Source organism: Dermacentor albipictus, chromosome 1 (genome assembly GCF_038994185.2).
Source record: "Dermacentor albipictus isolate Rhodes 1998 colony chromosome 1, USDA_Dalb.pri_finalv2, whole genome shotgun sequence".
NCBI classification, from domain to species: Eukaryota; Metazoa; Arthropoda; class Arachnida; order Ixodida; family Ixodidae; genus Dermacentor; species Dermacentor albipictus.
In genome coordinates this window covers 502440623-502562518 of record NC_091821.1, presented here as the reverse complement: position 1 = coordinate 502562518, position 121896 = coordinate 502440623, and the positions used below count along the sequence as shown (strand labels likewise).

Below are 121896 nucleotides of genomic sequence, written 5' to 3'. Positions count from 1 at the left end.
ACTGTGAGAGAGTGATCGTAAAACGGCGTGCGGTTGAAATAACTAAACATTTGTGGGCATTCGTATCGCGATCGCAGCACTTGTTGCACGTGATGGTTGGCCGGCCACGCTGCTGAATTTTCCCGCGCGTTTCTGTCATACCATGCCGTACACGTTTGTTTCTGAGAATAACGAAATTTTGGGCGACATCTTGTGAACTGCTGCTTATTTACACGTTCTCAGGTGCATGTTAGTATGTTGGTGAGGTCAAGCTTACGTCTCAGATGTCTGTAACGACCGAAACGTTTACGCCTATTAGACTATTGCTCCGAATTCGCACGTTGTCGTATTTTTAGTAATGGAGTCCCGGCATAGGCTCCCGCATTTTGACTAGGGCGAAATGCGAAAACACCCGTGTACTTAGATTTGGGTGCACGTTAAGAACCCCCGGTGGTCCAAATTATTCCGGAGTCCCCTACTATGGCGTGCTTCATAATCTGATCGTGGTTTTGGCACGTAAAACACAATAATTTAATTAGTTTTTTAGTAATGGTGAATGCTTCTCTCTTTTGACTGTTAATTAGCCGTCGAGGTAGCTCAGTGGCTACGGTGTTGGGCTGCTGAGCACGAGGTCGTGGGATCGAATCCCGGCCACGGCAGTCGCATTCCGATGGGGGCGAAATGCTAAAACACCCGTGTAGTTAGATTTAGGTGCACGTTAAAGAACCCCAGGTGGTCTAAAATTCTGACGTCCCCCACTACGGCGTGCCTCACAATCAGATCGTGGTTTTGGCACGTAAAAACCCCATAATTTAATTTGACTGGTAATTAAATTTCTGTCGGGTGCGCGTTTTATCGCGTTTTGCTGGACCCAATAAAAGTTTTTTCACTCACTCACTCACTCTGTCAGGTGATTTACCGTCTATCCTAAGTTTCGTCTACCGTTTGAGTTTTCTTTGCATAATCGCGTTTGCAAGACCAATACAATCGCGGAAGTTGCAAATAACATAACTATATTGTAGACATTTGTATTTCAATGGCAGCACCTCGCACACAGGGCGTTTGACCAACCGTGCTGCTTCAGTTTTCTCGCATTTGCTATCATTAGGGCCAGCGTATGTGCTGACATGTGTGCGCGACGCGCTGGACAAGATTACGAGACTATTGCATCCCCATATTGTCATTGTATATTTACTGGAGTTATATAGTCGACAATCGCCTAATTTTGTTCTATTGCGATAGAAACTGTAGGAACACTCCTGTCGAAGTTCCGCTGATGCGAACGTGCGCTGCGGTGGGTTGTGGCTTCGTGGGCGCTGTTCCCGCGCAGCTTGGCGTCGAAGGTCCCGTAAATTTGTCTCTGGAAATGCATTGTGGCTGGAGGCAGCAAGAAGCGATCGCCTGTCGCTGCTGCCCCGCTTCGCGCCAGCGTGTTTACCCTCAGGGAGATGTGTTCATGCTTGGCTTTGCGCTCGACACTGTTCGTTAATTTAAGAAGGAAGCGAAGGTTTACTGTAATTTAAAGTGGCGATAACACGTACAGCTGCTTAATGTTAGCCGTTTGGTAATTCGCTGTCCCAATCGCTGCTTCGCTTTTCGGACGAAAGTATGCTATGCTGACGTAGTGACTAGAATTCCTTTTATTTTTGTACAGAGTTGAAATCATTACTTCTTTTCTGATAATTGTTCGCTCAACGAGTTTGTATTCAGCCACAAAGAAGCAAAGCTGCTGTTAGAACCAGCAGATTGCTGTTAAATGTGCAGGTTGTTAAGATAGCAATTTTCACAAACAGTTCTAACACGTTTTTATTGCATATTTTACATTAATGATGTGTTCCTTCCATCAGCCTGGTGTCACTTTGGGTCGACATCATTCTTTGTTGAGGATCAGCACAGAAACAAGCCCACGGAAATCTGCTTTCTTAGTACCTCTGATCTCAACAGTGTATTTTCGTGTCTGCGACCATTGGAACCGATCCTTCAGGATGACTAGTAAATTGTGTAGCGTACCCGTGATCTCTTCTGTTCTGCATTTGAAACTATGGACGAAAGGCTTCACCCAGCGTGTGGCGGCTTCTTTATGAGCCGATGTGCTTGTGAACTCTGGGTCAATGTTTGTATCTGTGACTGTTCAAGCAAGTCCACGGAAATGCCCCACTAAATTTCTTAGTACACGTGAACTGCAATGTAGTCGTCTTCGACCACTGAGCCAGCCTGCAGATGTTTAGTCGCCAAGATACCTGTGATCTTTTCAGAAGTATTTGTAACTGCTGCCATTAAAGAACAGCCATGCTCTGCCTCTGGTAACTTCCATCGAGGCTGTCTGATACCCGTGAATTTTAGTATGAAATGGTGTTTATGTGTGGCCACTGAAGCAAGCCCACACAAATCCTCTATTAGCTTTTCATATGGGTGAACTCATATAATGCATTTTTCTGTCTATGACTGCTGAAGCGAGCAGGCTGCAATCTTTTAGTTAATTGTGTAGTCGCCAAGGTACCTGTGACGGTTCAGCAATATTTGTCTGTGAACACGGAAAGGTCGCATTCAGATTCTGTTTACTTGCTTAGAGGCCTTCAAGCCTATGAACACATATGGCGAATTTGTGTTTGTGACCACTCAAGTGCAGCAATTGTCTTGTGACTCTAGTACCTGTGAAATCAGTTTGGTATTGTGTTGAAGCAAGTGTCTTGTAACTGCTTTCGTATCTGTGAACTCTCCAGTAATGTTCGCGTTTGCAACTGTTTAAGTGATCCTTTAGTAATTTTTTAATACCCAGTGTGTCTATAAAATATTTAGTATTTTTACTGCGTGCAACCACTCAAGGAGGCCTGCAGAAAGTGAAGTAGCTTCCGTCTTGGCTAAGACACCTCTGAACTTTCCAGCAAATATTGCATTTATGTGCCCGCGACCGTTGAAGTGAGCCAGCCCACAGTAGCCCTCCTACTAACTTCCTTTGTACCCCCCACCCTTGCATAGGGCTTTTAAAGTTCTTTTACTGGCCGAGGCGCATCTGCGAATTAGCTCAACTGAAATGGTCTTGTCACTACACACGAACGTGTCGATGTTTGCTCTAGTGACCTTTGCCAGAACTTGTTATGGATGCACAGCGCATTTGTTCTACACTCCAAGAGTTGCACCCTTTGGGGTGTAAATTTGCCACAGAATAACAATCATCTGTCTTGCTTGCATTTCCTTTCTTAAAATCCCTGCGCTCGTTACTTTCCTGTCGAGAATGCTCTGTCATGCTGATAATGCGCATGCCGTTCGTGACATGGAAGTACTGGGCTTGCAGCGTTAAAGAAAGGAAATGCAGGCAAGTCAGATGACGATTATTGTTCTGTGGAAAATATACACCCCAAAGGGTGCAACTGTTTTTAGAGTGTAAATGGATGATCATACAGCAGCTGTTTGTCTATATATGACCACTGAACTAGCCTCGAGTAATTTTGTTAATTGCCTGATGTAGTTGTGACATCTTAATTTAGCATACCTCGTGTTTGTGTATGTAACTACTGAATATGGCCTAGGGAAAGGCTCTGGCAACTTAAAGTGGCTAACATATCTAAACATTTCAGCAAATTTTTCATTGATGTGCCTGCGACCACGGAAGTGAGCCCACAGCGAGCCTCGTGATATGTTCATCCTGTTCCTGCATTTAGGCCGAATAATCATATTTTCGAAATAAAAATGTATTCATTCATAATTACTACGGCGCAAATAACGAAGACCAAGGGGAGACGCGGAACAACAGGACCTTGCGGTGACTATCAAGCGAAATTTTTTTATTGGAAGCAACCGCTTGATCAAGACGACAAGATTTTTGCAGAGCATGCTCACCATTATTACTGCTCTTGCGCTTGCTGGCCTTCCACAATTAATTTAAAAGTAAAAACAAAAAGAAAAGAATTTAGCAGGGCATTCGTTTAGACTCCGTCAGGAATTTTCGGACAGCGAAGCATGCATACCTGTGGCTGAATCCCAAAGTGGACGCTCCGAACGAAAGAATTGCAGGTTCTGTCAAGTCCAGGCCAATTCTTCGAAAAGGTATTTCCAACCATTTTTGTCTTACCGCAGTAAAGCGGTGACAAGATAGAAGAAAGTGGTGTAACGTCTCTTCCTCATTACAAAAAGAACAGAAGGGGGAGGGAACCAAACCCGACCTGTGTAAACAGAAATTCAGCGAGGGAATGCGGCAGCGTAATTTGGTGAGGCAGACCTCAAGCATCTTTGTGTCACAGGATTCGCTATGCCAGGGAAATGCCAGGTGCTTATACTCTGGAGAAGCAGTCAAATGTGGGTTTGATAAGGCTAATCTTATTGATCGCATCCGAAATCTTGCCACCGTGATCTGTGCTGTCACTGGTAGAATAGGAAGAACAGGGCCGGATAGTGATGCATTTGCAGGTGAATCAACAGTTTCATAAAAAAAAACTTATGGCCAGGCATCCAAATCAAATGAACACCTTGCACATGGGCAGGAACTAGTAGGTGGAAGAGTTTTAGCATGGGTGACTCATTAGTAGCGGTAAGACAAGAGCATACAGAAAGGGAGTCATTCAGAATGGCAGCCGTTGTAATCATTGGGTCTAATTTACGTGAAGCTAGGATTACTGCTAACAACTCGGCCAGAAAAATAGGCACAACATCAGGCAATCTTAAAAGAAAAATACCAGTCGAGTGCAAGACAAAATATTCAAATGCCAGCTTTTTCCTTGCACTGTGAGACATCTGTTGCAATGATAATGTTTGTTTCTAGGGTGCTTAGGTGGTCTTGCAACATGGCGTTTAAGATGCCGTAAGGAGTAGTTTCGCGTGGTTTGGGAAAATGTCATCGAACGTGATCTCTGGGTAATTTGAATGCGTATTGTTATGAAGCACCTCGCGAATTTGCACATTTAGTGGTTCAAGTAATGTTTGCACAAATATAATCTGTGGTCTATGAAACCTGGGCCAATTAATAGGAAAAATATTTCTGGATCAGAGAGGAAAATAATTTGAAGACGGTTTAATGGGGACTCATATAGCCTCAAGAAAGTCTGAATGGTCAGAAGGTGAAATCGGCATAATATGGGTGGGATTCTTGCCTCCAGGTATAATACGGCATTCGAAACGTATTTTGGGAGGCCTAAGCACAGACGTAGCGCCTCTCATTCCTACAAAACTAGCGGCCGAAGCTTGTATGCTGGAACACCCGAGAATAAAACGCATCCAAATTCTAACACCGGACGAACATACATCTTATATACCATCAAGAGGGATTTTCTTCGCATACCTGTTCTTCGATTGCTCAACTTGCGCAAAATGCCCATTGAACGAGCTCCTTTTGTCGTAATATAATCAACATGCGGCCGCCAGTTAAGATTTCCGTTGTAAATAGCTCCAATGTATTTTAGTGACTGTACTTATGGGATATCTTCGACATGATAGTTAAGCGATATGTATACTGGGTCTTTAACGGGAAGAACAACGATAGCACACTTATTAGCATTCAGGTTTAAGTGTAAGCTATCGAGCCAGCCTTCCACTTCCCTTAGATACGACTGCAGTATTTCGTAAAGAGAGTATATGTCGCTAGCCATACCAAAGAAGGCAATGCCATCAGCATAAACGTATGTACTGACACCTGGGTGAACGGGGATTTTGCTCAGTAAAATATTAAATAATACTGGTGAAAGTACCGATCTCTGAGGCACACCTCTTGTTTGCTTATGTTTATTAGAACAATAGCCGCTTCGAAAACAATAGAACTCCCTGTCTTTTGAAAATTCATGCACCCATGCTACAATATTGCTACGGGATAGTATTTCCAATGACGAAGAGCCGAGCAGTAAGAAGACGACGACGACGATTAGAAGCTAGCGCGAGCTCTAGCCTCTTGGCCAAGCGCAGCGTATTTTCTTGTAAATATACATGAACATAGCTTTTCGTCTGCGTCTTCCTACGTAACCTATCTAGTGGAGGTCTACGTTCCCTGTACCTCGTCACGGAGCTTCGCAGTGGACGGTACGCCGAGCCTTCCTTCATGGCTCCCGGTGACGACAACCCGACTCCGCCGGCTCCGACACCTGCTGCCACCTCGACGACCTACATCACTCTCCCCGCTCCCCGTGATCCTGGCGTATTCTCGGGCAAAGATGGGGAAGACGTCGATGACTAGATCAGCCTGTATGAGCACGTCAGCCGCAATAACCGGTGGGACCCTACTATTATGCTCGCCAACGTAGTCTTTTACCTCGGTGGCACACCTAGAGTTTGGTATCGCACGCACGAAGATGAGCTCACCAGTTGGAATTCACTTAAGGCACAGCTTCGAGACTTGTTCGGCAACCCCTACGGTCACCAACTTGCCGCGCAGAAGGCGCTTTCCGGCCGTGTGCAGACGTCGACAGAGCCCTATGTCACGTACATTCAGGACGTCTTGGCTCTGTGCCGCAAAGTTGACACCCACATGACTGAGTCCGACAAGGTTGCCCACATCCTCAAAGGCATTGCCGATGACGCCTTCAATTTGCTCGTTTGCAACAACGTAGCGACGGTGGATGCTGTTATAAAAGAGTGCCGCCGCCTGGAACTCGCTAAAAGCCGACGTATTGACCAGCATTTTGCCCGTCTGCCCAACACCCCAGCGACATCTTCCTGTGCCGACACTCCTCGTCCCAACAACACTGCCGATGTTACCAGGATCGTCGGGCGTGAGATCGAGGCCGCCTATCCGGCTGCCTTCGACTCCAGTCCCACCAGCACATCTGCAGTCACGGTCTCACTGATCCAGGCAGTTGTCCGCCAAGAGTGCGAAAACATGCGTCTTCACACCATCTGCTCGGCCCATCGTCCTGATACCCGCCCGGCTTCTTCGATTCCGCCCCGTCCCGCATCTTCTTACCCACCACGTTCCCGCAACCCATCTGAATGGCGCACTGCTGACGACAAGCCCGTTTGTTTCCACTGCCATCGAATCGGGCACATTTCTCGGCACTGTCGCAGTCGCAGAAGTTCCGTGACCCGGCCTACTTATACTGCCTACTCTCGCCGCCCAGGTGGCCCTTCTCGTCCCTATGCCGCACGCTCCGATAACGCCACCGCTGATTCTCCTGCATCGAACCGCTCCTATTCTCGTTCGTCTTCGCCCCAACAACGACAATCTCGCTCTCCCCAGCCCCGTCGCTCCTATTCGCCGACTCCCTTCGGACGTCTCCCTTATAGCCTGGAAAGTAATGTAACCGGTTCGTTAAAAGTGCATGTTCAATGCAGTCATATGCTTCACATATATCTAAGGTAACTAGAGCCGCGTATTGTTTTTTCTGTCTGGCAATGTTAATGCGACTTTCAAGGTCTACATGCGCGTGCCACATTGAATAGCCAGATCGAAATCCAATTTGACACGGACTCGACAATCGATTGTCGTTAAAGAACTCTATTATATGTGCGAGAAGCACTCTTTCAATAGGTTTCACTATGTTTGATGTCAACGCAATTGGTCTGATGTTGTCGATAGTATACCCTGCCCCTTGTTCTTTAAGTAACGGAATAGCTTTTTTCGATCTTCCATTCTGGTGGAGTCCATGCATTACTAACAGAGTAGTTTAGCAACTTCAGAAGCTCACGTGGAGCTTCTTGAAAGAAAATCTTTAACATTGCATTTCTTATGCCGTCCGGTCCAGGCGCTGTAGTTGGCAGCTGTAACATAACCTTTGCGACTTCCGAATAGGATATCACCTTGTAGCCCGAGAATGCAGGAGAAAAAACAGAAGTTTGAAGGCGCGTTGCGAACCGGCTCTCCAGTCCTTTAGCCAGTAGTTTTAAGGACTCCTGCATTTCCTGTGAGGTATAGACGATTGAGTCTACATTAATGCTCAGTGGGAGTTTGTTTCTAAAACGAAGGTAATTAAATAAAGCACGTTTGTTTTTGGATTTAGATAGATAATCAAAATGGTTTTTATCGTACTAATCTTTTGCATGTTTAATAGTACGTTTGAAGGTTGCCGAAATAAATTGATAATCTTTCCAATTTTGTGGGCTCTGATTATGTAGAATTTTCCAAGCAGCTTTCCTTCTTCTATAAACTCGTGTGCACTCGCTGTTCCACCAGGGACTAGATGAGGAACGCTTAGCTGTCTGAATTACAAATTCAGACTTTTGTCGGGATATCTGTAACGCTGAACAAATAAAATATTCAAGCCAATGTCTTCATCATTACGATTAGTTAGTGACGCAACGGTGGACCGCAAGCAGTCTTTAAGTTTCTTGCAATTCACAAATATTCTGCCTTGTCGTTCAACTGATGTTAAAGGGCATGCAATTTCAAAGTATACCGGGAGATGATCACTCTTTATACAGAAATAAATCGTTGTCCAACATGTCACAGCGACACTTGTGCTAGAAAACGTCAAATCTTACACTGAGCGAGATTGTCCGCGGACAAATGTAGGTCGCCTGATATTAAGGCATGAAGATATTTATCTATGGTCCAGTTCCACAGACGTGTCCCACGTGAATCTGTTTTGTAACCCCATGACACGTGATGCAAGTTGAAGTCACCAGTAAGAATGACTTCATTTTTGCAGCTGGCAAGCGCACTATCCAATTGGTATGTACTGTGCACGCCCGTAGGGAAATAAGCATCAATAATAGAAATGGAACGGTAGCCTGAGATGCTAAGGTGCACTGCCAAAACTTTAAATTCCAGAGACATTAACTTGAAAGCTATTTTCGCCTTATGACAGAATTTAGATAACAACAAAATCATTAAACCACCTCCTAGTGAAATGCGATCTAATCGAAAAGATCGAAAATCTTTAAAATGAAAATTTTTCTCAGGAGTAAGCCATGTTTCTTGTAAGATTATGACGTCAGGATTAAGATGAATTGTTAAGCAATATAAGTCTGTTGAAGCAGAAAACAAGGAACGACAGTTCCACTGTAGCACTTTTAAAGAAGCTATGGTGATGATCTAATTGATATAGTTACTTCAGCGACTACCATCGCAATAGAACTTTCTTGGATGCCAGAATGAGGAATTGGATTACCCTTCTTGTTTTTGGTATATGGACAAGAAGCAGTTACTGGAGACCCAGTTCGCTTTTGCGGCCTAGTTTCGTGACCTGTTTCCATCTCGACCTGCGAGTCTGACTGACGCGAAGAACAAGGATCGAATCCAAGAAATGTCGGGTCCGATGTGGTACTCGGCACTAGGACTGAACTGGCTACCTGCTCTGCAGCACAAGCAATCGATTTGGTGATTGGTGTTGCAGCTGTTTGCAATAGCTGTGTCATCTGCGCAGTAAACACTTGGGAAAGACAATCGGTAACACTTGTGACAATATGTTGCATAGCCTTTGTCAATGCTTTTTCTACGGCCGATTCAATGAGTTTCGACAAGTTGTCTTCCTGTAAAGTAGATTGCCTCGCAGTGACGCCAGCGTATCCAAAGGCTCTTTCCTTGACGACTGCAATAGCTTCTCGCCGCGAACATCGTCGCTTGTCAATTACCTCGAGTACCTGTATTTCGTTAGCTCTAGCCGAGTAGTTTCCATAGTCAGCCTCATGGTTTCCTCCACATAGGCAGCACGTTTCGGCTTCAGCTGTGCACTCATTGGAAGAATGATCACCTCAGGTGCGACAGCGTCCATTTGATTTGCAGCCTCCTGCACTATGGCCAAAACGCCAACAGTTCCGACACTGAAGTGGACGGGAAGCGAGAGGTTCCACTCTAAAAATAACTGGCCACACTTTCAGTTCAGAAGGGCAGGACATGCCAGCAAACGTAGCAATAACTGATTTTGTGGCAACTTTTTCCCCGTTTACCAGTCGGTTACACCGGTATACAGCTATGACGCGAGCATCAGACAGTTTCTCCAGTCTCAGTTGGGCTCAATCGAGAGTCTACGCCCCGGACAATGCCTTTAGTGCATGCTAGATGAGGAGAAATAAACGCACTCGCCGGGACAGATGCGAAAGTCACTTTAGGAGGTCTGCAACACAGGCCGAATCTGATGACCTACAGACTATCCCACCTCTTCCAAATTGCCGGACATCGCTTATCATCTGGAAATGACGCGTCATGGCCTGGAGCTCGGTCTGAACAGCTTGTGGGTTGTTCAGCCGGATGAATCCACCGTTCGAGGGTACCAGCGCGACAGAGATGCTGCTAACACCGCTGTGGAAGAAAGATTGCAAAGGCAAATCATCAGGAGAAAGGGAGGCTGACCAAGGACTGGGCTATTGCCCAGGAGAGTTTTTAGACATCAGCGTCGCTTCAATCGCGGATAAGTCCTACAAAAATAAGTAAGATACCTAGGTCAGATCCACCCAAAACTCAGCCAAACCACCAAGTGAGTTCCAGCTTGGGCACACCGGAACGGAGATCGAACCCTGACAGTCCTTCAACCACCTTCGAGCTTTGTCACCTAGTCGGTGCATGATGATGATGATGATGATGATGTCCTTGATGAGTTTGGCGCTTACCCAATCGCGGGGATTGGCCATGAGTCGGGCAGACTTTGCTTATGTGTTCAAAAAATGGAGGTAAAAATCTATAATTTTGTTACATGAATTTAGGCGAGGAAAAATCGAAGTTGTTCAGTAGACTGCCATGCTATGAAGAGGAAAAAAACAATTATCTATAATATATAAATGAGGCAATAGAGGAGGTATGAAAATAATAATACGGTCATCCATGAAATCGGTTTGATTCAATAATAAATTTTTCTACGGCGAAGCACGCATTCCTGTGTGAGTGCAGGCCTGTGGAGCGCATTCCTGTGGAGTGCATACCTGTGCAGGCCAAGCTGTCGCACTGTAATTTCTAATGTCATTTTCCTCATGGAGGAGAAACGCCGGCATTCCAGTAAGTACTGCTCAATCGTCTCTAATGCATTGCAAAAATTGCACAATGGGCATACTGCCAGACCAGATCGGTGCATGTAATAATTTAGAAATGGGACTCGACAACGTAGTCTCGTTAATGTAACTCCCGTTTGTCTTGTTTTGAAATACTTCCTGCTCCTAGGGAATTGTAAGTGGCGTGGTTCCAAGAATGATTTAGGGTTTGATCGTGATGTTAAAAGGATGTATCTTCTGAACCTGGCGGACGTGATAAAACCCATCGTTGGAAGAAGAAAAAGCACTGGGCCGCTGATAGAAGCCTTGGCCAAGCAGTCTGCCACCTCATTCAAATATATGCCTTTGTGCCCAGGTACCCATATTAATCGTAAACTTCTCAACTGACTTGGAGCCAGTGAGTACAAAGTTTTCAATATGTGCGACTCGCCGGAAGCAGTAAGTGAGGTGCACAGCGACAAAGAATCTGGGATTATTACCGCGGTTGTCCTGGAAGATTGTAGCTTTCGTAAAGCCAGGACAACAGCTAGGAATTCCGCTAGGTATGTTGGAGTGAAATCGGGAAGCCGAATAGAAAAAGACCAGTCCAATGATGATGAAAAAATTCCAACTCCTGCCTTTTCTTCACTCTGCGAAGCATCCGTTGCTCCTAATTACGTTAGTGTGGAGTTGATTCAAGTGATCCTGGAGTAAGCCGTTAAGAGTATGCGAGGGAAGCTGCTTTGCATCATTTGGGTATAGGTCATCATAAGCAATAACTAGTGAATTTGAGATGCTGTTTTTCATGATTATATCATTTATATTTATGTCCACGGATTCAATAACGATTGCGATACAATGACTTGTAGCGTGTGAAACCGCGGCCATCTGACTCCAAAAAATTGGACTCGTTGTTTGATGAAGATGGACTGGGATCTTCTTAGTGGGGATTCATAGAGCCTTGTAAATGTTTGAAGGGTAAGTATTTTAAATATCATTTCAAGGGAAGGTAATCGTGATTCCTTGTGGAGCACAGCGTTGGCTACAAACTTTGGTAGCCGCAGACATAAGCGAAGCGCTTCCCGTTCCAGCAAAACTAGTGGGCGTAGCTTGTAAGCCGCGGCGCCGGAGAATAACACACAGCCGAACTCTAGTATAGGTCGGATGTACATGCGGTAAATCATTATGAGCGTGTCTCTGCGCATGCCCCATCGATAATTGCTTATCCTTCGTAATATCCCCATTGCATGAGAAGCTCTTGAAGTTATATGTTCAATATGCTGACGCCAATCAAAATTTCCATCATACACAATTCCAAGGTACTTGACCTTTTCCACTTGTGGGATAGTGGAATGACGGTATGAAAGGGATATAGTAACTGGGTCTTGTACGGGAAAGACAAGAACGGCACTCTTATTTACATTAAGGGACAAGCGAATACTGTCCAGCCACGCTTCTAGCTCGCATAAGTGTTCCTGTAAACATTCGTACAGTGACTGAATATCACTTGCTGATGCAAAAAACGCTATATCGTCAGCGTAAACGTACGTGCTTGCATTTTGATGATAAGGAATGGAGCTGAGTAGGATGTTAAACAACAGCGGAGACAAAACTGAGCCTTGAGGAACCCCGCGTGTTTGTCTGAATTTTCCCGATGAAATTCCGCTTTGTGTACAGTAAAACTCCCTGCCCTGCAAGAACTCTGTAGTCCATGTCACGAAGTAGTCTGGCAATCCAATATCCTGCATTCTCTTTATTAATAAAGGGTATTCCACACTATCGTATGCTTTAGAAATGTCTAATGTGACTAGGGCAGCATATTATTTTTGGTAACGAGCCAACTGAATTCGGCTTTCTGGGTTGATATGTGCGCACCAAATGGACATCCCTGGTCTAAATCCAATTTGGCAGGGGCTCAATAATTCTCTTGTGGTCAAAAACTTGACCATACGTCCGTTTAATAATCTCGCTATTAATTTTACGAAATTTGATGCTAGAGAAATAGGCCGAATATTGTCTAGGACATACCCTTTGGTTTGGTCTTTCAGCAGAGGAATCACCTTCGCAGTTCTCCACACAGGAAGGAACCATGCATATTGTACTCAGAAATTTACGGTATCTAACAAGCCGTTAGGAGCGACTTCAAAGAGAAGATGGTCCCGTCGTTTCGTGCTTCCCCTTCGTCGTCGTTGTCTGCGCTGTAGGAATTACGAAGAAATACCTTCTAGCCCAATTCACCATTCTCCTGAAGCTTATTTCTTGCTGATGGCGGGGCGCTGCTTGTAAGCTATTAGCGGCGAGAATTAGGAGTGGTGCCCTCTCGCGAGTGACGTCACGGCCAGGACGCCGCTCGCTCCGGCTCGCTCGGCTCCCGCGCGCGCTCGTTCCCTTCGTGTATGCTTCGGGTACGGGTGGCTAGAGCCGTACGTATTGAAGAATACGTCGGCTTCTTTCAGCTGCCATGCCTTAACCACAGTTTCTTCTTCAAAAGCGCGTGAGTCGAGAAACTTTGCGGCTTGGATATCGCAAGCTATGTAACGTTAAAGGGGTCTACTGGTTTTGCAATGCACATATTCACCGTGTCTATCCGTGAATTTTGCGTAAAAAGAATGTCTGCAAATTCAACACGAGAAGTTGTGTGTGATGCCTCGCTAAACATTTAACATTCCCTTAGTATTTAGCTATGAGAGACATTGCATTTTACATGGAAGAAAAATCTTGGAGTGAGCATGTTATCCGATGTTAGAAAGACACTACCCAGCGAAGCTGTCATAATGATTCTTATTACTCTGGTGTGTTGTTATATTCAAATATGGCCATTCATTGATGCTTTAAAAAATAGGCGCGCATTTCTTATGAAAAAGTTTGCTGCTACTTTCATCCTCCTCTGAAACAGGCCTCCAAAAAACGAATTGCTCATGGCTGCTAACACGACGGCACGTCATGTAGAGTATTTACATAGTTAATTCACAAACACCATAGTAGCAATCACCTTAGAGAAAAGTTTCGTTGTTAAGATCGAAAGCCAATCAATTGAAAGTGATGAAATGTTTCATAGTGGCCCTCAGTAGCCTTTATCGACAATACGGCACACCCCTGATCACGTAACGGTAGCAATCGACTGTCGGTATGGCGATGGCACGCTATGCTATGTTCGCGAAACCCATCAGTGCACTACAACTTCGAATTGAAACCATAAAGCATTTTTTTACAGCGCCAACTGGAATGGCTACAGTATTCTCGAGCTACTACAGGGCAGCTTAGATTACCTAGAAAAGGAAAATTCAAGCACCTTCTGTCTCACCATGTCTCGATTCAGCGTTCTTTAATTATACAAACGGATGACTATTCGCTTCGTCGGTACATAAAAGAGAACCTTGCCCAAGTGCAGGCTAAATAAAGTTTGCTCCAATCCAATCGCAAACATTGATAAAGAAAGCACCACAAGCCTTGCATATACTTTCACTTGATTTCTGACCCTCCAGCGGGGAATTTCGATATCTTCAATATGTCCCATACTACTAATGATTGACGCTTCGACTTCTTTCTGGCTGCAGCCATGCGGTCCAACAGGCATACTTCACTAAAACAATTGGGCCGAGCAGCCTGTGCCAGTTCGCCAAACAGATTCGTCATGTATATTCCTCAAGCAACAAGCACCAGTAAATTTCTCAAGTGAGTTGAACATGTATCACGGAAAAGGAAATATATATTGGTACATTCCTATTTGTATTCTGTAAATAGCTGTAAGCCTTCATTAACCTTACTTCAAATTTCCACCGCTTAAAGTAAACACGGGAAGAACCATCTAATGTTGACAAGCAGTTAAAGAAGTAAGTGGTGATTGCAGAATCTAAACTCCAGTATTAGTTAAGTCCCCGTGTTGCTGCCGAGCGTTTCTGTGAAGAAATGCAAAAATTCAATATTATACCATGAACTACTCGTCGTGAGCAAACCTGTTTTAGCGGATTAAAATCAACGTAACTGTTGTAGAAGTCATATATAGCCAGTGTTTGTGACATACGTGTTGCACCGCAGCAGGTATGGTATCGTAACTGGATTCCTGTATGCTATGTTTTGGCGATTGTCCATCCGCGCATGAAAAAATCGCAAAGGGCTGGTCTGCGCTCCTTCGGCTGGCACTGTAGCGTTGGCTTTGAGAGCTGCATTGTTGTCTCAGAGATTATCTCTTTGAATAAATGTTCGCAAAGGAAGACGTCGTAAAATATATATTTGAGACGACCACCATAAGTATACAAGCAGAAAACGAGGGCGAACAAACGAAGACACCGCAGAAAGCGCCCGGACAACGCTCGAACTGTAGCAGACGACAGGCGCGAGTCCTTGCCCTGACGTCACGCGAGTGGCGCTCGCAGCGCCCCTGTAGTTCGTACTCGAGGCTAATATTGCGCGATCCGCAACATATGTTTGCAAACAGTTTATTCACCCTTGTAGTGGTGGCATATATGACAATGGTTATTTATTATGACAGACATTGGGAGGGGAGGGGGGTAACGCAAGACACATTATTGGGCAAATTTGACGCGTAGTGCCACACGAATGGACACTGTTGAAACTCAAAAGCGTCCTATATAGTGTGTGCAGAGCCGGAGTAGCGTCCCCCACTGGCAAAAGTATTCTCCACTCCAAAGCATGCATTGCGACAGAGGTCAAAATATTTCATTAGCACTCTTACTGGAGCTGGGAAACTCTTACAAAATAGTTATGTTAGGTAACTTCTTGTAAAGGCTGTATACATGGCACCTTTCAATGTACTGTTAATGAAAAGTGATCGATCAGAACGATGTCTAGACGAATGCGACGCTAGCATGTACTGGGTATCCGAGAGGCACCTGTGCAGCGAGAAAAAAAAGTGTGATCATAATTGCGACCAACATCACAATTTCACGTGCGATATGATGGCGCAAGACCTGTAGTTCGGTGGGTAACATCCGTGGGGTGCACTCAAAGATCGCGTGTGCGAGAACTATCTTCGCGCACTGCATGAGCTATAGACAGCCATTACTCAGCAAATTGCACAGATAACTCCAGCAGCCCACCACCGAGTGTTTAACAATAGGAGCGTCGCGTGCAGACATGTCTTTGAGCCAGTTGTGGACATTTACAGCACCTCCTGCAATGATCACTGCACTGTCGTAAGCTAAAGCTTCAAAATTTTAAGACCATCGTTGCTACTGGGCAGTTACTTTTCGGGCACCCAGTGGTACCCCGCTTGACGGCAGCATGCGGAAGTCAGAATTCCATAAATTTCGAAAGGAACCCGCGCCGTCCTTCCGGTTCGCTCCACAACAAACGCTGGGTGCAGTACACGCAGAAGCAGACACAGGAGCCTGTGCGTTGCACGGAGAAAAGGTGCGGAGAGGCGCTGTGGGAAGTCGCTGCGGGTATTTCCAGCAACTTGGTCAGCTTTTATACGCTGCCTGCTGTGACACACTGCTATACTACGCTATGCCGCAGCAGCAAAACATTGTGGCTCAACCTATAGAACAGCCCGAGCTCTGTCTGTCTTCTTTATAGTGGGTAGTTGATGCCACTGGTGGGTTAGCGCACAGTATGGACATTAAAATGCTGGCAAAAGCTGCCCGCCGAGCATTTTGTTCAATAGCGATTGCGGGGGCTTGTGGTCAGGGGAGTTGCACAACTGTAGGACAATCAGGCGGTCGACGAGAGTGGCACTTCGGGAAGTGACCGTCAGCCCTTAGTCCACTTCAGCACTGCGCGTTTGACTGGCCAAAGACAACATTAATTATTCCCGCTGGACGGAATCGCATTCTATTTAGCGTTCTTTACATAGTCTCGTTTTATGGCCGATTGATTATTCGCGGGACAATAAACCCGTACCGAGAAATCTGCGCGCGAACATTCCTCACTACAATTACCAATGAATACCTCACGACGCGACGTCTCATTCTTTTTTATTATAATGCGCCAAAACTTGGTGCAATGCATAGTACAGAAGGGCGCAGAGTTTGCCTAGCGTGGCAAAATACCTCGAAACCTGCTGGATGACAGCGCAATATATTTATGAAGGAAGCGTTGGCAGTGTTCTGTGAATGCAAAATCTTAAGTGATAACTACTACCAAGCCAAATAGCCGTGCGTCCACTATTCTTGGTTTTTGATCTAAAACGGCAAAAAAAAAGAACTGTAGCAGTCCGTTTTCTTTCTTGTGCACCACTGCGATGGGTTTCCGTTAGGATCGGTACCTCAGTTGTTTATGCGTGTTTAACATACTGCAGTGAAAAAATGCATGTGAACGTTGCAACGACCCTGATTTTGCACTTACCCGAGAGGCAATAAACCGAATCTGGTGCCAGTATACTATATGTAATCATGCGAAGAAAGAATAAAGAGTCCCTCGGAAATCGGATATTTGCACAATATTCATCCTGTGGGTGTGCACAGGACATCCCAAAAGAGCATTTTTTGTGTGTGTACGACTCTGGGACGTCCGAATATCCGGTCTAACCCGTTAACAACCTAAGCCAACCGAATAACAACCTAAGCCGTTATGCTTTAGGCTTCAGCGAGCGTCTGCAGAACATCAGGTTGGCATGTGTGCATGTGCTATGGACGTCCGAGTGTCCAGTGATCGTTTATGGATGCCCGGTGGACATTCAAGGCCCAATGGGATGTGGTGTGGCCCACGAAAGCCTGAATCGTCCAGCAAGTGGAATCCAGCAAGTCCAGCCTTCTAAGGCGCTGGAAACAGAATGGAAAGCTAGTCCGTCGCGAACAGCAACAGATCCTCGAGACGGCAGATCCATTACAATGTTTAAGGGGATGACGGTGATTGCTCCACGATTACCGAGGTGGGCCGTCGGGCATCGAACTGCGATCAAAGTCCAGTGCCTGATGAAACAAACTGCTTCATAGCTTCTAAGGTATCCCGGCGGACACAAGCTTCACTGTGCGTCTCAGTGCACCCATCAGGAAACCTCTCAGCAGTCTGACCTACGAAATAACTTTGAGTCTGAAGACGTACTGTCGAGGACACATGAGCTGACCATCCATTGCATTCCGATTTTGCGAGAGCGGAAGGTTTAGCTGCCCTACGCCATATTTAGGTCAACGACACTCTTCGGCGGGTAACACGTGACTGGAGTATATATATGTCACCATGCGCACAAGTCGCGCGCTTTGGCCCGTGTCATTTGTTGCATCACGTCTATGCCAGTTCTTAGCAAGCAAGAGTTAAAAACACTGCCGAAATCTATGCGGATAAACGCGATGCTAAGTTTTTGCGTCGACTGACGTTTTTTTATGCGGTCGCTTAGATTACTGTAATTATCTCCTGAGATTTTGGCTAAATAAAATATTTTGGTTACATATTAATTTTAGTTCGAGGCCATCGTGCATATCAGCAAATTCAACTGTTTGCACCCCGTATCCTTTAGTCGCTTTGAACAGATCACGGCAAAGTGAAAATTGCACCGCGGCAGGTAGTATATAGCAGGTAGTAACCTCCTATATGAGACGTGTACTTAACTTTATCGGGCGGCCACATTTCACCGCTGTTAGGGTTGGCGTCTGGCACCACGTGCAGAAAGGAATTTCATCCGACCATCTTCGTCAAAATGAGGTGCGACTTCTGCGATGGTTGGCGTCCCGCACCACGTGCAGAAAGGACTTTCTCTCACGCGATCTTGTTCGTCGAAATGAGGCGTAACTTCTCCTGCGATGGTTGGCGTCCCGCACTATGTGCAGAAATAACTTTTTCTCACCCGAACTTCTTCCACCAGGCCTCGTCGAAATGAAGCGTGACTTCCTAATTGGCCATGACCATTTCGAGTGTCTGCCGGTCTGGCGGATGCCCCGCAGTGTACAGGCCTCTTTTGTCTGTGTGTGTGTGCGAGTTTGAGAGACCCTTTTCTCGAACAAACTTCAGAACTTCCACGAACCCGCAATGCGCAGAAGAGACGGACAGGCGTCTACGATTCCAGGAGGCGGGACGTCTTCTTCTTTCAGCAGGCTCGGTATAACCAGAGAAGGAGGGGCCCTCTTTCTGTGCCGGTCACGTGACGTCGACGGAAGCAAGATCCCTCCCACGATTGTAGAGAGCCTATTTAAGGGGCTCCGAAATGTACTTTTGGTCACTTCATGCTCTTCTCATTTTCTTTCACCAACTTTTGAATAAACCGTGCAAGTTTCGCACTAGAAATCGCCTCGCCCTTGCTTGGTCGCCATGGTCTACCGGATGCCTGCAGCCCGCCGACAACGCCACGCTACCCAACAAGCAACGTCGGTCGAGTTTCGATAGGCACGCGTCGCTACTTCTCGGCAGCAGTACGATACGCTACCCTGGAGTACGCAACACCGCCTAACAAATGTTATCGCACAGCGCAGGACGCGCCTGCATGTATCGGAAGTTTCTGGAATGTTATCGATGGTTCCATCTGATGTCTGTCACCAAACCTTGTGTAATCTGGTTGCATGTATGCGCGACGCGAATAGTGTAGAACTTTGTGGAAGGCACGCGGGTCCCAGTGATTACTCTGGAACATTCGACGACTGATGTATAAAAGCCGACGTTCTGGACCCGCTGATCAGATTTTCGACGATCACCGACTGTGTTCGCCGTTTTCGTTGAGCATTGGGTGCAGCCTGTTTTTTCTGGGCACAGGTTCGCCCAATAAAGTTAGTTTGGCTATTAAAAGTTTTGTTGATGTTTCCTCAGCCGTCACTACCACGTGAAAAATTGGAGGACGCTTAAGCTTCGCCTTCAAGAGTGGAACGCGATAGCGTTCCCGTCGACCCGCCAATGGGTGTAAGACAATGGGCTACAGGGCAGCCATCACTTACGAGGCGCCCCGCATCAGACGCGGTGAGCGTCGAGCCATATGGTCGAGCAACGCGGCGTTCGGCGCAGCAACGAAACGTGCGCCTGAGCAAGCGGAGCGAACCAAAGAACTCGGTATCCCGGAGGGGGAAATGATGCACGCCAGCCAAACGCCGTGATCGGCACGGGCAGAGAGATAGAGAGATAGTGATCTAAAGAAAGGAAGGACGCTTGATTCTACAGAGGGAGCAAGGCGAAGCGTTGTCAGGGGAGAGAGTCCGAGCCGCGACAGCTCCAATGCGCGCGTGGCGCGCCATCTGTCGGGGCAGCGCCGTACATGGAGAGGAGGGGGTCTTCTGTGTTTGCTGCAAGATGGCTCTCCGTGTGCGGAAAGCGCAGAAGAAATGCAGCGAAACGCACTTCGCTACTCGTGTAATTGCGACTTCTGTAAGTTACATGTTCATAGTTACCGATATACACCACAGTATAACTTTCCACGGCTCGTTTCGAAGGCAACACCGCATTCACTAGAGGCGCGTTTGTACCTTTTGGAAGCATCGAAATCGTGGCTGAGTGGTAGCGTCTCCGTCTCACACTCCGGAGACCCTGGTTCGATTCCCACCCAGCCAATCTTGGAAGTTGCTTTTTATTTATGGAGTGCCTGCCGTGATTTATCGCTCACGGTGAACGCCGCAAAACGCCGACACCGACGCCGACACCCGACGCCGACACCGACACCGACGCCGACGACACCGGCTTTTCTGCGACACGAGCTCCTTAACGCTATCGCGTTAAAATATAGCGCCGCGATAGCAGCGCGTGCACTGCAGTAATTAAAGCGGAGGCAATCAGGCTTGCTTCAAAAGGTATGTGCGTACAGTTTTCGAACGTGGAACGACATTTTCGTGCCAACAACTGGCGACCGAATGTGTTCGAGACATATGCAGCGCATGCAGCCTTTGAGCTTCTGTTGTAGATAGTCAAGTTGAAAGAGAAACTTGAGTAATCGTCACCGTAAAGGCATCATTGGTATTATTATCTAATCACGTTCGAAATGTGCGCCGATAAAAAAAATAAGAAAGACGTGAATTCCAACACTATTCACGACGAATAATATTGATTATTGGATAAATTATTTGCCCAAGCCATTATAACAGTCAGCCATTGCTGGAAAACATTAGACACACAAAAAAAAAACATCGAAGAAAGAAGACTTGCGTGCGAATAAAGCTCAAACGGAATTCTCCGCACGGCAACGTCACTCAAAGACGCAAAATGCCTCCTCGTAGTTTGCGGTGCAATCGAAAGCCTCTGCGAACTGCGGCATGTTCGCAGTAGGCAGGAGACAGAGAAGCCTGGACGACAGCGCTTCTTCCGCGGCATCCTCCGGTGCTTCAGGGGCCCCGCACGTCAGAAGGCAGAGGCGCCTGAAGAACGTCCGCTGCGCCGGCTTCCAGTGATGGGCCACGTTCGAGGCTCCTCGAAAGCTCCGTGACGCGAGCCTAAGCGCCTCGAGAGCCGTTGTGGCGGCCATCATCCACAAAACATAGGGCGAAGGCTCCCCGCCCTGCGCGCTTACGTCTCGCACCGCCAGCGACACGTTCAACGTCGAGGCGAGGACCCGGGCGCACTGCTCGAACCTCGCCATCGCTCTGCGTTCTTGGTTGCTCCAGTCGTCGGCGGTGTTATCCAAAACGACCGCACGATGCACTTCCTTGGCCATCAGGACGCCGAGGGTCCCCGCTGTGAACTCGGGCGGAACGTCCTCCGGGTACAGCAGTGGCTCTACGCGGAGCGATGCGGGCACGATCAGGACATTGGCCTCGGCATCGAACTCCGCGCCGTTCGCGAAGAAGTGCAGATCACCGTCGGCCGCGCGTTTCGCGTCACTGTTAGAAAGAAACCCCTGCTGCTGCTCCTTTCGCAAGCGCATGTACATCGCCGGGAACACCGTGGGTGTCATTCCGGCCAGAAGAGTGTCGCCAAGGTCGCTCGTGGTTGCAAACGTAGCATTCGAATCGCTCCAGTCGTGCATGCGCAGTGAGATGGTAGACAGCGTTCGTTCGACGCGGCGTTGCATGGCGTTCCCCATCCAGCGAAAAGATCCACTGGCGGGCGAAATGGCCTCGCGGAGCCGGCCGAAAAGGTCGGCGGTTACCGCGCCGCCGCCATCGGGACCGCCGTAGATGAGGTCGGCGACGACGTCCCTCGTGTACCAGACAGCTTCCGCGCTCGCCTGCAAGCAGGCATGTAGGATGTCCATGCCGCTCTTGTTATGCACAGTGCGCAGGTAGTCGAAGCGGAACCCGTCCAGAAGCACGTTCAGGTACAGGTAGGCCACGCCGTGGTCGGGCAGTTGCTTGCCGAACAGCCGCAAAACATTTCGAACAGAAGCGAAAGCGTCAACTGTGAAGTTAGAGTCGTCGGTTAACTGCTGGCTCTTTGGAAGGTGAGCGTTAAGGGCCGCTAGCCAGTCCTCGGAGCTGAGCGCGTCGTGCAGTGCCGTCAGCATCGCTGCGCCCAGTTGTCGACGCCCGTGTGAGTTGCTTTCGTTGTTCAGGATTCGCTCGACCCCCTTCTCCAGCTTCATCAAGTCGTCCAGGTCGAAAGCCCCGGGAACACTGCCGGTGCTTTCGGCCACGTCTGCAACGAACGTCTTTAGGTACTGATCGAAAGGGGCCAACGACGACGGACGAGCTTTTTGCTGTAACGTCTTCCCAGGAAACACAATCACACAAGGCACAACGCCGGTACGTACCAGCTTCACACCGAACACCGTGTGAATGCCCTGAGCGAGTGACAAGTTGACGAGGTGTAGCAGGACGTCCGAGTAGTGCCGGATTTTGAGCAGATCGCCGTAGAAGCCGGAAAAATGCCGCAGCATTTCGGCGCGCTGAACATCTCGGTCCGGTTCGACCATAAACGACGAGCAGAGCTGGTAGAGTCGGGCCACGAGACGCGTTTCGCGGGGCAGCGTTTGACGCGACGCGATGCTGAGAAGGGCGCGATTGACGCGCTCTGCTGTGCGCTGGACGCTCTCGTCGACGTAGCCGGTGCGGCCTCCGGTCACGGAGTCCCACCGGCGGCACACGTGCGCGTGAAAGTCGTGGCACGGGTCCACCGTGTCGTCCACCAGAGTGCGCAGCGAATTCAGGGCCTCGGTACACGCTGCGCTGGTACAGTACTCGAGCTGGGTGCGCGGGTTGCGGCGCGTCCACAGGATGATCAGCACGGTGAGCAGCGGGACGAAGAGCATGCACGTTCCACAGAGGACGCCGCACATCTGCGGCCGGTTGTAGAACCACGACAGGGTCAGCTGCGTGAACTCGCGCACCGTGGTGGTCCCAACTGCGAGGAGCATCGATAACCATCGCCACTTAGTGACCCTACAACTTGCATTTTGTATGGGCGAGGCCGTCTCCACATTAACTACAACTGACTTGTCCCTGCATTTAGATAAGCTAAAAATACAGCATATTCCAAATGACGAAACACGTTCACTATATTCAAAGTGAGGAGTTTCTTTTGTTACGAACTGCTGAACATTATTCGTCAGTGCTGCCACGGCGAATATCTTTTGTGGAGAGACGGTGGACGGCGTTCGTTCAGCGCTGTCCTGGACCGTTGTGACTCAGTGGCTAAAGTGATTATACAAGCTTACGTGACATGAATATAGCAGAAAATCAGGCAAATTGATAACGATCCATGGCTAACTACAGTACGACGGACACAAAAAGTGGGTGTGTATTGTAAGCAGTCACGAAATATATACCGCTTGTTTCAGCGGACACCAACTCTCAGACTATGCAGGCTTTCTTCAGTGACACACTTTTGGTGCCAGCAGATTGCGAGACTATCGCTGATTATACTTTAATTGAATAATTAATGACAAATTGTAGGGAACAAGTTGCAACACCAGAACTGAACCGAATCATTGCTCATTGTCCAGGAACTTGCGCCATTATCGAGACAGGCATCCGTAATCTTGCGGCAAAGAACACGCAGACTTCTTGAATGCTGACATGTCCGTGCCAGGTGTCTGTGTAGAGGTCTACGAGTCCCATAAGAACCTGAGATCAGAGATCTGGTGAATCCTGACGTGATCCAGCCAATCGTTTTTGTGGCATCGATGATCATGAACTCGCCCGCGAAAAATATTTGGAAAGAGCTTCAGTTATTCGATATCTATATTTTATTTTGTTTTCGCCTGACAGCCTATGTAATACCGTGACAGATTTCAGCATTGGTAAAGTGACAACTATTGTTCATTGCACAGCATGTCCGAATTCCACATCAATTCAATTTCTTATTTTCACTTTCACGTTTGTGCGTTCTAATAGCAATCGTTGTCGGCGTCAGTCGATTTACCGCCAGGAAACTGCTTAATTAGCGCAAACACGCATAAGAAAGAAGAACTGGCTGTGCCGTTGCCCCTGTAAAATATCAATGACAGTCGGAACATCTGCAGATTTTGTTTACGCGGATATTGCACATTTCACTACTACAGGATATGTAATATCAGCGCCTAGTCCAATAAGAGTAATAAATTTTTCTTGAAATGGGCCTCTGTTGAGATGCTGCGTACTGCGCGTAGTGTTTATACGCAAGTTATTATTCGCAGCATTTTAAGAACCAGTGATTGCTTTCTCCAAATTATCAAAGTTATGACGTACAAATGTTGCGGATTCACCTGTTGGTATGGTATCGCGAGGGGCACTGATGTCTCGCGAGAGTGGTGCGAGACACAAGCACCTTCCAGACACTTTCGTATGCCTGCGCACAAAAGTTTCACGTCCCTTACTGCCGACCGACAGCTTGCGACAACAACCCGACGGGACTGTGTGTTCGTTTTGAAAACAATCTACCATTGTCGCCTTTCTAACGTATCACCGAAGTGCTCTACGGAAGGTCGAATGTGCGATTCCATGCCAGCTTTGCTTGATACAGGCTGTTCTGAAACTTACCAAACAGTGAAGTAGCCGTTTCATTCTTGTAACAGTGAAGCATTTGGAACAAAAGGATCCACCGTGAGTCACCCGATTAATTTTCTGCGTACGTCGTGCGCAAATGCAAAAAAAATTAAATTTTGGGGTTTGACGTGCCAAAACCAATTTCTGAGTATGAGGCGCACCGCAGTGGAGGGCTCCGGAAATTTCGACCACCTGGAGTTCTTTAACGTGCACCTAAATCCAAGTACACGGGTGTTTTCGCCCCCGCCGAAATGCGGCCGCCGTGGCCGGGATTCGATCCCGCGACCTCGTGCTCAGCAGCCCAACACCATAGCCACTGAGCAACCACGGCGGGTGTGCGCGAATGCAATATTCAGTCCTTCGGCAGTCGAGCAGGTTCGACGGCACAATGTCATACTTCTGGAGTTATCAGTTTTATTGCGGCAGCAATTATATGGACACTCCAGGCGCATTTTAGCCGTCGGAGTCGCTGTGATTCTCCGTATAAAGTCCAAGCGCCATAACACCATCGCCATCGTATGCTGTATGTGCGAGTGAAAACACGCGAGGGAAGACGACGATCGCGGCTCAAGCTGGCGCGCGCGGAAGGAGGAAAGCAGAGGGCAAATGCGCTGTCTTCCGTCCTGCGAAAGGCCGTGGGGGGATGGGACGGAGGGAGTGGGGCTGGCATTGTGCTGCGGCAGCAAGCAACTGCGTATTTCGCGGACAGGGCGCAAGGGGAATTGACGATCCCGGCTCAATCTCGTGCGCGATCGGGAGGAAAGTGGGAGGGGGGCGGCTTCGACTGCGCCTAGTGCGTACTTTGCATGGCAGCGCGCTGTCGCACGCTCCGTATTTTGCAAGGTATCTGCAGACGGCTCATACCTTTGTGCGCGCTGTGTTCTTCCCGCTCTTGCGTTGAAGCAAGACAGAACGAATCTCGCTCGCTGCTACTGCCGCGCTTGCTCACACCAGCGTTTTGACAGCGGCTGTCCGCGCTCATAGAGCGTGGCGTGTCCATGTTTGCTTGTGCGCGCTGACACCATGCTTGTTAATTCAGTTAGCCAAAGTTTCCAAGTTTACATGGCCGATAAAACTGCCATCCTTATTTCGTATAGCTGTCTACTTATTCGCTATCGCAATCGATGCTTCGCCTGTCGGGCGAAACTCCGACCTTTTTTAATGCCCTAAAACGCCGTTTTCATTTAAAAACACGGCGATTGAAGATACAAGCGCAGCAATGGCGTGTTAACGTTTTGCGGACAGCGCAGACAGGTGAGAGATTCCCGCGTTTTCCAGACGCGCGGAATTGCACTACACGACCGCGGATAAATACTCCGGAATAAGCACTCCCTCCTTTAGTCTTTCGTGGCGTAGCGGTCTCGGCACCGCACTCGTGATCGGGAGTTTCGTAGTTCAGTTGCGTGTTTCAACAGCTTTCTTTGCGATATTACCTATATGGACACTCCAGGCGCATTTCTGCCGTCGCCGTGAGGTTGCGTATGAGTGCAAGCGTGTGCGGGGTAGCCGGCGAACGCGGTTGTGCGCGAGCGAGAAACGCGGCCGGGATGCATGCCCTCTCCTGTGGCGCGCCAGGCAAGGGGGGTCAGGCGAGGGAGGAGGGGCGTTCTTCTCCGGCGGCTGCCAGGGTGTCTCGATGCCTCGTCGCCCGCCGCTCCGTACAGAATGGAGAAAACAGCGGCGTCTACTACGGCGTTGGCCACGCGAATCGTGGACGCCGTAGTAGACGCCTTTGGCGGACGCCATAGGGGCACGTTGCCGGCGCTCGTGTGTCTTGAAAGCACTCTGCGACGTGGCCAAAGTGTGCGCCTGCGCGGGCCTCATCTTCAAAGCGATCTGCGATGTTTGCAGAGTGCGCGTAGTGGCGGTAGCTTCGTATGCGCTGTGTTTTCAACGTTTCATTCGCGTTGAAGCGACAGATTCACGGAGGTCAATTGGCTCGCGGCTGCTGCCGCGATTTCTAATGCCAGCGTTTTCACAGACAGTTTCCACTGTCATCGAGCGAGATGTGTTCGTGTTTACCTGTGCGCGCGTGACACGCGGTGCTGGTTAATTTAGCTGAAACATGTTGACGGGTAGTTGGTTTGAATTCATGATAGAATGGGTAAACGCAATAACTGAACAAAGACGTAGAAAGAAGCAGACAGGCAAAGACAGCGCTGTCTCTGCGTGTCTGTTTCTTTCCACATCCTCGTTGAGTCACGCTTACATATTCTATCATTGTTAATTTAGTTAGTAAGCGAATGTTTACTAGTCTATACGGCCGATAAAACTAACATGCTTGCTTCGTACAGCTGTCTACTAATTTGCTATCGCAATCGGTGCTTCGCCTTTCGGGCGGAACTGCGAAATTTTTTCTCTTGCCCCCTTTTTAGAGCGCACCTCTTCGGCGCCTGTTCCTGCGTTGAGCGTCGGCGTCTCTCGTTCCTTGGCGTAACCGAGCGAACCAGCCCACCGAAGGATGAAAGAGCGAACGCAGAGCGCAAGGGGGAGGTGAAAGACAGCGATGCCGAAGAGAGCGCGAGAAGGAAAAAGAAGGAGGAGGGTATGGCGAAAGCGTGAGAAGAAAAGCGTATTGCCGCGCAAGATGGGCTCCGCGGCGACGACCGCTACGAGATGGCGCCAGAGTAGGGCAGATGGCGCCATCAATAAGGCATGCGGCGAGCGCGTCCACCGATATCATATATGGAAACAACGGGCTGCGTGTGTGGAGGTCTGTCTGCGGTGGCTGCTGTGAATCGCGCCGATGCGTCATCCCCGCGCTGCCTCTCGCGAACTCCCGATTAGTGAGGCATTTTCACCACACATCACTCCGTTTGCAATATGCTGCACGAGAAAAATTGTCCGGACCAGCTACACTACTTACAGCGTTCTCTTCCTAATATGAACCGTGTACCTATATTGTCATATTATCAATTATTGGCACGTGTACTTCTTTCATGTGTAGGGACTGCGCTCAAATTTCGCAGCACAGAGTATCGTCAGTGAATCCTATCGGATTACGGAGCGTCGTCATTGTCGGTGAATTTTTAAATGTGAAGCATTTCCTGGCGAACATTTGCCACTTCGACACCATCCATCCATACATCCATCCATCCGTCCGTCCGTCCGTCCGTCCGTCCAACTTGGTATGTACCAAAATTGGCATAGTATGACAAGAGTGTGTGACGAACATAAGTCATCGGTCATGACATTAGTATCATGACACGGGTGTCATGTAGTTCATGAAACAGCCGCCTACGTCTTGGGGTTCTTGACATAAATGATCGGTCATGGCAAGAATATTTATTTATTTATTTATTTACAGCATACTGCAGACCTTAAATGGGTCCTAGCAGGAGGGTCAAAACAAACAGACAACAACAATAACTACTACAAAAGCACAGAAATTTACATTGCAGTAAAAAGAACATATAAAGAATGATACATAGCAGCAACAGGAAACAATAAATATGCAACTGTCAATAAGCAATTTTGTCAAAGGCATCAATACTGCTTAGTAAATCAGTCGAGAGTAAATTCCATTGAGTTATTGCGCGCGGAAAGAAAAGGTATATTTAAAAACATTAACTCTAGCGTTGTAGGGATTCCGCGTGATGCTTTCTTGTTAGGCGTGTTGGGCTGGACATGATAAATGGATCAGGACTTATGGAGAGTTTGTTATCTTTTATTCAGAAAAGTTAATTCAATATTTGAAATCTTCTTCGTATTTCCAGTGTCTGTATGTTATGCTGCGACACGAGAGTGGTGGGAGAGTCTATATAGAGCGGTATTTGTTAAAGATGAATTATTTCCAACGTCTCAATGTTATGTTTTGTGTACGGGTCCCAGACGGTGCATGCGCACTCGAGTTCAGGTGTGATGACTGCGGTGTAGGTTACGAACCTTGTGCTAGTACACTCTAAGAAAAGTTCACACCCTTTGTAGTGTATATTTGCCACACAACAATAATCGTCATCTGTCTTGCCCGCATTTCCTTTTCTTGAAAACGCTGCGCTCTTTACTTTTCCGTCGAGAATGCTACGTCATGATGATAACGCGCATGCCGTTCGTTACTGGAAAGTACCGGGCTCGCCGCGTTAAAGAAAGGAAATGCGGACAAGACAGATGACGATTATCATTGTGTGGCAAATGTACACCACAAAGGGTGCAACTGTTCTTAGAATGCAGGGGCAGTTTTTAATTTGTGCTGTAGGAGGCAAAGTTTCTAAAAATCTGACGCGCTATATATGTTTATTCCAACTGAGATTATTAGTTACAGTAACACCTACGTAAGTGTTTTCATTAAATTCCTCGAGCTGCTGAGATAGAAGGTTGTATGAAAATGATAGGCTACTCTTTTTATTGGTAACTTTAATGAAGACTGCCTTGTCATTGTTTAGCCTCGTGTCCCTTTGAGTGCACCAGGAATGAATGTTCTGAAGGTTAGAATTAAGAAAGACTTGATCTTCAGAAGATGTAATATCATTAAACAATACACAATCGTCGGCAAAAAGCCTAATCTGCAATGGTTCGCTAATAATATCAACAATGTCATTTATGTATATCAAAAAGAGTAATGGTCCCAGCACGCTTCCCTGCGGCCCGCCAGAAGTGACTAAGAGGTAGCTGGAACAATGAGAATCAATACTGACGAAATGTGCGCGGTTAGAAAGGTAAGCAGACACCGAGTTAATTATGAAAGAAGGAAGCCCAGTAGATTCAAGCTTACATATTAGTTTTGCATGTGGAACAAGGTCAAACGCTTTCGTAACATCTAGAAAAATAACGTCAATCTGCCCGGCCCTGTTTAGTGCTTCAGCAAAGCTATGAACTACAGATGTTAGTTGGGTGACTGTTGAAAGTCCCCTTTAAAATCCGTGTTGAAATGGAAATAAAATGTATGTCATTTAGAAAGATAGTTATATGAGTGGCTGCAATGTGCTCAAAGAATTTACAAGAAGATGTAAGGGATACTAGAGAAAAATTTGTAACAAATGATGCGGTACCTTTCTTAAGTATTGGCACAATCCGCACAAGTCTCCAATCCATAGGAACACTGCTAGTTGATAGGCTTGCACTAAAAATTATGACAAGAAATTTGAATATAATTTCACTATAAGGCTGCAAGAACCTATCTGGAATCCCGTTAGGACCAGGAGACACTTTTGTTTCCAGATTCGACAACATGGATAACACGCCTACAGAAGATACAATGCTTGGTTCGAGAGGACATGATGGATCTGTTTGTTAGTTTGGGTTTGATGGCACAAAGGCAACTAAGGCCATTCTGCGCCAGTCACGAGACAAAATAAAACGGAACGTTAGAGCAGGTAAACCTGCATTACATTACAGTAGATGTAAATAACCAGTTTTCTCTTAAAAGTCGGACAGGTTAGTAAATGGCACTAAGGGGTCATCTGCTAGTAATAGGGCAGGCTGTAATGGAGTGTGCAAATTATGCAGGCTGTCTAAAAACCTTTGTCTTAGCGTGTCGATGTGTGGACATGTTATTAGGATGTGCATGACTGTAAGAGCTTCATTGCATTTTTCACAAGTTGGTGGGTTTTCTTTTCGAAGAAGGAAATTGTGCGTCAGATGTGTGTCCATTTCGAAGTAGACACAAGATCCCCTCGTAGAACCGTTGCTGGTGACTGCATGATTTCCACTCGCCAATTACAGGTTTAATAAGATGTAGGTTGTTGCTTAAACAATTGTCCCAATCGCGGTGCCATTTTGACGTCAAGGCCTTCCGAATCGCATTGACACTGTCTTTATATGGAAGTGCTGTATTTTGAATGTTTTTGTACGCTGCCATTGATGTGCATCTATCCGCTGCTTCGTTACCCATGCAGTATCCCAACATGGCTTGGTACCCAGCAAAACCTAATTGATCTGCCATATTTGTCTTAAGATAATGCGTTCAAAATATCGCCTAACAAGGGTTCACTTTGGGATTTCATGTATAGAGCCTTCAGTACGCTTAATGAATCTGTGTATATGACAGTGTTTTCAAGTATGTCAGCAATGATCTTTTGAACTACCGTCCATATTGCGTACACTTCGGCTGTGTAGACAGAGGCATGCTGAGGTAGTCGAATACTTGTTTCCCAATTTTCTGTTACGGCCCCCACACCCATGTGTTTTTTTCGTTTTAGAGCCATCAGTATAAAATTCCATGTAATTTATATTCTTGTCTTGAAGAGCGCGGGATTCTTGTATAATATGCTCATGTCGTGTGTCTCTTTTCTTTAAATATGTTAGTGTCCAGTCACATAACGGTGTGAAATCACACCACGGGGGCAAACGTTCTGGCTTTCTGGCAACCTGGAGGACTTTCCGAGGGATGTCATAATCCCGACAGTATTCCTCGTATCGCAGGATAAGCGACCTAATCATGTTTGGTTCATTTGTATAATGTAAGCGTGAGCTGCACTGTGTGACGATGTTGTAGCATGTGTTGTGGCGAGGATCGGATTCTGAGCATGTAGGAAAAAGTTAGTAGTGCTCTGCGATGCTGTAAAAGAGGCTCATTACATTCAACATGTAAGCTCTAGATAGGTGATGATCTGTAAGCACCGCACACCAGTTGTAGTCCTAGGTTATGAACTGGATCAAGTCGTCGGACGTAAGATAGACTGGCTGAACCATATGTAATGCTACTGTAGTCTAATATGCTACGCACGAGAGTGCGGTAGATGCGTAGCAGGCATTTACGGTCAGAGCCCCACCGTTTCCGGGAGAGGATTTTTAGAATGTTAAATGCACTGTTCACTTTGATTTTAGTACTATTTATCTGCGTGAGAAAGTTAAACTTCTTATCAAACAGAACACCCAGAAACTTGTGTTCTTGTTTTACCGGTAATGTGGCTTCCTGCATGTAGTTTAAGGATGGAACCTGGTTGTAGGCTTCTTTTTTGTGTAAAGACAACACTAACAGTTTTTTCACGTGAGAAGCGAAAGCCGTTTTCAGATGACCACTGCGTTAGTTTGTTTAATGTAATTTGAATTTGTCGTTCGTAGGTTGCCATGTTCGATGCACGACACGCAATTTGTAGATCATCCACATATAGTGAATACATTACAGGGATTACAGGGGATGGCATTACATTATTGAGCGCGTTCATTTTCACCACAAACAATGTTGTGCTTAATACGCATCCGTGAGGTACACCGTTTTCTTGAATAAATGCGCGGGACAGCACTGTTCCTAAACGCAGTTGGAATGTGCGATCGGACATGGAATCAGCTAGACATTTAAGCATTCTACAGCGGATCCCTGAATCCGCGAAGTCCCTTAAAATACTAAACCTCCATGCTGTGTCGTACGCCTTTTCTAGATCAAAGGAAACTGTGAGACAGTATTGCTTGTGTAGAAAGGCCGCACATATCTCGTGTTCTAGCCGAACTAGATGATCTGTTGTAGAGCAGCTTTTCTTGTACCCACCACACTGATGATTATCGAGCATGTTCTCCGTTTCAAGGACGTATGCCAATCTGATGTTTATAATGGATTCATAGGATTTGGCAAGACAGCTTGTCAGTGCTATAGGTCGGTAGCTGGTAGCTGTTGTAGGATGCTTTCCAGCGTTCAAGAAAGGGATTATAATGGCTTTTTTTCCCACTCATTCCGCATTTTTCCTGTTCCCCAGATTATGTTGGCAAAGCGGAGCAATGTCTTAACTGCTTTTGGAGATAGGTGTGCGAGCACTGCTTAATGTACTCTGTCCGGGCCTGGCGCTGTTTTTTTTTGCCAGTAGTGAGTACTCCGTTGATTTCCAGAAGTGTTAAGGGGGCATTATATGATCTCTTGGGACTTCCTGTTGTCGGAAGCTTTTGTTTTTGTGCTGATAGTTTATATTTTTGGAATTCAGTGGAATAGTTTGTTGAACTTGATATGTTATGGAAATGGTGCCCTAATATGTCTGCTTGTTCTTTTAAATTCGTTTGTGTACCTGGAGGTGAGAGTACGGGGATCGTATAAGGAGCGTACTCGCTTCTAAACTTACGAAGCTGATTCCACAATCTTTTGGGTGTTATTGAGCTATTGATGGAGGATACATACGTTTGCCAAGACTGTCTTTCGGCTTGCCTACGCGTGTACCTGGCTTTCGCCTTTGCTTTTTTTGAAAAACAGGAGGTTATCTTGTGTTGGGTATTGCCGAAAGATATCCCACGCTTTGTTTTGTGCTTTTTTAGTTGGTGTACATTCATTCGTTCACCAGGGTTTTAGTTTTTTCCTTAAGAAGCCGGAGGATTGCGGGATGATCTGTTCTGCTGCAGCAGGTATGGAGGCAATAATCTTTTCATTCATTTCGTCTATCGTTTGATTATCTGATATGTCATCCAGACTGGCCTTCTCGCTGAAGAGAGGCCAGTCTGCTAGATGGAGTTTCCAACGGAGTGATCTTGATGGTTCTGTAGGGAAAGGAGATGTTTCTTTAATAATGCCGGGCGTATGATCACTACCATAAGGATTGTTAATAACACTCCATTTAAAATCGATAAAGAGAGATGGAGTGCACAGCGCCAGATCTAGACAGCTCATAGCTCCTGTGCTTGGGGAACAGTAGGTTGCCGCGACAGTGTTTTAAAGGCATATTTCGTTTGTCAGGATAAAATCTTCAAGTGTTTGTCCCCTGGTGTCAGTTGTTTTACTACTCCATATGTTATGAGCGTTAAAATCACCCGCTATTAAAAAAGGTTTAGGTAGCTGGTTTAAAATTAACTCCAGATCTGTTACAGTAAATTTGAATGTGGTGAAATGTACAGTGAACAAATGGTAATGGCTTTGTGTGCTAAAACCGTGACAGCAGCGGCTTCTAAGTGAGCATTAATGGCAACTTCTCTAGCTGCAGTGCCGCTCTGTGGAAAAATAGCTGCACCACCCGAAAGCCGGTTCGTTTGAGTACGGTCGCGCCGTACAACAGTGAAGCCTTTTAAAACGTTTTTGTGCTTTTCGCCTAAGTTTGTTTCTTGTAAGCACAAGGCCACAGGAGAAAAGTTACTTAACATATATTTGATGTCACCTAGCCAGAAGAATAAGAATGGGTTGGGGTGCGTTTGGCAGGCATTCTCAAATCATGAACAGCAGGTTGCCATTATCCCTCAAAAGGAAAGTGTATAACAGCTGTGTGTTACCAGTACTCACATATGCGGCAGAAACCTGGAGGCTTACGAAAAGGGTTCTGCTGAAATTGAGGACGACGCAACGAGCTATGAAAAGAAGAATGATGGGTGTAACGTTAAGGGATAAGAAAAGAGCAGATTGGGTGAGGCAACAAACGCGGGTAAACGACATCTTAGCTGAAATCAAGAAAAAGAAATGGTCATGGGCCGGACATGTAATGAGGAGGGAAGATAACCGATGGTCATTAAGGGTTACGGACTGGATTCCAAGGGAAGGGAAGCGTAGCAGGGGGCGGCAGAAAGTTGGGTGGGCGGATGACATTAAGACGTTTGCAGGGACAACATGGCCACAATTAGTACATGACCGGGGTAGTTGGAGAAGTATGGGAGAGGCCTTAGCCCTCTCCCATACTTCTCCCATAGGCTGATGATGATGATGATGATGATGATGATGAAGTTGTGTAAAAGCCCTCTACAATTCCAATGGATAATAAAAACCATTTTGAAATTGGAAGTTAAGAAATGGCACTACGGAAAAAGTAAGAGGTGAGATGTTAGGTGATATGGATTTAAAAAAGGCACTTTCTTATTGACTTTCTTATTTACTTTCTTATCACTTTCTTATTGTGAGTGGTTATTGGTATTTTGTCCCTCTTACCGCGCTCGAGAGAGCGCTTGTCCGTCGGTGTCAGTGACACCGGGGTTTTTGTTTCGACCTCCACAGCTCTCTCTGAGGCGCTGGGGGACCGAGAGTTTGGCGCCGAGACACGTGTCTCGGGCCTTGGGGTTCGTTTGATCTTAGGGCCCTGCGGGACTGGTGTCTGCAGGGCCTGCGAAGATGATGGAGCAGCACTGGCTGCTTCCACCACGAGGGTGCGAGGGGTCACTACGGGACCACCGTGCGTGGTCTCGGAGGACTCCTGAGACCTCTGTGACGCTGCCCCCATCTGCGTCACATCGGTGTAACTTCTTCGCGGAAGGTACCATAGCCGCTTTCTGGCTTCATAGAACGAGATTTTTTCTTTGACAGTTAGAGCAATTACTTCTTTTTCTTTTTTCCAGCAAGGGCAGGACCGCGAACAAGCTGGATGATCTCCCTTGCAGTTAACACAAGGTGGGGAAGAGGTGCAATTGTCAGTTTGGTGATCATTGGAGCAGCATTTAGCACAAGTTATTAGTCCTCGACATGCATGCGAACATGTCCAAACCTTTGGCATTTGAAACATCGTCTGGGGTTCGGTATATGTGGTCTAACATTTGCCTTTACATAACCTGCATCCAGCGAGGTAGGCATTACACTTGCTCGGAAGGTGAGTATAACATGTTTTGTGGAGATTTCTTGGTCGTTCCTGCGGATGACAATTCTTTGGACTTTGGTAACACTTTGTTCCTGGAAACCTTCCAGCAGTTCTTCGTCGCTCAAGCCAATGAAGTCTTCCTCTGATACCACACCCCTGCTTGTGTATAGCGTTCTGTGCGGTGAAATTGTCACTGTTGCGTTACCAATACTGGTAAGTTTTGTGAGCTTTTGCGCCTGATCTTTGTCATTTAGTTCGAGGAGGAGGTCCTCGCTAGACATTTTTGAGGCTTTCTATGTAGGTCCGATCTTTTCTTTTAGACACTTGGCCACTAGGAATGGAGAGAGCTTTCTTACTGGTACGTTGTTTTCGCTGTGCAGCACATAGAACTTGGGAAATGATGGAGCATTACTCCGAAAAAAAGAATTGGAACGTTGCTTCGGTGCGGCATCTTTTCAGACGCCGATCACAAAAAACAGAGGCTTGCGCTGCCATGAGAAAAATGTGCATGTTCGGCAACAGCGCCAACCGCCCACCACGGAGCCCAACGCGGGGACGCGGCAGAGCTTGTGTACAAGTCTGCACGACGCCAATCGTACGCCGTCACTGTAACCAAATATGCTGTACCCAAGGTAGGATAGCCACACAAGGTTAACCCTTGCCGCCAAGGAGAAAGGAAATAAAAGGAAGAGAGAAAAAGACAGGAAAGGTCAAAAGTCAGAGAGAAAGACAAAGATTTGAGGAGAGAGAGACAGGAAAAGGCGACTGCCGATTTCCCCCAGGTGGGTCAGTCCGGGGGTGCTGTCTACGGGAAGCAGAGGCCAAAGAGGTGTGTTGCCTCCGCCGGGGGGCCTTAAAGGTCCAAACACTCGGCCTCGGCTCAACCCCCAGGATCCCCTTTTCCCCGGACACGGCTAAGCCGCGGACGGCTACACGCGGAAGGCTCCAATCCTCGTGTGCTCGGGTACGTGGTGTCGCAACACACCAAACGTCTGCTGACGCAGACGCCCCTGCGGGGCATGATGGATCTGTTTGCCATATTTGGGAATTGGATTTCGAAAAAAACACTGTAAAATATATATTAAAGTGCTCAGCAATGCTTGGCTTTATCGGTGACAAGAACATCATAATGCAAAATATGGTCTACAGCCTTGTTTTTCCTGGACAAGTGTCCCCAAAACTTCTGCGGAGCGTCTTGAATAAAGCTCGGCAGCGTGTGCTCAAAGTACTGAGGTATTGAATGGCTCACAGCCTGACGCAGTGCAAGTTGTGCAGTTGCTATAGCGTTTCGGTCATGGAGCAAGAAACATTTAGGAGTGGAAACTCCGCTGTTTGGGGCGACCAGAAAAAGTCACATGCCCGCGGAGCCGTTATCGTGCTGGCGGCGCCTGGCGTCCTGGAAAGAAATTACCGCCGTTGAGAGCGCGTCGGAGCCGCCTGCCTGGGCGCTGCATTTTTAACGCGACAGCGTTAAGGAGCTCGTGTCGCAGAAAAGCCGGTGTCGTCGGCGTCGGTGTCGGCGTCCGCAGCATTGGCCGTGAGCGATAAATCCCGGCAGGCACTTCATGAATAAAAAAATGGCTGTGGCTTAGGTAAGGTTAAGCCCAGGATGCGAAGCATACTAGCCTTTATTTTAGTTGTTGAACCACTGTTTAGCCTGGTGAACTGCTGTTGCTTGGCTATATTTGGTTCGGCTAGACGAAGAAACAACTCATGCATTACTTCTTCGCCTTCAAGAGTGGAACGCGACAGCGTTCCCGTCGACCCGCCAAGGGGTGTAAGACAATGGGCTACAGGGCAGCGACTACGCGCCCCGCATTGGACGCGGTGAGCGTCGAGCAAAGCAGCGTTCGGCGCGGCAACGAAATGTGCGCCTGAGCAAGAGACGCACGCCTTAGAAACAGCGCGTTTCTAAGGCAACACCGCATTCACTAGAGGCGCTTTTGTACCGCTTTGAAGCGTTGTACTCGTGGCTCAGTGGTAGCGTCTCCGTCCCACACTCCGGAGACCCTGGTTCGATTCCCACCCAGCCCGTCTTGCAAGAGTTGAGCCAAAGCCACTTCTCCTCTGTCGTGACGTCACGGTGTCACGTGATTTCATGGTCACCGCCGCGCCTGAGGAGCTGGGTTGAGCCCTCGTAATATGCTTCGCACAAAAACAACTTGCAAGATGGGCTGGGTGGGAATCGAACCAGGGTCTCCGGAGTGTGACCACTCAGCCACGAGTTTTTTTTTCTTTATTTCCATGCTTCAAAGCGGTGCAACAGCGCCTCTAGTGAATGCGGACGCGACGCGAGGCGCGTCGCGTCCCGGACTCCCTCTCCCCTGACAACGTTTCTCCTTGCTCCCACACGGGTTGCAGAATCAAGCGTCCTTCCATTCTTTAGATCACTATCTCTCTATCTCTCTGCCCGTGCCGATCACGACGTTTGGCTGGCGTGCGTCGTTTCCCCGGGGCTCCGATACACAGAGTTCTTTGGTTCGTTCCGCTTGCTCAGGCGCACGTTTCGTTGCCGCGCCGAACGCTCCGTTGCTCGACGCTCACCGCGTCCGATGCGGGGCGCCTCGTAAGTGATCGTTGCGCCGTAGCCCATTGTCTTACACCCCTTGGCGCGTCGACGGGAACGCTGTCGCGTTCCACTCTTGAAGGCGAAGCTTAAGCGTCCTCCAATTGTTTTTTCGCTGCGGCTTCTACGACGCGCCGCATGGCGCCGCCACTGTATACGGCCCCGTCGGCGCATACAACAATTGTGACATCTGGTCGCCCGCGCTCGCTTGCGCTGACGGGAATTTCACCTCCTAAATGTCTTACTCCGTGGTTTCGGCAGACACGTGTACGTTTCGATCGCTTTAGTTTTCCTAGTTTTCCTTTAGTTTTAGTTTTCAAAACCTTACGCGCGATCCAGGGATTTCTTTTATGTGTTTTCTTTGTTCTATTGGGAATAAAATGTTTTATGCAGTACGTGCAGATTTCTTTAAACTTATCCGATAGTATATTTATTTATTTATTTATTTCGGATACTTTCCTGGCCCGAAGGCATTACAGAAAGGAGTGGTAAGTGAACAAAAAAAAGTACATCATTATACAATAATAGGTATTACAAAACGGCAGAAAATACAGCAGTTTTGAAGTTGCCAACGTCAGAAATGGCAGCGATGGAGGGAGGAAGGTCGTTCCAGTCGGCGCTGGTTTTAGGAATAAAAGAACCATGACACATCTTTGTTCTAAAATATGGAACACCAACTTTAAACATGTGATCGAAACGGGATGAAATGTATGAAGGGCGAGTAATAAGATGATCCTTTAATAGTGGGTTGTGGTGATACAGCCTGTGGAAAAGACACAGTCTAAAACATTTACGGCGCAAGGAAAGCTCCGGTAATGTAAGTGTGATTTTCATGGAAGTAATGCTGGCGTAACGGGAATAGTTAGATAGATAAAACGTGCTGCGCGATTCTGGATGGATTCTAGAGTGTTTATCAGTGTGAGTTGATGGGGATCCCATACGGTGGATGCATATTCTAGCTTTGGTCGCACTAATGTTTTGTAGAGGGTAAGCTTTAACGGCATAGGCGCAGCAGAGAAATTTCGACGCAAGTATCCAAGAACCCGGTTAGCGTTATTAGTGACGTGTTTGATGTGCGTATGCCATGACAAGTTACGTGAAATATGGACACCTAGGTATTTGTACGAGTTGACGGATTCAAGAAAAGTATCGTGAAGTAAGTAAATACGCGTATTGTCAGTGTTAGTGCGGCTTGATACATGCATTGTTTTACATTTATTAACGTTTAGTCGCATGAGCCATTTATCGCACCAGTTGGATATGCTTCTAAGATCGTCTTGAAGCCTATCAGTATCAGTGTGGTTAGTTATTTTGCGATAAATGACGCAGTCATCTGCGAAAAGCCTGATAGATGAATGGGAAATGCATTTAGGAAGGTCGTTTATGTAAATGAGGAAAAGGAGGGGTCCCAGTACCGATCCCTGTGGTACACCCGATGTTACGAAAGTGCGAGAAGATGAACATTCATTAGCTGAAACGTACTGAGTTCGATTAGACAGAAAGCTTTTAATCCAGTTTAGTACATTAGGGTCAATGTTAAGCATGCTAAGTTTAAGAATGAGAAGATCATGTGAAACAGTGTCGAAAGCTTTTGCATAGTCCAAAAACACGCAGTCTACATCGAAGCCCATATCAGTATGGGTAAATAGGTCATTAGTGAAACATATGAGTTGTGTTTCACATGAAAATGTTTTCCTGAAACCGTGTTGTTCAGTCGAAAAGAAGGAATTAGACTCAAGGAAATCAATCAGATGAGAATGTATAATATGCTCCAATATTTTGCATGGTATACTTGTCAGTGATATAGGACGATAGTTATCGGGGGAATGAGTGTTACCTGATTTAGGGACCGGAACAACCTTGCCAACCCTCCAATCGCTTGGAAGAACTGAGGAACCTAGAGACTGGGAAAAGAGCATCGAAAGCATAATGGAAGAATATGGTTCAGTAATTTTAAGCATTTTACAGTTAATTGAGTCTTCACCTGATGAAGAAGATATTTTCAGGTTTTCAATCAACTTTTGTATGCCGACCCAATCTATATAAATGGAGTTCATTGGTAAATAGGGGGATTTAGTTACCGACGGTAGAGTGGCAGGAGCACATTTGTGAAAGACAGAAGCAAATACATCATTCAAAACGGAACAGCACTGGTTCGGAGGGATCGCGACATTGTCAGAACGGGCTAGTTGGATTGTTTTGCTTTCTTTGCCACCAACAATATTCCAGAATTTACGTGGATTAGACTGCAAAAGTGATGGGAGGGTGTTATCGAAAAAAATCTTTTTTGCATTTGTAATAGCGATAGTATATTGTGCGTGAATGCAATGATATGCTGCCCAGCGTTCGGGAAGATTAGATGCTTTGGCGCGACGAAAAATACGTTTCGTTTTGTTGCGCAGACGGCGCAGAATTTCAGTAAACCATGGCGAGGAAGGACTCGAAACAATCTTTCTTTTAGGTACATAGCGATCCATTAGTGTTAGCAGTTTGTTCTTGAACAATGACCAGTTCTCTTCAACGGTACGTTCAAAAAAGTTGACTGTGTAGTCAGTAGTGAATGATTCTAGCTCATTTAAAATGGATGTGGTATCGGCGGCATGGTAATCACATATAGTTTTGACTGTTTTCTTCGAGCGAACTTTCTTCTTAAGGGTTAAGTGGAGAAGCGAGTGGTCACTTATTCCTGTAAGGTATGCTGGAGGAGAAACCAAATCTGGAGCTGTTGTAAAAAAGAGGTCTAAAGTATTAGACGAAGTGCTGGTAGTGCGTGTGGGTTCATGAATCAGCTGGGTTAGATTAAAATCAGCGCAAATGTCCAAAAAATGGGTGCACTCGGAAGATGACTGCTTAAGGGAGGGAACACCATTTTGCCACACTATGTTTGGAAAATTGAAATCACCTAGTAAGAACAAATGTGATTTTGGGTATCGAACAACTAATTTGTTAAGGACGTCATGAAGGTCAGTGCAGAAATTGGTAGAGGAGGATGGGGACCTATAACACGCGCAAAAGATGAGGTCGCCAGTGGGAAAACCAACACGAGTGCAAACTACTTCTAATGGTGAGTCAGTGGGGATAGTGAAGGAAGGGATAGCAGAACTCACGGCAATCAGTACACCTCCGCCCGTACGGAAATCGCGATCGTACCTGTAAAAGATATATGTTTTTTGACAGTCTAGTATTTCACTATCTTTAATTTTTGCTGAAAGCCATGTTTCGGTGAGCACAACTATATCAGCTGAGCATGCGTCGATATGCGATGACAGTGATGTGCGTTTGTTGGCGATACTTCGGACATTTGTAAAAAGAAGTGATAAGGAGTTTGCTTGCTTTGGATGTCTCATTTTCCCCTTATATGATATATCTCCACCTTGGCGGTTTCCGAGGACTATTACGTCATGAATAACTTACATTGCACCTGGATTTGCTTGCTGTTCACCAAATATAACCTTAAGCTTTTTCATCGCTATCTTTTATTGTAATGATCTTTATGTACATCATAAGCAAACATTTCATTTATATTCTGGCGTATTACGTGCCAGAACCACGATGTGATTACCAGGCACACCGAAGTGCGGACCGGATCAATTTCGACCTCCCGGAGTTCTTTAGCCTATTTCACATGATGGGATTTTCGTCGCACCGGAAGTGCGATTTCCGTCGTTTGCGATGAAAATCGCAGTCGCAGTGCCGACCCCCCGATTTTCGGCTGCGACCAACCGGTTGGTCGCACCGTCGCACCGATCGCTGCGATTTTCCGCCGAAATTGCGCGGAGAGCTGTCAACGGAGCTATTTCGCCGGTTTGTTTTGGAATATGGCGTCTCGCACGACAAGTGCAATGCGCAGAGACGTGGATCGTCGAATTCGGTACGTACGCGAAGGGAGAATAAAAAACTTGTACATATTGCATTCTCCGATTGCTATGCGTTTGTTGACATGCTACACAGCAAATGAAGTGCATTTTCACGTTTGCTTCGTACGCCTTTGCGAGTTGTCAGTGCTAGGAGGTGGTCGATCCCGAGCAGACGACGAGGTCGTCACAATTTTCTTCTTTTCAGTAGCATGCAAAAATCGCCCTTGCGGAGCAGCTTGAATTATTTCAACCTCGGCAAGGGCAAGTGACAAGACAGCAAAGTACCCGAAGTTTCAACGTTGCGCTGTACGCGGTACCGTTCAGTTGCATTTTCTTGTCGGCTTTCAAGCATGAATTTCCCGATGCATCTTGAAAGCTTATCTTGCCTCTTATTAAATTTGACAGAGCAAAAGTGTAGGCTATCGTAATGAATTTGCTACGATAGCATTAAATCCATGGCTTGAATAAAATATTACATGTACGTTAAGTTCACCTTTTCTCTGGAGAATTTTTTGTTCTTGCACAGAAACCAATAAACATAGACTTTGTTGCGGACTTTTTATCCTTACTGCATCTGCATGAACACTTGCTCTGCAAGGTAATTAACTGTACTGCTAGCAGATTAATTGATTTGCTTGGTATAGTGGCAAAGTGACAACGTACCCTCCTGCACAATTATGCAGAACTCGTGCAACAATGCGAAAAGCAGGCAAACGGCCTGTTCTTGTGGGGATGAAACAGTATAAAACGACATGCTGAAGAAAAGTAAATCAAAACTGTGCAGTGAAGTCGGCCAGTACAAGCAGTTCTTGCACGTTCACAGCGGATCAAGTGTGCAGAAACATACATGCCTTACATGTTTCTAGTAAGTTTCTAATAAGTTTGTGATCACATATATTAGTGTGTAAACCCATATAACGATATCCGCTGCGATTGCTATCTTTATAAGTAATTAAATACCATGCTACTTGCAAGAACATATATCACCCGAGGATTTTATAACAAATTTCTGCATTCCAACTATACACAATATGTGGCTTATTCAATAAAAGACCACAAAGTGGGCTTTTTTTGCAATGACAAACTTATTCCAAACTTTACTTACATACAGGCAAGAAAAAATATTATAGACAGAAATATTGTTCTTCAATTTGTTCACCTGCCACTGTGGCTATAGCATTCTGCTGCTAACACAAGGCGAGGGGTTGATTTGCCAGCCATGGAAGTCGCATTTCGATGGAAGTTATAGGTGAGAAAAAAAGCTCTTGCACTTAGATTTAGTTCGTCACCTTTTATTGAATCCTTACACTTCAAAATACTATTGCATAGGGGGGCATGCTTATGCAAAATCTAACACCAATAGAAAGCAAAGGGCAGAATTGTAAAACAACCATCTTTCGTGATAATTCGAGTGTGTAAATATTCATTGCATCAATATGTATTGTTCAACAGCACTGCACAAATAAGCATGATCAGGTATAGCAAGTACTCTGTGAGGAAGCTGGTTCTACAGATGTATAAATGTCAAGGCATGAATGCTCATACTACGTCGCACACATAGCACAAAGAAAACCTTTTTCAAGAGTTGTCCCTTCTGGCAGATATGAGTGGGCCATAAGGAGCAGAAACTTTATTGCAGGACATTGTGTAATACGGCTTATGAAAGAATGAAGAGAGTGAAGAGGCTTTTAACAGCAGTACCTCATGCTGCTCTAATAAGAGGAACGATGAGCAAAAACATTTCTGGTAGAGCACACAAACAGTAACTTTCTGAAAGAGAGAAAATTCCAGGTGAGAGATGGAGGTACATTTGGCCCACGCACACCAACAACACGGGCATAAACAAGAAACACTACAGCCTATGGTGTATTACAGTCTATGGGAAAGCTATGTTATACAGAAATCAAGAATGATGCAACAAGCCCTCGACAACACTGCAGACTTTCTTGGCCAGTCTGGCCTCTCGCTTTCTGATAAGCCAGCTCATATCGACGTCGGAAAAAAAAAGAAAGACTAGAATCAAGAACTACCCCATATTGCACATTGTGATCCACATAGCTGGACAAATATGCCCGCAAGTCAACATTCACAAATCCTCAGCTAGTGTGAGCCCATGACGGCAGAGCCAGCACGTGGGCGAAACAATTATGCAATGCCTGGACGCAACTTCCACACCCGGGGAAAGGAATAATCTCGAAATAATGGGGGTGGACGAGTGGATACTATAGACAATCGCAAATGCTGTGCTTGTGTCCAAGGTATGGTACAGTGTGAATTACCAGAAGCACACACAAAAGACAACTCATCGAATACAGGCATCGGGTAGTAATAACAGGTCTTTCCAACTGTACCATGCTTGAAGACCTCTATGAGAAAGAGCTGACGAACAAGTACCTAGACAGAGTAGAGTTGCAGCCTGCAGGACAAATTCTTTGTCTCAAGAGCTCAGAACCTCGTCCCAAGATACTATGCCAGCTAGCATATGAGATGCAAAGACAGCTACCCCTCCCTTCAGAAACACAACCTCGGGAGTACCTGAACTTGAAACACAACAGGCCCATACCGTGGAATATGGGGGCAAACAATTAGGCCAGGAGACTACGTGCAACTGCCAAACACACAGAGGAGGTAATATGACACTACATAAAACTAAACCCCATATAAGTGAGTACCATTCCAGGTCATCCTACACCTAGAAAAGCTGAACTGAAAGCAATCAAAGAAGCACTTGTAGTGCAGATTACACCCTGCACAACACCCTGCATGGATTCACCAGAAACTGTCTGAGCCTGCACATCACACAAGATTATCAGGAAAATCAGGAGCTTGACACGCGGCTTGTGAGCGCATGGCCAGAAATTAAATTACAGGATACATAGCCATGCAGATATTCCAGGACACAAGCGGGCTTATAAGCCCGACATAATATCTGAAAACTATATGAGTTTGTGTGTATTCATTATTAACTAAAGTGCAACCGATAGACAACAGACAAGAACGAAGCGCTCTGTGTGTTCACTTCGTTCCTGTCCATCGCATTTCTGTTGCACTATAGTTAATGAATTCATAAGGCTGCACAGGAGAAGAATGATACCTCTGCCCGAGGGCCCGATCTCACATCCAAATCCATGCGTGCACACACACACACACACACACACACACACACACACACACACACACACACACACACACACACACACACACACACACACACACACACACACACACACACACACACACACACACACACACACACACACACACACACACACACACACACACACACACACACACACACACACACACAAACACACACACACACAAATGTTGCAAGAGTGCATAGCATGAAGCAGTATCAACAGGATGACACTAGATATGGATGAGGACTAACTTTCAACTGAGGTTCATTTGTAAAAATGTGGGGAGTTATATAAATTACCAGAAAAAAAAGGACGATGAGCAAAACGAGAACAAGGTGAAAGCAGGAGCCAACGTTTCGACAAGTGGACTTGTCTTCTTCAAGGTCCACGTGTGGAAACGTTGGCTCCTACTTTCACCTTGTTCTCGTGTTGCTCATCGTCTTGAATTTCCATCTCCTGCCTTCCCCGAGCTTTCCCCAGAAAAAGAAAGACATCTTTGAAGGATAGATAAAAATTGGTGCTTGATTCAGCCAAACATAAATAAAAATGCTACAGAAAGAAAATAGAGAAAAATTCTAAGTGCAGGAAAAAATCATTACAATTGCCAAACCTGCATGCCGGCACCTTTCAAGAAACACGGTTGTTATTCCAATAGACAGACTGACAGCTTGCTTATGCAAGCACATTCTTCCAGTTCCATGCCACTGGGAAAAAAATGAGTTTCCTGGAAGGTAGCCACATGCACACTTGGTGATCACAATGTCTTTTTTTTCCTGGACTTGTATATCTATATGCATTTTCTCCCTTTCCTGCTTTTATGTTTGGTTTCATCAAGCACTAGTCTTTGTCAGGTTTTATTGCTGTAATACTTTGTGGTAACCTTTACAGATCACTGCATTTTCACAATAAACCTTTTAATTAGAAGTTAGCATACCCTGTTCTTACTGCTTCACACTGTACATTCTTGCTACATTGGCCAAATAAAAGATTTTATAAGGTATCATGAGGGCCATTAAAGTGACTTGTTGCAGTAAAAAAAAATGAATAGCCTGGCTGCAAATGGCACCAGAGAACACATAGGACAAACAAGAAAACCGAGATGATCTAACAACCAAAAGTTTAATGTACACACCGAGTAAATGCTCGCTGACAAGCAATAGACTGAACATAAACAAAAAGGAGAAGCAAAAATTCATGTGCGTTTTCTGACAAGAAATGCATCCATTTCTAACGGAGGCCGTGCTGACAAGATTAACCCAGCATTTTTAGATCTACAGCTTCCGTAATTTCTCTAGGCAGCCGATCTGCACAGAATGCTAGCTTCTTCCTCTACAATGCACGCTCAGATGTGGATAGTGTGGAGCTACCAAAAAATGAAATGGTACAACAGTTTTTGATATATGGCATCGTCGTGCAGGTGTTTGCAAAGCGATCTTGCAGACAGACGACGCGCGAGCGCTGATGTCGATATTTTGTACACTATTGTTACTTCAGAAATAAAAACAAACTGCTGCGGCAGTTGTATATTCATTATTCAAACGTGTTTTTTATATCTAAAAGCACATACAGATCACTAACTTATTGTTTCAAGCTTAGTTTACAACAGGCTGTTTTAGGCCGGACTTTGACGGATGAAGACGGAATAGTCCAGCAACAGTGCGCCGCGGCCTAGGAGCGAGCTTCGGCGCGCGTCGGAGCTTGTCTCCAGTGGTTGCGCGCCCTTTCCCTCCAGACTAAGCGAAGCGACACGTTCGCTTGCCAGCGCGCGCCGAAGCTTTCGGCGCGTGCCAGTGGTTGGGGTAAGTTCCCAACGGAAGCGCCCTTTTCTCGAATTAAGCTATGGATTGGATCCAACCGGCGGCTGCGGCATGGCACGTTTGGATACAATCCAATCCACCAGACGCGCCATGCGAAGCCGTATGATCCATAGAGTTACTATACTGACTCTAGAGGACAAACTACCCATAGGGCCCACGCATTAAAATCGGGAACCGCAAGAGCGCCGCCGTGTTGCTACGCACCGAGGTTGCCAGCTCCTGAGACGCTTGCTAGACTTGGTGACAGTAGTCAGTTTTAATCCGGCAACAGTAGCAGCGTAGCAGCATGGCGTCTCGCTTGTAGTGTTGTGATGTGTGCGTGCAGCCGTGTGTTTGGGCTTTATAAGTTGGTTCTTTATTCTATGTTGCGGGACGGTGTGGGTGTGGTCCATGTTGGCCGTACAGCTGGCAGTTATGCAACCGAGGGATGATCCTGTTCAAGTTTCCGGCGGTATGCGGTTTTCAGCGGTCACGCCTGTTGCAGGAGTGTCACTCGACCACGTTACGAGCTCAAAGCTGTGGTCAGTTTCCTCGTTGGCGTTCCGTAATTCTCTTCGCACGGGCGCGGTATGTTGCAAAAGCCGCTTTCGTGATCTATCGTTGCGACGATAGATCGGGTTTTTTATTATTATAAGTAATGATCCAGCTGTAGGGCACATGTAACCGACAAACGGAAGTCTCAGGAGAGCACCTGAGATGATAATAGAGCAGGCGGCGCAGGAACTCCAGGGCACCCAAGGGACAGAGTGTGAGAGGGGATGATTGTACCCCACCTGCACCACTAAAGTATCGCAGGTTAAGGGACAGTGGGGGGATCAAAGCTCGAAGCAGAACGGTACGTAGGTTGGGGCCGCCGAGGCAGGTGTGCGCCAGGGAGTGTTCGCACGCGCAGCCGTGCCTCGCAAGGTCGAGATACTTTAAAGGCACCTGCGCCCATGATCTTTCTTTTGCCTCGGCGCAGTGAGCACGATTAACGAGAATAATGTGGAGGGCATCCGGTGCAGTCGCGAATGCATCATGACAAATGTAGCTCGCGTCGCCTGGCGTCTGTAGTAATATCAGAGTTGGTTGTATGAACTTTATGCATAATACGCTTTGCTACGGTACCTTAACGGAATGGGTCTAGAGGACGGTGTTGGTACATTTTTTCATACCGCCTTAATCCTATACCCCCCACTACAAACACACACATACCCCCCCCCTTTTTTTATGTATACATACAATTCCTTGCCATGACGGATCATAGCCTCCTTTATTTTTGAAAAATAGAGGAGGCTATGGACCGATTGACCAGTTCAAGTTGTCAACTTGTCAGTAACTGTCATAAGAATCACTGTAATAAACACAATTCCACGATCGGATTGTTTACTGTCATTTTTTGTTTTAACACTGAGGACTACATAGAACTTTATTTGGTATATGTGAGAGAAGTATGTGGATATCACGAGCTCAAGCCAATGTGCGATACACAGACAAAGCAGCTGCTACAACGTGAACTGCATTGAGGGCCACACAACACATACGTAATTGAAGGTGCAAAATATAGGGGGAAGCTTCAAAATACGCTCTGTAGCACTGCAAAGTATAACATATATTGCATGTGTACAATAAATGTTCAAAAATACAATGCATCAATGTCCCATTTGCCTTCAAGTTTATTATGAAGTTCAAGTTTACTGAAGTTTATTATGAGCATATGTACAACAGGAATCTACTGACACACCCGCAGTCAAGGTTGCTGTTCGAGGTGTGCTGGCTGCCTCAGTGTAAGAAAAAGAAATTGGGTAAATGTCGATACCAGTGCCACTGCTTCTTGCCTCTGACCTGCACGTGCCTCTGCGGCATCTTTGTGCACAAGTGTGCTGGCGTGGCGAGGCGTAGGAGTCATCCGAGAGAAAGAGTATTGTTTATATGGAGAAGTGGCTGTTCACATTGCCTGTCACTTTCCCTCAAATGTTTCCTTGGCGACTAGGGTGACACCCGCAGTCAAGGTGGCTGTTCGAGGTGTGCTGGCTGCCTAAACAAAATAAAAAGAAATGAGATGAATGTCGATACCAGTGCTATTGCTTATTGCCTCTTACCTGCATTTGCCTCCACGGCCTCTTGGCTTGCGGAGTCTGTATGAGGGAGCTGCTGTGGCTAGGCGTAGGCATTGTCTAAGCAAAAAGAAAAGGCCATTCAAATGGGGAATTATGGAAATAAATGCAGTTGTTATGTCTGCTTCTTGCACTCTTCTTGCCTAAAAGTTTTCAAACACAGTGTCCAGAACACACCAGCACTTTGACTGCTTCTGCTTTTTACCTGCAGGTGTTGCTGCGAGATCCTTAGTATGGCTGCTTGCAGCATTGTAACACTTGGTGGAGCCATTTGAAGTGGTAGCCAAAAATATAAAGAATCATCCTTGTTTGCACGAATGCTTTCAATTTCTAAATGCAGTGGTAACTATCACTATTGGTGCAAGGCCCCCCACCCCCACATCGATGCGGCAAGTGCCATAGCTCGAAATTGAATTGTTCCTTTAGTGTTTCACAAGGCATTTGATATGTCCACATTAGATGTGATGTGTTTGTTTTTATTTATCCCAGTGTGGAGAGAGCATCATTAAATGTTTTTTTTTATTTTTGCGTGTCTTGTTTTTTGGTTTATTTCTGAATTTATCATGATGCTAAAGTGACTTATGTAATGGCAATCAGCTTTTGTTTTGCAGAAAAACAATGCGTTTCCTGACCCATTGTTTGACATCCCCTCACTCACATAATTTTGCAGAGTATTCTACCTATATTGACTTGCTTGACCTACACTAAAGAGTCTTGCATTTTCAAATACGACCCTTTCCTTAAAATCATTCGACACTTCTCATAATTTCTGTACCTTGGGCTTCTGATACTCTGCAGTCACCATTTTTGCTTGTTTCTGACTAGAAATGTCTTCTTTAATTTAGAGCTTAAATTTTACTTTTGGAACACATGAACACTTGCCATTGCATATCTGCATAAAAGAGAAACATGTTTCATAAAGCATTTGCAAAATCCAATTGAAGATTGATGAATGCAGCTTGCAGTGTGATATGACTGAATTAGCCATAAAAGTAACTCATCTCACTTGGTAAATGAAAGCACATATTAGTGTGATGCACAAGATACGTTACACTAACGTAGTGGGTTCTCTTGCTTATACAACAAAATAATCGGTGCGCGAGAAAAAAATTATTTTTGCATAACCCTTGTACACACTGACTTAAGGAAAATGAGCTGGAGCTGTCCACATGATGTACTTATTTTACCTGCGAGTATGTTCAACAAAAATGTGTCGCAGCTGCTTAGTGGTATTCGGGATTATGTCAGTATTGCATATGTGCCTGTTGTCGAAAATAATTGAATTTTGAAAATGCTCGCAGGGATCTGATGTGCATATCTGCAGTTTATGGATACATGTAAAAGACTCAGCATCAAGTGCAAGTGAATGGTCCCACAGGCCCGGAGTCGATCATGCAAATAGATTCGCTGCACAAATTTGTGACCAGAAAAGATATTCCACATGAAATGGCATGCAAGGAAGTGTTCAAAATATTGCACAGTTAATAAAACGCCTACGCTATTAATATGTGGGTTGATGCACTCGTTATGCAAAACGGAGGTGAGGCGTGCAGACAGGAAACAAGAGTAGAGTATTTACAAGCAAACAACACGAGCGCCGCCCACTCCTCTACTCTCGTGTCCTGTCTGCACGCCTCACCTCTGTTTTGCATAATGCATCCTTACCAACTAGCTCAGCTTTCTGTTGTTCTAAGTCTCGATGCACTCGATTTCGTCCGCATTAGGCACTCGCCTCTTGATTACTTCGTGGCACAGAAATACTCGGCATCAGGCTGTTTTTCTGCTGTGGCCTTTGTAGAAGCATGATTGTTCAAAGTGCAACAATTAAACAGATTCTTTGAGTTGCTTGTGGCTTCGCCAGTACAATTCCGGTGCGATGGTCCGCCTGTCCAGCAATTTCCTACTGAAGGGAAACCTGCAAATAAAAACACCGCTCCGCATGCAGAAAAATGCTCTACTGTGACGCTTCTCAAACGATTGTGATGCACCACAAGAGCTGCCTACTGTTACGACACCCAACCGGTGCCACCAGTGTTACGAACTTGTACCGCTGCACCACGATTACGGCTTTGTGGTCCCGTAGCGCTCGTCACCCGTTTCGTGACAGAGCGTTGGTAGCGAAGACTCCGAGCCTGGCGTCGATGAGAATAACAAAAGGGACTTTATACATTATATACAGGTTATCGTACAGGACATGAACGGGTCGGCACTGGGGCCGAGTGCTCACAACAAACGCGACTGTTCCCGCACGACGGCGTCCGGCGAAAACGCGTGACACATCTCACCCCAGTCGGGAGCGACACTAGAGAGTTTTAGTTTAGGGGACGCAACCGGCTTGCGTACGCAAGAGCTAGGGGCCACGCTACTGCGCATGCGCAGACCCCTACGTCATGGTCTGCGCATGCGCAGTAGCGTCGCCCCTAGTTCTTGCGTACGCAAGCCGCTTGCGTCCCCAACACTAAAACTCCCTACTGTCTCCCGGTGGGTCGGCGGATCCTGTTTTTCAGGCAGCGCGTCGCTGCTTTTATAATCCCCGAGAACCGTTGTCACTCAAACGGCCCAATACAAAGTCAGCACACGACGGTCGTCCGAGGGGTCCAACCAGCGACCGCGCTGGCCACCCGGTTCAAAGTTCGCGCGCGTGGTGACCTCCATGCAAGAGGAGGTGCGGCGCCGGGCTGTCTGGTACTCGCGGACACGTCCAAACCTGCTGCTCGCCGAGGCTTCTCCCGCAGGATCCCGCTGCCTGACGGCTCAGCATCTTGACTTGTGAAGGGAGAATTAGGGCGCTCGCAGGATAGATTCTGCATCTTGCAGATTCGGAATCCGGGCTTGTGGTGATGGCACAACACTACTCGCGTGATATTCTCAACAAGGAGATACATTCGTTTACTTACATGTGAAGGTATATGCCAGACCACTTCAGGGCTTCGGTGGCACATAAGGCACGAGTGTGCCATAGCGTCCGATGTCGACGCGCGATCGCATGTCAAACCTAAACTGTACGAAACTACTACGCGTCCAAAAAACAGATTCCAAACCGAAATTCGCGTCATCCTTTATTGCATGAATGCGTACATCGTGATTTACATAAGTCACGGACTTAGCGATCGCTTTCTGCAAACCTAATATTAACGTACCACCTTCATAAAGCCATTAGGTATGCGTTTTTAGATGACAAAGCAAAAGGTGACCTGTACTTGTTCTCAGCTCTTTCAATAGTAATTGCGCTGGCCACATTGACCAGTAGCAACAGGGCGGCACCCTAGAGGTTCCCACTTTTCCGGCCCAGCTTTTCCTCTAGAGTTGGTCTACTAACTCTATGGTATGATCGCTCCAAGGGTGCGATCTTGTACGCGTTCCAAAATAGAACGGAGGCGGTCCGTTCCATCGAGCCGCACACGATTGGTCAACTTGAACCGCGACGAATGCCATGACGTCAATTGTCACGTGAGCCGTGACGTATTGCGCTCCGGACGGAGAGTCCGTCCGGAGCGATAGAACGAATTAAAACGGCTACCAGACGGCTTGGATTAGATTAGAACGTAAGTGCTTGGGACAGTTAGCATCTTTCGTATCCGGTACAATCCGATTCCGCGCTCCCAACAGTTGGAAAACATGGCGTTTTTCTCTGCCTTGCCTTTTCGTGTCGCCTGTGCGGCTGCTGCAGTCGCGCAGAGACGACGACGCGAGGTAGATGATGCATTTGAAGAGTTGACGGAAGAAGAGTTTCGGCAGTATTTTCGTCAGTCCAAACGAACAGTGCGTAGCTTGTGCGACGAGCTTGACCCTATCATTGGGTGCCAGCGAGCCAGTGGCCTTTCCACAGAAAGGAAGGTGTGCGCGCTGCGATTCTTCGGCACCGGAAGCTTCCAGAGGAGCGTTGGTCGCGAGGAGCACGTAGACATGGCACAGTCGGCCGTGAGCAGCACCATTCACGAGGTGACGGAGGCCATCATTTCCGTGTCTGCCCGGAGAAAGTTGGTGGACTTTCCATTGACACCGGCTGCCAAGGATGAGGCTAAGGCGGCGTTCGCGCGACGCGGTGCCATTCCAGGCGTGCTAGCGTGCGTCGATGGCACATTGATCGCCATTATGAAGCCAGAGGGACTCAGCTCGGCTGACACGGCGAGCTTCATGTCGAGAAAGAGTTATTACGCCCTAAACGTCATGGTCGTAAGTAGCGTTGGAATGTTTTACTTCAAACTTTAGTTGCCATTTTTACTCGCCCATAGTTGCAATTGTTCAGTTTAATGCCCAAGCTGGCATAACAAGTAATGTAACGATTAATAGAGGACATGCGGGGAACTGTTTACGAGCTCGTTGAAATCTGACATGTCGGGAGTAATGATGAGTGCCATGTGTTGTGCATAATCAGTCTGCCGTTCCAAAATTGTGTTTTAAATGGGCAGCAGTCGTAGCAGAAATGAATACACTGTAGGGAAGACACGATGGAAGCATTTTGAACACGGAAGTACTTACAACCATTGCATGGGCTGGCTTTGGCTCGTATGGGGGTTCTTGCGCAATATCGGGCCTCGAGTTTTCATTTAGCTATCAATTAGTGCGAACCATAGGCGTCCACACAAGGGGAGGCGCATTGCCCCCCCTCCCCAATTGCAAGACCCTGTGCACGCCTATGGCTGAAACAGTCTGCTAATTGTACCAGCGTACGTGTATTCTTTTGTGCACATGAATGGCAAAACGAATTTCGAGCATATCTGCAGAGCTATTTTGTATTGCTCCCCATTGCAGGTGTGCAACGCGGAACTTCGCATTCTTGTTGTGGACCTCCGCTTCCCTGGTTCGTGCCATGACTCTTGGGTGTGGCAGCATAACCCACTGCGTGCACGCCTAGTCGCACAACTGCAGCCTGGCGAGTATCTGCTTGATTAGTATTCGTAAAATGCGTACCCCTAACTAGGGCAGAGCACTCAGCTGTCACTTTCTGTAATAGGAGACTCAGGATATCCTCTTGAGTCATGGCTGCTTGTTCCAGTACCTGGCAGCCATGCCGGCACCACCTCTGAAGGCCACTACAACCAGGAGCACGCATCCATGCGCAATGTTGTGGAGAGATGTATCGGGGTGTTGAAAAGCAAGTTCCGCTGCTTGCAGCGCTTTCGGACACTGCTATACAGCCCCAATAGAGCAGCACAAATCATTTATGCATGCGTTGCTATCCATAACATTGCCTTGGACGCGGGCGACTGGACATTGGACGATTATGGTGGGGAAGTGCCACCAGCTGAGGAGCCAGAGGAGCCAGGAGACATCCAGGTGCTGGCACCACACGACGTGTTCCTCAGAGGAAGGCAGCAGCGCAGCGCCGTTGTCAACATTTTCTGAAGGACACAGGAATGGTGAGTTTTCACAATACATAATTTATTTATACAAAGTGCAGTGCCCTTAGGCTATCACAGGGCTGTGTTTGTACAGCGGAAAATACATTAAAAAATTTGTATTGCACAACAAGTGCACCTCCATACGGATGGTCAATGTTCCAAATCCACACATCCGACTGATTATGATAATTTAAACACAAACGAAGCACACTTCGTTTCGCCAAAGACTTGAAAAATTATAGACCGATCAGCTTACTGTCGGTTGCCTACAAAGTATTTACTAAGGTAATTGCAAATAGAATCAGGAACACCTTAGACTTCCGGCAACCAAAGGACCAGGCAGGACTCCGTAAAGGCTACTCAACAATAGACCATATTCACACTATCAATCAGGTGATAGAAAAATGTGCGGAATCTAACCAACCTTTATGTATAGATTTCATTGATTAAGAGAAAGCGTTTGATTCAGTCGAAACTTCAGCAGTCATGGATGCATTGCGGAATCAGGGTGTAGACGACCCGTATGTAAAAATACTGAAAGATATCTATAGCTGCTCCACACCCACCGTAGTCCTCCATAAACAAAGCACCAAAATCCCAATAAAGAAAGGCGTCAGGCAGGGAGATACGATCTCTCCAATGCTATTCACAGCATGTTTACAGGAGGTATTCAGAGACCTGGATGGGGAAGAATTGGGGATAAGAGTTAATGGAGAATACCTTAGTACCTTGCGATTCGCTGATGATATTGCCTTGCTTAGTAACTCAGGGGACCAGCAAACGCGTGCTCACTGACCTGGGGAGGCAAAGCCGAAGGTTGGGTCTAAAAATTAATTTGCAGGAAAGTAATGTAATGTTTAACAGTCTCGGAAGAGAACAGCAGTTTACGATAGGTAGTGAGGCACTGGAAGTGGTAAGGGAATACATCTACTTAGGACAGGTAGTGACTGCGAGTCCGGATCATGAGACGGAAATAATCAGAAGAATAAGAATGGGCTGGGGTGCGTTTGGCAGGCATTCTCAGATCATGAACAGCAGGTTACCATTATCCCTTAAAAGAAATGTTTACAACAGCTGTGTCTTACCAGTACTCACGTACGGGGCAGAAACCTGGAGGCTTACGAAAGGGGTTCTACTTAAATTGAGGACGACGCAACGAGCTATGGAAAGAAGAATAATAGGTGTAACGTTAAGGGATAAGAAAAGAGCTGATTGGGTGAGGGAACAAACGCGAGTTAATGATATCTTAGTTGAAATCAAGAAAAAGAAATGGGCATGGGCAGGACTCATAATGAGGAGGGAAGATAACCGATGGTCATTAAGAGTTACGAAATGGATTCCAAGGGAAGGGAAGCGTAGCAGGGGGCGGTAGAACGTTAGGTGGGCGGATGAGATTAAGAAGTTTGCAGGGACAACATGGCCACAATTTGTACATGACACCGGGGTAGTTGGAGAAGTATGGGAGAGGCCTTTGCCCTGCAGTGGGCGTAACCAGGCTGATGATGATGATGATGATGATGATGATGATGAAGTACACTTATACAAACAATCCTTTAAATAGTATGCCACAGCCGCGGAAACAATTGTACCCTCGTCATTATGCAAGAGTCTCCAAGGCTGCCACTTATTAACAGTAGTACTCGTGAAGCAGCCGTAAGGCAATGCTTCGTGCCCCTTTATCTGTGAAGAGCTGCATTCGCTGCTGCTCCCAAGCTAGCATTGTTTTATGCAATATGCACATCACAAAGCGCTTCTTTCCTCGTGTAATATTACAAACACAACGCTACAACAGCTTGTATGTGTTGTGTGCATCCTGTGATATGCCACTTTCTGTAGATGCAGCACAGTTGTTACTTTCTACTCATGTGCAAACATGTGTTTGTTTTGCCATAGTTGGTGGTTACAGTAATAGGAAATTGGCACAAAGTACTTCTTTCCTTGTGGAACATGAAACGCGGTAGCAACGTGAAAGTGCAGCCTTTTCTTTAAATATCACATGAAATATGAAATAAAAACATCCCTTGACCCATCATAGTCATGACAGACTTGATGGAAGCAATAAATATGATTGGCACTCTGTACTCATGGTCACCATCAGCAAAAGGTGCGCAAAATGTTCATAAAACACACCAGAATGAACGCAACCGCCGCATCCTGTGCATTCGGACGCTCAGTGTACATTGGTAGGAGCGAGGCAATATGCTTGCTAGCCATCTCTTGTGATAGGTGTATCAAAACTTCTGTGCAAGCATGAATACGCAAGCGAGGCAAGCAAGTAAAGCGTAATGAATGCGGATTCAAACACAAACAAAGTGTAACTTTGAATTTGTCTAAAACTGTTCATATGAAATTTACAAGAAAGAAAAACCTTGATATGCAGCCGTATGTTATAAGGAATGTAATGTTGGAACAGGTATTCGAATTTAAATATTTAGCAGTTTATTTTACTCCCGCTTTGAATTGGCGCCGTCAAGTCGATTATGTCACTGCTAAAGCATGCAAAATCGTGGGATTTCTTCGCCGAAATGCAAACACTTTTCCACAGTCATGTCGGGACATCTTGTACAAGACTTATGTGAGGTCAGTTCTGGAATACGCGTGTACGGTTTGGGACCCGCATACTCGTAGAGATAAAGATAAGCTGGAGCGGGTGCAGAACATTGCCGCTCGTTTCGTATCTGGCATACGCGGGGCTCAATACAGTGCATCGCGTACGAAGGAAGCACTCAACTGGGAATTACTGGACACGCGCCGTAAGAAGTTGAGGCTGGAGTTTTTCCATGCTATTTATTATTCAGCTGTTCGGGTTGATCGCGAAAAGTTTGAGCAAGAGCCTTTTTATAGGTCCATTCGTGTTGACCATGATTTTGAGGTCCGTGAATTTGCGACAAAAACTGAATTGTTTAGAATGTCTTTCTTTCCTAAAACCATTAGGGAATGGAAGAGACTGCCGAGTGATGTTGTGAGGGTTGAATCAAATGGTGCTTTCTTTTTGATCTTGTAGATTGTAGATGTTCATTGCTAAGGGCTTTGCCTTTTTTTCCGTTTTTTTTTTCGTTTTTCCTCTTTTGTTATAACTTTTAATACTGTACAGGAGCAGAGGTGTCGTATGTATTTGTTCTTGTACACCCCCCCCCCCCCCGCTGTAATGACTTGGCGCTGTGGGTTCCTTAATAAATAAATAAATAAATAAAAAATGGCTGTGGCTTAGCTAAGGTTAAGCCCAGGATGCGAAGCATACTAGCCTTTGTTTTAACGCGACAGCGTTAAGGAGCTCGTGTCGCAGAAAAGCCGGTGTCGTCGGCGTCAGTGTCGGCGTCTGCGGCGTTGGCTGTGAGCGATAAATCCAAGCAGGCACTTCATGAATAAAAAACAACTTGCAAGATGGGCTGCGTGGGAATCGAACCAGGGTCTCCGGAGTGTGAGACGTTACCACTGAGCCACGAGTTTTTTTATGCGAAGCATACTAGCCGCACAACCACGCTCTTCCTTGCGGCGCCGCGCGCGGCCGCGTAGCTACCATATGACGTCATAACAGCTGCAAAAGCGGAGGCTCAACTCGTGCGCTCGCTTGCGGCCGCGTAGCTACATAGCCGGGTCTCAGCTCGTGCGCTCGCCTGCATGAGTTGTTTCTTCGTCTAGCCGAACCAAATATAGCCAAGCAACAGCAGTTCACCAGGCTAAACAGTGGTTCAACGACTAAAATAAAGGCTAGTATGCTTCGCATCCTGGGCTTAACCTTAGCTAAGCCACAGCCATTTTTTCCCCCTTCTCGGACAAAAAGCGCCGTAGCGCAGCATGTGTCACTTACATCGCACTGTCAGCTTCTGCCTGGTCCAGGCGCTTTCGGTTGCGGTGTGGAACTTCCCCTGCTGGCCGTGCTTGCTGTCCGACCACTGCGGCGCGTCCCGTTCACTTATTCGGAGCGAACGCAGCGAACGTTCAAGAATGGGCAGCAGTGAGGTATAAAACTAAAGACGCAAATTGAGCGCGTGAGACGCCAAACAATGGTTATCCATAATAGCGTTTAGTTTCTGCAGATGGTTAGAATGCAGGAACGTATCGAGGGCTTTGATGTAAGAGTGGAAAAGGAGAAGACTGCGGCTTGGAAGTACCTGAAGCACTTAACGCGTAGATTATTTGAATGGTTTTAGTGACCACAAATTACTACAAGTAGCCCTTGCTATTCAGACGCCTTTTGCAGGAACTGAATCAAAGAACATTAGAGATTATATTAAAGCCAACTATAACACCACTCACACGGGGCTTACTAGCTTTTTTGACAGCGTACTAGTGCCTCCTTTTTACAGCCGCTCTATAGAAGAAAACTGGGTTCTTTTCAAAAAGTAGATGTCATGATTAATACAAAGGCACGCCCCTTTGATAGCTGTCACTAACGATAAAACTACTCCGTGGTTTAACGAGGCTCTGCGCAGACTCAGAAACAAGAATTGGCTCTATAAGACAGCGAAAAGTTCTGGTTCGCCGTCTGCTTGGGATAAGTATTTTATTTTTTTTTTATTTAGAACATACTGCAGGCCTACAGCAGGCCTAAGCAGGAGGGGCGAATACATAATATATGCAAAAAGAACAGGATTAGCAAAATTGAAAAATGTTAAATACAACTTGTGACACAAAATACAGCAATAAATACAAGGCTCAGATGCAAAATACAAAAAGTAAACGTAGGAATAAATGGCTCTCAAATTAAATGCTGTGAAGAAAACATTGAGTCAAAAGAATCAGCTCTGGTTAAAAGATCTGGCGGACACCTGTTCCACTCCTCAATGGTGCGTGGAAAAAATGAGTATTTAAAGGCGTTAATCCTAGTACTGTAAGGGGTGAAAGATTGTGCATGATGATTTCGTGTTTGGCGCATAGTGTTAGGTTTAAGGAAGGGGTCTGCATTCATAGACAGTTTATGGTTTCTTAGTAAGAAAAGTAGTTTCAGTCTTTGAATTTTCCGGCGCAGCTGTAATGTTTCAATACCGTGAGTTCGCATGAGGGTCGTTGGTGAGTCAGTTACACGATACTTTGAAAAAATAAAACCGAGGCTTTGCGTTGAATCATTTTAAGGGCCTCGATGGCCAATGCCAAAGTATGGCCAATGCCTGGAGATATACTACGGAATTACTGCTTCAAAGGAAAAGTATTTTTCTGAAGTCTGAGCACCACACCTTCAGAGTAATCTGAGTAAGTTCTGGAAAGTAAAAAGTCTTGTTTGCAACACTAGCTGCTGTTCCTTGCATAATAAATATGACACACCTACCCCGACATTGGTTGTCCATATGTTCTTAACGCGAGAGCGTTAAGGGCACCGTGTCAGAGAAAATCCGGCGTCCAGCGCCGGACGTCGTTTCGACAAAAAGAATGTCGAACCACGCATACCCAGGCCTTCCATGGGGCACAAGGAAGTTACTGCTCTAAATGAATTTCTCAAGCTAAAATACGTAAAAAATCGTAAAGTACCACACACAACCTACAGACATGATATCGTCGGATTGTAATTTGAATATACGAGAAAACAATTCTGTTGCGCGAAAACTCAAACAAACCCCTTTTCCAGCAATTATATCATTCATAGAACGGCCACGGTGTCCGCCATTTGCACTCGCCATAGTGCGCAATATCTTGGAGGCCACGGAGCGGTGCGCCCGGTTCCTTGCAATACCTCCAGATGGCGCTCGCCTCCGCCGCATCGCATGTCTACAGCTTTTGAGAGAGATTTACTTAGAAAATACCGTTTGCGTTGAATGGGAGGGGATGAGAAGCGCGGAGAAAGTTCGAATCAACAAGGGACTGAGGCAGGGGTGCCCTTTATCCCCGCTGCTGTTTATGATGTACATGGTGAGGATAGAGAGGAAGCTAGAAGGAAGTAATATCGGGTTTAATCTCTCATACAAATAGGCAGGTACAGTAATAGAGCATCAACTCCCAGGTTTATTTTATGCGGACGACATTGTGTTGCTCGCTAACAAGCAAAGTGATTTGCATCGTCTGGCTAATATCTGTGGACAGGAAGGCAACAATTTAGGTTTGAAATTTAGTGTTAGAAAATCAGGTGTTATGGTATTCAATGAAACAGTGAACAGACAGTGGAGATACAGGGCCAAGAAATACCTCGGGTAACAGAATATAAATACCTTGGTATATGGATAAACGAAGGCAATGGATATATGGAAGCACAGGAAAAAATCATAACAGTCAAGGGGAAGAGAAATACAGCCATAATGAAGCACAGAGCGCTATGGGGATACAATAGGTACGAGGTCCTATGAGGTATGTGGAAAGGGGTAATGGTTCCAGGACTTACTTTTGGAAATGCGGTTGTTTGCTTTAAATCAGGGGTACAATCAGGGCTCGACGGGAACCAAAGGTCAGTGGGTCGCCTCGCATTGGGCGCTCACGGGAAGACTACAGATGAAGCTGTGCAGGGGGATATGGGCTGGGCTAGTTTTGAAGTGAGGGAAGCTCGCAGTAAAATTGAGTATGGAGAACGGCTGAGAAATATGGACGAAAGTTGATGGGCTGGGAGAGTGTTCAGATATCTGTACAGACAAAACATTGATTCACAGTGGAAGAAAAGAACTAGGAAGCTTACCAGCAAGTATGTGGCCTGTGGGGTGGGCAACACAGCAACAAAGAAGGTCAAGCGGAACGTTAGAGAGGCTGAATTAATCTCAAGGGTGGCGGCAATGGAAAAGAAACCTGCCATGAGTAACTACTTCAGAGGAAAAAACGAAATCAGGAAAGAAACCATTTATGATAACTCAAAGGGAAGCTCATTACTTTTCGAAGCGAGATCGGGATGCCTTAGAACACGCACCTATAAAGCGAGATATAAGAAGGAAGAAGAAGCATGTGCTTGCTGCGGGAAGGCTAGGGAAATGACGGAGCATATTTTATTAGAATGTGAAGACGTCTAACCAGCGGTCGATTTAGGTACCACTGGCCTCCTTGAAGCCCTTGGGTTCAGCGGGGGCAGTGGTAAAGCAAACAGGTCCGCAATAGACATTAGTAAGAGGCGATTGGAGGATTGGTGGAAGAAAAGTAGGGAAACGACAAAAGACGGAGACGTACAAAAACACAGTTCGCAATAGGGGATCAGAAAATTTGGACGATTTAGTTCATAGTGTTTTTTTATGCGAAGCATATTACGAGAGCTCAACCCAGCTCCTCAGGCGCGGCGGTGTCGCCTTCAATGACCTTTGACCCCATGCCATACCACGTGACACCGTGACGTCACGACAGAGGAGAAACGGGGCTCCAACTCGCGCCGTCGCTCGCGGCGGTATATAAGCAGCTGCGCTTGTTTATATGTGGCTTTGGCTCAACTCTTGCAAGATGGGCTGGGTGGGAATCGAACCAGGGTCTCCGGAGTGTGAGACGGAGACGCTACCACTGAGCCACGAGTACGATGCTTCAAAGCGGTACAAAAACGCCTCTAGTGAATGCGGTGTTGCCTTAGAAACGAGCTGCTTCTAAGGCTCAGGCGTACGTCGCTTGCTCAGGCGCACATTTCGTTGCGGCGCCGAACGCTGCGTTGCTCGACGCTCACCGCGTCCAATGCGGGGCGCGTAGTCGCTGCGCCGTAGCCCATTGTCTTACACCCCTTGGCGGGTCGACGGGAACGCTGTCGCGTTCCACTCTTGAAGGCGAAGCAGAGTAACGCATGAGTTGTTTCTTCGTCTAGCCGAACCAAATATAGCCAAGCAACAGCAGTTCACCAGTCTAAACAGTGGTTCAACAACTAAAATAAAGGCTAGTATGCTTCGCATCCTGGGCTTAACCTTAGCTAAGCCACAGCCATTTTTTTCTTTCCTTTTTTCATTGGTTAACCTAGGTAGGATATCAGGCAGCATAGTAGCAAGAGCTTGGTGGCGCAACCCACCGCCCCGTTCCAAAGGGGACGCTCATAACATCCATCCATCCATCCATCGCGGCCCGCGCAAAAAGCCGCGTTTCTACCAGAAAGCCCGCCTTCCTGCATAGCGTACGCCGCCTGTGTTTCCCTGTAAACATTAAAGTTACATACGCTGAAGTTGCCGGGAAGCGTGAAAAGCAGTCAAAGATCTTTTAATGTTATCGCGTTACACTTTTAAAGGCGATGCTGAAGCGTTTTCCAAATTTCTTAACTCATTCTTTTCGTCTGTCTTCACTAGTAAAGATGACCATCTTCCTGAATTTATCGACCAATATTACTCCTACATGGCGCGCATTGATATTAAAGTCCAAGGTATTTATAAAATCATAGAAAAACTTAAAATGTCTTCGTCTGTTATAGACGATATTAACTCCAAAAGTTTAAAGAATACTACATCAGTCTCAAGGACAATTTCATTCGACTTACATATGCAGCCGTTACCTACTAGGATCTACTTGCTGACTGGAAGATAGCGAAGGTGGTGCCAGTCCATAAAAATGGAAATAACAGTTCACCTAGAAATTGTCGCCTCATTTCCTTGACATGCATTTGTTGCAAAACGCTTGGGCATATCATAGCTCCGCATATTTACTCTGATCTAAAGTCCAGCAGTTTCTTTTTCTTAATCAGCATGGGTTCCGTAAGGGTTTTTCTTGCGAGACTCAACTGTATGAATTTACTGCTGACTTGCATTCTAACATGAACTTTAACAGTCAGGCAGGTTGCATATTTTTTGCCATTGATGAGGGCCTTTGATCGTGTAACTCACTGCCGCTTGATTTTAAAAATCGTTAGGACTAATTGGCTTACGTTGACATGGCTCCATAATTTTTTACCAAACTGACAGCAATTTACTGTACTAAACAATTACTGTTAATCACTTTGTTACGTTTCCTCTGGGTACCGCAAGGCAGCGTTCTAGGCCCCTTAAGCTCTATAATTTAGAATAATGACTTGCCTGACAACACATCATCTTGTACATGCATATTTGCTGATGATGGTATTATTTACCGCCCAATTTACAACAACAGCGGCCATGTCGCCCTTCAACAGGACTTTGAACGTACAGTGAGTGCTGCAGGGCCTAGCCGATATCATTAAATGTTTCCAAGTGCAAACTAATCACTTTTAGCCGTAAACTTCCAAACTCTAGCGGCCTGTATAAAATTAGTAACAACACTGTGGAACGTAATAAGCTGTACAATTACCTAGACACAAACTTAACCCCGTGTCTTTCTTGGTCCGCACATATTATTTACATCTGTGCTAACGTATCAAGGTCATTAGATTATCTACGTTGTAATCTGCATAATTCTCCCTCCAGTGTACGTAAACAAACTCATCTCGCTTCAATTCGTCCTCAACTTTTCAATTTGGTCCCCGTATCAACAATATCTGACCAACATGTCAGAAGCCATTCAGTACAGAGGCAGTCGGTTCATTACGCATAATTACAGATACCCTTCTAGCATAACACAAATTAAACAAGACATTTCATTTGAGCCATTAATTACTCGTCGTGACATTGCTCTCTTATAGCTATTCTACAAATTCATGCACACCATGTATGCTATCCTCTTTACACCTTAATCTCGCTAATCGAACTTCACGCAGACTGCATAACAACCTTGGCTGAGCGCGCATGACGGTGTTACTGACGCATTTAACTTATCCGGCTCTTCCACGAGCTACCCGTTTGTTGAATGACCTTCCGGGTAACCTTGCATCAGAGTGCGACACGCAGTTTTGCGATAACCTTTAAAGATACTGTTACGGGGATGTTGGGAGCATAGACAGAGTGTATTTACAATATATATACAAGCAGAGTCAATGCAGTTAAGATGGCTGACCAGCAACAACTCGCAGCAGCCAGCGCCTCTTCTTCTTCCTTTGTCTTCTTTTATCCTTCCGTGACAGGACCCCCGCGTGCTGAAGCGCCTACACGGCGCATGTTAGGCGAAGAACTGCGAGCCAAGTATGGCTTCAGCCACGAAACGTGCACGATGGTAAGAGGTGTCAGACTTGAGGATGGATCAAACTGTAATGGCAAGATCTCGTAATTGACGTCGTTAACTTGACGTAGGACTTCATAAGGCCCAGTGTAATGAGTTAAAAGCACCCGCCGTGGTTGCTCAGTGGCTATGGTGTTGGGCTGCTGAGCACGAGGTCGCGGGATCGAATCCCGGCCACGGCGGCCGCATTTCGATGGGGACGAAATGCGAAAACACCCGTGTGCTTAGATTTAGGTGCACGTTAAAGAACCCCAGTTGGTCGAAATTTCCGTAGTCCTCCACTACGGCGTGCCTCATAATCAGAAAGTGGTTTTGGCACGTAAAACCCTATAATTTAACTTTCTTTTATTGAGTTCAAAGCTTCTGGGTGAGGAAACTTCCTGACGACATGGTGACCAAAGGAGCACCTAAGCACCTGAGGCGAACTTAGCAACGCGCCGGCACTGGTCGTTCCAAAACCCGACGTTCTGAATTTGCCTGGTCCTGGTCGACAACACCCACACCAAGACCCAACAAAGACACATAATTAACCGACTCATCCACAACTATGGCTTGGTTGTTCCCCCCAGTGCAAAAAAAAACATTAATAAAGGGGGTGGGGGGAGGCCCGCACCACCATGAGGTGTAACGGGCTTAGACGCCAATCAAAATATAAAATATTGAGGGATCATCACGAATGATAATCCAAAATAAATTTGGATACAAAAGCCAATAAGGTAAGAAAAAATTTTCGGAGCTGAAACCAGAGGTATATTTAGGGATGTATAGGAGAAGAGAGTTAGTCGGCCAGATTAGCAGCTCGGATATACCAAGTATCGTGCTCCTGATGTTTTATTGATTCTTAGGCTCCGGCAGTGATGCGCTGTCATTTGGATGCTGCAGCTTTATTGCATAAAGATGCGAGATTTTAAATAGGCCATTTATCTTCCGTCGGTTGTGCATCTTCTGGCCAGTGGACAGAACTATTAAAAAATTAAATTATGGGGTTTTACGTGCCAAAACCACTTTCTGATTATGAGGCACGCCGTAGTGGAGGACTCCGAAAATTTCGACCCCCTGGGGTTCTTTAAGGTGCACCTAAATCTAAGTGCACGGGTGTTTTCACATTTCGCCCCCATCGAAATGCGGCCGCCGTGGCCGGGATTCGATCCCGCGACCTCGTGCTCAGCAGCCCAACACCATAGCCACTGAGCAACCACGGCGGGTGTGGACAGAACTATGTACACCCTTCCTGCTGCTGCGGTCCGGGTACATCGGATATCAGCGTGGCTGGAGGCTGGGTCCGTGGTAGGCCGAGAGCAGCATGATCTGGTGATGACTTGAAAGCTCTAGATCATACATGCACGGGATGGTCACCGAGCAGGGAAAGATAAATGATGCATGCTAGAATGGGTCTGAAGACAGTATGTTAAGCAGCAGCAGAGTGATAGAAAGAGATGTGAAGAGGTGGATAGGAAGGGAGGTAATGTAGATGGAGCGTGCAGTTAGTACCACAGGCAACGGGGTATAGACCCCACCACGGTAGGCATGTACATTGATAATGGCTTGAACAGACATGCAAAAGTAATATGAAAGCGTGAAAGAGCGAGCAGAAAGACAGAAGCCATGAGAGAACAAGGGGAGTTATGAGCCATCCGGAAAGGTGATAGTGGTGGGTTGTGCCGGCACAGAACGTACAATGGCATGGGCTAACTATAATAACAACGCGCGGTGTCGTTTAGTTTGTAGCATCGCAGGGCACACTGCTGGCGTCACATGCTCGATCCGGGAGTGAGCGCACATTTGTGCCACTATGCGCAGCACGTGGGCACGTAGTAAAATAGTGCTCCGCTCCCTCGCACTCCGCTCCACAGGTACACAGATTTGTGGCACTTAGATGAAATCGGTGCAAGTAATAAGGAAAGTGTCCATGTCCTGTGAGGTGAACGAGTAAGCAGTTTGGAGGGAACCAATTAGGGATTTAGTGAACACTGGGCACCCAAGCGTAGAGGCAGATGCCCCGCTCCTCCTGTTGCCAGTATTCGTGCCACTGGTTCGCGGCTATACCAAAAAAACCGCTTTCTGATCGATGGGATGGAGTAAGCGCCCGTGCGAACTGCTCCAGTAGTGCACGCAGACGAAGCAGCGGTGTCGGCAAGCTCGTTGCCCAGCACGCCCCGGTGCCATGGTACGTGAAATAACAGGACACCAGGTCCGTTTCTTGCCAGGAAACGCAACACATTCCTGACTCGCCTTATCTGCTCCCCCGCATTGCGCAACCGTGACAGGGCCACCAAAAGCGACAGACAGTCTGTGTACAGGTAGACTGTGTGGCGCAGGGTAGCTATATATGTCAGCGCCTCCTCAAATGCACACAGCTCAGTGCCGAATGCACTAGAGGCGCTAACAACCCGGTATTTGCCTACACGGAAGACATGACCACCCCGATCCAAGGCTACAAACGCGGCGCCCGCCGCAGTGGTGGTGCAGGCACCGTCCGTGTAAACATGATAGACAGGAGCCCGGGAAAGCTTGTTTGCCTGTTCAGGGGAGAGGCGCGTGAAAGGGAACCGGACGGGCTAACTAGGGTGCTCCTTCCACGGGTCACAGGGGAAGTCGAGTAAGTGGGGATGAAAAGTTTCAACCCCATAATGAGTCACCTGACCGGGGTTGTTGGAGAAGTATAGGAGAGGCCTTTGCCCTGCAGTGGCCGTAACCAGGCTGATGATGATGATGATGATGATGATGATGAATGAGTCACCTGTCGGAGTGTAAAAAAATTGGAGGACGCTTAAGCTTCGCCTTCAAGAGTGGGACGCGACAGCGTTCCCGTCGACCCGCCAAGGGGTATAAGACAATGCGCTACGGCACAGCGATCACTTACGATGCGCCGCGCATCGGACTTAGCGCCCACCTATCACGCGGTGAGCGTCGAGAAACGCAGCGTTCGGCGCGGCAACGAAACGTGCGCCTGAGCGAACGGAACGAACCAAAGAACTCGGTGTCTCGGAGGGGAAACGATCTACGCCAGCCAAACGTCGCGATCGGCACGGGCAGAGAGATAGTAATCTAAAGAAAGGACCAGGAGCACGGCGAAGCGTCGTCAGGGGAGAGGGAGTCCCGCGACGCGCCTGGCAGCGGTCCCAATGCGCGCGCGGCGCGCCTCCTGTCGGGGCAGCGCCGTACATTGAGAGGAGGGGGTCTTCTGTGTTTGCCGCAAGATGGCTGTGCGTGTGCGGAAAGCGCAGAAGAAATGCAGCGGAAACGCACTTCGCAAGTCGTGTAATTAGAGAGTTTTAGCCCAGCGGGTTTACGGCCAGCGGAGCGGTGCGGTCTCCATCGTTGCGCCAGCGGAGCGGCTCGCGAAAAAAGAATTTTAGCCCAGCGGATCACCCGCTCGAGCGGGGTAAAGAGCGAGGCGCTCTGCTGCCCCACCTAGTGTTTCGAATAGGAGTTACTGAGGAATGAAATTCAATTACGCTTGCTTTTATTATGCAAGAAATGTTGAATAAAGATATATTACATGTTCTGAGTGCATTATTTGTTAATAATGTACCGAGTACTAATGTACGGGTCAGCGCGGCAGTCGCCGTCTTCGATGCAGAACTGCCGGCGTTCATGTTCGCGGCTGCCGTCTTGCATTTCCCATACACGCCCGCGCGCCCTTACTTTCCAGCGGGCGTAAACGCTGCTCCGCAAAACCGCTGGCGGCCTCAGCGTGGTGCGCATGCGCAGTCGCGTCTCCGCTCGCCCGCTCCGCTCCGCTGGCCGTAAACCCGCTGGGCTAAAACTCTCTATTGTGACTTCTGTACGTTACATGTTCATAATTACCGATATACACCGCAGTATAACTTTCCACGGCTCGTTTCGAAGGCAACACCGCATTCACTAGAGGCGCGTTTGCACGGCTTGGAAGCATCGAACTCGTGGCTGAGTGGTAGCGTCTCCGTCTCACACTCCGGAGACCCTGGTTCGATTCCCACCGGGCCAATCTTGGAAGTTGCTTTTATTTATGAAGCGCCTGCCGTGATTTATCGCTCACGGTCAACGCCGCAAACGCCGACACCGACGACGACGCCGACACCGACGACGACGACACCGGCTTTTCTGCGACACGAGCTCCTTAACGCTATCGCGTTAATAGGGAGAACTCTGCCGCCAATCGATCCAGCTCCACTGTAAGCTGTAAGGGGAGGACAGTTGGCTAATAGTACATGAACTGCCGACGTGCGCGTCGTATGGTTAGCGCCCGTCATGGCTACAAGAAGGGACCGCTGGGCAGAGAGGACACGCGTGGTAAGGTGGGTGGAGGGAAAGGGAGGCCACCAAACTGGAGACGCGTATGCAACTGCAGGCAGGAGGACCTGTCGGTATAGTCGGCGAATAACTGCCGGAGGAAGCGTGCGATCTAAACGGATAAAATTTAGTAATCGAACAGCCAATACCTCCGATTTAGATTTAATATAGTCGACGTGGGCAAAGAAGTTAAGTTTATTGTCAAAGACCACACCAAGGAGCTTGATGCGATCTTTGCACTGCAAGAAAACGCCATCCAATCGGATGGACGGCCGCCGCTTTGATGTTCCAATGTGGCCGTTGTTAAAAAATACAAAGAAAGATTTTGGGTGACTGATTTGGACCTTGTTCTGTCGAGACCAATTACAGACCAAGGTAAGGACCGATTCCGCCAAGGCCTGTAGTTGCAAACGCGACGTGCCAGTAATGAGGAGAATGGTGTCGTCCGCATAGGCCTGTATGTGTACTCCCTCGGGGAGGTCGAGATCTAGAAGCGAGTGGATGACTACGTTCCATAATAGAGGGCTGACCGGTGATCCCTGAGGGGTGCCAATCGACGAGCGTGCAGTCATCTCTCCCGCGTTCGAACGAAAGACAACCGTTCGCCCCGTCACAAAGGACTGGAGCAGGTTGTAGAGGTTGACCGGGCAGCGGTGTTTTCGGAAAAAGAAGAAAACCGCGTCGTGCCACACGCTGTAGAAGGTCCCTTTAAAGTCTAATGAGATCAGGATGGCTGGAGTCTTGCTGGATTTCAGGGCGCACAGCCTCTGACGTAATGCGTAGAGCGCCTGAAGGGCACCACGAGCATGTGTAAGTCCGAACTGGTGGGGGTGAAGAAGATTGTTGGAGTGCAGGAAATGGTATAGCCGGGAATTTAGTAGGTGTTCAAGGACCTTACCGAAAAGCGAGTTCATGACAACTGGCCTGTATGCGGATGGAAGGTGAGGGGGACGACCAGGCTTCAGTGTGAAAATTATCCTGCCAACCTTCCAACAGGAGGGGGAGTGGCCCAGTTTGAGATCTCTGTCAAATACTGACAGAAAGAAGGGATGCTGCTGAAATAGCTGGCGGACAAACATGCCTGTAAGGCCGTCGGGCCTCGGCGCCGCATGAGGGTTTCCTAGCGAGATGGCATGTTCGATCTCTGCCATGCTCAACGGATGGTCCTTGCAGTGCCGAGGATAAGGGCAAGTGGTGAGATGTCGAAGGCGCTGGTAGAGCTCGCCTTCAGAGGTCGGATCGTCAGTCGCCAGTCGCCACGGCGAAGTCAAGAATGGAGACCGTCGATCCTTCCGGAGAGACAGCGAGCGGGGGAAGGGGCGCGGGTGCGACGTGTTTGCCAAAAGTCAGTTTAAACTGTTGCCAAATAGGTGTTTCGCAGTGAGGTCTCGACAGACAGTCTTTTCGAAGCTGTCTTTCGAGATTCGGATGTTGTTTGTAGACCGCGAAGGCGTTGGCATATTGCCGCCTGAAAACCGTACGTAGCGCAGGATCCCGTGTCCGCTGAGCCCGGTGTCGCATCGCGCGTACTCTTGCCCGCTCCTCCCTCAACTGCGGGGTCCACCACGCGTTGGCCCGTTCACCCCGTTGTCGTATTACTCGCATGTGCTTTAGAGAAAGCGCATCGTAGATACGGTGGAATTGCGCAAGCACCATGTCCAGCGAAAGGGTCGTGGAAAAGGCACAGCGAATCACCCGTGCGAACCAAGCGGAACTCTGCAGGACGTTCAGCATCTCACATTGCGCATAAGTGGTCAGACGCTTCACTGTTTTGCCGGGAGTCGCACAGAGAGAAAATTTAATATATCTGTGGCCCGAGAGCGTGTCCGCGTCCGATACTGCCCAGGTGTACCCCTTCCGGGCTAAAGGTATGGACAGCATTGTAACGTCAATCCACGAACTGGCGTAAGGCGTGTCGAAGGTAGGGGCAGATGTGAAGACGGATGTGAAGACCATTGCCGCTGGCAAAACTTGTCAGCAGGACGCCCCGCATGTCGCCAGCTACAGGGCCCCAGAGTTCATGCTTGGCATTAAGGTCTCCGGCCAGAACAAAGTTCTGAGAGGAATGCCGCGAGAAACATTGCCGGAGCTCGTCTAGGATGGGGTGTATAGGGCGATGCGGAGGGGCATATGTCGCCACTAGGATGAAATCAGCTTGCGGTCAGCTGTGCTTGCCCCGGGCAAGCACAGCTGACCGCAACTACGTGCTGCAATATATATACCGGGAACAGGTCAAAACCTGGAGCTCGTGCCAGCAGCATTACGCGCGGATTCACCGGGGCGTTGAAAGAAGTTATTTTGCCATCTAGGATGTGCAGCTCCGAGACGATGGCAAATGAAAACCCACCCCGATACATGTGGTCAACCAACAGCTTCACCGCGTCCCTGGTGTGGTCGATGTTGGCCTGTATGAACTTAAGCGTATGCGCCCTAGCCATAATCGATTAAAGACCACTGATGCCGGGACGGAAAGTCTACCCACCAGAATACCGCTCGCAAGCACGTGCCCGAGAGCCAACGGGTCGCGTTGAAGAGCCATGGGCGTGTTTTCTCGCACGCATAGACCTCATGGAGGAGGTCGCACAAATGCCGACAGAATGTCAAGGAAGGAAAGGCGGGCAGGAGGCGCGGGCAACTATGGCGGCGTAGAAGATCAATGTGATATGTGTGGTGCGCGACATGGTACGGTGGTCGGGAAGGACAGAAGCAGACGACAAGGAGTGCGCGCGCCGAGGCGAATTCCGTGCTGGAGGAAAACGACGACGCCGAAGAGCGTCCGGAATGTGAACGCTCGGCGCAAGAAAAGAAAACAAGAGTAAAATGCGAACCAATTAGGAAAGACCACGGGGCGTCAGGCAGCCAATCGGAAAATGACTAATCGGCCAGAGCGGAAGAAAAGGCGAGGCACGCTGGCAGAAGGGGGAGACGCCGGGAGAGTTCCAGGAAGCGACGCCAGGAGAAGGTCGGCCACCGGACCGGGAGTTGAAGACGGGCCGTCGGGTTCCGTACCCGAGCCACCAGGACTTCACCCAGCCGGGTCCTCCTGCCAACCCGTTCCTGCGCATCGCCGCTCTACCCGAGCGTGCCGCCAGCTGCTCAAGGCCGGCGGGCTTCTGTGCCCGTGGGCAGGACGAGAGCAGTTGGGCTACGGGCCCGAGTTCTGCGCCCAGCTGCCCGGCCAGAACGCCGCCCCCGTCTGTCGTGCCGCCTAGCCGCCCGCCTCTATCTTCAAGCCAGAGCAAGGGCGCTCCGGTCGCCCGGTCAACCATCCTATACCCCGACCTTTGGTGAGACCGGCGCAACTCCTTTCATCAACTTGTCGCCGCGTCTCCACGCCGTGACTGTTATGCGTCCCTGCCGTCGTGGCAAGCCCGGACACGCGCACTAGTTAACGTCATACTAGCCCCAATTGTGTATCTTACTGCCGTGATGTCTGTTTGAGTGTTTATTTTATGCTTTCTATTTCCGTCTACTTATTTTAAGCCTCTTTTTTAGTTCCATTAAAAGTTTGTGTGTGTTTTCGAAACCAACGGCTTTGTCCTCAATTAGGTTCTCGGAGGCGCCACCTAAGAGAACCGTTAAAACCTTTAGGTGCACGAACCTTTGTCCCCAATTGGGCATCACAATCAGCTACTCCAAGAACTTCACACGAAGCTACACGGCTCAACTAACCGCAAACCACAGCTACCAATCTTTCCACACCCAGAGGGAACCAAGAAGCGCTGAACAAAGCGCTAGATCGGCCTTTCACACAATCAGAGTTACAGGTGACTCTGGCTAAGCTAACTCGCAATACGAGCATGGGCAAAGACAATGTCACCAACAAGCACCTTCGACAGCTACCCACCCCTCCCCCTTGGGCGTTGACGGCTCTCCTTCGGTACTATAACGACTGCTGGATTAAGGGCGAGCTACCAACAGCCTGGAAGCACTCGGAGGTCTCATGCTACCCAAGCCTAACAAGCACACCTCCATCACGAATCTCCGCCCCATCTCCCTTACGTTTCGCGCTAGGAAACGTTTTGAACACGTTGCCAACAAGTGGCTCCCTCACATCTCGAGGAAAACGATCGCTATCCGAACACCATGCCCGGCTTCCGCCTGATACTTTCCACAAGGGACATCCTCTTCCAGCTAAAGGAAGATATTCTTGACCATTTGAGGAAACACAGCAGGTCATCCATTCTTGCTCTAGACGTAAAGAGCGCATTCGATAGCGTGAGTCATGAAGCGATTCTTCATCACCTAGGTGATATCGGCTGCCGCACCAAAACATACGCCTACATGGGCGCTTTTTCTCATCAACCGTACGGCCATGGTAGGGATTACCAAGTTCCGGAGCAAGAAATTTCACCTACCTAACAGAGGCATGCCGTATGGTTCGGTAGTCTCGCCACTCCTCTTCAACGTGCCCCTCCTCAAGCTTCCCCGCCTCCTAGACACCGTCCCAGGGATATGCCACGCTCTATATGCAGATTATATCACGTTGTGGACGCGAGGCGCGAGCACGGGCGAACAAGAGGACCGTCTTCAGGAGGCAGTCAACATCATCCAACGGTACCTCAATAACTGCGGGCTCCACTGTGCCCCAGATAAATCCGAGCTGCTAGTGCTTGGGGAACGCACCTGGGGCAGACCCCCAAGCCACGACGCACTTGAGACCAGAAGTCCTTCTACATGGAGTCCCAATACCGAAGGTCGACTCGCTTCGCATCCTTGGACTCCATATACACAAGGACGGCCTTGGCTCCGCCACACTCCCCAGGCTACAGAACACCGGCATGCATCTCATACGACGGGTGGCCAATCGCCGCAATGGCCTCAAAGAGCACGACACCTTGCGAATGGTACAAGCCTTTCTGTACAGCCGCATTACATACGGCGCTGCTTGCATCCTTGCTCCTTGCAACCTGCATCCCTTCTAGGAGCATAGACTCTTCGACGCAATGCTCGTACAAGGAAACCTTCCGATTGGTACAGGCCATGAGCATAGTAGGAAGGAGTGTGGTGTCATGAGAAGCGCGTGTGACTTCATAAAGATAGCGCATCGCTCAAGGCTATATAGTAATCGCTGTGAGCATGGGCGCTGCGTATTATTTTTGGCTGCGCACTCACGTACTAATAAACCGTTACATTGATCGTCACCTTGGCTCTGCCTCGTCACTCACGGCTACAACAGAAAGCAATTATTGTGCAATTCTCTTTTCAAAAATGGCGGTAAGATACCGATGATGCTTTCGTAATGCTAGTGGTATGACCTCGAACCCGTTTTTATTCTTTACGTTTTCTTATCATGATACGATTCCTGGTGACTGATTGACCTAGATAAACGTACTCTTGCATAGGTTCGAGGAGCTGACTGCCAATCACGAATTTTCTTTTGCCAGGCTATTGAACATTATCTCAGTTGTCTGGCTGTCTGTGTATTAAGCTTCAACATGTTTTTTTTTTCACTTTGGGCTAAGGTTCTCCATCGTTTGCTCCAAGCCATCTACAGCGTCGCTCAACAGCACAGTGAGAGCGTGGTCGCGTGTTTGAACACCTATGAAAACGTGTACTAGCTCAAGTCTGTGCGGCATTTATTGCTTCTGAAACATTGGTAATAATTAGTTTGTGGCATTTTAAGGATTTAGTCTATGCGTATCGGCTTTTGCTACAAGTCACGTGCTCTGAACGCTTCGGTGTTTGCATTAGAAAAAGCTAAGTTCAGCACATGGCAAGAAACTAAAGCGTGCAGTGTACGAGGGGGGGGGTGCCTCAGGGTAGACGACGGGAAGGATGAGAATAGAGAGCAAATCCAGTCAGTCGGCTTACACTGATGTTGACGCTAGGCTAAAGACAATGGAGGATTTCCAGCATGAACTTGTGAAACAGGTCGAATAGCTAAAAAAATGAGCTAAATATGGAGCGTGATGCACGGAAGGCGGTGGAAAAAAATGACTCTAAGCAGCCGATGAAAAGCTGAACAGGGTGGCCATCGGGTGCGAGCATGGTCGTGACAATGGAACGCAGTCTCCCAACGAGACAGGGCAGGGAATGTCGGAAAAGTACGTGGAATGCGTACAACGTGGGGAGGGGGAGCTGGAAAGACCTGCACCTACCTTGAGGCGGCCACCAAGGAAAAGCAGGAACGCAGGGATCAATGCCATTTGTCAAGTCCAATTCAGGCGGAAAAGGATGACAAAGGGAAGCAGGGCGAAAGTGAGCCTTTCGCACTCTCCTACTGCCTCGGCAGTAGGAGAGAGAGAAAGTGGGATTATCGCCGGCGACTCGAACCTGAATAGGTTCTCGGAAGCAATTGTTCAGAGGGCGAAATGCCATAAAAGAGTGGCGGTAGGGACATTTCCAGAGCAGACACTGGGTTTTGTCATGGAGCGAGCAAAAGCAAAGCTCCCAGAGAATGCCCACGGATGCAACCTTGTCGTAGGAGCAGGTGGGCTAAGTGACGTCGTAAACAAAAAAGAGATTGGACTAGCCCAGCACATGGCGAAGGGGGTCGACTACGTGCGTGAGCTGTCCCCTCAGGTGCGGATCGTGGTGTGCACGTAGCCGGAGGTGCCTGTACGTGGCAGTAACGTACAAAGAGCTGTAGTACCTCCTAATGAGGCTGTTATGGAGAATGAGCCGAGAGAGGGGTTTCGAGGTTGTAGAAGTAGACAGAGAAGTCAGAAGGTGTGGTTTTCAACGAGACGGGATGGACTTCACTCATAGGCTTGGACGAGAAGAGGGCTGGTGACCTGCTGGTCGCGCAGTTGCTTTTTTGGGGGGCCCACGGGTGCACAGGAGGGCAGTCTAGGTAGTAATGTAGGTAGCTAGCCAGCGTAGGTAGTTTTCTTAAGGGAACCTCACAATAACATTGTCATAAATAACAGAAAAAGGAGGAACCCATGAAAGACAGGCCGCCATTGGAATATTGGACAGGCCGCCATTGGAATACGAACCTGGCAACGTTTAACGCTAGAACCTTATCTAGTGAGGCGAGTCTAGCAGTTACTATTGGAGGAATTAGAGGGCAGTAAATGGGATATAATAGGGCTCAGTGAACTTAGGAGGCCAAAAGAAGCACATACACTGCTAAAAAGGGGGCACGTCCTGTGCTACCGGGGCATAGCGGAGAGACGAGAACTAGGAGTCGGATGCCTGATTAATAAGAATATAGCTGGTAACACACAGGAATTCTATAGCATTAACGAGAGGGCGGCAGGTCTTGTTGTGAAACTTATTAAGTGGTACAAAATGAAGGTTGTACAGGTCTACGCCCCTACATCCAGTCATGAAGACCAGGAAGTCGAAAGCTTCTGTGAAGACGTGGAATCGGCGATTGGTAGAGTGAAAACAAAATACACTATACTAATGGGCGACTTTATTGCCAAGGTAGGCAAGCAGCAGGTTGGAGACAAGGCAGTGGGGAATATGGCATAGGCACTAGGAATAGCAGGGGAGAGTTATTAGTAGAGTTTGCGGAACAGAATAATATGCGAAACATGAATACCTTCTTCCGCAATTGGGATAGCCGAAAGTGGGCGTGGAGGAGCCCGAACGGCGAGACTAGAAATGAGATAGACTTCATACTCTGCGCTAACCCTGGCATCATGCAAGATGTGGACGTGCTCAGCAAGGTGCGCTGCAGTGACCATACGATGGTAAGAACTAGAATTAGCCTAGACCTGAGGAGGGAACGGAAGAAACTAGTACATAAGAAGCCGATCAATGAGTTAGCGGTAAGATGTAAAATACAGGAATTCCAGACCAAGCTACAGAACAGGTACTCGGCCTTAACTCAGGAAGAGGACCTTAGCGTTCAAGCAATGAACGACGATCTTGTGGGCATCATTAAGGAGTTTGCAATAGAAGTTGGTGGTAGCTCCGTTACGCAGGATACCATTAAGCTATCACAGGAGACGAAAGATCTGATCAAGAAACGCCAACGTATGAAAGCCCCTAACCCTATACAGCTAGAATAGAACTGGCAGAACTGTCGAAGTTAATCAACAAGCGTAAGACAGCTGACATAAGGAATTTTAATATGGCACCCCATGTGCCATCTAACCGCGTACCACCGGATGTTTTTTGTCGCTCTATTGCCGATGACCTCGAGCCGACACAACGTGAGCGGCTTCTTACTCTTTTAAATGATTTTCACGCCTCTTTTGACTGCAACCAAGCATCATTAGGCCGCACAAGTACCGTCTCTCACCACATTGATACGGGACACCACGCACCATTCCGCCAGCGTCCGTACCGCGTGTCATCCACCGAGCGTCGTGTCATCGCCGAGCAAGTTGAAGACATGCTTGAACGTGGTGTTATCAAGCCATCCTGCAGCCCTTGGTCATCTCCTGTAGTACTCATTAAGAAAAAAGATGGCTCGATTCGTTTCTGTGTGGACTATCGTCGCCTCAACAAGATTACACGAAAAGATGTCTATCCTCTACCGCGCATAGCTGACGCCCTAGATTGTCTTCATGGTGCCGAATTCTTTTCTTCTTTGGACTTGCGATCGGGCTATTGGCAAGTGCCAGTGGATGAATCCGACCGCTCCAAGACAGCTTTTATTACGCCTGATGGCCTGTATGAGTTTACCGTAATGCCATTCGGCCTCTGCAATGCACCCGCGACATTCGAAAGGATGATGGACAATCTTCTACGAGGCCTCAAATGGGAGACGTGCTTGTGTTATTTAGACGACGTGGTAGTTTTCTCCCCTGATTTCACCACTCACCTCTCTCGTCTACGCGAAGTTCTTACTTGCCTTACCACTGCCGGCCTTCAACTTAACTTGAAAAAGTGCCGCTTCGGAGCCCGCCAGCTGACCATACTTGGCCATGTCGTGTCCAAAGCCGGCGTCCTTCCCGACCCTGACAAACTTCGTGCTGTCGCAGAATTTCCGCGGCCGACTACAGTGAAAGAGCTCCGCAGTTTCGTCGGTCTTTGCTCTTATTTTCGCCGCTTTGTGCGCAATTTTGCCTGCATCATCGCTCCCCTGACGAAGCTCCTGGCTGGCTCTGGTGCCCTTCGCGACTGGACTCCGGCGTGTGACCAAGCCTTCACCACTTTGCGTCGTCGGCTTACCTCACCGCCTGTTCTACGCCACTACGACCCAAGTGCACCGACTGAAGTTCATACCGACGCCAGCAGCGTTGGTCTTGGGGCCGTCCTTGCACAACGGAAGCCTGGCTTTCCAGAAAATGTGGTTGCATATGCGAGTCGTGCTCTCACGAAGGCAGAATCCAATTATTCTGTCACGAAAAAAGAATGTTTAGCTATAGTTTGGGCCTTAAACAAATTTCGTCCTTACTTGTATGGCCGTCCGTTCGACGTTGTGACAGACCACCACGCGCTCTGCTGGCTTGCGTCACTGAAAGACCCGTCGGGTCGTCTTGGACGTTGGGCTCTTCGGATCCAAGAATTTGACACTCGCGTCATTTATCGATCCGGGCGCCAACATTCTGATGCAGATGCGCTCTCCCGTGCGCCCATGCGATCCGACGAAAGGCCACCTTCATCCATAGAGTGCCCGGTTGCTACGCTTGCTGTTACTGACATGCCGTCTGAACAGAGAAAAGATCCGTGGATTGTGTCTCTCATTCACATTCTTAGCAGTTCTTCAACGTCTACATGCCCTCGAGCCATTCGTCGCCAAGCCACCCACTTCGTGCTACGGGACGCCATCTTGTACCGCCGAAACTATCAGCCCGACGGTCGCAAATAGCTACTAGTCATCCCTCGCCATTTGCGTTCCGACGTATGCACGTATTTCCATGCAGACCCACAAGCTCATGCTGGCGTCCTGAAAACCTAGAGCGGCTCCGCCAGCGGTACTACTGGCGCGGCATGTATTCTTATGTCCGCAAATACATTCGGTCATGTGCAGCCTGTCAGCGACGCAAGACATCTTCTCATACGACAGGCCCTCTGCAACCTTTACCGTGTCCTGCACGTCCTTTTGATCGGGTTGGCATCGACCTTTATGGGCCTCTTCCATGCAGTGCTACCGGAAATCGTTGGATAATTGTCGCAGTAGACCACCTGACAAGATATGCTGAAACTGCTGCACTTGCTTCGGCTACTGCTCGCGACGTCGCCGCATTCATCTTACGGCATTTCGTCTTGCGGCACGGCGCACCGCGAGAACTGCTCAGTGACCGAGGCCGTGTCTTCTTGTCCGAAGTTAATGAGCTACTCGCCGCGTGCCGCACTATTCACCGCACCACTACGGCGTATCACCCACAAACTAACGGTCTAACGGAACGATTCAACCGCCCCCTTGGGGACATGCTCACCATGTATGTTGCGTCGGATCATTCCAATTGGGACGATGTCCTCCCTTTTGTGACGTACGCATACAATACCGCCGTTCAGGCTACCACAGGCTTCTCACCATTTTTCCTTCTTTATGGGCGTGAACCATCCACTACCCTCGACACCGTACTACCATATCACCCGGATGCCTCTGAATTCACCCCTCTTTCCGAAGTTGCTCGCCATGCTGAAGAGTGCCGCCAACTGGCTCGCTCGTTCACGTTGGATACCCAAGGAATCCGCAAAGATCGCCACGACAACGATCAGCCCACACAGTCCTTCGCCGTGGACTCTCACGTCTGGCTTCGGCTGCCCTTCCAAGCTCCAGGCCTTAGCCCAAAGCTTGCCCCGAAATATCAAGGTCCGTACCGGATCGTCGCGTGTACTTCGCCTGTGAGTTATGTGGTCGAACCGGTGACGCCATCTTCGGACAAACGCCGCCGTGGCCGCGAGACTGTTCACGTCAGCCGCCTGAAGCCGTACCACGACCCCCTTATCGTATCATCGCCTTAGGTCGCCAGGATGGCTCCTCTTCGCCCCGGGGGAAGTTGTAGCGGGTAATATGCATGTGGCACTGTAGTTGTAGTGGGTAATATGCATGTGGCACTGTGCGGACTGCCACCGCTGCGGCGCGAGACACGAGCGCGGGTTGTTGATGCGAAGCGCTAGGACTCGTGATCTAGAGCTACCTGCGATCCCTCGAACGAGCTACATAAACCCCATTTAAATATAATTGAACATGCTCTCAGGAATGGAGGAAGCCTAAAAGCAGTGAAGAAGAAACTAGGAATTGGCAAGAATCAGATGTATGCGTTAAGAGACAAAGCCGGCAATATCATCACTAATATGGATGAGATAGTTCAAGTGGCATAGGAGTTCTATAGAGATTTATACACTACCAGTGGCACCGACGACGATAATGAAAGAGATAATAGTCTAGAGGAATTCGAAATCCCACAGGTAACGCCGGAAGAAGTAATGAAAGCCTTGGGAGCTATGCAAAGGGGGAAGGCAGCTGGGGAGGATCAGGTAACAGCAGATTTGTTGAAGGATGGCGGGCAGATTGTTCTAGAGAAACTGGTCACCCTGTATACGCCATGCCTCATGACCTCGAGCGTACCGGAATCTTGGAAGAACGCTAATATTATCCTAATCCATAAGAAAGGGGACGCCAAAGACTTGAAAATTTATAGACCGATCAGCTCACTGTCAGTTGCCTACAAACTATTTACTAAGGTAATTGCAAATAGAATCAGGAACACCTTAGACTTCCGTCAACCTAAGGACCAGGCAGGATTCCGTAAAGGCTACTCAACAATAGACCATATTCACACTATCAATCAGGTGATAGAAAAATGTGCGGAATATAACCAACCTTTATATATATCTTTCGTTGATTACGAGAAAGCGTTTGATTCAGTCGAAACCTCAGCAGTCATGGAGGCATTGCGGAACCAAGGTGTAGGCGAGCCGTATGTAAAAATACTGAAAGATATCTATAGCGGCTCCACAGCCACCATAGTCCTCCATAATGAAAGCAACAAAATCCCAATAAAGAAAGGCGTCAGGCAGGGAGATACAATCTCTCCAATGCTATTCACAGCGTGTTTACAGGAGGTATTCAGAGACCTGGATTGGGAAGAATTGGGGATAAGACTTAATGGAGAATACATTAGTAACTTGCGATTCGCTGATGATATTGCCTTGCTTAGTAATTCAGGGGACCAATTGCAATGCATGCTCACTGACCTGGAGAGGCAAAACAGAAGAGTGGGTCTAAAAATTAATCTGCAGAAAACTAAAGTAATGTTTAACAGTCTCGGAGGAGAACAGCAAATTACAATAGGTAGCGAGGCACCGGAAGTGATAAGGGAATACATCTACTTAGGGCAGGTAGTGACGGCGGATCCGGATCATGAGACGGAAATAATAAGAAGAATAAGAATGGGCTGGGGTGCGTTTGGCAGGTATTCTCAGATCATGAACAGCAGGTTGCCATTATCCCTCAAGAGAAAAGTGTATAATAGCTGTGTCTTACTAGTACTCCTGTACGGGTCAGAAGCCTAGAGGCTTACGAAAAGGGTTCTGTTTAAATTGAGGAGGACGCAACGAGCTATGGAAATAAGAATGATGGATGTAACGTTAAGGGATAAGAGCAGATTGGGTGAGGGAACAAACGCGAGTTTATGACATCTTAGTTGAAATCAAGAAAAAGAAATGGGCATAGGCAGGACATGTAATGAGGAATGAAGATAACCGATGGTCATTAGGGGTTACGAACTGGATTCCAAGGAAGGGGGCGGCAGAAAGTTAGGTGGGCGGATGAGATTAAGTCTCCAGGGACGACATAACTGCAATTAGTACATGACCGGGGTCGTTGGAGAAGTATGGGAGAGGCCTTTGCCCTGCAGTGGGCGCAACTAGGCTGATGATGATGATGATTTTCCTATTGATTTAAAACGGTATTCAAAGCTTAGCATTCGCAGGGTTACCAAGTTGTTGCTATTACATTGCATGTTATCAAGCGTTGTTTGTCAAAAAACACAAATGGAGCATAAAAAAACAATTGCAGCTTTTTCGCACGTGCAAGACCCTTCGTAGAGTGCGGATGGTACCTGTAAGGCCACTCAACCCTGGTTCCCCGAAGGACGTCTGTTCCACTATGTAAGTTCTCAAGACCCGCCGTGGTTGCTCAGTGGCTATGGTGTTGGGCTGCTGAGCACGAGGTCGCGGGATCGAATCCCGGCCACGGCGGCCGCTTTTCGATGGGGGCGAAATGCGAAAACACCCGTGTGCTTAGATTTAGGTGCACGTTAAAGAACCCCAGGTGGTCAAAATTTCCGGAGTCCTCCACTACGGCGTGCCTCATAATCAGAAAGTGGTTTTGGCACGTAAAACACCAAATATTATTATTAAGTTCTCAACCTTCATGCCTATGTTACGGCTGCAGGGATGAAAATTAGCATGATTTTGCTCAAATTTTGTTTGACTGCACACAGTTGGCGTTTCAAAATATTTGAAACCTATTAAAGAACCTTCGTATTTATGAATAGTGACTATTCGATTCGAATACCGAATCGGATAGGACGCTGTTCAATTCGTTATTCAAACGTTTTGAATATTCGCCCACGTTTCTTTTTTGCTATCAGCATTTGTCTTGTAAGGACCTGCGCGTGTATAACTGAACATTGAATAATATTTTTAAATTCGTAGCTTAGTATCACACTTGTAACGAGGTATTGTGGAGCGCGAAGTATAGCTGCTTCTTTACGGGCTGCTAGCCGGATTAAGGTAATGAAAAGTTTGGATGCGTGAAAAGCTACGTGAGAGGTTTAGAAAAGAGACGTTTCCTCAACGCCTTGTACATGGGTTTTACACTTTTGTTCAGACTGCTGCCCACGCAGGGACGTATGTGGGACACAACCGTGCCTGCTGGGGTATTACCAGCCGAATGTGCCTTCATTTCCTAGATCATCTTTCAAGGAATCGACTATAGCCGTAGGCGCTCATAGCGACCTTTGTTTACAAACAAGCATAGGATCGAAAGAACTACTTTTTCAGTTCCTAAGAAACTTCTTGTAAACAAATTTGTTCATGTGGTAATGAAAGGCGAATGTTATTTGTTGAACAAGGGAACAAAAAAATTCCCCCGTGATTACGATACTCCCCAACGCGAAATCTGAGCGCAGCTGCATACGTGCCTTCACTTCGCGATGTGTTGGCAGGCGCGGACAACCGTGCGGCACACTCGCTAGTTTGGAGATCGCGAGAGCCAGCGCGTGGGTGACGTGTGGACTGAACAGAAGCCACTCGGGACGGATGGAAACCAGGAAGACCAATAAACGCAAGGGCAACAGAACTCGCATCGAGCGCAGACGTGAAAATGCAAAGAGCGGCGAGCCTATCAGACAGACGTGGCTCCACCTCGCCTCCAGAAAGTTAATCTTCCTTCGGGGTTAGAGCAACTGAACGTACACTAATGCATGTTTCAGCGGCATTCTCAGTGAAGAACGATTCCTTATTTCACGCGCCAGATCATCCTTGTGTGTAAAGAAAACAACGCCTTTTCGAACAATGGCACACAATTGTTCGAAATTGCTAAATGCGATCATAATTTGCGCTTAAGTTATCCTCATGTTTCCTTAGTCGTATATTGAAACATCGCCTTCTTTCGCCTTGTGTTTCACGCCATCTTCACTTTGTCAGCGGCCTATGCAGAGGACAACTGCTACTCCGGCTTTCTATCGGTGATTTTTCAGAGAGCGCTACGCGCTGACGATGTTTTCAAAGAAGAGGGATGCTTTGTTTTCACACACGAATCCTTGCTGCCGGAAAACCTTAAGGTATGCATCTTTCAGATAATGATTAAAAATATAAAAGCGTGACGAGGACAAAAATACCAAAGACTTCCACCTGGGAATCTTTATTGCCCCCGAAATATATATACGCGTTGTAAAGCTTGAAATTTATTTTGCTTTACCTCATTGGTACACACACAAAAATTGTTCGTGAGTGGTAAGGATAGCGGGGAAAGCCCTGCGTTACGGCAGCTTGACTGGCCCCACCCCCCTTTTGAAAGCACAAAGACAGCTGCAAGCAACGGTGCAACACGTTGCATGTTTCATAAAAAAAACACAATATTAATATCTGACATTTACAATGTTCCACAAACGTCTACAATATAAACGCCTGCAAAATTTTAGAACGCTAGATCACAACCAACGATGTTGTCTTTACAGGATACAAGAAAGTTAATGAACGGTAGATTCAACTCAACATTTTCAAAGGGGCCCTGAACCACTTTTTATCAAAGTGGAGAAAGACATTTGAAGTGAAGATAGGCTATTTCAGAACCACTTTGCCGCAAAAAGTACTTCAATGCGTTCAGCAGAAGCGGAGTTATCGGCAATCAAACACGGCCTCAGCTGTGCTCCCCTTCCTTCTCCAATGTCTTGCACCGCGAAGGCTACGGCGGAGACGTCGCCGTGGCGCGCAGTTCAAATGTCCGATCTGGTGCCTATGCCGCGCTAAACGTAAGCCAAACGCGGCTGTCCAGAGACAGCCGCAGTGCGCTTACCCCACTGGACTCGTGGCAGCACCTCGCGGCGGCCGCAGTGTAGCCGAGCGCAGCAATCAACAACAGTCGCGTATTGGAGTGTGCTTTATGACGAAATAAAGCACACAGAAAAGAGCGAGGATCGTGAGGTTTTTGAAACGAGAGCGTTTTAGAGAAAGGTGACTTCGCGCTCCACTTGCGAGCTTCACAGACCGCGTACGACAGCAGAACTTGGCTGAGATGTTCACAACAACGTATGCTACCCGCGGACTATGTTATTTCACCAAGCCCGAGAAGTGGTTCAGGGCCCCTTTAATGTACTCATAAAGTGTCGCAACATATATTACTATAAGTATGTCAAACAAGTCAGATGTGCATGCATTTAACCGATTCAGGCCGTCAATTTTTTTATTCAACATTGCTGAAAATCGCAAATATTCAAGACACGAGAATTCAGGAAAATTGCTAATTTTCAGAAAACGAGAGTTGCTGAACACTTCTGAAAAGAAATTTTACGACCCTGTAACTCAGCAATGAAAAGTGCTATCGCAATTCTATAATTGCATTTAATAGTAGATCTAAAGAGAACAAAATCGATGTATTATACATGGCTCTCAAATCTACCGCTATGTGACGAGAACTTTTGCAAAGCCCTTGTAAATAATGTAACACGTTCACGTAAGATACAAAATGATATGCAGCATTTATCCGCTTTGAATTCTCTAACGCATGCAGTTTGCCGAACTGTGACATCTGTTCTTGGTACAGAGCAACGAATTTGCAATCTTCTTGCTTATATTTTTTTACACCTTACCAATTTTTGAAAATTCCTTCTAGTAAATTCAGGTCTTCAATCGAAATTCCCCTTCCAACATTCGCTAGAATTTAGCGTTTTCTCTCTCAAATACAACACATTTCAATAAAAGCGGCAGGGTGGTTATGTCAGAAAAGCGCTTATGCGTTTTCCATGTCTTTGAATAGGCGACATCGGGGTTGCACCCTAACGAAAGCTTCCTCTTAAATATAGCCTAAGGAGATCGATAACAAATATATTAGACTCAATTTTTAAACCACCAAAGTAGCAGAGAACATCACGGCCGTAAGTACTATCAAACAAAGTAGCAAGGTATTCATTAAATTTCTTAGTCAGTCCTTTTCCTCTGTAGACTACCTTTTACTAGAAAAGCTCCCTTCAAGCATGCATGACGAATGAAAGCAAATGATTTCATTAATTTCGTTTTCCTACGCTTTGGAAAAGAATAAAACATGTTAAAAATTTAACACGACGTATACACAAAGATAGCTAGCCTACCTGCCTAGACTTCCACGATGCGTTCTGTCCCAAGCATCACATGTGACGTGCAAGTCGGGCGTGTTTTCTACTTTCCACATTAGAATCTCAGCTAGGGACATCCACATAAATGTACACCTCTTCTGTTGCTTAGCTTTCCCGACTTAACAAACATTTGTTTTCCATACAAAAATGCTGATTGAAGTAAATAGGATCACATTGGCTGAAACCCAAAAAGACTCGGGTTTAGCCAAATTTTCGTTGCTGCAGACAGCAATTTGCCTTTCACAGCGCACGATGTATGTACAACACCAGTATCATCACGGGTAATATTTGCGTGCGAAGCCGTTACAATTTCATCGATGGTTTTCTCCAGGTTCTAATCCTGAATTAGTCATCTTTTTTGAAGCTTTCAGGTTTTCCATTCATGAATTCTATGGAATGCCGAATGCCTTCGAACTCGACGCGTATTTTGGTGCTTAAGTGTACTGCAAAATTGTTCTTGTGCATTCTCTTTATGTTACTTTCTTTTTAAACAAACAAATGAACTAACATTCCAACTATTACGAAGATCATTTGTTTACCATAAAGTTGGAAAAATGATCGATCACGCGCCCTGGTCAGCCAATCGGATAGCTCGCCCCACTGACGTTATATGGGTGGTTTGCGTCATATGGGTAGGGGCGGCTTAATATTCCGCCGAGCAGTCTGCTGCGATCGGCAGCGATGTGCATTTTTAAAACCTTATAATAAATTCCATGCTTTACGCGGAGCACTTAGTTGTGTCAATTATTGATCAGAAGGACCTACTCTAACGACTCAGAACGACAGAAAGCTGAGCTAGTTGGTAAGGATTCATTATGCAAAACGACACAGTGCGTTTGTAGAAAATCGTCAAAAGCCTTTCAGGGTCCCTTTAAGTTTCAAACTGAGCGACATAATTCTTGACGTCTGCCGGAAATGCACCAAGCTTCATTACCAATACACTCAGAACCTTAACGACCTCTTTGATGCTACTTGGCTGTTTCTCAGCAAAAGCATTTGCAACATCGTCCAAACATCCAGAATTCTTATCCTACGATAGTTTAGTGGGGAAACAGCACAGGCAAAATCCAACTTGCAGAGAATAAACAAAAGGAGATACTCCACTTTTTTAGCAGTGATTGACTCTTGGCAGCAGCAACGAAGACATATGATACAAACAGGAAGCAGTCTCTACAGGAAGCAAATAGAAGTGTGCAAAGTATGCTGCAAGGTCGGCCACAGGCGCGACGTGTGCCCCACACCAAACGTACGTGTTTGTTTTTCATGCGGTGTTTCTAATCCCAGAGAGGGCCACAAGTGTGTCCCCAAGTGCAAGCTTCAGAAATTCAAGAAATTCACAGAAATTCACAGAAATTACAGAAATTCAAGACCCTACTACACACAGCCAGCACCCAAGCCAGAGACAACACGTTGCTGATCGGAGGGGACTTCAACGCCGCCCATCGAGCGTGGGATTATGTGAAGGACACGGCCAAGGGACGGGACTTATTACAGGATACCCTGGACCACAAATGTGTCCTAATCACGGACCCCGCGCATCCTACGCGCATCGGCAACTCCGTAGCACGAGACACCACACCAGACCTTACGTTCATAAAAAATGACCACACGGGCAAAGTAACATGGCACAACACGGGCGTCGACCTGGGCAGTGACCACTACATCCGCGAAATTACGATACCCAACCAATTACGGAGCAATACCATTATACATAAGTGGACGGACTGGGACGAATTCCGTAAAGGGCGCCTCACCACAGCACAAGACATCACAGAGATCGAAACCTGGACTGCGGAACTCCGCGATGCAGTGCGCTCAGCCACAAAGACCATAGAAACAGACGAAGACGTCATCATCATGGACAGCCGCCTGGCCCATCTGATAGAGGCCAAACGTTCGATACAGGCGCGTTGGAAGCAGCACCGGCTGAATCGCAAATTGAGGAAGAAGGTGGCAGACTTAAATAGGGCCATTGAACAACATTGCATGCTCCTGTGCCGTCAACAGTGGAACGAGATCTGCAACCGAGCTGACAGGGAATTGCACCGCAGTTGTACATGGAATCTATTTCGGCACCTCCTAGACGAAACAAAGACCAAGTCAACCCAGCGAGACCGCCTGGCCCGCCTCATGCACACCATCACACAACAAGGAAAAGACGCTGTTATCAGGAGCCTGGAAGCCAAGTATCTGCCAGACACGCCAACAGAAACCCACCCGCCGTACGGGGGGCTGCCCAACTCGTGGCTAGACCGAGACATTACCATATCAGAGGTACGGGTAGCGCTGCACGAGCTCAACACCCGCTCAGCAGCCGGCCCAGATCTCGTTACAAACAAGATGCTACGCAACCTGGACGACGCTTCGATAGAGGCCCTAACGGACTACTTCAATGAATGCTGGCATTCGGGAAAGCTCCCCCGACAGTGGAAAACGGCTAGAACGATCCTGATTCCAAAACCGGGCAAACCACTGGACATCGGCAACCTGCGTCCCATCTCGCTGACGTCCTGCGTGGGCAAGGTGCTGGAGCACGTGGTCGCCAACCGTTGGCAGGAATACCTAGAGAAGGAAGGCCTCTATCCTGACACGATGATCGGCTTCCGGCGCAGACTCAGCACACAAGATGCCATGTTACAGCTCAAGCAAGAAATCGTCGACAACAAGACACAAGACAGCAAAGTAATTCTGGGTCTCGATTTACAAAGTGCATTCGACAAAGTCAAACACTCAGCCATATTAGGACAAGTATCAAGGCTCAACATGGGGGTAACGAGCTACAACTACATTCAAGACATCTTGACCAACCGCACGGTGGAACTGCACGCCGGAGACCTCAAGCTTCCCGAACACAAGCTCGGCAGTACGGGTACTCCACAGGGTTCGGTTATATCGCCGTTGCTCTTTAACCTCGTCATGATCGGGGTAGCGAGGGCAGTAGCGGGGACCGGCGTCCGGCATACGATCTACGCCGACGACATTACCCGGTGGGCGGCTGGCGGCACCGACGCCAGCATCGAGCAACAGCTGCAATCGGCGGTTACCGCCATCGAGCAGCACCTTGATGGCACAGGCCTCATGTGCTCGCCCGCCAAATCCGAGCTGTTCGTCCTCACACCGCTTCGACCGGGACGGAAGCGCGCTCCTCTTCGCGAGTGTGATCACATCAAAATTGTGACTGCATCGGGGCAACGCATCCCCGAAGTTCCCAAGATCAGGGTCCTGGGCCTGCTGCTCAACAAGAGCGGCCGCAACGACGAGACCATCAACAAGCTTACCACCAAGGCAATGGACGCCATCCGGCTCATACATCGAGTCTCTGCACGACGGGCGGGCATGCGTGATGACAGTCTCGTGCGCCTTGTCCAGTCGTTCGTGATTAGTCACATCGCCTACGTTGCGGCCTACCTTAACTGGCACGTCACTGACAGGACCAAGATCAACACGCTGATCAGACGGGCTTACAAGGCGGCGCTGGGTTTAATGGAGACCACGAGTACGGCTCGGCTCTTGCAGCTCGGCGTGCATAATACCCTAGAAGAAATAGCCGAGGCGCAGCTCAGCGCGCAATTCGAGCGCCTCTCTACCACCAAGACGGGCCGCAGTATACTGACGTCCCTGGGTTACAGCCCCCAAGCTCCCAGCCGGCAACCGTGCGAGATCACAGATGAGGCGCGGGCCCACATTTACGTGGACCCCATCCCAAAGAACATGCACCCAGAATACAACCAAGAACGGCGGCAGGCGCGGGCCAAGGCCCTCACTGAACAACACGCCCAAGACCCGCACGCCCGGTATGTGGACGCCGCGGAATACAAGCGGGAAGGCTTTGCGGCGGTGGTCGTTGCGGCGGCTACCGGCACCAAGACAACGGCGGCGAGCGTGCGGTGCACGAACGCCACAGACGCTGAGGAGGTTGCCATCGCTCTGGCGATCACCGAGGCCGAGTGTCGCACCGTGCTCAGCGACTCGAGGAATGCCGTGCGCAACTTTGCCAAGGGGCGAATATGCGCGCCGGCGGCCGCCATCATCGGCAAGCTCCAACTTCAAGACCGCGGCAGCACCGTCCGTATCAAGTGGTTCCCGGCGCACGCCGGCGAGTGCGCATCCTCACCGAACCACAACGAGACGGCTCATTCGGCGGCACGAGCGCTTACTTTCCGTGCCCCCGAGAGTGACCGTTCCGTGTGGTGGTTCGAAACCAAGGACAGAGTGACTAGTTATGCCGAAGTAACTAAGTGTTACCGCATAGCTCGACGGACAATGCCGCCTCCCCACCCGGCACTCAGTCGGGAGGAGGCCGTAATCCTAAGACAAATACAGACCGCGTCACTCCTCGCCCCCGCAATGCTGCACGTGCTTTACCCAGAGCTCTATCCGAGTGGGCTGTGCGGTGTTTGTGCAGCGGGTCCGGCGGACCAATGGCATATCATGTGGGACTGTGCCAGGTTCCCGACGGCAGCTACCTCTAGGACTTACCCGCCACAACTACAAGGTGCACTGCAGTCTGCAGACAAGGAATCACAACTATGGGCCGTCCAGCAGGCCCGGGGTGCGCTCGAGAAGCACAAGCCTCATGACCCACTACAAACGGGCCCAACTGGGCTAGTGCAGAGTAGGGCATAACCCCGGGTCGACGCTTGGCCAGCGTCACGACACGTTAAATCGTCGTTTGCCGGCACTTCATTAAAGTTATTCCTATCCTATCCTATCCTATGATACAAACTTTAGCGAAAGATAAGTATTAACCAACCTGCAAAAGAGTCGATCAGAGTCCTGCTGCCGTCGTCGCTGCTTCCAAGTAGCATAAAAAGTGTAAAGCAACAACAAATGAATAAACGAGAAGAGCCGTGCAGGTTAAAATGACGGTGAACGAAAAATTCGTCGGCGATTACGATTCTCTCTAATGAGAAATTTGAGCGCAGCTTTATAGATGTTTTCATTTAGCGATATATTCACTGGCGCGGGCAATCTGTCCCGTGCGGCACGTTCCAAGCGGCGCGTCTGCCTCGCCAGTCGCGAGATGCAGCGCTTTTTCTCTATACAGACGACGTGCGCTACTCTGGCGCAATATCGCAGCCATCGTCGACGCACAGCCTGCTGTCTTGGGCGGCCCTACGCTTTTCTTCTCACGCTTTCGTTCCACCAGTGACGAGAACGGCCCTCCGTCGCGGGGAAGTCGTGCCACCAATGGCAGCGGCGACAACATCGAAGGGAGCGTCAAATCGGGTCTCACTTGTAGCCGCTCGCTATCGCCCCTTGCAGGAGCAGTGATCCTCGTCACACACGCTGGTACTAGCAGCAGACGTGGCGGACGAGCGCAGCCCTGCCTGGCCCTGCTACAGGCACCCCCCCGCCCTCGCTCGGAAGCGCAGATGAAATCGCCCCCGCGGCTGCCGCCAGCAACTTGGCGCATGCGCAGGCCGTCTCGACTCCGCTCCTCCTCTGCTTTCAGCCTTGTGGTTCCGCTGCACCGTCATCCTGCACTTTCCTCCTATTCTACGGCCTTTCTGTCCTCTACCTCTGCGCGGCGCTCGTTGGCTCGCCGCCGCCGCTCTCCGCAGGACCGGGCCATTGCGCTCGAAACAACAGTGAGGGAGCATGGCTTGCTATCACCCACGGTGTAAGAATACATTTAGGTGTTGACACTGCGCTCGGCGGCGCGACCAGGACTTGTTCGCCGCTCCCTGCGCTTCTCTCGAACGCTGACAGATGGCGCTACGCACCCGGGGCCCCTAGTCACCGAGCTTCGGCAGCCGTAATGCAGATGCCACGGGATCTTTCGGTGCGGCTGCGTGTACGCGTGCTTTGTCGGGAAGACAACGAAGGATTGAAACTGCTGTCGACACCAAATAATTTTGGGCTACTTCGTGTTTTTCTTGCTGAGACTGCATGAATGGGCGGAACATCAGCGAGGACGCAGCCCTGTGCTGCTTCCGAGCTCGTTATCGAAATGCGTTCATAGCAAATTTTTTTTCGTTCATCCGCACGACTGCTGTGAGCATAGTTAACTACACTGCCTCTTAAATATAAAAGGTCGGACTCAACGCGCCCACATTTGGCCTGAAGAGCCTACGCGTACATTCAAACATTGCTTGAGCAGTGTATTGCGCCAATGCTGCGAGATTACCGCCGTGTTGAGAACATGGTTAACTTCGGCCACCTGGAGTTCTTTAATTTGCACAGAAACCTCAAGGACGTTTCCGCATTTCGCCTGCATCAGAAATACTTACTCCGCAGCCACGAATAGAACCCGCGCTCTTGTGCTGTATTGCAGAACGCCACTGCCGCTATACACGCGAACGCCGGGACCAAAACAAAAATCCAAGTGTGCATTTGCGGCTTTTTAATAGCAAGTGCAGTCCACAATTAGGTACGCGAAACGCAAATAGTTACTGGAAATGCCACTGGCGTTGTTTCTGCCAATCTTATCCCTCTGGTCGGCACCGACGATGCTGAGTGGTAGTCTCTAGCACTAGGCCCGAAAACGTAGGTGTAATGCCGGCTGCGGTGGCCGCGAAACAACGCAAAAGGTGCCCGTGTGCTGTGTGATGTGAAGAATCCCATGTGGTCTAAGTTTGGAGCCCTCCATTGCGGCATCTATTAATGCCCATATGCCCCTTCGGGATATTAACAGCACAATTTGCTTTTTTTTTGCTCAAATGCGGCCTGAATAGCCATTCTGTTGAACAAACAAATTTATTACTACAAGTAGCCTCTCTGAGACATGTGATTTCCTGTAGTCACTAGGTTACGCACAAAACACAGTGAATCACAACCTACTGGGCTACTTTCGTGTAATCAAGAGCCAAGGCCGTGACTGCAATTGTGATGATCACTGCATTCGTTTATTTGGACGATACACTGAGCGAATCATCCTCTATCATCTAGGATGAGCACAGCTTGGCCTGTTTCTTTTTTTCTTGACACTGCTTTGTCATGACTGCATTGGTGTGCTTACAATGCTGCCTCATACGCATGCTGACGTAATAGTGGAGGAGCTGTGCGAGTACTTCTTCCTTGTGATCAGCACATGGGAATGTCATCGTGTATGTATCTATCACTGCGTCTATGGTGTCCCAGTACACCGTGTGGCAGTCTGCATAGTCAACAAAAAACCGCTCCGTATGCTTTAGAAGGTCAAATATGTTGACGTTAGGGTGGGTAAGACCCCCTCTGGTCTTCACATTTGTTAGAGCTGCTTCAGCAAAAGAATTATTTTTTACGCTGAAGGCTGACAAGCAAGCAGCGCAGCTGGTAACTCTTCGCATCTTTCTGCACAAAAAACCGGTGACATAATAAAGTATGCAGTCTGTAATTTGCCCTCCGTCTGATTTGTGTTTCCGAACGATATCTTCACATTCCCAGTCTTCTACTGAAACTAGATCGTCTAGCTTTTCTTTAATTTGATTGATGAATCCAGGGCATGATGCCACTTTGTCGTCTGTTCTAATGAGGGCCCTGAAATATGACGCATCCAGCAATGGTTCCTCACCCTCGACGACTTTGCAATTGCCATACTTCGGAGGTTTAAGGATACTGTAGATCGACAGCGTCTGGTAAAGCTGCATAAAGGTGGGAATCGAAGGGTGATCATTCTGGCTTCCTGCCAACCGTATTTTGCCAAAGAACCGCTCGATAGGATCTTGGTTCATTTTGTTGGTTAGGACATATTTGAAGTTGTGGCAATCAAGCAGCACCTCACAAAGATCCAAAGTGGACTTCAATGTGACTCGAAGTCCTTCGCAAGTGCTCTTTGTCAAGAACATGTCGTTTATAATGTTGCCACTTTCCAGTTCTCTTTCCCAGCTGTCCAGCCAGTCAATTCCATGCTTGAGAATTGCGAGGTCTCGGCTGTTCCTTGTGATCCCTTCTGCTGGAAATCGCCTGTTCAGTGCATCAAACAAATTGTTTAAAAACAACGTGAATTCTTGAGTTTTCTCGCTGCCTATGAGTTTGCGGATACCTTGTTCCCGATAAAACTGAATACCCGCCGCCATGGAGCGGCTAAAGACTTGGGTGGCTAACTTCACACGCATCTTCTCACAGTTACTCGGGTATATGTGAGAGTGTGTTATTTTCGGGCAGACTTTTAGGCCCCCCGCGTTGGCAACGTCTTCCTTGTAGACTTCAGCATAGTACTCCCACTTGATCCACTGTCCTTCGTTTTTCAAGTATCGCTGCTGCTTAAGTCTATTCCTCACACACTTAAACAAGTGTGGAGTGTCAGAAAACGCAAAAACTTTTCTTTCAGGGTCAACTGGGTGTGTGAACGAGTTGCAGCTCTCCTTGAGGCTTCCATTAACACCTAGAATGTTCCACATGCTCCTGTTTGTTGACGCGCCATCACAGACAAACCCATGAATCTTTGCACCGGCTTCTTCGAGCATCACAATAGCTTGGAGAAGCAACTGAGCGAGAATGGAGCCTTTGGTTGCATTTTTTGCTGCGAACACCCCTATAGGTTGAGCGTAGCTATCGCCAAAAGGACAGAACATGAAAACGAGGGCGTGATCAGCGAGCTCATCAGCGTTTCCAGCGTCTGTTGCCAGCCCTACATATGTCATCGTGCGAGAATTGACACGTTTACTTTTTCTAACCTGCATTTCATCGAACATGATAATCCCATGTCGCTTGAAGTCGTCCATTTTTTCTATTTTCCTTTTCAGAGCAGAAAAGAACTTGCTGTCAAATCCCGACTTAAATCCCACCATAGAGACATACCGGCGTATTGTTCGGACTGACGGCAATGCGAGCACTTCGTTTTCCATCAGGAACCTGTAGGCTGCTGGTGACCTGATATGAAGGAGCAAGCAAAGCAGGATCCAGCTGTCCGAGTATCGTCGTCCCTTCTTAGAACCAGTCTTGCCAGCAGCCACACATTCCTTTAACACAAGCTGCTGTGCCTCAGTAAGGTTCGCATCACGATAAATGCGGTCAAGTGTTTCATCACTTAATTGTTTAAGCTTGGCTTTGCATTTGCTCAGTTCCGCCTCAAGCTTTTTTTTTCCTTTTAGAAGTCGCACTTTGGACCTGTAGCAGGAAATTCTTGCCTTCCGCAAAAGGTCAATGCGGGCTTTTTTGGAAGGGCTGCTTAAAAGACGAATGTGCTTCATTTCTCCTCTCTTCTTCATACGGGAGTAATGTATCCGGAGTGTGTCTTTCAATCTTTCGCAACGGTCGCAACTTGCTTGTTCAGAAAATAACATGCAGTTTCTGTGCCGCCACACGCCACATGCGTCGATATATGCACACTCGGGTTGGATGTTGTGGTACATCTCGCCACCGGGGCCACCAGCGCATACGTGCAGGTTGTGAAACTTGTGAATCACACTCTCCAAGTCGCTTAGGCCGCATGGAACAACATCGCCGCTTATGGCGTTGACAGTTATAGGGTGACCATAAATGAAGGCACGCAGTGACAGCATTCCGCTGGATGAAACTGTAGCATCTAATGACTTCCTCAGGAAAGGTGCCTGGTCGCGTTTCTTCGCCAAAGCCACTTCCGTGAAGACTACAGCCTCCACACCAAAGCTATCAACAACTTGTGTTGCCCACGAGGTTCCTGGAAGTTGAATGCTGGATACATAACTCGAGAGACATGAAAATGTGAGCGGTTCCTTTTCATCTTGGCCGCTGACAGACACTCCCTCGTGACTTTCCTCGACTAATCCGAGGCTGCTGCATGCTGCCAATGGTGCCTCAGTCTGGACGTGACACAATCCATCTGGACCACCCTGATGTGGACTCGTGCGGTTGTCCTGACGAAAAATGAGAGAAATTATATCAGTGGAAATGGATTTAAGGTATTGTTATAAAACATATGCTACTATCAAAAGCAGCCAAACCCAAAAAGCTACAGGCAAAAGTTTCGCGGACTGCTTCATAAGCTAAGGGCTTAATCATGCTGTATGTTAACAACAGCTAAATTATTTAATGTCCTGGGCTGGGCAGTTACTATTAACCTGTATTGCAAGCAACTGTATCTCGTTATCCAGGGGCACCTATAGGTATCTATGGCATGCCGGGAGGACCGATACGGTTAGCAGAAAGTTATGTACAGGGAACACTAAGCACCTAGAATATTAAGTACCCGGAGCAGTGCAGAAGAGAACAAACCTTAACGTCATGAACGCCAAGGAAGACGGAGGTGGCACTTGAGGAGGTGCCTCCAAGTTCCATGGTGGGAGAAGGGCACGTTCCTTGATCACTCCACTCACATGTCTGCAGTTTCTTCTGAGGGCTCGATGATGGATCGGTGCCTTTTTGTTTTTCACAGACCGTCCCAACGGGCAGTGCGACAGCGGCGGGAGCTGGCCGCTTGCTTGACTGATCGCCACACGTGGCCGTAGACTGTCGTTTTCTAGGAGGCTTTCTTGACCTTGTCGGTTTTGTCAGATATTTCGGACACCCGGGAAAAATACTGGGCACAGCATTCGCCGACAGCACCGGGATCTTCTTCGGTACATTTAAAAGTACCTTGCCATTGAACTCGGCATAGTACGATTTTGATATCATATGCTCGGGAAAGTGCTTCGCGCAGACGTGGTCGCACGGTTGCAATATCCTATCTGCTCTGGGAACTGCCCGGCGCCAAAGTTCTAAGCGAGCAGGCTCCGACGGAGCTTTAAAAAGTGAAACTTGATCCGGACAACTCCGGTAGCCCGAACTGCAGTTGGGTACGAAGCACTTCTTACCCATAATTGCGTCTAGCAGACTTCTGGACCCGGCTGAAGTTGACAGGTGTGTCACAGCAACAAACAACAGATCACAGACACAATGCACATAGGCCGCGACGACCGTCCATGGCGTCGGCCCGCGCCACCACGTGCGTTTCCACAACTGTCAATCCGGCTTGTGCCAAACCGCGACACAAAAAGCTAGTTCTCGCAAAATTTGCTCGTCCACGATGGAAGCTGACGACGTGGAAGCTGAGATCGTGGTGTTCACAGCTTGTGATGCACTCTCTCAGCCCAAAACATCGACCAACGCAGCCTAAAAGGGCACCTAAAGCAGGGCACGCCGGAGAAGGGAATATACGGCTCTGGGCACGCCGCTTGCCGCACCGAAAGCGAAGGGCCTCTGCTCCGCAGCGCCCCCGCGCCGCTGCGGTCGGCGCATGTACTAGAGGGCGAACACAATCTGTGCGCGCTCTCCGCCGCGGCGGGCGGCCAGTGTCAACACCTAAATATAGTATTCTTACACCGTGCTACCACCTATTAGGCGCGCATGTACTCTCCCCGAAAATGAGTTTTTAGTGCGCATCGGCCGTTCCTGCGGCGAGCGCCGTTCCTGACGCTGAATTTGCCTTTCTCTTTTCGGAAAGAACGGTTTCTGGGGACAGGTACGACAGTTCGTGCGGTGCGATGAAAGCTGATTGCACAGGAAAATGTTGCGCGATCTTCCTTCATCGTTGGGAAATCCGATGCATGTAGGGGATCCCGGACACCTTCTCTTGCGAGCTTGCTTTTGCACGTGTTTTTTATTTTCCGTTTACCTGTTTGGTTTCTTTTTTCTTTTCCTGTGCATTGCTCCTGCTACCGCCGTAAGTAGCACCTGTGGGTAGCCTGCTGCTTTGAGGCAGTAAACCTGTGTGGCCATCTACGTGATCACAATAACAATGTGCGCAATGGGAAAGAACGCTTTTCGGCCATCCCTTGCTTGAGAAAACCAAGGTCATCGGCAGAATTCGGGATCAGCGCCCACGCGAAATTATTAAAGCTCCTCAAATGTTGCATTAAGACACTTCGTGCTTTAGTAAATGATCCGTCAATGTATCACTGAAAGCAGTCATTCTTGTGGGAGCACGGCCACGCGGGATAGGCAAGCAAGTCGTGTTCTTTCACGGTGTTTTCTTTACATTGTCATTTTAACTTGTGCGGCTCTTCTCGCTTACTCATTTGTTACTGGTTTAGACTTCACGACGTGTATATACATATATTCCCAGCTGAAAGTCAGCGCTTGTCCTTGTATGTGTTTCTTGGTATTTTTGTCATCGTTCAAGAAATTACGCTGTAGTATCTATAATCTATTCGACGCCAACAGCTAGCCCAATCTCTGACGCAAGTTACATCTGGAAAACATTGGAGGACGCTTAAGCTTGGCCTTTAAAGCAAAACGCGACAGCTTTCAAATATCTCTTACTGCTTATCACGCTTTCCGATAACTGCAGCTTATGTAACCATAATGTTTATCGGGAAACGCTGGCGGCGAATGGTTTGCACGAAGGCGAGCCTTCTGGCCGAAACGCGGCCTCTAAGCTCTTGCGTGGGCCGCGATGAGGCGGAGGTGAGCGCGATCTGGAGGTGTTGCAAGGAGCCGGGCGCGCCGCTTTATGACCTGTGAGATTGAGGCCATGACCGCTCTATGAATGGTAGAAACGCTGGAAAAGGCGTTTGAGTTTGAGTTCGCGCGTAACAGAATTATGTTTTCACGTATATTCAAATTACAATCCGAAGCTATCAAGGTTGTGTGTAAGCAGTGCTGGGCACTATCGAAGACACATGTATCTTAGATACTATCTTAGATACTCTGGGTATTTTTTATCTGTATCATGATACGTCTGGCAAGACGTGTATCAGTATCTGTATTTTCGGTACATGAAAGAATGTATCCTGTATATTAAGGTACAAGATACTGGCTATACTACATCTCCGTGTGAAACTATAACCGTTGGCTGAACTCCGCTTCTCAAGCTCATACTGCTGCTACTGCAATGAGCTCTGCGCGTCCCTACTGGCGGAGGAGAGTCACGTGGTGGCGCTCGCGCCGTCTCGACAAAACCAAGCGCGCGAACGTTTGCGCGCAGGCGACCTTTTGTTCTTTTTTGTTTTTAGTTGCGTCGGTGCCATGACACTTACTCGTAGCCACCGCACTGCACTGCGTACGACAGCGAGTGCGACGTCTTTCGCGCAAATTCTGACGCCGCTACAGTGTCGTTGTCGAAGTTCCTCTTGCGTAGTGTTTTGTTACAAAGTCTGAAGAATGCACGAATGGGGTTGCCTTGCGTCTAGTGGATTTCACACATCAGCGATCTGAAGGATCTCGTGGATGTAAGTTTGACTTGCGAACCAAAGCGTGGATGGCATTGCTTGCGGGAGACTTCCGCGTAAGACGGTTATCTTGTGTACGTGATTGTTGCTCGCAAGTACTAAAAGTAATTTTTTTGGACTATACGTTGCATGCGTAAACGGTAATACGTTTACGGACAAGGTTAAACTCCACAGCGGTATTTGTGCCATCGTGCAGATGCTTCTTATTGGCGTTTTTGTAATAAGATGACGACTTTAAACGCATGATATTCTGCAGCCCCGGTCCATTACGCTCGACCGGAAAGGATCAGGGAGATAGAGGCGTCAGCCTGCTGCCGGTGGTTGGCGGGCCACATAACGCACCGGTGTGATTATGAAGATGATGACCCGCTACCTGGTCGGCAAGCTGAACAGCGACTCCCATCAATTACAAATGCGACAAGCAAAAACCACTGACAGCGCAGCGTATAAAGGGGTTTCATGTTATACGGCTAGAGCAAACCCAACAAATTGTTTAGGAATGAAAATCTTATACTTTGAAGAAGAATGACTATTTTTGACACTTACAGACATTTTATTCAAATGAAACGAGGTTGGTCAGAGTTTAGAAATTTCCAAGCAAAAAATTTTGTGCGTACTCGTTTGCTGCTACTTCATATAGATCTATCTATAGCTCTGCGTGCGTGTCGCTCTCTCGTGACCTCGTCCTTTTTCCAGTGTAATAAGAAATTTGCGGATGTAATGAAGTATTTTAAGATATAAATGGGAAGTATCGTATCGGATATATGAATTTCGGTAATATATGGTATCTGTGTCTCCAATACGTTTTGCCCTAGTATCTTGTATCGCATCATGATACAAGTGCAAAGTATCTTTGCTCGGCCCTGTGTGTAAGTCGTACTTTACGATTTTTCTGGCGCATTTTACTCTGAGAAATTCAATTAGTTCAGTAACGCCTTTGCGCTACACGGAGGACCTGCGTAGTTGGGCATGCATGGTTCGGAATGATTTTTCGCTCACGCGGGACTCCTACCCGGTTATTCTGTGACACGGGAACCTTAACGCTATCGCGTTGAAAACTCGGCCTGCCTTTTCCACTCAGTGCTGACTGTAGTGCTGGAGGCGCCGGCGGCACGCCAAGCGTCAGAGCATCACAGCGTAAGGTGCAGTCGGTACAGGGTGGCGGAGTATGGCGATAGCCGGCGATGCGTCTGTACCGCGGCTCTCCGTTTGTATACTCACATTTACGATAGACGTGTCCGCCTTGCTTCCGGCAGCGGACGGTGACAGTTCCGCTTGTGTCCGAAGAACTGGTGCGGTGGCACTCGAGACACCGAATCCTTTTTCGGGGCGAGTGCTAGGCGTCGTGGCTGAGTACATCGTGGCCAGACTCGAGCCGACCTGAGCTGCGGGGACCGCAGGAGTCTGCGCGGGCGGCGTCGAATGTAGCGACGACGTCAGGCGCTCTTCGGAAAACGCCTCTGCCGACGTCTTGTGTCGATCCGGGGTGGGCGAAGCCCCGGACCGGCCCTCGCGAGTCTGGAGCGCAGCATGCGGCGCCAACACCCCTGGCGTCGACGCGGCGCTGGCGGCCGCTGTGTACCACCACTCGCACTCGGCGGCGCTCTCCAGCGGCGCCGGTTCTTCGTTCGGTTCCGGAGACACCGAGGCCGTTGCGAGGCAGGATGTGGGAAGCGCTCGCGTCACGTCGTCGCCCGAAGCAAACGGCGTCCAGTCGCGGCGCTGATGAGCGTCGGCGGTGGCCTGCCTCGTCCCGTCGGGAATGCGCTGGCTCACCCGTTGGAACGGCGTGGTATCTTCTCTCGAGGGTGGCGCCACGCTCGTTTGCTCGGCTGTCTGCTCTTTCGAGCCGCCCGAGCAAGGAGCCCGTGGTTCGACGTGAACTTCGCTGCTCGGAAGAGGACCGCTAGCCTTCGCGCGACTGACGGCGGCCGGAGAGTCCTCGGAAGCCGTCGGCGCACGGCGAGTGCGATTCGACGGCGGCGTTACGTCCGCGGGTGAACCGCCGCACTGGTCTCCGGGAGCGCGCCGTTCCTTTTCATCGTCGCTGCCACCGTTGAGGATGCCGTTGAGGATAGAATGGCTGCCATCAGGGATTTTTCTGGTTTCAAGGTCGTCCGCCGGCGCTTCACCTGCATTACGCAGAGGGTGGGCTCGTACTAAGGGATCGCAATTTGCTGCGCGCTTTGTATCTACGTAAATCCTTGCACTATATTGTCCCAAGGGCAACAGAAACCTTTATGCATATACATATTTGATTTCTCGTTATTGAGGTGTGTGAAAGTTTTGTGGTACGATTGACTAATAAGAAGAAGTAAACAAATTACTACATGGCAAGTGATACTTATGGGGCATTAAACCGCGTATTTAGATACTGAAAAACAGCTTCTAAAGTACTGGGCTGCAAAACAGTGCAAATTGTTCGATAATGGAAGATAATCGTCGATGCCGTAAGTCTGGAAGACCGGCTGTCCCGATCAGTGAGTATGCCAATCAGAAGTGCGAAAAGGCTTTCCCCAAAGCGGGCTAAGCATTCCTTACCGTATTCTTGAAAATGTCGAGGTGTTTCAGCGTATAAACACAAACTTTTTTCTCAGCTGCAGAGTCTCCGGAGATGTGTTTCCCGTTCGAACTGTTACGGAGCATGCACAGACGCACTAGCTGCGTAAATGTAAACGCGAATAACTGTACAGCGAAGTGGGTGCGTTGTTAGTTTCTGACACTTGTAACAGCGGTGTAATTGAAAATTAAAGTGGCAATACATATGCGACTGCACGACGCCAAAATCCGGCTACACAGCGATCGCACTTCGCACTTAGTTGAACAGGCGTTTTGTTTGTCGCGTTTTAATTTCTGCTGATTACACTTACGCGATCACATACAACTGTAGTAGTAGTTAAGGTAGTTGAATAATATGTCGGCAGTTCTGACCAAGCAGTGCTGCCACTTTCATCGCCAATAAATATCCCATGTGCCTCATAACCTTCCTATCGAATGGTACCTTATTACATTGGAGGCAAACGGGATACTTAAGTAGACATTCTAGCAACAACTGTTCAAGATAAGTGTGACCTAGTATGTGGCAGATGAACTCAATTAATTTGCGCCCACTTATTGACCACTCAGCTTCGCAAAGCTGAGCTAGTTGGCACGGTACGAGATGGCAAGCGTAAGAAACACAGGAGGGACGCCGACGCTTTTGTTGTCTCTCTCGTTCTTGATGTAGTTATCCCTACTTCTTCCTGTCATGCACCATAGTGCTCCACTACGCCTACTGCACGTTGCACCATTTTGCCTGGCTGCAGGCGCTGGACTGGTACGGTTTTGGGGCGCACAATATGAGTGAATTTTAAAAATTTGGAATTTCAGATTCGTCCTTATCAACAGCAAATTTCATACTCGGGAAACTATGAAAGGAAGTGTGGCGCCAGAGTGCCTACGTGAACCGTTTGTGCGAGCTTAGAACCAGCACGGGAATGACGGGTAGTATACAAACTTGTTTAAACTTAACCCTTATGGTTCCGCGTTACTTTCAGAAACGTTACCGATAAAATTATACTAATTCATTTTTCATCGCCAGTTTGCTGTACGGCCACAATTAGCCCCTCGTAGAAACCATTATTTGTCCGCTTTCAAGCCATTGTTAAGAAAAACATTTGTGTGTAGGTTATATAACCCAATTAGACATGTTCGCAGCTGTTACCAATCATCAGATAGTTTTACCGGCACGCACACTCGAAAGTGCACCGACTTATTACGCGCTGGAAACTACGCAATAAACTTTATTATAATTGCGAAGCACAATTATTCTAAAGAAACGGTGTAAGCTAGTACACAAGACAGTTCAGTCGAAAAGAACAATCAACGCGCTTCATTTTCACAATGCACTGGCAAATTGTAACAAAAGGAAAATGCTTGTCCGCGATTCCCACGATGGCTGAATGGTTGCGGCGACAAGTTTCCCTCCAGGAATATTATTACGACGAAACTCCACGTTTAAGACGAATAAGTGCTTCCAGGCCTGACGGATACTAAGCGAGCGAGTCCTGTGGAGTAGTCGCTTACCGTGCAATGGGGCATCCTCTGAGTGCGGGCCTTGACTCGAGGCTGCGCTGGCCTCACGCGGTAAACTCGCCAGCGTCTCCAGTTCTTGCTTTCCTCCGGGGCGTGCTTCCTCATCATCCTGACGCCCTCCAAGTGCGCCTTTACCTGTCGGTTGGGACATCGCCCTCGTCGCGGTTCTGCGTGGACTTGCTTCTGGCGAAGCTCGTGATATACACTGAAGATGACGATGCCCCAGTAATATGGGGATTGGTGATGATGACGATGGTGATGAACCCTCAATTAATGGCACAAACCCACTGTGGAGCATAGGCCACGAACCAGGTGGTAATGTCATTGAAGACTGAAATAACTCAGTTAATAAGAGAATAAGTAATACGTAATAATAAGTAATACGAATAAGTTTCAAACAGGAATTGGCCAAGAATTGGGCACCCGTAGTTTCACATAATATTGCAGGAAAAAAGTATTGTGCAAGTGGGCAATCAAAACACACAGATAAAAATTTCCCTAAAGAGTACAATTTATGATAGTAATGCTAGGTTATAACACACGAATATCTCTGAGAGAATTTTTTAAGTAGCAATTTAAGATATCACTCGTACTGTTGATTTAATTAAACCACAAACGGCATTAAAATTAAATTATGGCGTTTAACGTGCCAAAACCACTTTCTGATTATGAGGCACGCCATAGTGGAGGACTCCGGAAATTTCGACCACCTGGGGTTTTTTCACGTGCACCTAAACCTAAGTACATGGGTGCTTCCGCCCCCATTGAAATGCGGCCGCCGGGCCGGGATTCGATCCCGCGACCTCGTGCTCAGCAGCCCAACACCATAGCCACTGAGCAACCACGGCAGGTACACAAACGGCATCAAAGACGTCCCTGTGGCTAAAACCCAGTACTGAGGCACCGAACGTTAGTACTATTTCTGATGTTATGTTTACCCCTAGTTTATCAAGCGGAATTTAATGAAGTCTTTTATGACTTTTTCTCCCTCTCTCACGATGTCTTTTTCTTTTGTAGTTTATATATACCGACGACATATTAAAAAATAGTGTTCTATGGTTTCTATTTCAAGGCAAAATTGACACCATGGCGATGTCGCCAGACCAGCTCTGTGCAAATATCGGATTATATGGGGGACACGCCAGCGTAATCTGTGATCGTTACTTCCGATTGTCTTGATGGGCACCACTGGATATTCCACGGAAATTTTGGGTGCTAAAATTCAGTCAATGATGTTATTCTTTCAATCTCTACGAATGGAAAATGTTTGATACCTAATCACTGTTATGTGAGCCACTACTGAAAGAGCCGATGTTATCGGTCTACTCAGAGATGCTCACGTTAATGAAATGGCCATTTCGTTTTAATGTAATCCACAGTTACCTGGTGCCCATAATAGTTTTGCAAGATTCAGTTTTGGAGGAACTAATATTAGGAACGTCTTTAGGGTTGGTGAATTGGCTGAAGCTATAAGCGAACTACAGACGGAAAGGGGATATCTGTTATAATAACCGCACTGATTGCATTCAGAGGGAGTTTCTGCAGCGCTAGAATCATTGCCAAGAGCTCATCTTCAAAGACGGCAGTGAAATCTAGCAGTCTGAAAGAGAATCACCAGCCAAGCAAAAGGGAGAAAATGCCTACGCCCGCCTTATCGTTCACGCAAGCATCTGTAACTATTACCTTATTTGAGTGAACGTGTGCACGGTAATCATGCAACCGGTTATTTAAGAGCCTGACTGATAAACTTATGGTTTCGGGGGAAAATGTCATCATATTCAACCTTAACATTCTGGTTTGAGTCATAGGAGGGAATTACATTCCGATTGTTCACATTTAGACTATCTAATTGCTTTTGTACAAAAGCAATCTGTGCACTGTGAAAACGTGGCCAACGAACAAGAAAGAAGGACTTTGGCTCATTGTAAAGGCGTACTCAGATCGTCTAAGCGCAAAGCCGCAAAATTTTAGAAATGTTTATATCATTAAGATGCGAAATATGCAGGGCAATGCTGGCAGGCGCACTTGATGATAAAGAACATTGTTTGCCACTAACCTAGGGAGTCGCAGACACAGGCACAGGGCTTCACCCTCCACAAGAACCAGATGCTTAGCTTTATAATCAGGGCCACCTGCAAGCAATACACGCCCGAACTCCATTATTGCGTGCATTTACATTTTGTATATCATTAAGAGAAAGTCCCTACGTAGCCCGTGTTTTTGGTTGTTCAGTCTGCACAGTAAACCTAAAGTACATAGTGCCTTAGATGCTACGTTTTCTACGTGTGAACCATCACACGTAGAAACCGTCACAGTTTTCCATCATTAATTATTCCTAAATATTTAAGAGGCTCAACCTGAGGAATGGGTTCCTGTTTATAAAATACTAGACGTGTGTTTTTACTGACTGAAACCAGTTTATTGTCTGAAACCATACCTCAACTTTACTCATGATCTTTGCAATTTTTTGTATCCAGAGTAAATGTCACTGCCGATACAACATAGAAGTTTGGGCCAGCTAGTGATAACGGAACTTGGACATCATAACCAGCGCCATGGAATGCGAACAGAAGGAACATACATATAGACAGCACGGACGCTCAGGGGCGTAGCCAGGGGGGGGGGGTGCTTATGGGGCTTCAGCCCCCCCCCGAAATTTTTTCGTGCTGTCCATGCACCGCCGACCAAAGCGACCACCAGCGCCGGAAATCACTCTGGATTTTGTCTAGAATGTCTTTTTGACGCTCGAAAAGACATTTAACCGCGAAGATTGCAAACTCGGGCTGGATTTCGTGGCAACGCCCATACACCGGGAGTCACATAACGCCAAGCAGCCTCATCCGAGCACAAAGTTTCAAGGGCGCTTTGATGGTGAGCGGGCTCGCAGCGGCATCTCACTAAGGCCACGGAATCTATGGAGCGCATGAATATCAATTGCGAAACTTTATGGGTATAAATCTCATAAGCTCTTGATGTGAAAGGTGCATTGACATTTCCAAAGTTGTGCTTTAGATTTTCAATTGCGGAACTTTGTGGGTTTAATGTTGTTATAAACATTTGACGCCAAAGGTCTATTGACTTTTCTAAAGTCTTACATCGGAACATACAACGAGACAAGCCAAATCAACACACTAGCAGAGGAGTTGACAAAGCAGGCAGCGAGGTCCAATGAGACGAAGCGTTGGGGTGGTTCATTTGTGCCGTCACGTCACATAAAAAAATATCAACATTTTTTTAACCTACGCCAGAACATCCATGTCAAGACACTAAAGCCAGCCAAAGCAACTACGTTCTTATTTATTTTTTCTACTTTGACTTTTATTCGCGAGGACACGTTAACCCTCTTCATTTTTTTTTGTTCTCGCTACCCTACCCGCGGGCTGCCAGAGCCAGCCAGAGCGCATACGTTTTTCTCGTATGGCCCCGACCACCGTGCGCTGCACTTTGGTGCGCGTTCGGTTTGCTCTGGCCGAGTGGATTTTCACCGGACAGAGTTTTGGACACTTTCTGGCTAGCAGACGACAAAAAAAAAAGAACAATGGTCGCTCGCCGCCATCACTGTGGGGACTCGAAAGATTGCACTGCATTCCTTGAGCGGAACCTTTCCGGAAAGTCTTGTTTCGCCGCTGTAGGATACTGAGCAGTATGCGTATGGTTCTCAGTGGACCAAGCGTCTCATGTTTTCTTCGGTATTCCTTCCGTAGCCCCATTAGGTGCCCGAAATAGGCATTCGATTCTGGCCAACATACTTTCCTATGCGTTTTTTTTTTCATTTCGGTGCCTCCGCCTCACAGAAAAAAAATACATTGTTGCGGCGCAGCGAATTGTCGCATGGTGAAAGTTCGATTTTGATACTCCTTTTCGGAAAGTAATGGGCGACGGGACGCTTCATTTGCCGGATACGTTTATTATATTATTGCGAAAGCAATTATATCGACACTCCAGGCGCATTTCTGCCATCGCCCTCATGTTTCGTATAAAGTCCAAGGGTGATAGCATCGTGACCACGCGCTGCATGCTGTATGTGCGAGTGAAAGCGTAGGAGGGGAGGTGGAATGGGTGAGCCGACGATGGTGGCTCAGTCTTGTGTGCGCAAAGGAGAAAAGCGGGGAGCAAGCGCGCCGCTTTCCGTCGCGTGCAATACATCGGGGGGAGTGGATGGAATGGGGGTGGAATCTAGGATTCTGTGAATTTATGACTGTGCAACATGTTTATTTGCCTTGTTTGACACATTATATACAGTTACTTCTTACATACATAGACTCATTGGAGACTTATACGTATACTTAAATATATTGTTGCGATGTTTTGTGTATACATGCAGTGAACTTTGTTTCCAGTGACACTTCTTTGTCCTTTAACAAGTCGTATTTCCGCATTTGCATATCCCATTGTATCTTTGCATTTCTAATGTACGAGGGCGAGTCAAACGAAAGTGAGCCTACCCTAACCCCGCAATAATGGTTCGGTTCATTATCTGCGAGGCATGCGCGTAGGAGAACGGCATGTCTCATTTACAAAAGTGACACGCAGGTGTGAAGATAAATGTTCTTTAATGCTCTCATACACTGGGTTGAATATGGTTGCGTCACATAATGGACACTTCAAAAGTTGAACAGCTCGGTGTCGCGAAGTTTTCGACAGCTGAAGGTGTTTCCAAAAGAGAAATTAATCACCATATGACTGCCGTGTACGTTGAACACTGCATTTCATTGACCACTGTGAGGCGTTGGAGCAAACGGTTCAAAGGACGTTGCAAAGACATTCCAAGACCGGGCCAAAACCATCGTGCAATCACCCCCCACACAATTTCAAAGGTTCATGAGCTGCTGAAACAAGAACGGAGGATAAGCATCGATGAACTGGCAGACCGTCTGAACATCAGTCACGGTTCGGTTCACGCCATAATTCATGAGCTTCTCGGTTATCGGCTCTTTGGTGCGCAAAGGATCCCCAAGATTTTTATCCGTCGCGAGAAGACAGAGAAATTTCGCACTGCCTTGACTCATCTGATCGGGTATAACAATGAGCATGACGACTTCTTGTTTGCAACTGTGATCGGGGACGAACCTTGGTGCCACTACTACGAGCCTGAAACACGACGGCAAAGCTCACAGTGGAAACATTCGAATTTACCACGCCCAAAGAACGTAAAGGCCATCATTTCCGCTGGAAAGGTGTTGTTGACTTTTTTTTTTCGATCGACAGGGTCCATTACTGATAGAATTTGCTAAGTCTTGAGAGGCTATCAATTGTTTCCGGTATTGTGAAACGCCAGAACGGCAGCGTGTCGCAATCAAGAACGAACAACGTGGAAAATTGACGAATGGGGTCATCTTGTTCCACGACAATGCATGTCCCCACGTCGCTTATGTGGTTAATACCAAACTGGCAAAGTTCAAGTGGGAAACGCTGCAACATCCGCCATACAGCTCAGACCTGTCACCTCGCGACTTCTACATTTTGGGGCAACCGAAAAAACAGCTCAAGGGAACCAGATACAGACTTTTTGAAGCAGCAACCAAAGGAGTTTTGTAAGACGGGAATCACGCAACTCGTTAGTCAATAGGACAAATGTCTAAATTCTCATGAAAACTACTTTTAAATAAAGTACCCCGTTGTTGGCTCATTCATTTGACTTGCCCTCATATATCTTGCAGAACTCCTGCTTTTTATACGTGCTCTCTGTCGCGACTATAACTTCGGTGCAATTACTCACGATACACGACAAGGGACAGCTACTCCTGCGTAATACATTGAAACAAACGACAGCGTCATTGAGATTTTTCACTGGCCATTGCATATATACAAGAATGTAAGCACGGTTCTTGAATGACAAAGTTTCATTAACATATTTGTCCTCAACTTGTTCAGTTCATTGCGTTTTAATTTTTCATATCAGCGGCAGGCACTGCTTTCCTGGTTTCGAACTGATATAGTTCTAAAGTTCGTGTGATATTTTCTTTACTTAATAAATAGACAAAAACATGGAAGCATTGACGTCGGTTATGTTGGGCACAATCTTTGGCACATACGAGTATAATATTTTATGAAAAAATACATATTTTACTTGTATTTACAGTGCGTAGCTTTCAAGAATTCGTTTGCAGCATCTTTGGCAATGACAATGAAGTTATTATTCATGTATTTGATCCCTCGATAAATTGTTTAAGAGGAAGCTTTAGCTCGGGCACAATCCGACGCGGCCTATTCAAATACTTGTAAAACGCAGAAACGCTTTTCTGAGAAAATCCTGCTTATCGCTTTTTTTGAAATTGGTTGCATTTGAAAGAGAAAGTTAAATCCTAGTGTCTGTTGGAAACAGAACTTCGATTTAGGGCCTGAATTTTGTTTCAAATATTTTGGAAAATTCGAAAGTTTGAAAAAATAGAAGCACGACGTTTACAAACTAATAGCTATGCATGAAGAACAGATATTGTGGTTCTGCAAACGGCATTTATTATAACAGTCAAAGCGGACAAGTTTGCTGTGTCAATTTGTATCTTACGTGAATTGGTTACGTTGTGTACAAGGGTTCTGCAAAAGCCGTATTTCCGCAATACTAAATTTTTTTGAGATTCATGTGTAACATATCTATTTTGTCCGCTGTAGATGTACTATTAGATGCAATTCACAGAATTGTGATGTCATTTTTCATTGTTGAGTCACAGAGTTTTAAACTTGATAGTTTCGAATTTTCTGAAAATTTTCAAATTTGGCCAATTTTTAATAAATAATTGACCACCTAAATGAAAAATTCGAAGCCAGTAGTCACTAGAATTAAACTTTCTTTTAAATGCAACAAACCTCCTCAAATTTGGTGAAGTGGTTGCAGGGAAAAACGAATTCCCCTTCTACATGTACTTAAATAGGAGCACCCGAGCTAAAGCTTCCTCTTGAGGAGGCTGAGCTGCAACGTGCAGCTATATATATATATATATATATATATATATATATATATATATATATATATATATATATATATATATATATATATATATAAACGAGAAGAAAGGGGGTTAACCGAGGGACCCGATATTTATTAGTCATATAATGAGAAGCCAACAAACACTGACACCAAGTACAACAAGGGGAAATTGCATGAGCTTAATAAATGAAATAAAGTAATGATAAATTAATGGAAATTAAAGTGGATGAAAAAACAACTTGCCGCAGGTGGGAACCGAACCCACAACCTTCGCATGTCGCGTGCGATGCTCTACCAATTGAGCTACCGCGGCGGCGTTTCCCCATCCACTTTCTTGGGTATTTATGTGTACTAGTAGAACCCTGGGAGTGTTAGCCAGCGCCCCCACTCACAGACCTTGGCGGCGGACGTGGAACGTCTTTTTTGCCGCAGGCGTCACGAGAACGTGATCTTTTCGGGTGAAGGCAACTGGTCAATAAACCCACATATGCTACCTGAAGGCATCAATGTTGCCGGATTCGAGACCCTCGTTATGTAATAAACGAGAAGAAAGGGGGTTAACCGAGGGACCCGATATTTATTAGTCATATAATGAGAAGCCAACAAACACTGACACCAAGTACAACAAGGGGAAATTGCATGAGCTTAATAAATGAAATAAAGTAATGATAAATTAATGGAAATTAATTAATTAACCGAACCCACAACCACAATGTGGTTGTGGGTTCGGTTCCCACCTGCGGGAAGTTGTTTTTTCATCCACTTTAATTTCCATTAATTTATCATTACTTTATTTCATTTATTAAGCTCATGCAATTTCCCCTTGTTGTACTTGGTGTCAGTGTTTGTTGGCTTCTCATTATATGACTATATATATATATATATATATATATATATATATATATATATATATATATATATATATATATATATATATATATATATATATATATATACATATATATATATATATATATATATATATATATATATATATATATATATATATATATATATATATGTATATATATATATATATATATTATATGTATGTATTGGGCCAGTGACGTAGCCCCCCCCGAAGACAATTTCTGGCTACGCCACTGCGGACGCTATATGTCTCTTCCTCGTGTTCGCGTTTCTTAGCGCTTGTTATGATGCCCAAGTCACTTTCGGTTGCGAAGAACGCGATGTCATCTGCATAAACGTAGACTTGTACGCCTTGTCTAGCTGGAACGGAGCTCATTAATACGTCAAATAATATTGGAGATAGGACTGCTCCTTGGGGAAGACCGCGAGTCTGTTTGAATTTTAGACGTGGAGCAGCCATCCTTAAAGTAACAAAATACTCTTGATCTCAGAAATCCTGCCAAGCATGCAATATTATATTTCTGAATATTATGACTAGTAGGATAATCAGTAAAACGGAACGTTCAACGGAGTCATACGCTTTAGCTGTATCTAGTGTTACTGAAGCAGCATATCGTCTTCTTTTTCTAGCAAGTTGTAACGGCTCTCTAAATTTCCAAGAGACCTTACACGTGTATGCTTGTTCATCATTCCTATAATTCTGTTTGACCGCTTTTTTGTTTGTATGTTTTGAAAGGAAATCGTAGTGTTTCTCATCACAATATTCTTTAGGTAGAGCGACCATGCGTTTAAATACAGCGGCATGAAATTTGTAGTCAGACCAATCTTTCGGGTACTGGTTATAAAGAAGCTGCTTCCAAGCTGCCTGTCGTCGTCGGTGGTCTCGTGTGCAATATGGCTTCCACTGAGAAATATGACAGTCACTCTTGGCAAATTCAACGATATTAAGCTTTTTTGTATGATCATTTGATTACACCACAACTGTTTATAGCTTTGGTATCTTCGCGCTGTCCAGAATGGAAAGCCAAATGTGCTTTTAGATCACTTTTAAATTTTCTGTAGTTTACAAGTACTTGGACCTGAGAGCATGATGGCATTACCGGGCAAGCAATTAAAAAAATTACTGGAAAGTATTCACTGCTGGTGACACAGTCCAATGGTGTCAAAGATGAACTATTTAGATACAAACTTACAAAAATTAAATCAAAGGCTGACCGGGAGTGATCCCAAACAAGTGTAGGTATTCCAGTATCGAAACACGTCAGACCAAACCAACGATAGTTTGCCATATTGGTCAGTTGCAAAAGCCCAACACGTGTGATGGGAATTGAAATCTTCACAAAAAATTTTGTCCTTACATCATGTTTTTCGACTGTATACCCCTGAACTTTCCACATTTTCGGATTCGTGAAGTCACGAGGAACACGCCGATACCCGACTTTTGTGGGTGGGTAGACTTTTGTGACATTTCTTGCCGTTTTTCTTCTGACTACGCCGTGACCGTGTGCTGTGCCTAACCGTGTTAGGGTTCGCGAGGCGAGGCATCGCTCGCCCACCTCTTCTCGTCGTAGGCTTTTCCACGGACTTTGTAATGGAGTGTGAGGTGGAAGGGGAGTTTTTATCCCCCGAGGACTTCACTAAAGACTCCGGTTGGCAGCTTGTTGCCGCCAGACGTTCTTCAATGAGAAACGCGGTCAATGCCAGTGCGGCCGACGTTCAGCATAACACCGGTTTCAACGCTCGGCGTAGCGCCGAATGCGCGGGCATTAAAAGCAAGATCATTCGAGGGGCCAGGATGCCTCCGATGCCCAAGGAAGAGGCAAAGATCGTCGTGCGGCCCAGGGGAGGCCTGTGTATCAGCAAGTGTGGACCTACCGCAGTCGCCGACGCCATATGGCAGGCTGCCGGGCTCGATTCGGCGTCGCGGGACACCGACACGATGTGTCCCAACTTTCAACAAAACATAATGGTGATCAGCACACCAAACAGGGACAACGCTGCACGCTACGTCGGCATCGAGTGCATCTCCGTTGCCGGCCAACGTTTCGAGGTGAGCGCTTACGAGGCCGCCCCCCACTACACGTGCAAGGGCGTCATCCGAGGCGTCTCCCTTACCGACGGGCCCGCGGCGATCGACAAAAAACTCGTCAACGCGAGAAATCCCACGGCGCTGGGCGCCAAAAGAATCAAGAACACCGGCACCGTGGTGGTCCTGTTCGAGGGGTACCGGGTGCCAAATTTTGTCTCCTACGGCGGCACTATCGTCAGGTGCACTTTATTTCGCAAGCAAATGGACGTGTGTTACAGCTGCGGGAGGCTCGGGCACCGCTCCGACGTCTGCCCTTCGCCCAACGACGCCATCTGCAGAGGATGCGGAGAAGCGAACCCCGACGCTCAGCATAGGTGCGATCCCAAATGCAAGTTGTGCGGAGGCGACCACCTTACCGCCGCCAAGGAGTGCAAGCGACGATTTCAGACGCCATATCTCGTCAGGCGCAGACGGGGGCAACGCTCCCGCGCCCTCAACGCCGAACATTTGCCGCCCATGGAGAACACGAATCAAGGCCGGCAAGCAACGCCTGAACGCCAATACGGACGCAGCCGCTCCCGGTCCAGGGGGAGATCCAGGTCTCGCGGCCGCTCCAGCGGTCGCACCAGGAGCCGCTCCGTCTCCAGGGCCAGGTCGAGGTCAAGATCTCTGTTGCGATCCAGATCCAGGTCCAGATCCGGTTCCAGGGGCCTCCCGGGTTCCATAACCCAGCCAGCATCCGGGCCTCAGCCCGCCTCCACACGTTGCGGAAAGCAGCCAACCCTTCTTTGGGCTGATCTGGTACGACCCAAGCCCGGCGCCAATACCCAGCCTGCTCCGACATCTCGTAGCAACCCGCCCACAGAGCAAGCTAGAGACGCGGAAGTCATTCGCTTACGCAAAGAAAACGACGACCTCAAGAACACGATCAAGACACTAGTTAGCGAAATGGCAGAGATTAGGAAACTCGTTTCGAATGTGTCGGGTAACGGAGCGTCAGTCACGGCCACCGAGACTCCAATCCCAGCTCCGGTAGACGGTACTGCGACGTCCTCCAAACGCAGGGCAGTACTCAAACAAACATGTGAATCGGGAGCGTTGTCTGCAGAAGTCAGCGAGATTAAGCAAAGTCTCATTGGGCTGGCAGATGGCCTCAAACAGGTCACCGCTAGCGTCGCTTGCCTCAGTGATAACGTTCGCCAAATTCAGGTTGCGCTCGGGGACCCCAACAGGGGCCTCGGAGCTCTCGCAGATCGCATCGACGCCACTGAGGCGCGAATGGCTTCATCCGCCTCCGTCGTACAACCGCTAACCGTTCCCGCCATACTAAAGGAAGCTACACTTCATTATCCCAGCGCGGCGACAGGAGGACCCATTCTTTGCGCAGGCCTTACTGCCCCGTCAGGTGGTAGTCCGTCAGGTCAACCATAATGGATAGATCCAAAGAGAGTTTTCGCATTTGGCAATGGAACTGCAGAGGGTATTCTAACAAAAAAGCCCCTCTGCAGCAGTTTTTCAGGTCTTTCTCTGCGAAACCTCAGGTCATTGCTCTCCAAGAAACATTAATCTCCGCAGCCTCGCTCCAGGGATACAGGGCCGTGTCGGGCCGGCCCGGGGGGCGAGGGATTTGCACCTTGATCGATAAACGGCTAACTCATATCACCCACGACCTCAAGCTGGCGAGTGGTAGAATCGAATATGTCATGGTTGAGATCCTGCTCGACGTACCGCAGCGGAATCAGCGCAGAAACAGTGTGTTCGTCCTTAATATCTATAGCAACCCCAGAGACTCGCGCCAGCAGTTCAAGACCATTCTCAAGAAAGCGACCGACTTGGCCGGCCCTCGACCCTTCGTCGTCGTCGGCGACTTCAACGCACCATATGGCATCTGGGGTTACGTCTACGACACTACCAAGGGGCGAAACCTGTGGCAAGACGCGAACGAGATGGACCTCACTCTGGTCACTGACAAGGATTTCCCTACGCGCATTGGCAACTCCATCACCCGGGACTCGACACCCGACCTCGCCTTCGTGAGGAACGTCGAGGACGTGGGTTGGGAGAACACCGCCATGGAGTTTGGCAGCGACCACTACATTCTCGAGACCAACTTCAAGGTGTCTCGGAGTAGGGTTAGGGAATTCACGTTCATAGATTGGGACCATTTTCGCAGGATTCGTGATGAGCCCGGGAGAGCCAGGGCACCTGCCACTCTCGAAGAATGGTGTGAAGGCATCCGGACCGACGCTTCCGCGGCCACCAAGAAAGTGGAAACAGATCTCAACGTCGAGCGGATGGACAGCAGACTAGCCCACCTGATCGAGGCCAAAACCGCCATGCTCCGCCGATGGAAGGGTCAAAGGCTCAATCGCAGACTCCGAAAGAAGATTTCGGAGCTCAACAAGGTCATCGAAGACCACTGCAAGGCGCTATGCCAGCAGCAGTGGGACGAGCTCTGCGAATCCATCGACGGACAGATGCGCAACGGCAAATCCTGGGGTATGCTGAAGCACCTTCTGGATGAAAGCGGCTCGAAGTCAAATCAAAGGCATACTTTGGCCCGGGCCCTTCACGAAGCCACCAGGTCTAACACGGTCGATGAACTCGTCGCAAAACTCGTACAGAAGTACCTGCCTGTCCATCGCGACGGAGATCCGTCGACCCAACTCCCGGACTACCGAGGCCCTCCACGACCCGAGCTGGATGAAGACTTCTCCATTGCCGAGGTCAGACAGGCCATCTTCGCGCTCAACCGCAAGTCTGCGCCGGGTCCGGACGGAGTCACCAACAGAATGTTGAGGAACCTCGACGACACGTCGATTGTCTTTCTGACCGACAAGATAAACGAGTCCTGGAAGAGCGGCATTGTACCTGCAGAATGGAAGACGGCCTGCACGGTGCTCATTCCCAAGCCCGGCAAGGCCCCGAACATCGACAACTTGAGGCCGATTTCTCTAACCTCCTGCGTCGGCAAGGTCATGGAGCGCGTCGTCCTCAACAGGCTTAACGGGTACCTCGAAGACAACGAGGTTTACACCTACAACATGATCGGCTTCCGTGCCGGACTCTCAACGCAGGATGCCATGAAACTAATCAAGCATCAGATTGTGGATGGCCGTTCCAGAGACGTCAAGGCTCTGCTCGGTCTGGATCTCGAGAAGGCTTTCGACAACGTGCTCCACACCTTCATCGTCAAGACCATTTCAGACCTGGGTCTCGGTTCCAGATTCCACAACTACGTCAGCTCTTTTCTAACTGACAGGAAGGCCAAGCTTCGCATTGGAGACTTCCGCTCCGAAGATGTGCCCCTCGGAGGGCGGGGCACTCCTCAGGGCGCCGTCATCTCCCCAACATTGTTTAACATCTGTATGATTGGTCTTTCGGAGAGGTTGGCCCGCGTCGAGGACGTCAAGCACACCATTTACGCCGATGACATCACCATATGGTGCTCCCGCGGCTGCGAGGGCAGAGTCGAAGAAGCCATGCAGGAGGCGATTGACGTGATCGAGGAGTATCTCCGCCCCACCGGACTTCGATGCTCCCCCGCCAAGTCGGAGCTGCTACTTTACAGAAAAGAGAAGGGAGGCAGACCCAAAGATTGGAAACCAGTCTCTGAAAGCAGCATCAGACTTCGCACTTGTGACGGGGGGGTCATACCCAGGGTCGACGTTATTCGGGTCCTGGGCATGTTTGTCGAATTCAACGGCGGAAACGGAACAGCTCTGCGCAGGATTATCGCAAAGACGGAGAATGCTTTCCGCCTAGTTCGCAGAATCGCAAACCGGCATCGAGGCATGAAGGAAAGCAATCTTCTCAGGCTGATCAATGCCTTCGTACTCTGCCACCTCACGTACACGATTTCCATGCACAACTGGCTCAGAGCGGAGCGAGACAAGCTCAACGTTCTTATCCGCAAAATAGTCAAGAGGGCTCTCGGGCTACCCATCAGGACCCATACCGAGGATCTCTTGAAGCTGGGGGTACATAACACCGCCGAGGAGATTGCCGAAGCCCAAGAACGCACGCAACTCAGTCGCCTGGCCACCACAGCGGCAGGTAAACGAATCCTCGAAGAGCTTGGTTACCACCCTGCGGAATTCTCGATGGTCAGTACCCCGATCCCTAGGTGCATTCGAGACAAGTTCGTAGTGGCCCCTGTGCCCCGAAACGTCCATCCCGTACACAACGAGGGCCGACGCAAGGCCAGAGCAGCCGCCATCCTCAAACAGATCAAGCGACACGACATTAGCGCAAGCTTCGTCGACGCTGCGGAGTACAGTGACGGGAAGACCTTTGCCGTCGTTGTGGTCGACTCGAGCGGAAACATTTCCAATAGCGCCTCGATTCGCACTTCAGACCCCGGAATCGCCGAGCAAGTCGCCATCGCCCTCGCCCTGCTAGACGGTCGTGGGTCCGAAATATATAGTGACTCCAAAACGGCAGTTAGGGCTTTTCAAAAGGGTTGCATCGCCAAGGAAGCTCTTCGTCTTCTTAGCGGCTCGAGTCCACATGCTCTCGCAGACCATTAAATTCACTGGTTTCCCGCACACGTAGGATCGGTCGAGGGTGCTCCCCCGAACCTCAATGAGTCTGCCCACGAGGCTGCGCGTGACTTCACCGACCGCGCTTCCTCTATAAGGGGCACTGACTCCCCTCCTATCTACGGTCACAGGGACGCTCCTGCTACTCACAACGAGATTATTAAATATTTCTACATGTCCAGAAGGGTCTTTCCACCCCCTCACCCCAAGTTGAATAGGGCGCAAGCCGTTTCGCTTAGGCTCCTACAGACCAGCACATATCCGTGTCTGTCCGCTCTCCACGAGGCTTACCCCGACGTGTATCGCGACGACGCCTGCCCGTCCTGCGGCCAGACCTCCACTCTACCCCACATGCTCTGGGAGTGCGGGTCGACATACCCCAAGTTCATCAAGGAGGAGTGGGACTCGCTTCTGCGTAGCCCCGCTCTAGAAAAGCAAATCCTGGCTGTCCGGCGTGCCCGCGACCGGGCCGGTGGGCTAGACCTGCCGGTCCCGACGTGGGACTAGCCGGGTGCGCGACGAGTTCGCGTCCTCGCCGGACCTACAATAAAGTTTATTCACTCACTCACTCACTCACAACATCACGTGTCCTGTACGCCCGCAGGAAAGCATAAATTTAAGAGAGAAAGGTAGGTAAATGTGTGAGGTTATATCTCAGGCGAAAATTTCACTTTCAGGAAGCATATGCTTAAAGAAATCTTCGCCTTGATGCTAATTCTATTAATGACAAAGAATGCCAAACGTCCGCCTTTCGATGGACGGTCCAATGGAAGATAGAAGGTTATTGTTTGTCAGGTAGTTATTGCTCGCACGATTTCCTTCGCTAGAGAGCGCGCGAACTGACTGTGCTGTGCTGACTGTTCTAATGCGACAGCGTTCTTTGAGTGCTTCACGCACTTTTTGGTGGCTATCTATCTATCTATCTATCTATCTATCTATCTATCTATCTATCTAACCATTTTCCCGCCTACCTGGGTCACTGGGTCGGATGAGTAGCACATCGGGCTGCTGTTCTGAGGCCAAACATCGGACGAACTTGGGTCACTGAGAATGTGACAATGTGTTCATACGGGCCACTCTTCAACGAAGCCCTCTCACGCCGACATGGGTCACTGTAGATGCGAGAGTGGATAGGCACCGCTGTTCGAAGGAACTCTTTCACGCCAACTTGGAGCACTGGGTATGTGCCAATTGGTCCGTGCTGGTCTTCAACGAACCTCTTTGATGGCAACTTGGGTGACTGGGTTTGTGCCAGTAGGTGTGTGCCACTCTTTGAGCGCATTTGACGCCAACTTGCACGTGTCACTGGGAATGTGCCCCTCTACAATAATAATAATAATAAAAAAACATCCCTTAAGTTTCTCCGATGCTGAGCAGAATCGAACCCACGTCACAAGGGTTCCTCCAGGACATCGACCCGACGCATTAGCAGCCTATGCCACGACTGCAATAAGTATGTGCCACTTTTCAATGAGCCTCTCGGCAACTTGGAACACTGAGTATGTGCCACTGAGTGTGCGGCAAGCGAGCGAACCATTCTCAGCGTTGGCAGGCAACGGCGTGCTGCGCTTCTTGTCTCCCCGACCATGCACGGACTCCTCCGCAGTGCGACTAGATGGCGCACGTGTGCAGAAAAAAAAAACGCAATATAGGAGCCCGGTTGCCACACGACGCGTTTCTTAGCCAGTGCGCCATGTAATTGGGAGGCCACGTGCAAGCCTCGAAGCAGCGGCGCCATGATGGGGTCGAATGCGCTTAAGGAAATGCGAAAGACGAGTCCCGCCGCAGTACACGCCTCATACATAATTTGTTTCGACAGTGGCAATAAGTTGTATCGCGCAATACCGATTTAATGGTAACTCGTTACCGTTGACAGTAACCGTATGATCGGTTCCGCCGCCTTTTTTTGTTCGATAGATGTCGGGATGGTTAGTGGCTAATTGAAGTCGACAAAAGGGTACGAAAGATTATTGCCGTTATCACGCCGAACCGCCTCTTCGTAGTTAACGTCACGTAATTAAGTCTGCGCAGCACTTGCAACATCACAGCGCTTGACGGACACGGTGTTGGCAGACTTGAACTGGCAGATCTGTCTCGTTTATTCAGATCACGTCGTTGTGTTTGTCCCAAAATTTGATGGTGACCTCAGAACATGGCCTCCCAGATTCGCGCGAGCCGGCTGGTTTTGCTCCGGCCGTCCCATTCGCCGCGCTCCCCAGCAAAAAAAAAAAAGTGTAAAAATACGTCTTCACTTGCGGAAAAAAGCGCGCACAAGGCGGCGCGCTTAAAAACGTGCGCCGCGTTCCGAAGGCCACATCACTGCGCGGTCGCGGAGGGCGGCGGGCAGGCGAGAGTTCTCGCCTTCTCTCGAGATACCTCGGGAGCCCGCGTGAATAGACCTCTCCTGGGGTACGTCACACAGAACGAGTGACGTCATGTCACATGACCCTTACGCGCGCGTGGGTGGTTGTAGTTTACGGCTGGTTCGCAAACCATTTCAGTGCTCCTTGTGTAGTGGGTCCGCACGAGCGCAACTTCACGCCGGTGTTGCTTCGTTTTGTGAGCGCCTATCTACCATGTCTAGCATGGGGGTTAGTTGTTGCCAAGCGCGCGGCGAAAGGCAGCGGCGTCGGTTTTTTTTTTCGTTTTCCGAAAGAAAACACTCGTCGCAAAGTATGGGTGCAAGCTGGGCACCAAGAAAAATTGCAGCCCTCAGACAGCAGCAGAATTTGCGGCCTACATTTCATCACTGGTAAGCGGCATTCTCTTGTTACGTAGAGCTTTTAGGCACGCTACTGTTACATTCGTCCAACTGTTACATTGCCTGCATTTATATTTTATCAACTCAGGTGCTCCGTCTCCATTCCCGAACCACACGGACTGGGCACCTAGCATTTTTGCCTTCAAGAGGGCTAACCGCGAAGCTGAAGAAAAGAAATGCGACAGATACGAACAGACGTTCAAGTGAAAACGTTGGTAGGGTAAGTGGCGGTTGCGAAGTCGTACAGTTGCGGCGCGCTGCAGGCCGGCGATGCTCACATTTCGCCTGCCCTCTGCTGAAGTATGCGGCCGGCTATCACTCAGCCTAAAGGAATGCATTCTCTCCCGCTACATAAAATAACGTCGTCTTTTTTCCCATTTATGAAATCTGAAGCGTGTTATTAACGGGACCTATGAGACATCGAAAGAGCGGCACCATCTAATATGCGTACATGTGCGGCTCCTCGCAGGCATGACGGCGTGTGGTGTTTGTGTGAAGAAGACGCGCCTCGCGGCACAGCCGCATCGCCAACGCGCGGCTTGTTTTGGCTCGCGCTGTTGATTGCTGGCGTCCGTTTGGACAGTGCTTCGGGCTGCCTCACCGTTCCCGGTCGCTGTGCCTTTGCATTGGGTGTCGCCAATAAACCTTTTCTCAATTGGTGGAGGTGCTGGGACTCAAATCCCGTCGCTTGAAACCCTGGAGCTGAGATCAAGAACGCAACCGCCCGCCATGACCGACAGCTCATCCCAAACGGCACCGACGCCACAGTCCGTCACCTGCACCGGCGTTCCACGACGACGGGACCCCAAGATCTTCAGCGGTGCAGACGACAAAGACGTAGAAGACTGGTTTGCGTCACATGATCGGGTGAGCGCACACAACAAGTGGGATGATCCAGCCAAGTTAACCCACGTCATCTTTTATCTGGCTGGTGTTGCCCAACTATGGTTTCACAACCACGAAAGTGACGTACCCACATGGTCAGTCTTCAAGACAACCTTTACGGAAGTGTTCGGCCGACCCGCTGTTCGCAAGCTGCGTGCCGAACAACGCTTGCGCGCCCGAGCACAGCAGACGGCAGAAACGTTCACAAGCTACGTAGAAGATGTCGTGGACCTTTGTAAACGAGTCAGCGCCGCAATTCCCGAAGCAGAGCAAATTCGCCATATACTGAAAGGCATCAATGACGGCGCATTTCAGATGCTCCTAGCCAGGAATCCGTGCACTGTGTCTGAAGTTGTCAGCCTATGCCAAAGTTACGATGAGTTAAGGAAGCAACGCGCTTCGACTCGGCGTCCTCTGGGAAGCGACGACTTGTTGGCGAGCCTTGACAACGTGTACGACCCATCCTCATTCCTTCAGCGGGTCAAGGACTTCGTGCGTGAGGAAGTTGCCCGCCAACTTTCTTTAGTCCCCTTGACCCAGGAGCCCACCTCCCGTCTTCCAAACACGCTCCGCACCCTCATTTCCGAAGAGGCCGCCCAAGTTGTCCCTTCCGCACACCATCAGCCGCCTGCAGCCGCGAATCTGAACTCTGCGCTGGCAGTGCAGTCTGTCGCCACGCCTTTCACCTATGCGCATCCAGTCCTGCCTGTGGCGGCGCCTCTTACGTACGCGCAGGCAGCACGCAGGCCTCCACAGGCGTCTTTCGCGACCCAGTCCCAACCACTGACACCGGAAGCCCATGCTGCATCTTGGACCGCACCGCGAGCTAATCCTTGGAGGACACTTTACAATCGACCTATCTGTTATTCTTGCTGCACTCCTGGACACGTCGCCCGATATTGCCGCCGTCGCCCTCAAGCGTTCGGCGACGCCTCGCGGCCCTTCCACTACGGCAGCCAGCCATTTCGCCAATACGCCGCTCCTCCCCCCAACCGTACGCTCGTGCTGACCTCCCAGAATTTCCTTCGCGTCGCTCGCCATCCCCTCGCCGACTCTCGCTCTCCCCAGTGCGTCGGCGACCCGCACCACCTGACCAAGAAAACTGAACGTCGCAGTTCAAGAGGCAAGAATTGCGCCCCCTTCGAACTGTCAAAGTCATCGCGCCTCTCCTGCTAGCGTGGTCGAAATTTGTGTAGAAGGTGTTCCTGCATTCGCTCTTGTGGATACCGGCGCAGCCGTTTCTGTGATGGCCGCCAAACTGTGCCGTTCGCTGCGCAAGCTTTCTGGACTGTCGCTTCGTACGGCAAGCGCGCAGCACGTCACTCCGCACGTCACTCCGCACTCAGCATGTACTGTACGTGTGCTTATTCACGGCATTGTTTACATCGTCGAGTGTATTTATTGTTCTTCCCACCTGCTCGCATGACGTCATCCTCGGATGGGACTTCTTATCCAGTCATCTTGCGTCTCTTGCGATGCCATCGCTGATGCAACGGTCCTCTTCACACCGTCCGACGTCTTCATGAGCCGTAAATCTCTCCCACTACCCTTCGCGACGCTTGACATGGCTGGCGGCTGCAGCAATATATACTTTTAAAATCCCCTCTGTGCGCCTATTACGTTGTTCGTGGGTGAATGCCTTGGCTTCCTGGAACTCCTCGACTCTTCGTCTTTGGTTGACGTCCCCGGAGACTCTTTTTATGTCGACTCCGGCCAACCGTCTTCGATGTCCGTGCTTGAGGAAACGTCCAGGGATGCGTTCTCGAATACCATCGCCGATACCCTCACACCTGCTGAACGCGCCGAACTTCTTGATCTCCGGCACAAATTTAGAAGTTCATTGGACGTTTCACAACCTCGCCTGGACCGCACATCGGAAGTGCAGCACTACATTGACACCGGTTCACATCAGCCGTTACGTCAACGACCGTACCGCGTCTCTGCCGAAGAGCGTCGTGTCATTACCACCCAAGTCGAAGATGTGCTGCGCCGTGGTGTTATTCAACCTTCGCACAGTCTCTGGGCATCTCCTGCCGTTCTCGTCCGCAAGAAGGA

At 48.1% G+C, this 121896-nt stretch overlaps 1 protein-coding gene and 1 long non-coding RNA gene across 2 annotated transcripts; one reads left to right on the top strand and one right to left on the bottom strand.

Annotated features, from left to right (window-relative positions):
• Nucleotides 1–20699: 20699 nt before the first annotated feature.
• Nucleotides 20700–102052, bottom strand: LOC135909343 (uncharacterized). Its single transcript, XM_065441287.1, has 4 exons — nucleotides 101819–102052; nucleotides 98975–99885; nucleotides 57608–57692; nucleotides 20700–22947 (listed from the first exon to the last, which is right to left on the bottom strand). The coding sequence occupies exons 1-4, from the start codon at nucleotides 101976–101978 to the stop codon at nucleotides 20858–20860; spliced, it is 3246 nt and encodes a 1081-aa protein (XP_065297359.1). The 5' UTR covers nucleotides 101979–102052; the 3' UTR covers nucleotides 20700–20857.
• A 16502-nt stretch (nucleotides 102053–118554) lies between these two features.
• On the top strand, nucleotides 118555–119408 carry LOC135909374 (uncharacterized). Its single transcript, XR_010566699.1, has 2 exons — nucleotides 118555–118947; nucleotides 119045–119408. It is a non-coding gene; the product is annotated as an uncharacterized lncRNA (long non-coding RNA).
• Nucleotides 119409–121896: the final 2488 nt, after the last annotated feature.

What these genes read in the sequence shown, in the direction of transcription:
- LOC135909343 (XM_065441287.1), bottom strand. Translation starts at nt 101,978, where the DNA reads ATGTCCCAACCGACAGGTAAAGGCGCACTTGGAGGGCGTCAGGATGAT. An exon ending in CGGACACGTCTATCGTAAAT is followed by an intron (nt 57,693 to 98,974) that starts GTGAGTATACAA and finishes GACGCGCCGCAG; the next exon opens with TGGTCGGACAGCAAGCACGG. An exon ending in GCAGAAGCTGACAGTGCGAT is followed by an intron (nt 22,948 to 57,607) that starts GTAAGTGACACA and finishes TGCTCCTCGCAG; the next exon opens with TTGGGACCACCACGGTGCGC.